At 33.0% G+C, this 141429-nt stretch overlaps 18 protein-coding genes, 1 long non-coding RNA gene and 2 other non-coding genes across 27 annotated transcripts; 9 read left to right on the top strand and 12 right to left on the bottom strand.

Annotated features, from left to right (window-relative positions):
• The first annotated feature begins 23042 nt into the window (after positions 1–23042).
• LOC101264357 (uncharacterized) lies at positions 23043–26009 on the top strand. The gene is made up of 4 exons (XM_004228634.5): positions 23043–23571; positions 24322–24390; positions 25396–25568; positions 25686–26009. The coding sequence occupies exons 1-4, from the start codon at positions 23259–23261 to the stop codon at positions 25878–25880; spliced, it is 750 nt and encodes a 249-aa protein (XP_004228682.1). The 5' UTR covers positions 23043–23258; the 3' UTR covers positions 25881–26009.
• A 575-nt stretch (positions 26010–26584) lies between these two features.
• On the bottom strand, positions 26585–34374 carry LOC101266547 (uncharacterized). Of its 3 annotated transcripts, none has more exons than XM_004228554.5 (9): positions 34246–34374; positions 31857–32181; positions 30902–31027; positions 30780–30819; positions 30607–30689; positions 29510–29578; positions 29345–29398; positions 28793–28921; positions 26585–28668 (listed from the first exon to the last, which is right to left on the bottom strand). In XM_004228554.5, the coding sequence occupies exons 2-9, from the start codon at positions 32139–32141 to the stop codon at positions 27043–27045; spliced, it is 2412 nt and encodes an 803-aa protein (XP_004228602.1). In that variant the 5' UTR covers positions 32142–32181; positions 34246–34374; the 3' UTR covers positions 26585–27042. The 3 variants fall into 3 exon arrangements, with proteins under 3 accessions (XP_004228602.1, XP_010316186.1, XP_069151751.1); XM_010317884.4 differs by having other exon boundaries at positions 34223–34359; XM_069295650.1 differs by having other exon boundaries at positions 33872–34268.
• A 1164-nt stretch (positions 34375–35538) lies between these two features.
• On the bottom strand, positions 35539–42157 carry LOC101254228 (uncharacterized). The gene is made up of 8 exons (XM_004228597.5): positions 41680–42157; positions 40839–40944; positions 39569–39661; positions 39293–39488; positions 38185–38363; positions 37186–37436; positions 36530–36699; positions 35539–36090 (listed from the first exon to the last, which is right to left on the bottom strand). The coding sequence occupies exons 1-8, from the start codon at positions 42059–42061 to the stop codon at positions 35923–35925; spliced, it is 1545 nt and encodes a 514-aa protein (XP_004228645.1). The 5' UTR covers positions 42062–42157; the 3' UTR covers positions 35539–35922.
• A 7691-nt stretch (positions 42158–49848) lies between these two features.
• Positions 49849–52035, top strand: LOC101250539 (non-specific lipid transfer protein GPI-anchored 14). Its single transcript, XM_004228674.5, has 3 exons — positions 49849–50482; positions 50690–50785; positions 51465–52035. The coding sequence occupies exons 1-3, from the start codon at positions 50137–50139 to the stop codon at positions 51602–51604; spliced, it is 582 nt and encodes a 193-aa protein (XP_004228722.1). The 5' UTR covers positions 49849–50136; the 3' UTR covers positions 51605–52035.
• Positions 52036–52853: 818 nt separating this feature from the next.
• On the top strand, positions 52854–54989 carry LOC101247847 (uncharacterized). The gene is made up of 2 exons (XR_011212267.1): positions 52854–53655; positions 54745–54989. It is a non-coding gene; the product is annotated as an uncharacterized lncRNA (long non-coding RNA).
• A 2574-nt stretch (positions 54990–57563) lies between these two features.
• LOC101255619 (F-box/kelch-repeat protein At1g55270) lies at positions 57564–63303 on the bottom strand. Its single transcript, XM_004228602.5, has 2 exons — positions 62779–63303; positions 57564–59767 (listed from the first exon to the last, which is right to left on the bottom strand). Exons 1-2 carry the CDS (start codon positions 62839–62841, stop codon positions 58517–58519), a joined length of 1314 nt encoding a protein of 437 aa, XP_004228650.1. The 5' UTR covers positions 62842–63303; the 3' UTR covers positions 57564–58516.
• Positions 63304–71677: 8374 nt separating this feature from the next.
• Positions 71678–79149, bottom strand: LOC101244218 (DEAD-box ATP-dependent RNA helicase 37). Of its 2 annotated transcripts, none has more exon segments than NM_001317933.1 (7): positions 71678–72587; positions 74396–74509; positions 75122–75289; positions 75614–75856; positions 77111–77194; positions 77340–78268; positions 78807–79080. In NM_001317933.1, coding segments are annotated over 6 exon segments (1815 nt in total). In that variant the 5' UTR covers positions 78048–78268; positions 78807–79080; the 3' UTR covers positions 71678–72089.
• Positions 79150–79888: 739 nt separating this feature from the next.
• LOC101252803 (serine/threonine-protein phosphatase PP2A catalytic subunit) lies at positions 79889–87203 on the top strand. The gene is made up of 11 exons (NM_001347853.1): positions 79889–80242; positions 81365–81421; positions 82065–82148; positions 82844–82915; positions 83408–83479; positions 83640–83680; positions 84873–84939; positions 85333–85524; positions 85617–85706; positions 85789–85896; positions 86704–87203. Exons 1-11 carry the CDS (start codon positions 80150–80152, stop codon positions 86767–86769), a joined length of 942 nt encoding a protein of 313 aa, NP_001334782.1. The 5' UTR covers positions 79889–80149; the 3' UTR covers positions 86770–87203.
• Positions 87204–87404: 201 nt separating this feature from the next.
• On the bottom strand, positions 87405–90712 carry LOC101267734 (phytoene synthase 3). Its single transcript, XM_069295644.1, has 6 exons — positions 90345–90712; positions 89703–89753; positions 88666–88838; positions 88343–88578; positions 87966–88158; positions 87405–87647 (listed from the first exon to the last, which is right to left on the bottom strand). The coding sequence occupies exons 1-6, from the start codon at positions 90679–90681 to the stop codon at positions 87483–87485; spliced, it is 1155 nt and encodes a 384-aa protein (XP_069151745.1). The 5' UTR covers positions 90682–90712; the 3' UTR covers positions 87405–87482.
• A 3230-nt stretch (positions 90713–93942) lies between these two features.
• TRNAG-UCC (transfer RNA glycine (anticodon UCC)) lies at positions 93943–94014 on the top strand. Its single transcript has one exon. It is a non-coding gene; the product is annotated as a tRNA-Gly (tRNA).
• A 106-nt stretch (positions 94015–94120) lies between these two features.
• LOC101264048 (uncharacterized) lies at positions 94121–98179 on the bottom strand. 2 transcript variants are annotated; one of them, XM_004228633.5, is made up of 3 exons: positions 97920–98179; positions 95390–95764; positions 94121–94881 (listed from the first exon to the last, which is right to left on the bottom strand). In XM_004228633.5, exons 1-3 carry the CDS (start codon positions 98056–98058, stop codon positions 94178–94180), a joined length of 1218 nt encoding a protein of 405 aa, XP_004228681.1. In that variant the 5' UTR covers positions 98059–98179; the 3' UTR covers positions 94121–94177. The 2 variants fall into 2 exon arrangements, with proteins under 2 accessions (XP_004228681.1, XP_010316208.1); XM_010317906.4 differs by having other exon boundaries at positions 94121–94884; positions 97920–98134.
• Positions 98180–101445: 3266 nt separating this feature from the next.
• Positions 101446–103937, top strand: LOC101243629 (probable polyamine transporter At3g13620). Its single transcript, XM_004228649.5, has one exon. The coding sequence runs from the start codon at positions 102345–102347 to the stop codon at positions 103770–103772; it is 1428 nt and encodes a 475-aa protein (XP_004228697.1). The 5' UTR covers positions 101446–102344; the 3' UTR covers positions 103773–103937.
• A 1680-nt stretch (positions 103938–105617) lies between these two features.
• Positions 105618–105775, bottom strand: LOC112940757 (U1 spliceosomal RNA). The gene has a single exon (XR_003245028.1). It is a non-coding gene; the product is annotated as a U1 spliceosomal RNA (small nuclear RNA).
• Positions 105776–105907: 132 nt separating this feature from the next.
• Positions 105908–109662, bottom strand: LOC101262945 (uncharacterized). Of its 2 annotated transcripts, XM_010317915.4 has the most exons (6): positions 109245–109502; positions 108057–108449; positions 107778–107912; positions 107390–107427; positions 107173–107239; positions 105908–106400 (listed from the first exon to the last, which is right to left on the bottom strand). In XM_010317915.4, the coding sequence occupies exons 2-6, from the start codon at positions 108072–108074 to the stop codon at positions 106056–106058; spliced, it is 603 nt and encodes a 200-aa protein (XP_010316217.1). In that variant the 5' UTR covers positions 108075–108449; positions 109245–109502; the 3' UTR covers positions 105908–106055. The 2 variants fall into 2 exon arrangements, with proteins under 2 accessions (XP_010316217.1, XP_004228677.1); XM_004228629.5 differs by lacking the exon at positions 108057–108449 and having other exon boundaries at positions 109245–109662.
• Positions 109663–110136: 474 nt separating this feature from the next.
• Positions 110137–111996, top strand: LOC101258889 (probable polyamine transporter At3g13620). Its single transcript, XM_004228613.5, has one exon. The coding sequence runs from the start codon at positions 110379–110381 to the stop codon at positions 111801–111803; it is 1425 nt and encodes a 474-aa protein (XP_004228661.1). The 5' UTR covers positions 110137–110378; the 3' UTR covers positions 111804–111996.
• A 310-nt stretch (positions 111997–112306) lies between these two features.
• On the top strand, positions 112307–114295 carry LOC101268023 (tetrahydroanabasine acetyltransferase-like). The gene is made up of 3 exons (XM_004228881.5): positions 112307–113264; positions 113438–113709; positions 113963–114295. The coding sequence occupies exons 1-3, from the start codon at positions 112450–112452 to the stop codon at positions 114223–114225; spliced, it is 1350 nt and encodes a 449-aa protein (XP_004228929.1). The 5' UTR covers positions 112307–112449; the 3' UTR covers positions 114226–114295.
• A 926-nt stretch (positions 114296–115221) lies between these two features.
• LOC101268309 (extensin-1-like) lies at positions 115222–118993 on the bottom strand. Its single transcript, XM_019213609.3, has 2 exons — positions 118215–118993; positions 115222–116094 (listed from the first exon to the last, which is right to left on the bottom strand). Exons 1-2 carry the CDS (start codon positions 118868–118870, stop codon positions 115341–115343), a joined length of 1410 nt encoding a protein of 469 aa, XP_019069154.1. The 5' UTR covers positions 118871–118993; the 3' UTR covers positions 115222–115340.
• A 66-nt stretch (positions 118994–119059) lies between these two features.
• Positions 119060–123147, top strand: LOC101247953 (receptor-like protein Cf-9). The gene is made up of 2 exons (XM_004228576.5): positions 119060–122795; positions 122937–123147. Exon 1 carries the CDS (start codon positions 120214–120216, stop codon positions 122776–122778), a length of 2565 nt encoding a protein of 854 aa, XP_004228624.1. The 5' UTR covers positions 119060–120213; the 3' UTR covers positions 122779–122795; positions 122937–123147.
• An 883-nt stretch (positions 123148–124030) lies between these two features.
• On the bottom strand, positions 124031–126742 carry LOC101268605 (extensin-1-like). Its single transcript, XM_019213605.3, has one exon. It carries the CDS (start codon positions 125162–125164, stop codon positions 124253–124255), a length of 912 nt encoding a protein of 303 aa, XP_019069150.1. The 5' UTR covers positions 125165–126742; the 3' UTR covers positions 124031–124252.
• Positions 126743–126848: 106 nt separating this feature from the next.
• Positions 126849–128775, bottom strand: LOC138339445 (extensin-1-like). Its single transcript, XM_069291044.1, has one exon. It carries the CDS (start codon positions 128773–128775, stop codon positions 127111–127113), a length of 1665 nt encoding a protein of 554 aa, XP_069147145.1. The 3' UTR covers positions 126849–127110.
• On the bottom strand, positions 126849–138776 carry LOC101245577 (ubiquitin-conjugating enzyme E2 -like protein). 2 transcript variants are annotated; one of them, XM_069294700.1, is made up of 11 exons: positions 138479–138776; positions 137261–137401; positions 134532–135779; positions 133660–133687; positions 133252–133407; positions 133162–133168; positions 133008–133064; positions 132091–132328; positions 131215–131288; positions 130168–130315; positions 126849–129695 (listed from the first exon to the last, which is right to left on the bottom strand). In XM_069294700.1, the coding sequence occupies exons 2-11, from the start codon at positions 137331–137333 to the stop codon at positions 129598–129600; spliced, it is 2127 nt and encodes a 708-aa protein (XP_069150801.1). In that variant the 5' UTR covers positions 137334–137401; positions 138479–138776; the 3' UTR covers positions 126849–129597. The 2 variants fall into 2 exon arrangements, with proteins under 2 accessions (XP_069150801.1, NP_001333496.1); NM_001346567.1 differs by lacking the exons at positions 133008–133064; positions 133162–133168; positions 133252–133407; ... (2 more) ...; positions 137261–137401; positions 138479–138776 and having other exon boundaries at positions 129314–129695; positions 132091–132342.
• Between the last annotated feature and the right edge of the window lie 2653 nt (positions 138777–141429).

Genomic DNA, 141429 nt, shown 5'->3' with positions numbered 1-141429 from the left:
CTTTTTGGCTATTTGTTTTAGAATTTTCGGATTAAAAAAATTCATAGGTTATAGCACACGAAAAATGGTAAATTTTGTCTTTGCCTGCTTTGGGCTAGTTTGAACTTGAAAAATGCACCATTTTTCTCCGCGAAACGAACTAATTCAATTTCTAAGGTCTTAATGGACGTCTATGAAAAATTTTATGCCATTTTATTTCGGTATTTCCGAATTAAAAAAAATCCATGGGTATAACACACAAAAATCTCTCTTTGCTTGCTTTGTGGCTTATTTGAACTTGAAAATGCATATTTTTCTCCGCGGGTTAAACTGGTTCCAATTCTAAGGTATTAACACACGTTCATGAAATTTCAATCATTTTATTTTGAGATTTTTGGATAAAAAAAATCTATGTGCTATAGCACACGAAAATCGATTAAATCGTCTTTTGCCTGCTATGAGGCTCGTTTAAACTTAAAAATACACCATTTTCTCTGCGGGACGAATTAGTTCCATTTCTAAGGTCTTAAGGACGTCCATAAAAAAATTCCGTCATTTTATTTAGGAATTTTCTGGATCAAAAAAATTCATTAGTTATGACACACGAAAATCGATAAAATCTGCCTTTACTTGCTTTGGAGCTCGTTTGAACTTGAAAATACATAAAAAAAATTCGCGGGATGAACTTGTTCCATTTTTAATGTCTAACGAACGTCCATGACAAATGTCGGTCATTTTATTTTGAAATTTACAGATAAAAAAATTTAATAAGCTATAGCACACAAAAATCGATAAAGTATCTTTGTCTACTTTGGGAACAGTCGAACTTGAATATGCACCATTTTTCCATACGGGACAAACTTGTTTCATTTCAAAGGTCAAAATGGAGGTCCATGAAATTTTTTAGTTATTTTGTTTCAGGATTTCAAGATAAAAAAAAATCATTGGCTATTGCACACAAAAGTTCGTAAAATCTGCCTTTGACTGTTTTGGGGCTCGTTTGAACTTTAAAATGCACAAGTTTTCTCCCGCAGGATGACATGGTTCCATTTCTAAGGTCATAATGGACGTCCCTGAAAATTTTTATTCTTTTTCTTTTGTGATTTTTGGATATAAAAAGATTCATAGCTATAACACACAAAAAAATAGATTCTATCTTTGTCTGCTTTGGGGATTATCTAAACTTGAATATGCACCTTTTTATTTTGTGATTTTTGAATTAAAAAAATTTATTGGCTATAGCACACGGAAATCGATAAAATCTGTCTTTTTCCGCTGGACGAAATTGTTCCATTTCTAAGGTCTTAGCAGACGTCCATGAAAATTTTTGGCTATTTATTTTAAAATTTTTGGATTAAAAAATTCATAGGTTATAGCACACGAAAAATGGTAAAATTTATCTTTGCTTGCTTTGGAATAGTTTGAACTTGAAAATGCACCATTTTTTCCCGCGGAACAAACTAGTTCAATTTCTAAGGTCTTAAAGGACGTCAATGAAAAATTTCATGCCATTTTATTTCGGTATTTTCGGATTAAAAAAATCCATGGGCTATAACACACGAATATCTGTAAAATTTGTCTTTGCCTTCTTTGTGACTTATTTGAACTTTAAAATGCATTTTTTCCCCGCGGGTTGAACTGGTTCCTATTCTTAGTTATTAACAGACGTCAATGAAAATTTTGGTCAGTTTGTTTTGAGATTTTCGGATAAAAAAATCCATGGGCTGTAGCACACGAAAATCGATAAAATCCTCTTTTACCTGCTTTGAGACTCGTTTGAACTTGAAAATACAACATTTTCCCCGCGGGACGAACTTGTTCCATTTCTAAAGTCTAATGGACGTCCATGACAATTTTTGGCCATTTTATTTCGAAATTTACAAAAAAAATAATTAATGAGCTATAACAAACGAATATCGGTAAATTTTGCCTTTGTCTACTTTGGAAACAGTCGAACTTGAATATGCACCATTTTTCCATGCGGGACGAACTAGTTTCATTCAAAGGTCACAATGGAGGTCCATGAAATTTTTTAGTTATTTTGTTTAAGGATTTAAAGATAAAAATCATTGGCTATTGCACACGAAAGTTCGTAAAATCTGTTTTTGATTGCTTTGAGGCTCGTTTGAACTTCAAAATGCACAATTTCCCCCCCACAGGATGACATTAATACATTTCTAAGGTTATAATGGACGTCCCTGAAAATTTTTGTCATTTTCTTTTGAGATTTTTGGATATAAAAAGATTTATGGGTTATATAACACACAAAAAATAGTAATTTTGTCTTTGTCTGCTTTGGGGCTCGTCTAAATTTAAAAATGCACCATTTTCCCCTGCGAGACAAACTTGCTCCATTTGTAAGGTCTTAATGGATGTCCATAAAAGATTTCGCTCATTTTATTTTGTGATTTTTGAATTAAAAAATTTCATTGGTTATAGCAAACGAAAATCGATAAAATCTGCCCTTGCCTACTTTGGACTCGTTTGAACTTGAAAATGAACTATTTTTCCCCGCGGAACGAAATAGTTCCACTTCTAAGGTCTTAACAGGCGTCAATGAAAAATTTCGGCCATTTATTTTAGAATTTTTGGGATTAAAAAAATTGGTAGGTTATAGCACATGAAAAATGATAAAATCTGTCTTTGCCTGCTTTGGGCTAGTTTGAACTTGAAAATGCACCACTTTTCCTAGCGAAATAAACTGGTTGCATTTCTAAAGTTTTAACAGATGTCCATGAAAAATTTTGGCCATATTGTTCCAGAATTCTAGATAAAAAAAATTAATGGGGTATAACACACGAAAATTAATAAAATCTGCTTTTGCCTAATTGGTGCCACTTCTAAGGTCATAACAGATTTAATGAACAATTTCGACAATCTTATTTCCGGATTTATGGATTAAAAAAAATTCATGCGCTATAGCACAAGAAAATTGATAAAATTCGTCATTACCTGCTTTAGGGCTCGTTTGAATTTGAAAATGTACCATTTTCCCTGCGAAACGAAGTGGTCCCAGGTCTAAGTTCCTAACGCATGTCCATAAAAAATTTCAGTAATTTTGTTTAGGGATTTACAGATCAAAAAAATTCATGGGCTACAACACACGAAAATCGGTGAAATCTGTCTTTTCCTGCTTTTTAGCTCTTTTGAAATTGAAAATGCACCATTTTTTCCAGCGAGACGAAATAATTCCACTAATAAGATCCTAGCGGACGTCCATAAAGAATTTCAAACATTTTTTTCTAAAGGTCTTAACGGACGACCATAAAAAATTTTAGCTGTTTTTTTTGTGATTTTTGGATTATAAAAATTCATGGGCTATAGCACACGAAATTGGTTAAATCTTCCTTTGCATGCTTTGGGCTCGTTTGAACTTGAAAATGCACCACTTTTCCTAGGTAAACAAAGTATTTACATTTCTAAAGTCTTAATAGACGTCCATAAAATTTTTTGGCCATATTGTTCCAGAATTTCCAGATCAAAAAAAATTCATGGGGTATATAACACACAAAAATTGGTAAAATCTTCTTTTGCCTAATTTGTGTCTCGTTTGAACTTTAAAATGCACAATTTTTCCACACGAGACGAAATGTTTTCACTTTTAAGATCTTAACGGACGTCCATGAACAATTCGACAATCTATTTGGGATTTCTAGATTTAAAAAATCAATGGCTATAACACACGAAAATTGGTAAAATTTGTCTTTGCATGCTTTGGGGCACGTTTGAACTTGAAAATACACCACTTTTCCCTCTAGGATGAACTGGTTCGACTTCTAAGGTCTTAACAGATGTCCATAAAAAGTTTCAGCCATTTTATTTTGAATTTTCCAGATCAAAAAAATCCATGGTTATAGCACACAAAAATCGATAAAATCTGCCTTTGCCTAATTTATGGCTCGTTTGAACTTTAAAATGCACAATTTTTTTCCGCGAGATAAACTGGTTTCACTTCTAAGGTCTTAACGAATGTCCATGAACAATTTCCACTATCTTGTTTCTGGATTTCTGAATTAAAAAAATTCATTGGCTATAATAAATGAAAATCGATAAAATTTGTCTTTGTCTACATTGGGGATCGTTTGAACATAAAAATGCACTGTTTTCCCTACAGAACAAACTGGTTCTATTTCTATGTTCCTAACAGACGTCTATGAAAAATTTCAGTAATTTTGTTTAGGAATTTATGGATAAAAAAATTAATGGGCTATAGCACACGAAAATCATTAAAATCTGTCTTTACCTACTTTTGAGATCTTTTGAAATTTAAAATTGACCAATTTTCCCTGCGGGATGAACGAGTATCATTTATAAGATCCTAGCAAACGTATATAAAAAATTTTAGACATTTTTTTCAAAATTTTCTGATAAAAAAAAAAGACTTCATAGGCTATAGCACAGTAAAATCGATAAAACCTACCTTTGTTTGCTTTGAACTCATTTGAGCTTGAAAATGTACCATTTTTCCCCGCGAGACGAACTGATTCCATTTCTAAAGTCCTAACGGACGTCCATAAAACATTTCAGTCATTTTATTTTCTTATTTTTAGATTAAAAAAATTCATGGGCTATAACACAAGAAAATCGGTAAAATCTGCCTTTGCATGCTTTGGGCTCGTTTGAACTTGAAAATGAAACCACTTTTCCCTCTAGGATGAACTGGTTCAACTTCTAAGGTTTTAACAGACGTCCACAAAAAGTTTCAGCCATTTTATTTTGAAATTTCCAGATCGAAAAAATTCATGGGTTATAGCACACAAAAATCGATAAAACCTGCATTTAAACTTGAAAATGCACATTTTATTTCGAGATTTTGGAATAAAAAAATTCAAGGGCTATAGCACACGAAAATCAATAAAACCCACCTTTACATGCTTTGTGGCTCGTTTAAAGTGGAAAATGTACTATTTTCTCCCGCAGGATGAACTTATTTCATTTCTAAGATCTTAACGTTCGTCCATGAAAATTTTTGGTCATTTTATTGCGGGATTTCAGGATAAAAAATAATCCATGAGTTATAGCACACGAAAATCGGTCAGAATCTGTCTTTGCCTGCTTCAGGGCTCGTTTAAACTGGAAAATGCACCATTTTTTACGACGGAATGTACTGGTTCCATTTCTAATTTCTTAACGGACGTCCATGTAAAAATTTTAGCATTTTTGTTTCAAATTTTTAAATAAAAAAAATCCATAGGCTATAGCACACGAAAATCAGAAAAATTTGTCTTTGTTTGCTTTGTGGCTTGTTTGAATTTAAAAATGCACTATTTTTTCATGCGGGACGAACTTATTTCATTTCTAAAGTCTTAACGGACGTCAATGAAAATATTCAGCAATTTTGTGTTGGAATTTCTGGATCAAAATAAATTTATAGGCTATTGTACATGAAAATCGGTAAATCTGTCTTTGCCTTCTCTTGGACTCGTTATGAACCATTTTTCCCGACGGGATGAACTTGTTCCATCTCTAAGGTCTTAACGAACGTCCATGAAAATTTTCGTCCATTTTATTTCGAGATTTTGGAATAAAAAAAATTCATGAGCTATAGGCTATAGCACACGAAAATCAGAAAAATTTATCTTTATTTGCTTTGTGGCTTGTTTGAATTTAAAAATGCACTATTTTTTCAATGCGGGACGAACTTATTTTATTTCTAAAGTCTTAAATGACGTCAATGAAAAATTTTAACGATTTTTTGTTGTAATTTCTGGATCAAAAAAAATTCATAGGCTATAGAACACGAAAATCGGTAATGTGTCTTTGCCTACTCTTGGACTCGTTATGAACTATTTTTTCCGGCGGGATGAACTTGTTCCATCTCTCTAAGGTCTTAACGAACGTACAAGAAAATTTTCGTCCATTTTATTTCGAGATTTTGGAATAAAAAAAAATTCATAGGCTATAGGACACGAAAATTGATAAATCTGTCTTTGCCTACTCTTGGACTCGTTATGAACCATTTTTCCCAGCGGGATGAACTTGTTCCATCTTTCTAAGGTCTTAACGAACGTCCATGAAAATTTTCGTCCATTTTATTTCGAGTTTTGGAAATAAAAAAAATTCATGGGCTATAGGCTATAGCACATGAAAATCAGAAAAATTTATCTTTATTTGCTTTGTGGCTTGTTTGAATTTAAAAATGCACTATTTTTTCCATGCGGGACGAACTTATTTTATTTCTAAAGTTTTAACGGACGTCAATGAAAAATTTTAACGATTTTGTGTTGTAATTTCTGGATCAAAAAAAATTCATAGGCTATAGAACACGAAAACCGATAAATGTGTCTTTGCCTACTCTTGGACTCGTTATGAACCATTTTTTCCGGCGGGATGAACTTGTTCCATCTCTCTAAGGTCTTAACGAACGTCCATGAAAATTTTCGTCCATTTTATTTCGAGATTTTGGAATAAAAAAATTAATAGGCTATAACACATGAAAATCAATAAAATCTACCTTTATATGCTTTGTGGCTCGTTTAATGTTGAAAATGTACTATTTTCTATCGCGGGATGAACTTATTCAATTTTTAAGGTCTTAACGTTCGTCCATGAAAAATTTTGGTCATTTTGTTGCGGGATTTCAGGATCAAAAATAATCCATGAGTTAAAGCACACAAAAATCGGCCAAAATCTGTCTTTGCCTGCTTCGGGGCTCGTTTGAACTTGAAAATGCACCATTTTTTACCACGGAATGAACTGGTTCAGTTTCTAATTTCTTAACGGACGACCATGTAAAATTTCAGTAATTTTGTTTTAAAATTTTTGAATTAAAAAAAATTCATAGGCTATAGCACACGAAAATCAGAAAAAATTGTCTTTTTTTGCTTTATGGCTTGTTTGAATTTAAAAATGCACTATTTTTCCATGCGGGACGAACTTATTTCATTTCTAAAGTCTTAACGGACGTCAATGAAAAAATTTCAGCGATTTTGTGTTGGAATTTCTGGATCAAAATAAATTCATAGGTTATAGGACACGAAAATTGGTAAATGTGTCTTTGCCTACTCTTGGACTCGTTATGAACCATTTTTTTTCGTCGGGATGAACTTGTTCCATCTCTCTAAGGTCTTAACGAACGTCCATGAAAATTTTTGTCCATTTATTTCAAAATTTTGGAATAAAAAAAATTCATGGGCTATAGCACACGAAAATCGATAAAATCTACCTTTACATGCTTTGTGGCTCGTTTAAAGTTGAAAATGTACTATTTTCTCTCGCGGGATGAACTTATTCCATTTCTAAGGTCTTAACGTTCGTCCATGAAAAATTTCGGTCATTTTGTTGCCAGATTTCAGGATAAAAAATAATCCATGAGTTATAGCACACGAAAATCGGCCAAAATCTGTCTTTGCCTGCTTCGGGTCTCGTTTGAACTTGAAAATGCACCATTTATTCCGATGAAATGAACTAATTTCGTTTCTAATTTCTTAACGAACGTCCATGTAAAATTTCAGCAATTTTGTTTTCAAATTTTTTGAATAAAAATATCCATAGGCTATAGCACACGAAAATCAGAATAATTTGTCTATGTATGCTTTGTGGCTTGTTTGAATTTTAAAATGCACTATTTTTCCATGCGGGACGAACTTATTTCATTTCTAAAGTCTTAACAGACGTCAATGAAAAAATTTAGCGATTTTGTGTTGGAATTTCTGGATCAAAAAAATTCATAGGCTACAGGACACGAAAATCGGTAAATCAGTCTTTGCCTACTCTTGGACTCGTTATGAACCATTTTTCCCGGTGGAATGAACTTGTTCCATCTCTAAGGTCTTAACGAACGTCCATGAAAATTTTCGTCCATTTTATTTCGAGATTTTGGAATAAAAAAAAATTCATGGGCTATAGGCTATAGCACACGAAAATCAGAAAAATTTATCTTTATTTGCTTTGTGGCTTGTTTGAATTTAAAAATGCACTATTTTTCCATGCGGGACAAACTTATTTTATTTCTAAAGTCTTAAATGACGTCAATGAAAATTTTTAACGATTTTGTATTGTAATTTCTGGATCAAAAAAATTCTTAGGCTATAGAACACGAAAATCGATAAATGTGTCTTTGCCTACTCTTGAACTCGTTATGAACCCATTTTTCCGGCGGGATGAACTTGTTCCATCTCTCTAAGGTCTTAATGAACGTCCATGAAAATTTTCGTCCATTTTATTTCGAGATTTTGGAATAAAAAAAATTAATGGGCTATAACACACGAAAATCAATAAAATCTACCTTTATATGCTTTGTGGCTCGTTTAAAGTTGAAAATGTACTATTTTCTATCGCGGGATGAACTTATTCCATTTTTAAGGTCTTAACGTTCGTCCATGAAATATTTTGGTCATTTTGTTGCGGGGTTTCAGGATCAAAAATAATTCATGAGTTATAGCACACGAAAATCAGTCAAAATCTGTCTTTAACTGCTTCGGAGCTCGTTTGAACATGAAAATGCATCATTTTTTACCACGGAATGAACTGGTTCAGTTTCTAATTTTATTTACGGACGTCCATGTAAAATTTCAGCAATTTTGTTTCAAAATTTTTGAATTAAAAAAAATCATAGGCTATAGCACACGAAAATCAGAAAAAATTATCTTTTTTTGCTTTGTGGCTTGTTTGAATTTAAAAATGCACTATTTTTCTATGCGGGACGAACTTATTTCATTTCTAAATTCTTAACGGACGTCAATGAAAAAATTTCAGCGATTTTGTGTTGGAATTTCGGGATCAAAATAAATTCATAGGTTATAGGACACGAAAATTGGTAAATGTGTCTTTGCCTACTCTTGGACTCGTTATGAACCATTTTTTTCCGGCGGGATGAACTTGTTCCATCTTTCTAAGGTCTTAATGAACGTCCATGAAAATTTTCGTCCATTTTATTTCGAGGTTTTGGAATAAAAAAAATTCATGGGCTATAGCACACGTAAATCGATAAAATCTACCTTTACATGCTTTGTGGCTAGTTTAAAGTTGAAAATGTACTATTTTCTCCTGCGAGATGAACTTATTCCATTTCTAAGGTCTTAACGTTCGTCCATGAAAAATTTTGGTCATTTTGTTGCGAGACTTCTGGATAAAAAATAATTCATGAGTTATAGCACACGAAAATCGGTCAAAATCTGTCTTTTCCTGCTACGGGGCTCGTTTAAACTTGAAAATGCACCATTTTTTACGACGAAATGAACTGGTTCCGTTTCTATTTTCTTAACGGACGTTCATGTAAAATTTCAACAATTTTGTTTCAAAATTTTTTAAATAAAAAAAATCCATAGACTATTATAGCACACAAAAATCAGATAAATTTGTCTTTGTTTTCTTTGTGGCTTGTTTAAATTTAAAAATGCACTATTTTTCCATGAGGGACGAACTTATTTCATTTCTAAAGTCTTAACAGACGTCAATGAAAAATTTTAGCGATATTTTGTTGGAATTTCTGGATAAAAAAAAATTCATAGGCTATAGGACACGAAAATTGGTAAATCTGTCTTTGCCTACTCTTGGACTCGTTATGAATCATTTTTCCCGGCGGGATGAACTTTTTCCATGTCTATGGTCTTAACGAACGTCCATGAAAATTTTCGTCCATTTTATTTCGAGATTTTGGAATAAAAAAAATTCATGGGCTATAGGCTATAGCTCACGAAAATCAGAAAAATTTGTCTTTGTTTGCTTTGTGGCTTGTTTGAATTTAAAAATGCACTATTTTTTCATGCGGGACGAACTTATTTCATTTCTAAAGTCTTAATGGACGTCAATGAAAATTTTTAGCGATTTTGTGTTGTAATTTCCGAATCAAAAAAAATTCATAAGCTATAGGACACGAAAATTGTAAATGTGTCTTTGCCTACTCTTGGGCTCGTTATGAACCATTTTATTCGGCGGGATGAACTTGTTCCATCTCTCTAAGGTCTTAACGAACGTCTATGAAAGTTTTCGTCCATTTTATTTCGAGATTTTGGAATTAAAAAAAATCATGGGCTATAGCACACGAAAATCAATAAAATCTACCTTTACATGTTTTGTGGCTCGTTTAAAGTTGAAAATGTACTATTTTCTCCTGCGGGATGAACTTATTCCATTTCTAAGGTCATAATGTTCGTCCATAAAAAATTTTGGTCATTTTGTTGCGGGATTTCTAGATCAAAAATAATCCATGAGTTATAGCACACGAAAATCGGCCAAAATTTGTCGTGTGCTATAACTCATGGATTATTTTTTATCTAGAAATCTCGCAACAAAATGACCAAAATCATGGACGAAAGGTATGACCTTAGAAATGGAATAAGTTCATCTCACAGGAGAAAATAATACATTTTCAAGTTTAAACGAGCCACAAAGCATGTAAAGGTAGATTTTATCGATTTCCGTGTGATATAACCCATGAATTTTTTTTATTCCAAAATCTCGAAATAAAATGGACGAAAATTTTCATGGACGTTCGTAAAGACCTTAGAGAGATGGAACAAGTTCATCCCGCCGGAAAAAATGGTTCATAACGTGTCCAAGAGTAAGCAAAGACACATTTACCAATTTTCGTGTCCTATAGCCTATGAATTTATTTTGATCCAGAAATTCCAACACAAAATTGCTGAATATTTTCATTGACGTTTGTTAAGACTTTAGAAATGAAATAAGTTCGTCCCGCATGAAAAAATAGTGCATTTTTAAATTCAAACAAGCCACAAAGCAAACAAAGACAAATTTTTCTGATTTTCGTGTGCTATAGCCTATGGATTTTTGTTATTCAAAAATTTTGAAACAAAATTGCTGAAATTTTACGTGGACGTCCGTTAAAAAATTAGAAATGGAACCAGTTCATTCCGTCGTAAAAAATGCTGCATTTTTTCCAGTTTAAACGAGCTCCGAAGCAGGCAAAGACAGATTTTGGCCGATTTTCGTGTGCTATAACTCATGGATTATTTTTGATTCTAAAATCCCGCAACAAAATGACAAAAATTTTTCATGGACGAACGTTAAGACCATAGAAATGGAATAAGTTCATCCCGCGGGAGAAAATAGTAAATTTTCAACTTTTTATCGATTTTCGTGTGGTATAGCCCATGAATTTTTTTTTATTCCAAAATCTCGAAATAAAATGGACGAATTAGGTAAAAAATCTGCCTTTGCATTCTTAGGGGCTCGTTTGAACTTGAAATTGTACCACTTTTCCCTCTAGGATTAACTGGTTCGACTTCGAAGGTCCTAACGGACGTCCATAAAAAGTTTAAGCCATTTTATTTTGAAATTTTCAAATCGAAAAAATCTATGGGTTATAGCAAACAAAAATCGTTTAAATCTTCATTTGCCTAATTTGTGGCTCGTTTGAACTTGAAAATGCACATTTTTTCCCGCGAGATAAACTGGTCCACTTCTAAAGTCGTAACGAATGTCCATAAACAATTTTCACTATCTTGTTTTTGGATTTCTGAATTAAAAAAATTAATGGGCTATAACAAACGAAAATTGATATAATCTGTCTTTGCCTACATTGGGGATCGTTTGAACTTGAAAATGCACTATTTTTCCTGCGGAACGAACTGGTTCCATTCCTATGTTCCTAACGGACGTCCATGAAAAATTTCAGTAATTTTGTTTAGGGATATATAGATAAAAAAGTTAATGGCCTATAGCACACGAAAATCGATAAAATCTGTCTTTACCTGCTTTTGAGATCTTTTGAAATTGAAAATGCATCATTTTTCTCTGCGGGATGAACGAGTTTCATTTATAAGATCCTAGCAGACGTCTATAAAAAAATTTAGACAATCTTTTCAAAATTTTCTGATAAAAAAAAACTTCATGGGCTATAGTTTAGGAAAATCGGTAAAACCTACCTTTGTTTGCTTTGAGCTCATTTGAGCTTGAAAATATACCATTTTTCCCCGTGAGACGAACTGATTCCATTTCTAATGTCCTAATGGACGTCCATAAAAAATTTCAGTCATTTTATTTCTTATTTTTAGATTAAAAAAATCCATTGGCTATAACACAAGAAAATCGGTAAAATCTGCCTTTGCATGCTTTGGGGCTCGTTTGAACTTGAAAATGCACCACTTTTCCCTCTAGGATAAATTGGTTAGACTTCTGAGGTCTTAGTGGACGTTCGTAAAAAGTTTCAGCCATTTTATTTTGAAATTTCCACATCGAAAAACCATAGGTTATAGCACACAAAAATCGTTAAAATTTGTCTTTGCCTAATTAGTGGCTCGTTTGAACTTCAAAATGCACATTTATTTCCCGCGAGATAAACTGATTCCACTTCAAAGGTCTTAACGAATGTCCATGAACAATTTCCACTAACTTATTTCTGGATTTCTGAATTAAAAAAATTCATGGGCTATAATACATGAAAATCGATAAAATCTGTCTTTGCCAACATTTGGGATCGTTTGAACTTGAAAATGCACTATTTTACCTGCGGAACGAACTGGTTCCATTTCTAAGTTCCTAAAGGACGTCCATGAAAAATTTCAGTAATTTTGTTAAGGGATTTATGGATAAAAAAATTCATGGGCTATAGCACACGAAAATCGGTAAAATCTATCTTTACCTGCTTTTGAGATCTTTTGAAATTGAAAATGCACCATTTTTCCCTGTGTGATGAACGAATTTCATTTATAAGATTCTAGCAGACGTCTAAAAAAAATTAGACATTTTTTTCAAAATTTTTTGATAAAAAAAGACTTCATGGGCTATAGCACAGGAAAATCGGTAAAACCTACCTTTGTTTGCTTTGAGCTCATTTGAGCTTGAAAATGTACCAATTTTCCCCGTGAGACGAACTGATTCCATTTATAAAGTCCTAACGGACATTCGTAAAAAATTTAAGTCATTTTGTTTTGGGATTTATGAATCAAAAAAATTCATGGGTAACACAAGAAAATCAATAAAAAAATTTGCCTTTGTATGCTTTGGGGCTCGTTTGAACTTGAAAATGCACCACTTTTCCCTCTAGGATGAATTGGTTCGACTTCTAAGGTCTTAACCGACGTCCATAAAAAGTTTCAGCCATTTTATTTTGAAATTTCCAGATCGAAAAAATTCATGTGATATAGCACACAAAAATCGATAAAATCTGCCTTTGCCTAATTTGTGGCTCGTTTGAACTTGAAAATGCACAATTTTTACCGCGAGATAAACTGGTTCCACTTCTAACGTGTTAAAGAATGTCCATGAACAATTTCCACTATCTTGTTTCTGGATTTCTGAATTAAAAAAATTCATGGGCTATAACATATAAAAATTGATAAAATCTGTGTTTGTCTACATTGTGAATCGTTTGAACTTGAAAATGCACTATTTTCCCTACGGAACGAACTGATTACATTTCTATGTTCCTAACGGACGTCCATGAAAAATTTAAGTAATTTTGTTTAGGGATTTATAGATCATAAAAATCCATGGGCTATAGCACACGAAAATCGATAAAATCTATCTTTTCTTGCTTTTCAGCTCTTTTGAAATTGAAAATGGACCATTTTTTCTGCGGGATGAACGAGTTCCATTTATAAGATCCTAGATGACGTTCATAAAAAATTTTTTAGACATTTTTTATGAAAGTTTCTGATAAAAAAAGAACTTCATGGGCTATAGCACACAGGAAAAATCAGTAAAATCTACCTTTGTTTGCTTTGAGCTCATTTGAACTTGAAAATTTACCATTTTTTCCGGTGAGACTAACAGATTCCATTTTGAAGGTCTTAACGGACGACCACAAAAAAATTTTGCCGTTTGTGATTTTTGGATTATATAACCCATAGGCTATAACACACGAAAATCGGCAAATTCTGCCTTTGAATGGTTTGGGGCTCGTGTGAACTTGAAAAATGCACCACTTTTCCGAACGGAACAAACTGGTTTCATTTCTAAAGTCTTAACAGACGTCCATGAAAAATTTTGGACATATTGTTTCAGAATTTCCAGATTAAAAAAAATTCATGGGGTATAACACACGAAAACTGATAAAATTTGCTTTTGCCTAATTTGTGGCTCATTTGAACTTGAGAATGTACAATTTTCCCCACGAGACGAATTGTTTCCACTTCTAAGGTCTTAATGGACGTCCATGAATAATTCGACAATCTTCTTTTGAGATTTCTAGATTAAAAAAATTCATGGGCTATAACACACGAAAATTGGTAAAACCTGTCTTTGCCTACATTGGGGTCGTTTGAATTTGAAAATTCACTATTTTTTCCTGTAGGACGAACTGGATCCAATTCTAAGGTCATAACGAACGTCCATTAAAACTTTTCGCCATTATGTTTCGAGATAAAAGAATCAAAAAAATCCATGAGCTATAGCACATGAAAATTGATAAAATCCGTCATTACCTGCTTTGGGGAATCGTTTGAACTTGAAAATTTACCATTTTCCCCGCGGCATGAACTGGTTCCATTTCTAAAGTCCAAACGGACGTCCATGAAAAATTTCAGTAAGTTTGTTTAGGGATTTACGGATCATAAAAGTTCATGGGCTATAGCACACGAAAATCGATAAGAAATCTGTCTTTACCTGCTTTTGAGATCTTTTGAAATTGAAAATGCACAATTTTTCCCTGCGGGATGAACGAATTCCATTTATGAGATCCTAGCAGACGTCCATAAAAAAATTTAGATATTTTTTTTAAATTTTCTGATTAAAAAAGAACTTCATGGGCTATAGCACAGGAAAATCGGTAAAATCTACCTTTGTTTGCTTTGAGCTCATTTGAACTTGAAAATGTACCATTTTTCCCCGTGAGACGAACTGATTCCATTTCAAAGGTCTTAACGGACGACCATAAAAAAATTTAGCAATTTTGTTTTGTGATTTTTGGATTAAAAAAATCCATGGGTTATAGCACACGAAAATCGATAAAATCTGTCTTTGGATGCTTTGGGGCTCGTGTGAACTTAAAAAATGCACCATTTTTCCTAGCGGAACAAACTGGTTCCATTTCTAAAATCTTAATAGACGTCCACAAAAAATTTTGGCCATATTGTTCCAAAATTTCCAAATCAAAAAAAATTCATAGGGTATATAACAAATGAAAATCGATAAAATCTGCCTTTGTCTAATTTGTGGCTCGTTTGAACTTGAAAATGTATAATTTTGTCCACGAGATAAACTAGTTCCACTTATAAGGTCTTAACGTATGTCCATGAACAATTTCGACAATCTTATTTCTGGATTTCTCGATTAAAAAAAATTCATGGTCTATAACACACGAAAATCTATAAAACCTGTCTTTGCATACATTGGGGGTCGTTTGAACTTTAAAATGCACTAGTTTTTCCGTGGGACGAATTGGTTTCAATTTTTAGGTTATAGCGGACGTCCATGAAAAATTTTGTCCATTAAGTTTCGAGAAAACCATATAAAAAAAATTCCATGTGCTATAGCACATGAAAATAGATAAAATCTGTTATTGCGTGCTTTGGGCTCGTTTGAACTTGAAAATGTATTATTTTTCCCACTAGACGAACTGGTTTCATTTCTAAGATCCTAACAAACGTCCATGAAAAATTTGAGTCATTTTGTTTTAGAATTTATGGATCGAAAAAAATTCATGGGCTGTAGCACACGAAAATCGGTAAAATCTGTCTTTACCTGCTTTTGAGATCTTTTGAAATTTAAAATGCACCATTTTTCCCTGCGGGATGAACGATTTTCATTTATAAGATCCTATCAGGCGTCTATAAAAAAATTTAGACATTTTTTTTCAAAATTTTTTGATAAAAAAAAGACTTCATGGGCTATAGCACAGGAAAATCGATAAAACCTACCTTTGTTTGCTTTGAGCTTATTTGAGCATGAAAATGTATCAATTTTCCACGTGAGACGAACTGATTCCATTTCTAAATTCCTAACGGACGTCCATAAAAAATTTCAATCATTTTGTTTAGGAATTTACGAATCAAAAAAATTCATGGGCTATAATACAAGAAAATCGGTAAAAATCTGCCTTTGCATGCTTTGAGCTCGTTTGAACTTGAAAATGCACCGCTTTTCCCTCTAGGATGAACTGGTTCGACTTCTAAGGTCTTAACGGACGTCCATAAAAAGTTTCAACCATTTTATTTTGAAATTTCCAGATCGAAAAAATTCATGGGTTATAGCACACAAAAATCGATAAAATCTGTCTTTGCCTAATTTGTGGCTCGTTTCAACTTCAAAATGCACTAGTTTTTCCCGCGAGATAAACTGGTTCCACTTCTAAGGTCTTAACGAATGTACATGAACAATTTCCATTATCTTGTTTCTGGATTTCTGAATTAAAAAAATTCATGGGCTATAACACACAAAAATCGATAAAATCTGTCTTTGCCTACATTAGGGATCGTTTGAACTTGAAAATGCACTATTTTCCCTGCGGAACGAACTGGTTCCATTTCTAAGTTCCTAACGGACGTCCATGAAAAATTTCAGTAATTTTGTTTAGGGATTTATGGATCAAAAAAAATTCATGGGCTATAGCACACGAAAATAGGTAAATCTGTCTTTACCTGCTTTTGAGATCTTTTGAAATTGGAAATGCACCGTTTTTCCCTGCGGGGTGAACGAGTTTCATTTATAAGATCCTAGCAAATGTCTATTAAAAAAATTTAGACATTTTTTTCAAATTTTTCTGATAAAAAAAAAGACTTCATTGGCTATAGCACAGGAAAATTGGTAAAACCTACCTTTGTTTGCTTTGAGCTCATTTGAGCTAGAAAATGTACCATTTTTCCCCGTGAGACGAACTGATTCCATTTCAAAGGTCTTAACGGACGACCATAAAAAAATTTAACCATTTGATTTTCTGATTTTTAGATTAAAAAAATTCATGGGCTATTACACAAGAAAATCGGTAAAATCTTCCTTTGCATGCTTTGGGGCTCGTTTGAACTTGAAAATGCATCACTTTTCCCTCTAGGATGAACTGGTTCGACTTATAAGGTCTTAACGGACGTCCATAAAATGTTTCAGCCATTTTATTTTGAAATTTTCAGATCGAAAAAATCCATGGATTATAGCACACAAAAATCGATAAAATATGTCTTTACCTAATTTGTAGCTCGTTTGAACTTGAAAATGCACATTTTTTTCCCGCGAGATAAACTGGTTCCACTTCTAAGGTCTTAACGAATGTCCATGAACAATTTCCACTGTCTTGTTTCTGGATTAAAAAAATCATGGGCTATAGCACACGAAAATCGATATAATCTCTCTTTGCATACATTAGGGATCGTTTGAACTTGAAAATGCACTATTTTCCCTGCGGAACGAACTGGTTCCATTTCTAAGTTTCTAATAGACGTCCATGAAAAATTTCAGTAATTTTGTTTAGGGATTTATGGATAAAAAAATTCATGGGCTATAGCACATGAAAATTGGTAAAATCTGTCTTTGCCTGCTTTTGAGCTCTTTTGAAATTGAAAATGCATCATTTTGCTCCGCAGGATGAACGAGTTTCACTTATAAGATCCTAGCAGGCGTCCATAAAAAATATCAAACATTTTTTTTAAAATTTTCTGATGAAAAAAGAACCTCATGCGTTATAGCACAGGAAAATCGGTAAAATCTACCTTTGTTTGCTTTGAGCTCATTTGAACTTTAAAATGTACTATTTTCTCCGTGAGACGAACTGATTCCATTTTGAAGGTCTTAACGGACGAAAATATTAAATTTTAGCCATTTTATTTCAAGATTCCCGAATTAAAAAAATCATGGAATATAGCACAAGAAAATCGATAAAATCTTTCTTTGTCTGCTATGATGCTCGTTTGAATTTGAAAATGCACTATTTTTTCTCACGAGACGAAATGATTTTAATTCTAAGGTCCTAAAGTACATCCATGAAGAATTTTGGCCATTTTGTTTCAAGAATTTTGGATCAAAACTATCCATAGGGTATAGCACATGAAAATCGAAATAAAATTCACCTTTGCCTATTTTAAGCTCGTTTGAACTTGAAAATGCATCATTTTCCCTCCAGGATGAACTAGTTCGACTTCTAAGGTCTTAACGGACATCCATAAAAAATTTCACCCATTTTATTTCGAGATTTCTGGATCAAAACATCCATGGGTTATAGCACAAAAAAAATTGATAAAATTTGTCTTTGCTTGCTTTGGAGCTCGTTTGAACTTTACAATGCACAATTTTTCTCGCGAGATGAACTTGTTCCATTTCTAAAGCCTTACAGACGTCCATGAAAAAATTTATCCATTTCGTTTTGAATTTACAGATAAAAAACTTCATGGGATATAGCACACGAAAATCGGTAAAAATATGCCTTTGTCTACTTTGGAAATATTTGAACTTGAATATGCACCATTTTCCCACGTGGAACGAACTGGTTTCGTTTCAAAGGTCTATATGGAGGTCCATGAAAAATTGTAGCCATTTTATTTTGGAATTTTTCGTATAAAAAATTCATTGCTATTGCACAAGAAAATCCATAAAATCTACCTTTGACTGCTTTGTAGCTCGTTGAACTTTAAAATGCACCATTTTTCCTGCGGGATGACATGGTTACATTTCTAAGGTTCGAGATTTCTGGATGAAAAAAAATCATGGGCTATAACACATGAAAAATGGTAAATTCTGTTTTTGCCTGTGCTGGGCCTCTTTGAACTTGAACATGCACCATTTTCCCCTGCGAGACAAACTAGTTCCATTCATAAGGTCTTAACAGATGTCCATAAAAAATTTTGCTCTTTTTATTTTATGATTTTCGAATAAAAAAAAGTCATGGCTATAGCACACGAAAATAGTTAAAAAATTTCTTTGCTTTTTTTGGGGCTCGTTTGAACTTGAAAATCCATCATTTTTTTCCGCGGAACGAATTGGTTCTATTTCTAAGGTCTTAACGGACGTCCATGAAAAATTTCAGTCATTTTATTTTGGGATTTTTGAATAAAATAAATCTTTGGCTTTAGCACACGAGAATCGGTAAAATCTGTCTTTGCCTGCTTTTGAGCTATTTTAAAATTGAAAATGCATCATTTTTCCCCGTGGGACTAACATGTTTCATTTTTAAGGTCTTACCCGACGTCCATAAAAATTTTGGGACATCATTTTGGAATTTCTTGATAAAAAAAAGAAGTTCATGAGCTATAGCACAGGAAAATTGGTACAATTTGTCTTTGTCTTCTTAGGGCTCATTTGAACTTGAAAATGCAACATTTTTTTCCGTGAGACGAATTGTTTCAATTTCAAGGTCTTAATGGACGTCCTTGAAATTTTTTGGCTATTTTATTTAGGAATTTCTGGATTAAAAAAAATCATTAAAATTTTCTTTTGCGTTCTTTGGGGCTCGTTTGTAGTTGAAAATGCATCACTTTTCCCCGGGGAAATACTTGATTCCATTTCTAAGTTCTTAAAAGACGTCTTTATAAAAAATTTGCCATTTTATTTTAAGACTTCCGAATAAAATAAAATCATGGGCTATATATAGCACATGAAAATCAATATAATCTTTCTTTCCCTGTTATGGTGCTTGTTTAAATTTGAAAATGCATCATTTTTCCCCGCAGAAAGAACTGGTTTTAATTCTAAGGTCTTAACGAATGTCTATTAAAAATTTTGGTCATTTCGAGATTTCTGGATCAAAAATATCCATGGGCTATAGCACACGTAAATCAGTAAAAATTTTGCTTTTTCCTGCTTTGGGCTCGTTTGAACATGAAAATGCACCATTTTTTTCCACGGGACAAAATGGCTCCATTTGGAAGGTCTTAATTGGGGTCCATGAAAAATTTCGATCATTTTATTTTGGAACTTTCAAATACTAAAAAATCATGGGCTATAGCACATGAAAATTGGTAAAATATTTTTTTATGTCTTTGGGGCTCGTTGAACTTGAAATGCGCCCGCTTTTTCCTGTCCACGATAAAAACGGGTGCATTTTCAAGTTCAAACGAGCCCCAATGCAGGTAATCGCAGATTTTTCTGATTTATATGTGTTGTAGTCCATGGAATTTTTATGATCTGAAATTTCTGAAATAAAATGGCAGAAATTTTTCGTAGAAGTATTTTGAGACATTGTCAATGTATCCAGTCATGCCGCGGGAAAAACGAGTGGATCTTAAAGTTCAAACGAGCTTCAAAGTAGGTAAACAAAAATTTTATTGATTTTCACGTGCTATAGTCCATGAAATTTTTGTAATTCGAAATTTCGAAATAAAATCTCCAAAAATTTTCGTGAACGTCTACTAAGACGTTGGCAATGTATCTTATTCATTTTGCGTGAAAAACAGATGCATTTTCAAGTTCAAACGAGCCTCAAAGCAGATAAATGCAGATTTTGTTGATTTTTGTGAGCTATAGTGTATGAAATTTTTGTGATCCAGGAGTTCCCGAAACAAAAAAATCAATTTTTTTTATAGATCTGTAAAGATGTTGACAATTTATGTGGTTCGTCCCGCGGGGAAAAGGAGCGCATTTTCAAGTTCTCTTAAAGCAGGTAAACAAAGATTTTGCCGATTTTTGTATGCTATAGTCCATGAAATTTTGTGATCTAGAATTCTCAAAACAAAATGAATGAAAGTTTTGGTGGACGTCCATTAATACGTTGGCAATGTATCTAGTTCGTCCAGCGGGGAAAACGGACGCATTTTCAAGTTCAAACGAGCCTCATAGTAGGTTAATGCAGATTTTACCAATTTTCATGTGCTATAGTCCATGTAATTTTTGTGATTTGAAATTTATGAATTAGAATGACTGAAATTTTTTGGAGATGTATGTTAAGATGTTGGTAATGTATCCACTTTACCCCACGTGGAAAACGGTCGCATTTTTAAGTTCAAAGGAGTCCCAAAATAGGTAAACGAAGATTTTATCAATTTTCGTGTGTTATAGTCCATGAAATTTTTGGAATTTGGAATTCACGAAATAACATGGCTAAAATTTTTTGTGGATGTCCGTAAAGACGTTGGCAATTTATCCAGTTCTTCCCGCTGGGAAAACGGATGCATTTTCAAGTTCAAACAAGCCCCAAAGCAGGTAAATACATATTTTTTGCAATTTTTGTGTGTTATAGTCAATGAAATTTTTGTGATCCAGAATACCCAAAACAAAATGGCCAAATTTTTTTGTGGAAGTCCTTTAAGACATTGTCAATGTATCCAATAGTCCCGCGGGAAAATGGACGCATTTTCAATTTCAAATGAGCCACAAAGTAGGTAGACACAAATTTTACCAATTTTTGTGTGCTATATAGTTCATGGAAAATTTGTGATACGGAAATTCCAAAACAAAATGGCCGAAATTTTTTGTGAACGTCCTTTAAGATGTTGGCAATGTATCTCGTTCATCCCACGGGAAAAACAGAAGCATTTTCAAGTTCAAACGAGCCCAAAGCAAGTAAAGAAGAATTTTTAGCCGATTTCCGTATGCTATAGTCCATGAAATTTTTGTGATCCAAAATTTACAAAAAAGTAGTCAAAATTTTTCGTGAACGTCCGTTAAGACGTTGACAATGTATCTAGTTCGTCCAGTGGAGAAAACAGACGCAATTTCAAGTTCAAACGAGTCCTAAATCAGGAAACACAGATTTTATCAATTTTTGTGTGTTATTGTCCATAGAATTTTTGTGATTCAGAATTTTTGAAACAAAATGACCGAAATTATTCGTGGACGTCCGTTAAGATGTTTGCAATGTATTCACTTCATCCTGCAGGGAAAATGGGCGCATTTTCAAATTCAAACGAGCCCCAAAGCAAATTAACACATATTTTACTAATTTTTGTGTGCTAGTCTATGAAATTTTGTGATTCAGAATCCCCGAAATAGAATGACCAAAATTTTTCATAAACGTCCATTAAGACATTGAAAATGTCCATTTCATCACTCAGGAAAAATGAGCGCATTTTCAAGTTTAAACAAGCCCGAAAACATGTAAACGCAAATTTTGTCAATTTTTATGTGCTATACTCCATTATATCTTTGTGATCCAAAATTTACGAAACAACATAGCCGAAAAATCATATACTAACACTCATAGAAAAAAAGACATGGATCATAGTCATATATATAGTTATAGTTCACCAGGCTATTTCAGATGGCCCTAAAACATATTGGGTTACCATATCATATTATATTATAAGTGGGAAGCTCCAAGATGTAAAATTGAATTACCATTTTATCCCTATACTAAATAAAAATATTAGATTCATATTTGATTATTTTATTTTTGAAAAATATTGAGCAGTAAACTTTTTTTACTATTAATGAATTGAGAATATTTGAAGAGTTATGAAAAATAAATAATCTAAATGTTAAAGAAAATGAAGAGACAAATGTTAGTTAATGAGAGCAAATATGTAGAGATTTAACCTTTACATTGCTAGAATCTTAAAAGTTGTAGATTTCAATACAATGAATCTCATAATTAATATATTAATACATGTTATTTTCAATGATAAATACATGAAAAGAAGCTAAAGGGGCTAATTAATCATTTAAAATGAAAGTATTATATAAAGCCAAGAATAATTTTTATTTTCCTCAAGTCCCCTCTCCATTTTTATGGGCTCTAAAGAAGAGTATATCATTTTTTTGAGCAGTTTTTTCTCAATCAATGTCAAAGTTAAAGGCTATTAAAATACGCTATGAACGTTGTTGGATCTGTGCAAGACTTTCAGTTATGGATGTTGTTGGATTTGTCAAAGAAATTTCTTAGTGAAGAATAGATTCATGACACTTATTATTTCATTTCCTTGCTAGGGCTTAATATGTGCAACACACGGCATTAATTTTACGGTAAAAAATTTCTATATGTTACTGATTTTACACATATTTCATTAACGTAGCACATAACATTTCACTTATTCATTTAAATATTGTAGTTGTATAGTTTTTTGGATTTTGAATATTAGAAACAAAAACACCATACAGGATGCTTATCAATTTTAAGAACATGTAATTTGTATTTTTATTTTATAACACATAATATAACTTTAAAATACTGCTAATATACAATCTTTCACAAAAATATTTTTATTTATATGGCTACACGCGCGTGGCGCGTATCCAGAAGCTAGTTTAAAAAATTCATGAACTAATATACACGAAAAATTATCATTTTCTTATTATTTTTTTTTTCTTTTTCTAAATCATTTTTGTATTTATTCATAAAAATGATTGACCTTATGTTTATCCATACCTTTGATAAAATATCTACTCAGCTCAAAACGTTGTCGTTTTAGCTTCATTTTCTACTTCTAAAGTATCTCTATAAAGAAAAATCAGAATCACAAAGAACTAAAAATCTTCACTTCCTCACTTCAATTCACTTTTCAAATCCAATCAAAGCAATGATTCTACAAACTACAATCAATTCTTTCACATTTTCATCTCAACCCATTTCAAGAAACAGTTTGTTCTTTAAAAATCTGACCTTTTTCACCTCTCCTTTGTTACCCAAATCTTTTTTACCCAGTCTTGATTACAGGTTCTATTTGGGTAACAAAAGGAGCTCATTGAGTGTTTCTAGTGCCAAAACTGGGTCAAAAACCATTCATGCTACTTTGCTTGAAGCTCCTGTCTTGTGGGCTGGTAGAGTTTGTGTATTTTATGCTCTTTTGAAAGCTGGTTTAGCTGGATCTCCTTCTAATCCTCTTGTTTCAGGTATTCTTGTTTTTTTTTACATCAAAATGGGATATGGTTGTCTTCTTTTTTCTTTTATGTGGGGAAGTGTGGTATTTGAGTCTTTAGTTTTGATTTGTAATGTGTAAATGAGAAATGGGGTTGTTTTAGTTATTTGGGAAATGTGGTGTTTGAGTCTTTTAGCTTGAGTAGTAATGTGTATATGAGATTGGGGTTGTGTTTTTATGTGGAAAGTTTGAGTCTTTAGCTTGATTTGTGATGTGTTAATGATAAGGGATTGTTTTGTTTGTATGGAAACTGTGGTTTTTGAGTCTTTTAGCTTGATTTGTTTGTGTTTTGGTTGTAGATTTATCAAGGATGAGGAGATGGGGTTTGTTTTCTTATAGTGGGGAAGTATGCATTTGAGTATTTAGCTTGATTTGTAATGTCTTAATGAGAATGAGGTTGTTTTTGTTATTTGGAAACTGTGGTTTTTGAGTCTTTTAGCTTGATTTGTTGTGTGTGTGTGTAGGTTGTAGATTTATCAAGAATGGGAAATAGGGTTGTTTTCATATGTAGGGAAGTATGGTATTCGAGTCTTTAGCTCGACTTGTGATGTGTTAATGAGAATGATGCTGTTTTGTTTATTTAGGAACTGTGGTTTTTGAGTCTTTGAGCTTGATTAGTTATATGTGTTGGTTGAAGATTTATCTAGAATGGGAAAGGGGGTTGTTTTGTTTATTTAGGAACTGTGGTGTTTTGAAGCTTTGATTTGTTGTGTTTTGGTTGTAGATTTGGAGAACGATGGCAATGCTGAATTGGGTTTTGCCAAATGGTTTGAAGAGTTGCAAAGCAAACCAGGTTTGTGGAGTGTTCTTCGGTACATCTGCATTTGTTTGTGCTTTAGGAATGAAGGATTATATTGAATGAGATAATGTATTGATATGCTGATGAACAACTTTTAACTAGAAAATAATAATGGCTTTATAGAAAGTTCGAGAAGTTCTTCTTTTCTTGTTTTTGATTTTTGCTGCAAGTTATTGGAGTATTACTTACATAACGAACTGTTTAATCAATGTTCCAAAGTTGTAGCCTAGTTTAGGAAAACAAAGGTATTAGTTGGACATGAACCATATATCTATCAACTGTGGGGGTTTTAGGTCTCAACCCTCAACTTCAAATTCTTTAAGAGCAGCGGAAGATTTAGAAGTTTCATTAAATTCAAAATATTATGAAGTAAACACATAAAGAAGCCAAGGAGATTCAACATCTAATATATATACATAACTGAAAATTCAACCTTCTATATACAATGTAGATTATAGGTTTACGCCCCTCCAGCTCTGCCCCTGCCTAAGAGCTTGGTTGCTATTGAATATATCTCCCTCCTTGGCTCCTCTCTCCGCTCAATCCTGTAGAGTAGGTTGGATCAGAGTTACACTAGTTGAGTTACGCTAAGCCCTTGTTTACTTAGTCATTGTTGTTTTTTTCTTTGGATTAGAATAAGTAGGTTCCTTTCGGAAAATACCGAGAAGATGTGTGAGATCACCTTGTAGAAACATTTATTGCCATAGGACACTAATTTCCCTCTCCTTTTTCACTCTTTGGATGAAAGCAGTTAGTCTTGGACTACACATACATATTTGTATTTTTCTCCATTTGCTTAATTCAATAAATCCCATAGCTTTATTTTTGCTTAAAGCCCCAGTGGATCTTAGAGCGCTTTGTGCTTTTCGCCATCTCATTTACATGTAAATGTGGTTGCTGCTTATCTTCAGTCCATTTATTCTTTCCGAACACTGCTTCCAAATACAGCTGCTTCGTAAGTAGACAAATTTAATGATATTCTTGTTCTTGTATTTACAGAGAAGGAAGCTACTAACAGAAGGAAATTAGTGAGCAAATGGCATCCTACCACCAAGGGGACCTTACGTCGAAATTACAGGGTACCGTCCAAACCTGAAGGAAAGCGCCTTCTCAAGTCCATTGCTTCCTTGCTATCAGATGATGACCACTTCAGAGATGCCACTTCTCACAAGGTAATGAGAGCTTTAAAATTTTCTCGTTTGGCGCTTTGCATAACGAGTATTTCAAAATATGAACATGTATCTTTGTTCAACATCTCCTAAGAAGTATTTACTGTTTGTTTTCTCCAGGGTTGTCAGATTAGGAGGGAAAGTGCTCATGGAGAAAGTGTCTGTTGCAACAACGTTCGAGCATTGTTTGATGAGCTCCCTACGCCACACCTTATTGTCGAGATCACTCCTTTCCCAGCTGGTCCTTTAACAGATACTGACTATGCTAAGGCTGAAAAACTAGAGAGGGTACTTAGATCAGGTCCTTCTGTCTGATTAAAGAGTGTCATGTTAAACTCCTTTTTGTATGTATTTCTTCTCTTTGTACATAAGCAAGAGATATTTGTGCAATGGTCCTACTCTTCAGAATCAAACTAAATCAAGAAAACATTTACTTATGCTTTATTTCCCAGGCTTGTCCTTTCTCCCATTTCTCAACTTCATAGTGACAAAAGATCAAAGAACTTGTGTGAACATGTTTTCTTCCTCATGAAACTTTAGATGGTGCTGAGCCAATGTAATCAATGGTCTAGATTGAAAAAATTGTGGTAGTTGGAAGTCTAAAGATATGCCTGGCCACCTGAGCTTCAGTCTGCGTGGTAAGAGATCGATGCACGATATGTGGTTTAGACACATGTCACGAGTTTGAATTCCATCGCATGTCACGCTATTCGTGCACCAACTAGCCAATGGAAATTTCTTCATTATTTAAAAAAAAGTACAAAAAGAGGTTCTCATGAGAAGACCAGTATAGTGAAGATCTTTGAGTAGTGCAATGGATGAGTTGTTCCTTAACCAAATGTTTTGAATTTGAGCTTTGATATGAAAAAATTCTCAATAGAGAGCACTTCCCCCATTGGGGCGGCTATGTGGCATTAATACATATTAGCTGGACTCCAATGCAGATGTTGGACACCAGAGTATAGAAAAAACAGAACAAAACAAAAAAAAAAGGATTATTGGCAAGCTTCTTCTCTGCATTTACTTGAAAAAGCCTTACTAAACTCATTATCAAACGTTGTAGTATTAATTCTAGTACAACTTATACAAGAGATGAACTTGTATTAGCAATATGAGAATAAAAGTGTATCTAAACACTAAAATGCCCATAAATTGAGAACTATCTATATCAATCAGTGTACTAGTACTTACTGTGCTAGTGCATCATTCCCTACCCACCCCAAACTCCTTCAACAAGTTGGCACCAAGCAAGTATATGCATATCCTAAATACATTGCTTTTCCAGTAAAATATATCTATCAGAAAGCATTTTCTGCAGTACAAGGAGAATTGAAGGGGTTGGATACCGTCTCTATGACCCCCAATAAGAAAAATTGCATATTAAACATCATCACTGATGCATTGACAGCATAGAATTCTACTTTAAGGCTTTAGAGGGGGTAGGGGATGGAATCAACACGAAGGTCTATAGTTCGAATCATTTCACTCCAACAGAGGCCATCAAGTCTTCATATTCAGGATCATTCTCTTGCTTTTCTGCCATTGCTGGATTACCACCAGGATGAGGATGTCGAGGGACTGATGTGGGTGAGAAGGGGTCATATATTTGATGTGCTCCAGAGGAGCTAGAGGCAGGCCTACCATGACGGAGGAAAACATTGTTGGGAGCCTCAAAGTTCTGTGGTCGAAGCATGGAACTTGGATTATTTTGCTCAAGAGGCATGGAGTTCACTCTAGGAGGGAAAGAACCTACATGATTTGGAGCTGGCCTAAAGTTCATAGGTTGCATTTGAGGGACAGTAGGTGAAGCTATACCATGATTTGAAAATGTCGGATGCCTAAATTGAGGGAGAGGGCCAGCAGGTCCTCGAACAAAGTCAAGGGACATAGGTGGTCCTGACTGACTAATCTGATTGCTTAATTGGGGTCTTTGAAATCCTTGAATGACAGGTGGGGAATTTGGATTGTCTATTGCTGGTCGTAGATGAGGGCGCATCATTTGGTTTGAAGGTGTACGGTCCTGAGATCCAAATTGACTAATTAGCCTGGAAGCAGCTGGATTCTGTGAATGGTGAGGCTGGAATGTAAAATCGTTACTGGGCTGCAGTGGCTTTGGAGTTACAAAGGAAGTAGGCCTCATAGAATTCATATTAAGAGAACTTACAGGAATTGGATTAGGTGAGAGACTTGGATTGATTGGTAGTCCACTAGACACAGAGTGGTTCAATAAATGTGCAGGGGTAGATCCTGAAAATGGACGCAATGGAGGCGGCATATGTGCTGATGGAACTGGTCCAGATGATTGGGGTGCTAAATTATGGCCCTGGAAAACATCAACATGCGGAGCTGCAGAGACACCCATTGGGCGTGAAGCAAGATGATGACTTCCTTGAGGGGAAACTGTGGGGGGAGCCATGGCAATCATGTTGCTTGGACCTTGACCTGGCTGGTTGTTCCATGGTGACTGTGACCATCCAGGGGGGTTCCCAGCTGGGTTCAATGGTCGATCTGGATATGCTGTAGGAGGGACAGACTGAGGCAATGAAGACATTGCTGGTCTGACAACTTGCGGAAACCCTGTTGGATTTGGTTGGCCCTGAGAAAATTGAGGTGGAGTCATATTGGATTGAGGTGGTGTAGACCCTAAAGATGGTATAGGATGTCTAAGTCCACCAATTTGTCCAACATGAGAGGAAGGCATATATGGCTGCTGCATTAGTGGTGCCTGTGGGCTAGAGTGAACAAAAGGGTTTCGAGGAACTGAACCAAAACCATCTTGCATACCATGTGGTGGACCAAAGGGTGAGGATGTATTTGACAGGTTGGTAGGTGAAGGTGATACTTGGTGAGTGTTGCTGACCAAGGATGCTGAAGACATCCCGGAGTTAGCGGGTCCTGGAAATCGAGGTACTGGATTCTGAGATGTCGGTCCAGGAAACCATTGCCCTTGGTATGGCTGGAAATGACTTTGAAGTTGAGCAGGTTGTGCTCCAAAACCTGGTTGAGCCATCCCTTCCACAGGAGGAGTCAGGCCAGGTGTTGCTTCAACGGAAATAGTTTCTCCATCACCTGAGGCTTTTGTGGTTGTGGCCGCAGGAGTCATCTGAGAACCAAATGGAACACTTAACTTTATGACACACACACACAAAAAAAAAAAAGAGATACTGAATTGCCGCATTGGTATTCACAGTAAAACCAAGTAGAACATCATAGTACTGTGTACTTACTGAAGCTGGGGTAACCAGAAGTTCAATTAAAGCAACTGCAGCATCAACCTTTTCATATGTCTCCGCTGATACTTGGACATGCATTTCCTCAAAAGCACTAGAGTCATTTTCACCAGAGGTAACTTCTACCTGGGGACGGATTAAAACACACGTCAATTTTCAAGAAATCAAGGTGAACAATAGGTATATGTCGTTTCAGCTCACACAGGAGGCTTGACAATCCAGACATGATGATCTAATACTAGGAGCAAGTAGAACATAGATTGCATATAAACTACATTTTATAGGGGTCTCTAGCCTAGTCTACAACAACATATCCAGCGTGATCCCATAAATGGGGCCTGGGGAGGGTGGGGTGTACGCAGACCTTACCCCTACCTTGGTAAGGTAGAGAGACTTTCAGACAAGACCTTCGGCTCGAGCAAAGCATTCAAAACAGGTTTGAAAAATACCAAGAGTGCAAAGCTATAACCAGAGTATTGATCATCAGCAATTGTACAATTATATGACTCACTGAATATAAATATACACGATTGATTGAAAGGACTTTACCTTCTCTCCAGTATCTGCTTTAATACCATAAACCTTCACTTGAGCTCCAGTTTCCTGGTTTTCAGTACAATCAGAAACACTCGGTGTTGACCAGGAACACTATTTTACTATGCAATCAACTAAAATATGTAGAACTTTAAGGTCTTGGATGCTAGAAACAATTACCTTTTCCAGTTGCTTATGAGCAGGACCAAAAATCAAACCAATGAAATTGTACCCCGGATGTTCTTTGATCTGCATTGAGAACAAATAGAGATGCCTCATGAGGATATATCACTTCCCCTTTTAGTGATAAGACGGATATTCTTACTCCGTGTCAGTAGTAACAGATGGAATATGTCATGTCTCTTGATTAATATTTAATATGCTTTCAGATTTTTGTGCTTGTATCATACAGCTTGACCTTCTAAAAGGACAAGAAAGTCAGTAATAAAATAATGGCATGGCTCTTAATTACTATATGCCACAGTTTTAAGTTTGTGTCATATAGCTTGACCTTAAAAAGCACAAAGAATTGTGCCAATTAAGAGGTCAGACAGTTTCCATCTGCATGATTTACACTGAAGAACTCGCGGGAGTCTCTTAAAGAAGAATCAAAAAAAAGAAATCATTTATAGGTTGTATTTTAGGAATATATCACAATTGTTCTACTTTATCTGGATACCGGTTACAGGTTACAGTTTGAAATACACACGCACGTGAGATACTTAGCCAGGTGAATACCCTGTACTAACTTGAGCTAAATTTCCCTGTTAAACAGTAAAACATGGCTTATAACTAAATCAAATCATTAAAACCCTTAAAACATAAAGTAAGAAACACCTAGCTCGTGGCAGTCAGAATCAGTATATAATAAAAGACATGACAATGAATAAGTGCACATCTGCCATTTCATATGTAACCCTGCTCTTTTTTGTTGTGGAAACATAGATTGGTGGGAGGAGAACGACAGCTAATAACATTTTTCTCCATAAGTCTCCGTTAATCCATAGTTTGTCTAACTTGTTTTGCTAGGCCAGGCCATCATTCTCATTGATATCAACACATATTCAAGTCTTGTAAGAATATAAATGTAGTTAACAGAGTCATAATTTTAAGCCGAGGAGAAGTGTAATCAAATACAATACAGATGATCCTTAATCTTGTTCCAGTTGATAAGAACTCTAAAATTTAAGGAATCAACTCACAGAACGCAACGGGAGAACTATTGGAACAAGAAAAAAAGAGAAAGAGCACAAAGTGCCTAAAACTGGTTAACTTACAGGTACTGGAATTTTTGCCTCCTTTGGTAAAGGCTTATAACCAGCAGGTGGCTTATAACTGGGATTCAGTTTTAAAATCTCCCCTGGACATGAATAAAAACAGATAAGATGTATGGTGTATTTGATAATAGAAGAGTAAAAGTCAGTGACTCGAGGGATCAATCATAACATACCAATGATTTCCCGTTTTTCATGTTCCAGTGATCTCACATTCTACATCCACAGAAAACATCGTCAGCTTTAGAAGCTGACCCAAGCAAAATTCGCAACTAAAGATCTTAATGATTTAATTTACCTCATCATTAGGTTGATGATCTGAAGACTCGTGATGTTTAGCAGGAGAGGCTAATAATGAGTCTTTGCTGCCTTCTCCCTCCAAACCCCTAGAACTCAGTAGTTGTGTTATTTGATCCACACGACTCTGCCCAAAATTTGTAAGGCAGCAATATCACTTAGTGGCACCTGGAGTAGGAAATTAATAAAAGCCATTCACACAGAATTACACCGTCTTTTAGGACCGACAAAGGGAAAGCCACCAAGCCATACTCCATCAGGGGAGGGGGGAGGGGGGAGTTGATAGAGTTATGAAGTTCTTCAAGAAACGATCAAACTGAAAAGAACAAGAAAACCATGGATTCCAGACTAGGATGATTCTCATGTCGCACAAATATATATGAATGTAATTAAGGTTTATTTCTGTGTTGCTCGAACTACCCTAAAATGTTTGCCACACCCATGTCAAGTCCTCCAAATATGCACTACATTTGACGGATCTGCCATGCACCCGTCAACATTTTTGAAGAGAACAAGCAGCATGTAAATGTGCAGTTACACATAACCTAACATGGTAAAACAAAACTTTAATGACTGTTTTGGAGTGCTTTTGTCCATTTTGCGGATTTCTAAAAGAAAGGCATGCCCTGTTAGGATTCTCTGTATCTATATGAGAAACACATGCATAGATTTAATATTAAGGATCACAAAACATAAAGCGCACAAAAGGTTGTGTAAGCTCGACATGTCCCTACGATGTTGAGTTTGGAACTAATGTCAGATTGTTTTCTTCTAATGAAGAATATAAAGGTCATTTCTTTCTGATGCAAGAAATTATAAAGGAACTCAAAAAAAAAAAAACAGAAAGAAATGTTCTTTTAATAAAGTATTACTTTCAATATTTTCTCAATTTCAAGACAGCTTAAAAAAGAAGAGAAAATGTAAATAGGTATATATTGCAAAACATTCTAAAGCACCTGATATGCCAATGCTCTTGCTTTTCTGACAGTAGTATCTTGAGTGAGATCAGGGCCCCATTTAGTTTTCCTTTGCACCTGTTTAGTGCTATCTTCATTTACAGAATCACTAGCTTCTTTTTTTCCTACTCGAAATACCGGAACCAATGAACCTGCTAACTTGTTCTTTGGTATCACAAATCCAGTTTTATTGGCAAACATAGATATCTTTGGGCCACTCAATGGTGTTGCAGAGGAAGAAGCCGTCTGAATGCGGCTAGATGCCTGCTCAAGTTTTGTGCTCATGTTTACTTTTAAGAACACCCAGTACTCGGTATATCAACACCTGCATCAAGAAATCAATCCAATGTAATTCATAAGCAAATTGAAAACAAACAAATGATTCAAGAAAAAAACATTAAAATCTAAGTAACTTATCAAACATTGTATCCAATTCTGAGAGTAAGTAATTAAACCATTAGATAGCAAAATCAACAGAGATTAGTTCAACAGCTCACAGACACAAAGCATAGGCAGCTATTTGAAACTCCACCCAATACCACCAAATTAAGCTAGTAAAAGCTACATTATAACTACTGCTTGTGTTATTACTACACGTACAAGGAAAAGCACTTTTTCCCCTTCTAGCAGATAGATATTACAACATATAAGAGCTCTTCATCCTTTTACAACATAAGGAGCTCTTTACGATTCCGTAGCTAGTAAATCTTTGAGAAAAAACAACTAAAATGAATATGAGGCAGGTCATCAGTACACTTTAGGCCTTAACGAATCTTTGATTAAGTTTTACCTTGAGCACATAACTGCCACAATATAGGCAAAGTCAGGAGAATAAGAAACATAAAACAAACCAATAATTAATGGACCAAGTGAAGTGCATCCAGAACGGAAATGGAGAACTATTACATATTGTTTCATTTATTTTGTTTATCTTACTATTTGCGGTAGATTACATTCATTTTGAGCCGAGTGTCTACTGTAAATAGTCTCTCTACCCCACAAAGTTGTGGACTAGGGTAAGGTTTGCTTGCATTCTACCCTCCCCAGGCCGACTTGTGGGATTAACATTGGGAATATTGTTGCTTTCAGATCTAAGCCTTGACACCTCTTTGTGTGTGTGCGTATATATAAAATTTCTTTTTTTTATAACTCAAAGACCTAAGTTCAAGCTAATATAAGAATAATGTGCACACCAATTCTCTGCAAATCTTCACAATCTTGTTTCTTCAGATACATTTTTTAAAAACAGTAAATGCACATAGACATGAGCTTACAATGATGATGATGTTTGAATAAATAGTATGCACATAACTAATTACAGAATTGAGAACAGAATGACCCCTGATTTTCTACTATAACTGCTATAAAACCCTAACTTCAGAAGATACTCCTAAATAGACATAAACCTCAAAACAAACATTTAAAAATGTGAACACCCTAATGTCAGTGTTGTAGCATGTATGGCCAAGTACTTTGGAAGATTAACTGTTTGTGCTTGGGAAATTAATTTGAAAAGCACTTTTGTCAATATAAGAGCAGACCAAGGTACCAAAGTGCTTCTTCCAGGGAAAGACCGTTTTTTCAGCTTCTACTACTAGTCACAAACACTTAAGTATTCCCTAAAAGCTTGGTCAAATAACTTCTACCCTCTAAAATAAGCACTTCAAAAAAAGAAACTTTTGGCTTCCCAGAAGCTTGGCCAAACATGCTATAAATCTAGTGTGCATGCATAATTCTTTTTTTGTTTTGTTTTGTTTTCCCCAAAGTTACATAGCAAACAACTCTTCATGAACAGATGGGGATATTAGGATAGACTGTATCATCCATCAACTAATCCCCATCAAACAGATTGTTATATCACAAACTGAACTTCCCACTTTCCTCATCCACAACATTAAAACTTTCATTTTCCATACCAAACCCCCAAATCATTTCACATAGAAAGGAAACAACATACTTTGGAAATAGCACAAGAACAACAACAACATCTGGAGTCCAGTGTAAGCAAACCTTACCCCTACTACTTCGTGGGATGTAAAGAGGTTGTTTCCGAAACACCCTTGGCTCAGAAAATATGTCAATTAATAATGAAAGCACTACAGAGCATTCAGAAAAAAAGAAACAAAACTGCAGCACTTAAACTGAACTTCTCCAGCAAAATCTACAACATCCAAACCTTCATTTTTTACAAAATCAAACTACCAACCCATTTCACACAGAAAGAAAACAGCAATATTCAACAACAAAAAACTGAATCTTGAAATGTATAACAACAAAACCACCCATAACCCCTCAAAAAAAACCTTAAAATGAAAACCCCATGTCATTTTTTGCACCAAAACGCAGGAAAAAACACATCTTTTTACCAAGAGAATCGCTAGAAATGTACTCTGAGGATTTCGGATGAATCTTGTATGAGAATTGAAGCTTGAATGATATGATGAGTAACGAGCAAAAGACGCTGGGTTTTTTGGGGGGTTAATGGAAGAGGGTTTATGATTCTATTGGTCCATTTTTTTTATTTTATTTTTTATAACTAGTAAAATTATGAATTTAATATTACACAATTTATAAAATAATATTTAAAATCGATCCGTCGTTAACAAACATTTATAATGTAAAAGAAAAATAAAAATTATAATATCTTATCATTTATCCTTAATAACATAAGCATAAATTGATGACGATAAAAACATATATCAAGATCTGTAATATAAGCAATGGTGTCAGTGAGTCATTCGACATGAAACTGTGAAAAAGAAGAGGAGGTTCAAATTTTTCGTTGTTCTAAAATGAAAGGAAACCCTTCTACTTATAGACAGTAAAAGGTAGTGTGAACAAAAAATTATTATTTCTTATCAAAAACGTTATAACTATTTAGGAAAATTACAACCCTTCGAAAAGGTCACAACCTTTCATTAGTCACACTTTTCATAAAAGTTGAAACTCTTCATTAAAGTCGTAACTTTTCATAAAAGTCGCAACTCTTTGTTCGCAACTCTTCGTTCGCAACTCTTCATGAAAGAGGAAGTCTAGTTTTGAAAATGAACAAATTAAAAATGAATTCTTGTTTGTGGTGGTGCCACATAGACAGGTCTAAGTTTCTATTTTATATAAATATATGATATGATATGGTGTTCAGTTAGTTTAAGCACACCCCGATTAATTTCATATGGTCATCTTTCACGAGCAACACGGACTACTAGGTTGCCTAAATATGGACAAAGATTTTGTTGGAGTGATAACTATAGTTTAATTACGTGATGTTTTCGATTTGAATTTAACTTTGTCACTCCATAAAGCGAATATTGAACATGAGATGAAAATTTAAAAATCTTAGTCTCATGACTCTCATCCAATTTTCCAAATATAATAAACAATGACCTTCATCGAATAGATACATCAAATATCATATCGTGGTAGGTTAAAAAAATCGATTGATTTATTAATATCAAATTTACATCTATTTGTATCTACTTAATTATCAATCCACTAGTTTTTCTAATCCTATTCGATTTTTCCTTTTAATTTTCTTACGCTCATAACTTAAAAGTTATACGGAGATAATTTTACCATTAATCCGTCCAAAGTCCTCTTCATTTCTCAAAAAGTAATAGGAAAAAAAAATGTTATCTCATCAAACAATTCAGTGTAGAAGTATCAAACGTTCAACAAAGGGCCGGATCCAAAGGAATGTGATATAGATAGTCTGTCCTGATACAAGCATCAGTAACTAATTTCACGGCTAAAATATGTGACGTATAAGTCATACGGAAATAACTTTATAGTTACAAATTGTTACATAAGCAAAGCAAAATTGGTTTTGCTACATTCATGTTAGAGTCTATTGAACATTATGTCCAAACAGAGATTTTCAAGGTTTGAATGTGAAGAAAGCAACTCTGCAACCAGTATCCACACCTCTACAATCTACTCTACTTTTATCGTCAAAACTGGAATGGCTGATGCTGCTGCGAGGTAGCCATCGGATATGATACTTCAAAAAAACGAGGAGATTATGGTAAATCAGACGAAAAGAAAGTTCAGCTTCAAGATACCACGCGTCTCAGGTGAAGGGGTAGAAATTAGAGAAGAGCAAACTTCCGAGCAAGATGTAAGCTGCACAATATGTCCAAATAATGTATCCCCATCTCTTGCTAAGACGAGGTGATGCCATGACATATGAGCCAAACCAGTAGAGAGGAGGGCTGGCAGATAAGAATCGTGTTGAAACCTGTCAAAGTGGTCGGAAGAGAGTCAAATATAGGTTTTGCTCAGGGTGTTTATCTAGGTTGACAGACTTATTAACTTGAGATGAAACTAAAACTTTCAATCAACTAGATTCCGATTCTCATACTCAGAAGGCAGTGTTGATGCACAAAAGTAACAAGCGCGAAGGGAGATGACCATTTCGTGCCAGAGGACAAGGTGAGCACGAAAGTATAAACCATGTCCGTTACCAGAACATGAAAAGAAGCTCATCAGCTGAAGAACTCAAGACTCCCCAGAAGAAGTTCAACATACGCTTAGTAAATGAAAAAGGACTGGGCAAATTGGAAATACTAAAGGGAAAATTCAGTTCAATAATAGTTACCCACCATTAAACCAAAAGCTAGGAAAATATACTCCTAATAATCACGTCACTTTAAAAAAAGGGAAAGAGGTCAGCCAACCTGTACATGCATGACAAAGAAAGCCGTTGCAACCATGACCACAAGGTGTAGAATGAAGGGAACAAGAATAATTGGTTTGAATCCTGGATTCTCTGATGATTCATCTTCTGACGGCTGTACCGCATAGTTTTCTTCTCTCAGAGCTGGTTTTCGCCATCTAAGAGAGTCACCTATCAATAGTGAACTAAACAATGAGCAATGTCTTCACATTACAAAATTTTGAAATTGAGTCTCTAGAAGAATGTGATGAAACATACAACCACTCATTTTTATATGAGTTGGAAAGAAATAAAATCATACTAATTCACAGATAAAAATATCACAAAGTGCAGCAACATGAACAAGGAGATCACCAGAGCAAGGATTAGAAGTTCAAATCGAATGCAAACATTGAAAGGAAATGTGAGACAAGGAAAACTATAAGTGTGGGCAATTGTATCCGATATCAATGCATAACCACACGACATTCAAAATGCTCAATCATAAGCAGAGTACCATCTTTGTTATACCAGCTAATAAAATTTAGCATTGGCCATATACTAGACCAGAAAAAATTGATGGCCAATCGTTAGTTGTAATCAGAAAATACATAAACTTCCTCTCGTAATTCATAACAGCATACATCTTACGAAAATGATTTACATATCAAGCTATACCTTGCCCGGCATTAGATCTGTTTTCTGATTGAAAGCCAACACTCTTGGATCCTGCATTTCTCCCCAGAGGCATGGGTGAAGCAACACTTCCTTTATTTGGAGAGGATTCCCGAAAACCAAGTGACACAAAAACCTCAGGCCATAGCTTCACATAATGTATGATTGTGCAGAGAGCAAGAGATAATATTGGAGATGCAAGAACAAAATTTGGAATTTGTTTTACTTGAAAATACTTTAAGAAACCCACTCCCCTGAGAAAGAAGAAACAGCAAAGTCAGCCTCTGCGCTTGGCGGCAATCAACATAGAGTTTAGCTGAGGATACTGGCGTTTTACTTTTACTTTTACTTTTTCTACTCACTCTTTTCTTTTATCCTTTATTTTTTTGGTGTATAAGCTAAAATAATGCATGAGAATGATATCTATCAATAAGGACTATCTTAGGTATCAAATGAGCATTTACATGAACCTATTTTCTGTGACTACTGTCTGGCATCACCTTTCCTCACCAAAGAAATTAAGCACAGCTACACAGGGTGAGTAACTGGTGGTCACTTGGCCGGACCAATCACCAATGAGAAATTTCCTTTCTAGATAAATATTCATTGAGGTCGTAAGGGCCCACCAGAGCCCCACCCAAGTGGCATCTCATTTCAAATAGATTACAAAAAAATAAAATTCAACTATACCTTAAAGAATGGCTAAAAGTGAGAGATCGGAATGTGAGGGAAAGATCAAAGTAGCTTTTAAGCCATTTTCTTTATAGATTATTAACAGAGAATATAGAGGCAACAATGGGTCTAAACCTTGAGTAGGTATTCTAGGGTATTATGACTCTGTAGAAGTACAAGAAATAAAAAATTGTACTTGTACTGATCTTATAAAGAAAACAACCATACACCCAAAGTTTCAGCACAATAAGATCAAATGTAGTTTAATATCTACCAGATCAAATTTAATGTGGAAGAGGCAAGTGAGAGTTTGAAAAGGTACCAACATACCAATAACGACTTTGAATATAGCTGTAGAGTAAAGGAAGTCTTGCCTTGCACCAAGGCCTCATTTCATCTGAACTGCCTCCCACACACATATTGTAGTACCCATAGGCTTGAAAAGCAATAAATGGGGAAATGATAAATAAGCTACGTAAAGCCCCAGAAAGAAGAACTACCAAGGTCCCCTGGTAACATGTGGAAGATTTTGTCTGAGTAATCTTAACCAAAACATCATTTTCTCTAAAGCTACATGCTATATTTTTCGAATTCCAGGAACAATTGATGCTCAAACAAATGATAGTTCATAATCATGATAACTACGAGGTATACATAACGCAAGCCACATAATTCAACAATTATGTTCTTTTAACATCAAATATAAAATGCTAAAACAGTCAAACTAGCAACTTAAACACCCATCACCAGCCAAATAGTGCAATATAATACGGTAAGGAGCGTGAAACTCCAAAACAACTTTGCTCAACCACCATTAAGTTAACAAAGATGAGATTTAACAAGAGTATTGGTGATGAGCCATTTCAGATCAAAGGAAGAAAACTGATTCATGGAAAGGAGAGGGATAGGAGTAGTAAGGTGTTTTGAGTTTGAAAAATATTTGAGGGAGATAATGAGAGGAATAAAGTGGGTGGAAATGAAGAAATTGGTGCAAAAGCATGTACAAAATAAGAATCAGAAATGCCTTAGTCTCTCTCCTCTGCCTCTTCTCACATTTGAAGCCCCTCTTGGTCTCAAAGTTCAGATTCTTAAGGTTAGAGCAATAGCCGTAACCCTACTTAAAAATCATGGTTGAAAAGCCTGACAGGTCATCTGGTTTTGTTTCATAGATGATCAAACCCAGCCCCACTTGAGCCATCATACATGAGTACATTTTGTTACCACTCATGGCATGCCAAGTTAAATAGAAGTCCCTGAAGCTCCTCGGGAAGTAATATGCCAACTACAGCTTTCGCAAACTCACAGTAAACAGTGCGGCCCAATTGAGTAAGCCTCTGCCACTTCTTCATATAGTGAGAACAATCATACTGTACTAAGCACTGATACAGAAACAAAGTTGCATTGGTCAAAGGAAGAACAGCAACAGAACAAAACTTACACCAACACTTTTTCTAACAAAAGCTGTTTTGTAGGATGTATGCATTGTCTGGAAACAAATATAGCCAGCATTAAGCACTCCGTTCGACCTTGCATATCCAGTGAGAGCCAGCCAAAGTGTTGCAATGTTATTTGAACCCCTCATGAGATAATACAATCCTCCAATGGAACACAAAGCATACATACTCTCAGTATATCTGTGAACAGACAACAGAATATACTCATATGCAAGTCATCATAATATGAGGCGAATGCAAGGCAAGACAAAAGAAAATACATTGTTGAGTAGAATATGGAGGCGGGATTAAGGCAAAACAATATTGTAGGTCTCAATGCCACCTCGGAATCCTTCAAGATAATAGCTGAGAGCCTGTGAACCAATAACATAAAGAATGATAAGCAGATTAATAAAAGCAAATAAATTCATAAATGTGCAAAGACAGTGTGAATCTAATGTATTATATAAGAATGAATATAACATATCATTATGAATATGTAAGTACCAATTGTGTAGTTTGTGCAAACAAGTGGAGAATGACTATCCAGAAACCATCAAAGGACTGTGAGATAACTCAATTGACACACTTGGCCTTCAAATCATCTCAAAAACTTGCAGTAAATTACTTGCGCAACTTCCAAAAATTCATATTTGAGTTTAGTTTAAATCACACTAATGCCATGATGTTCTCCACAAAGAAAATTTCATACAAACTACCCTATCAATTTCAAACTAACTTGAATGAACATTTAAGTTAGAGACATCAATCACTCCAGTCAAATCTTCTACATAATTTTTATTTGAAAGCGTTACACCAAATAACCCAAATAGAAATCATGAACAATGAAACAGCTGAGCAGGGTGAAGCCATGTACAAATAAAAAGTGTTCGTTCCACATTGTGCAAAGGACATCTGAAGTCCAAAATTCAAATACAACATTCATGAGGTTATAGCTTTGAAGTTAGAGAAATTTCTATATGATTGCAACTTCAATTGCAAGACACTTTATGGGTTTGCCCACTGCAATACATTTTCACTTTTCCTTAGAGTGCCCCACAAAAAATCCTTTAATAAGGTGATGTTCACACACCAAAATAGAAGGTCAATTAAACAGAGAGTTAACCAGGAAAACATGAAAATTTATAGCATTTGAGCTATCGCAGATGTTAAATAATCCAGATTATTGAAAACAAATTGATATTAAACTTTTGAACTAACTGTGATATCAAAAAGGGTCTTAAATACAAGTGTCAGGAGATCTCTCATTTTCATGTATCAATGATCAACAAAATCTATTCAAAGTCATAAACTAATTCCACGGTCAAAATTCTACATACTGCAAAATAGTTACATGTTTAGTCATTAGTGCCAATCCAACTTATCAACTTTCATGCACTAACGTGGGAATTTTAAGAGTCCTTGCTATCCAATTCTTGAGATGTTGTGGCATTGAAAACTTAATTTAAACCTAGAAGTTTCTCCACATGACAGAAGAAGGAACAACTTTCATAAAGAAGTTACACTTGCTAAAGCAAAACTGGACATTACCTGTAAAGATAAAAAGAAGCCAAAACAAATGCTAAGTTATTGAGCACATAACCAGATAATCCGAGAACAGCTCTCTGTCCAATAAAAGGTATCAATGGGGCAAACACTACAAAAACAAACATTCAAGAACTTTTTTCAATATAATAAGTAACAATTGCCAAAACAAATAATTTAAAAATACTGACTTCGCCACGAAAACGGGAAAAGGAAAATTACCTGCACAATGAGCATCATTCTTAATGAGCAAGATACAACTTTTGAAGCATGACATGTAACAGACCATTGATCTATACTGCAAAATGTCAATCTTGTTGTTTACATAGTCTCTATTAGAATCTTTATGCGTAGCGGAATAGTGACACCATGCTTATCTATATCTCTGTCATGAAATGTCTCTCTCCACATTCTAAGATAAGGGTAAAGTCTGTAAACGCCTACCCTCTTCAGACCCCACTAGTGGGATTACACTAGGTATGTCAATCATGTCGCTAAGTAGCTTATATAGTCTCTCTTAGCTCCTTTTGGGCGCACGGTTTCTTTCAAGTAGTGTTTTTTCAAGTGATGTTTCTAAAAAAGTATTAGTACTTTTTAAGAGTCTTCTTAAGCACTTCTTCAATAAGCATTTGATGCAATTAGCTTATAAAGCATTTAAAACTTTTGTATTCACAAAAATAACCATAAAGTACACATTTTTATGCTACAACTCTGACAAGATAGAGAGGTTATTTTCCGAAAGAAACTCAGCTCGAGTAACGCAAATCAACAGCAGCTAAGAGGAAAATTATGCTTATCCTGTTGCTAGTATTATTAATCCACAAAATGATTAAAAAAAGAGAATTACCGGTTCGTGAAAGCAAAGAGATGCAAATCGGAATCAGAGGTAAAAAAGCGTAGTTCTGTTCATACTCATATCCACACTGCGCAATTCGTACAAAGTACACACTATCCCAAACAATGCTATCCTCGATCATCGATGCCAACCGCGGGAGGAGAACCGGCGGCGAGTCGGATTTCGAGTAAGAATTTGAACCGGAAAACAATCCGATAATGGACGTGGTGTTGGAGAGGCAGCTAGGGTTTATCGAAGCGGAGGTATCGTAAGGGCTGAGCAGTGATCTCCATAGAACTATCAGGGAGATTAGAACGAGCCTTGAAATGAAAGCGTATTTGAGAACGAGACGAGTGTGGTGATGATGGATATCGGCGGTGGATTTTCCGGCCATTTTACCGGCGGCGGAGAAAGGAGGTTAACGGCGGACGGCAGCTTTATTTAGGACGCGATTGTGTATATAATTATGCTAAACGGAAAAATTGAAATGTAAGTTAAGCAAATATAGTTTTCCTTTTTTTAAAAAAAAAAATTGCTTTATTTGATTAAAAAAAATTAATCATTAAAATAAAAATATATTTTCTAATCATGGCAAAGATTAATCCAAAATGTTTATTTTATTATTGTTTGGTTTGGTTTAATAATATTGCTTATCTTAGTAAGATTACGAATATATTAAGAAAATAACCTTTCGTGAAAAAAATAAAATTTGTCTATTTAAAATCTTAAAATACAATAACATTTACGGTAAGATATAACAAATTAATTTCACGATTTTGAATAATATTTTAACTATTATCAATTTTCATAAAATTTACTAATATATAGTTATGACAAATTGTCAATAAATAATTTAGGTAATCATAGATGTGTGTAATTAATAATGATATCAATTAATTGTGTTACTAATTTGTACTTATTATAGGCTATAAGCTCTAATTATCTTTCATCTAACTTGATAATATGGAGAATTATTTATAAAATCTAACGTATAAATATTAAATTGGATAAAAAATTACTAAATTACTGATTTATTAGTACGTTATTTTTAAAATGTCAATCTCTCACCTTTGCAATGTGTCTTGATAAAAACTTAATTAGACTTAATATATAAAGAAAAGCAACATGAACGTAAGATATGTGTAGTTAACACATATTTATATCATTTAATTATAACTTTATTGTATTCTTTACGATTTTGAAATTCAAAAATTCAATTTTGGTTTTATAAAAAGTTTTAACTGCTAAGAATAAATTACTTGAAATGAGTTCTTTTTTTTTAATATATCAATACTTATAAAAGGCTAGAAACAAGAACTTTTTTTTATCGATATACATACTTTTATGGTGAGATATTTTTAGAATTCCAATATCTTAACTTTAAAATATTCTACGTATGTTTTTCTGTTCATAATTTGGTCCATGATAATAAAAGATTTTTGGTCAAATAAGTAGAATTCAATATGAATAAAATGTTGACAACGTTATTAAACATTTATCAAATAAAAAGATGTATCATTTTTTGAAACTAACTAAAAAAATATATATATAAGATCACTTCTAATATAACTTGTTGGGCTCATATAACATGTACTTTGCGTATATAGAATAAGCGTGAATAAATACTTATCACAAGCTAGTTACTTGGCTGACTACAACTTGGATCACTCAAAAACTTTGAAGTGTTACAAGAAAATAATATCATAATAATAGTAATTAATAAAATTATTATCTTGTGATCAGGAGATTATATATAGCTTTTGCTTTAAATATATGCTTAAACTGTATATAATAGACTCTTGTAGTTAGGTCTTTCTTTAGGTTTTTATGATAATAGAAGCTTAGTGTATCACATTATCTTTCTTTTTTAAGTAAAAAAAGTTGTTCCCACTCGATGTGTTTGTATCTATGTTTTTGTTATTGTTTTTTGTCGTAAATTTACAATGTCATTGTCTTCTTCTTTTACTTGAATTTTATACACTTGAGTCGGGAATCTTTCAGAAACAACCTTTCTATGTCCACAAGATATTGATAGATCTACATACACTCTATCATTTACAAGCTCTATTTAGTAAATTTTCACTGAATATGTTATTATTATTATTTTTGATCAGGTAAATTGGTGTGTAGTAATTCTGTCACTACGTTAGAAAAGTTTATTGGTATATGATAGTGCTAGTACATTGAAAAGATTCACCTCAAAAGTAAACTACCCTTTATCAAATATGATTTTAGTTCGAATTTTTTTATCTAAAATCTTTAATTAAAAGTGAAAAGATATTTATTACTATATCACGATCATTAATGTGGTACTAATGTTTTAATGAATGAAACTTTAAAAGAACAGCTTTGAGTTTGTTGGATTGGACAGTATGGGCTTTTATTACACTTTTTTTTGACAGTTGGAAGTGGTTGTTACTTTCAATCATGTGGTGGTAGTCCTAGCTGTTTCTTTAAAGATATATCTATATACACATTGATTATACACTTATTATATATTGTGTTCGTATCGTAATTTGTGTAAATGTTATTATTTTTAAAATTAGAATGATATTGAATATGTAGTTATTATATATATACGTACACTAATTCAAAATGACATTGAATATGTAATTGTTATACATAGACACCCACTAATAACGATTATAAAGTGTTACGATTAGACCGATAAAAATAATCTTTATATCCTATTCGCTAAAATTGTGAAGATCAAGAAGTTTCTTTGTCTCTAAAAGGATCGCTTAGTTTAAAACAAGGATATAGTAAAATCTCACTAAATTAATATAGTTGTAATAATGTAATATTTTTATTTTGTCGAGAAATTATTTAATTAATAAATTAATATTTATTAATTTAAAGAGTGTTTTGAGATTCAACCTTGTTATAGTGGATAATAAGAGCTTTTGAGATGTATTATCTCAGCGGATTTTATTATAGAATATTAGAGGGTTATGAAGTGCGACAAGTTGATCCAGAAAAGATTGATGTTTTGGATGTTATCAATTTTAATTTGCAATGCCGACTCGGATGAAGTGTTTTGACACTGAAAATTTGTTCGGATGATGCAATCTCAGAGAATTTGAATGAACTCACTTGTGAAAACGTCATTCATGAACTTGACGTCATGATTAATGATATCGTTTATCGCAGTAAAATGAATGTCAATAACCTATTGAATTATTCAGGTGAAAACAATACATGTTCGGAGCTCCAAAGCTTAGAAGATATTGTTGATCCCATAAGAAAAGCAACGTTGATGATGAAACAGTACATTCGGAACCAGATACGCATAAGAAAACATTTATATATCTAGAATTCTTCACAATTTTATAATGTAGTACGAAAAGACAACAATGAAACTTTTGAATACAAAAGGAAAAGTTATGGATGAACTTCCACTAGATTTAAAGTTTAACAAATATACAAACACAATAGAATCATATTTCACTAAATTGTACGTCTTAAATGTATTTATACTTTTAAAGAGTTATTAATTTATCATATTTATGGGATGATATATTTAAGGGATCTACTGAAAATATATTATCTTATTCAAATATGTGATTTTTTTCTATTGACGCAAGTCTGAAGTAAAATATTTTCTTAGAGAACTTATTAATTTAATGAGGTTTATATGTATTTAAATATAATTAAACTCTGAATAAAGAATTCTTTTTTTAAAATAAATGAAAGATATGCGGTTAAAAAAAAATAAATTATTAATTATAATGAAAATTTAATGCATTTTGAGCAGTTGGAAGTTAAAATTCCATTAATCATGATGCAGACTTTTGCCCTAGATATTAGGTATATGTATATTACCCTTACCCTAGGTACATTTTCTATTTATTAATTTACATGGCCTATTTAAAATATTGAACATTAAATTTTCTTAATTTTGATTTATAATTTAGATTTAGATATTTAAAAAATACATAAAGTATATTACAAACCACAATAATTAATTAAATAAAGTGTGAACATTAATAATTATTGTGCAAGTCATGATCAAGTTTCATTAATTATTATGAAAATCACGATCAAATTTCTTAATCAAGAATGATCTATGTGATATATACATTAATAAGAATTTCTAAATTTTTATTATAGAATATGATGTGTTTATTTCGCAATGAACCTCTTGATAGGGAGTGTTTTCTCTTTAACGTGATATGAGCAATTCGAATTTGATTATTTGTAAATTTGAGTATAAAAAAAAGACGTAAAAGATAATCTCATATTTTATGGTACATATATTTTTATCGATCAGTCAAATTTTAATGTGAATATGTTTAGATATTAGTCAGATTTTAATGTGAATATGTTTTGGAGATTTAAAATTTTGGAGAAAGTTTAATAGAAAGGTATATTGTTATGCTAAATCACTTCAAAATTTATTAACTATGGAAAATAATGGGAAATAATAAGATTTTTAGGTTGAGCTAATCATTAAATTTAGCATTTAATGATAAATAAATAAGGTGACCTATGATCACAATTCACAACCAATATAATTAAATGTAACATTATGGATATAAAATTTATTATTTTCTCACAACACGTGTTGGTTTTTAGTTACAATAAATAGGTACTTTTTCCATAAATACATTAATTAATAAAGGGATAATGTCCAAGTAACCCCTCAACCTAGGTCCGAAATCTCAGAGACACACTTATACTATACTAAGGTCCTATTACCCCATGAACTTATTTTATTAATAATTTTTTACCCCTTTTTAGCTTACGTGGTACTATCTTGTGGACCCAACGATGGTTGACTTTTTTTTCGAACTAGTGCCACGTAGGCTAAAAAGGGGTAGAAAATTACATATAAAATAAGCTCAGGGGGTAATAGGACCTTAGTATAGTATAAGTGTATCTCTGAACATTCGGGAATAGGTTGAAGGGGTACTTGGGTATTTTCCCATTAATAAACAAATAATTTCTATCTCCAAAATATAAATATTCATTTCTAATTTTATTTCATAAAATATTAGAGATAAATTAGCTATGAATTATTTAGCCCAATATATTAACGACAAATTTTGTAATTAATTTCTCTCCTTTATAAACTATTCAATATATTTAACAAGTTGTATTAGGGTTCTTTCATTTGCTAATTTCATATTTTATTAATTATTATATGTTATTAGTTAATAAAGTATTTTTTCCTTTTATATAATCGGCGCACGAAGAGTAAAAATATTCATCACTAAGATCTAGAGGTGTGTGGATGACTCGGGTTCAAGCTTTGTAAAGAGAAAAAAATCAACCTGAAAATCGTTCACTTTTCTCAAGAAATTTTATAAAATACTAATTTGATTCTATCGAAACAAAATAATATTTTTTTTAAAAAAAAAGATTATTAATTCATGAATAGATCCAAAAATATTTAGGATCACATGTTCATTCAATTATAAAGTAAAATATCAAATTATTAATTAATATAAAAAAAGATAATTCTTGTATCACATGAGAAGAATATTATGATCCAATCTAATCATTTATACACAAATTAGGACTTTTGTGATCATGTCAAACTGGAAAAATATTTATTGTGCCTTAAGAGAAATAAATGGCAAATATGAATTTGAAATTAAATTATATTAGTATAAAATTCTAGCATAATGCGAAATTTTATGGTTTCTTAGAAAGATAATAATTGGGTTTGATATCTAATATTTGTACATATTTAATAAATATCAATACAAATATATTGATTGAACAAAAATAACTGAATTTCGTTGAATTCATTTATCAAGCATGTCGTCTCGCCCATGAATCATCGTAAAAATGCCCTTCGTAAAAAAAATAAATATATATATATATATATATATATGATGTTACTGTATGTTTTTATATATACTGAACGTCGAAAAATTATATTGTATATAGGTCAAATATTACTTATACTTATATACTAAATTTTGAAAGTACCCTTGCATATTCTAAACGAAATTTTTTATTAAGTCAATAATCGAATCTATAGTCCGAGTGTTTAGCTTCTTGCCCCACCCCTGAATTGGTCGGATATTGAACTCCACTCATCAAAAAATTATATTGTGCGCATAATATTAAATTTTATTAATAATTATATATTAAATCTTGAAATTACTCTTATATATCGTTAATAATACACTTAATCTTTCTACCGATCGAACTCGTAACTTATATTGTGGATCTACTCAAACAAAAAGGATCACAAAAAATTCATCTAATAATAATTGTAACACTAAATGACAAATATTATTATTGTTTGATCTAAATATGTAACATTTTTATAACATAAAAGAGAGTTAATTAACTAACTATTATCACGGATTAAACATACTATCACGGGTTAAATCTGGATTTATCACGGGATAACATTTGAATATATTAATTTTTGTTTTATATATTTGGATTTTAGTCCCCCAAAAAAATAATCCAAAAAGAAAATTTCACAAATGAATTATTTTTTCCAAATAAACTAATAAATATACGCGGCGTAAATTTAAAATTAGTTGAATGTTGAAGTACTTGTTGTCATCATATATATAGATATCCTCACTTTTAATAAGAAGTTTTGAGTGTGAAAAAGTTCTCGATGGAGAGCACTTCTCGTGACATGAACCTAAATTAGTCGGAATTCAAAACGAACACTCAATCGTTGTTATATAACTAATGGAATGCTTAGAATATCTCCATTACCTGCTAAAATTTTTTTATGCCATTAAGGATTATGATGTAATGAATATTTCTTCAGTACTCTTAATTAAATATTTTGAGTTTGAGTCTATGAATAAAAGAAATTTCCAGTAGGAAATATTTTTCCTTTTAACGAGTCTTATGGCGATACATATTTAATTTAATCAAAGCCTCAAAATGAGATCGAATATCGGTGAAAAAAATACTATGAAAAATGGAAATTATTGGAAGATGAAAGAAACAATTCATTTCTAATTATGGGTGTATTTTAAAATTTTTTTTCAAGAATTGGGACCATTTAATTTAAATGCAGTAGGTGAAATTGTTATTAAATAATGAAAATGTCAGAATAACTACTAGACAATAACACACCAAGCAAATTATATATTTTTAGATTTATTTTTACATTCATTAATAGACAATAGTACAAATTAAAAAAAATAATTAAAGCTATTTCAATCATTAAGGAACTAAGTAGAAAAAAAAAACATTTACAAATTGCAAATGGTCACAAAAGAAATGGATAAATTCTCTATAAGGAGGAAAAATTGTAAATAAATTCTATTGGTTCATAATTATTTATATTTTAAAATAGGATTTCACTTATATAAACTAATTATATATAAAAGATTTCCACTATTTTTAACATATATATAATTGGGCTAGGTAATATGCTATAGTTTTCAAGTAATTACTAAATTCACTTTATATAAAAAAAAAATTAGTTTTCACTCTTCAATAATTCGGTAACGCTATAAAAGAGAAGATATACTTTATATTCATCCCCCACCAATGCGGCCTCGATCCTCTTTTTCAAGAGAAACTGCTTCTTCAGAATATCCAAAAAGAGTGGGAGGTGCATGGGCTCGTTCCTCCCGATAATTAGAAGAACAACTGGTGTTGAAGCTCCGCTTTTCTTTAGATATTAAGAAGGAGAGGGTGTTCTAATTTCGGAACCAAAACAGCGCACTGAAAGGGCACAACATCGGGCTCGAGAATGTGCAGCCATGCTTCTCTCCCAGGAGGGTAAAATGGACCTGACGAGAAACCCCTTCTCGCGTCGCACGCGGCAAGGAAACCTTCAAGAGCCTCGCCCGAATAATAATTCAGAAATAATAACTACGTATCAACTAGGAAGTATGTCGAATATTCAAGAGCGAAATTTTTTGAATTATAATCCAAGTAGAGATAAAATTACAATAAAACTCATCCTACAAAAATTGAACTTTGAGACAAGGTGAATAAATGAGATTTGATTAGAAACTTTTCTCCAGTAAAACAATATTAAATAATTATATGTTGAATCATTAATGCGATCATACCAACATTAATATATCAAACATCGAAGTTAAACATTTTTGGATGAAATTTGTAGTATTACGAGGATAAATGATCCTCTGAAATGTATGAGATAAGAGTAAGGTTTGTATACATATACTCTATCCGTTTCGGATCATCGTTTATAAATTTTACTCAATATTTTATTATTAAAATATTATAAAATATTGGGAATATAGTAACATTAGCACATGTGAATCCTCTTAAAGTCTATAACTAGACAAACTTTTTACACTTCAAAAACCATACACAACCTATTTATTTCTATCTCCTACCACACCTATTTTTCTCATTTATTTAGAACACATCACAATAAATACAATTATTGTCACAAAAACAAAGCATAAAAAAGCAAACTTTCCATCACTTGTTCATTATTTTGTCTATATATCTTTCTTCCATACTCCCAAATTATTCCTTCAAAAAAAAAAAAAGTTGTTTCAAATGAGTTCAAAAAAACTTGTGACTTTTGAACTTTCTTTCTTCTTCTTGATTTTATTATTAGGGTTTTCGAGTGCAAATCTCGATAAAGATAGAGAAGAATGTGCTAACCAACTCGTCGGTTTGGCCACGTGTCTTCCTTATGTCAGCGGAGAGGCCAAATCTCCCACACCGGATTGTTGCACCGGTCTGAAAGAAGTTTTAGATAAAAGCAAGATATGTCTATGCATCCTGGTAAAAGACAGAAATGACCCTAGCCTTGGGCTTAAGATCAATGCTACACTTGCACTAAGCCTCCCTACTCTATGTCATGCTCCACCTAATATGTCTAATGTATCTATGTGCCCCGGTAAGTACATGACACGTGTTTTTTTTAACTGTTTAACTTCTATTTATTGATACTGAAATTAAAAATTACAATATCGAGCCAAATAAAAGATAATTATGAGTAATTATGCATAGAATTGAATTAGTAACCTGAAAAATAAGACATAAAATATATATTGTACTTTTTTAGATTTATTTTGACATTTGGAGTTGTGATTTATTTTTGCAGAATTGTTGCATTTGGCACCAAATTCACCAGATGCTAAGGTTTTTCAAGATTTTGCAAAGAGTGCAAAAGGAAGTTCTGCTGCTCCATCTGCACCAGGTACAAAAAAAAAAAAGAAAAATCAATCAAAATATTTTAATAAATTTAAATTAATTCTTTTTTTTTCTTTATAATTTATCTTCTAGTTGATTCATTTTATACTACCCTCTATTTTTATAATCTGTTTAAAAAATAATATAAAACATTTACATATATATAACAATTTTTTTAAAAAAAATTTAACTTCTTATTTTACCTTCAATGACATGTACTGCGACAAAAATATTTTTTAAGGGCATTAAAAGGGCATTAAATATTAACATTAATAAAGAATGCTAAAATCTTTACTGACATTACTTAACTACTATCAAAATCAATGTCGATAAATACTTTAGGGATATACACAAAAAATGTTAATCGCTGCTAAAAATATATATTTAAAGACAATTAAAATTAATTACCATTAATTATCATTTTTAATGTAGTGATGTTGTAAAGGGGTTCATCAACACCTTTTTTTTTTAAAAAAAAATTACACTGTACATATAAGAGATATTTTTATGTATCTACAAATATTGGATTCGTTTGGTTTTCAATTAGTAGTGTGTCTATAACTAATACCACAAGTGTTTTTCGTTTAAGATAATTTTGTGTTCAGTCAAACTGTATCGTGTTAAACTAAAGTAGAGAGAGTAATTTTTTCTTATTTCCATTTTTGACCTTTGATTAATTTATACAGTTAGTGGGAACTCTAGTGGAAAACCAGCAAATTCTTCAACAAATGATAAGAATGATGGAGGACATAAAAGGAGATGGATGGGATTTGTGGAAATGACTATGGGCTTTTTGGTCATTTTGATGCTTTCATATCTCACCTAACTTTTTAACATATAATTATTGTTTTTTTTTTCTAAAAAAAAGAATCACATTTGTACTTTTTTTTTTTACCTTTTTGTGTTTCCTTTTGTGTTGTTGGCTTTTATTAGTGTGTCTTTTGTTTTCTTATTTTGCAACTCTAGATTTGTAATCTTCAATTCTTTGGAATCTTTTTTTTCTTTTAGCTATCAAAAATAGAAAAATATATTTGCTATGTGTGAAAAAAAAAACTTTGAATCACTATTAATTTTGGGATCTTTTTATCCGCACATCAATATCTAGTATTTGTATAAAAGCTCGATTAATATGTGTGTATGTTTCAGATCGAATAGTAAAATTTTAAAGGAAAAAAATTTTGAACTTGAGAAGATAGTTAAAAAAAAAGAGGATAGTTTATGTCATATAAAAGATTCAAGGCTCTCGTTTTTCACCGATTTGATTTTCCGTTTCATTCTATTCAGATCTGAATATTCTTTTTCCAAGGTTCTATACTATTCGCAGCATGCACATTCATGATTGGCGGTATTTCACCTTTTTTATCGGGGATACATCGGATTGAGCTAGCTCTGATTATCATGACATATTAGGTTTTGAGCCTAAGTCATAAAGAGAATCGTCCAAACTATATAAGCAAAATCGTGATGGTTCTTATATATATATGATTGTTTATATGGTTATCAAGAAAAAGATGTTTTTAATTAAAAAAATAATATATGTTATGTTAAATTTCTCATTATTCATAATGACCTAGTATATTGTCATATAATATTTATGACTAGTTTTATATCACAAATTCTATTTATTTATTTATTTTAAAAAAAGTCTTTCATACTTAATGAAAAACATATACAAATTGGAATCAAGAGAGTTATTTGATACATAACATAAGATATCAAATATGATTATTTTATCCCATCTTCAAACCTTTTATATGAGATATTATTTTCATTTTTTAGTACAAATAATTGAACTACATAAAGCTGAAATTAACTAAATTCTGTAGATTTATTTGACACTATATAGTATATTTGAAATACAGGGAAAAAATACTATCCATATAAAATTTTCAAAGGAGTTACAAATAGATCTATCGATTTATTCAATTATTGATGATTTTAAAAACGCAAAGCGTATATTATAATAGTTTCTGAAATTACTATCGAAAAAATATATTAAAAAATCATTGAATCATGCAAAATAAGATTAATATCAAATTATTATAATTAAAATACCATCCTTCCAAGAAATTGCTTTTTTTTGGCTTATTTCTCTCATATTATCACAAAAGTCCAAACCAAACCCATCCTTGTTGTTCTCAAATAGCTTCTCCCTCCAAATTAATGTACACCTCTCTAAGCACAAAGTACAACCATCTAAAGCACACCTACCTCTTCCAAAGCTCAATATTTCTTCAACTAAAAATTCCAATCAAGACTCAAGACTCTATATCTTCTTCAAGACTTAAACCAATAAAGCTGACCCCCCCCCTCAAACCCCACAAGATAAGGTACACCTCTTTAACCAGAAGGTACAACCATCTAAAGCACAATTTCCTTGTTCAACCACCATTCATGGCTTTCAATTCAAGATTCCATTTGGGGTTGCTTATTTTCTTCATATTAACCCCTTTTACTATCTCTTTCATCCTCAGCCCATCACCACAGCCAGAACCAAAACCCACAATCTATGATATCCTCACAGTATATGGGCTGCCAGGTGGCATCTTTCCAGACACTGTGGAATCCTATAATCTTGATAAAGATGGAAACTTTGAAGTATTTCTGAAAGCCCCTTGTTATGTAGAGTTTGAATATTTGGTTTATTATGCTGAAAAGATTAGTGGGAAACTAGGTATTGGGTCCATTACTGAGTTAGAAGGGATTGAAGTGAAAAGATTCTTGTTTTGGTTTAATGTTAAAGAAATTAGAGTTGATTTGCCACTTTCTGATAGTGTTTACTTTCAGATTGGTTTTGTTAACAAGAAGCTTGATATTCATCAGTTTGAGACTATTCATTCTTGTATGAAGAGTGGATCTTTGAGACAAGTTCTACAGGTAATTAGTTTGCTTTCAAAGTTTTAGTCTTTTTGTTTTGTTTCATTGTATAGTCGATCCCAACTTGTTTGTGATTGAGTCGTCGTCGTAGTAGTAGTAGTTGTTGTTGTTCTATTAGGAGTATATGTTGTTGGGCGTCAAAAATTACATTGTATATATAAGCTATGTTGCTCGGATGCTCCAAAATGGGGATATTCCAAGACCCACACCTGTCTTTTCGTTTTGTTTAATTGTATAGCCGATCCCGACTTGTATGTGATTGAGTCATAGTAGTTGTTGTTGTTGTTCTATTAAGAGTATATGTTGTTGGGCGTGAAAAAATACATTGTATATATAAGCGATGTTGCTCGGATGCTCCAAAGTGGGGATCTTCCAAGATGCGCTACTTTTGGAGGATCCGACGCACACATGTCGTATACTTTTTCTTTCGAAGTTTTTGTCTTTGTGTTCTGTTTGAGACTTTAGTTGATCCCTATTTGTTTGTGATTGAGTCGTAGTAGTTGTCGTTATTCTATTAAGAGTATTTGCATGTTTGGTGTGGAGCTAGAGGGACGGAAAATTACATCGTGTATATAAGCTATGTTGCTTGAATTCTCCAAATAAGGGATATTCTAAGATGCACTACTTTTGAAGGATACGGCACACACCTATACTTTTACTTTCAAATAAGAGTTTAAGATGTTGTTTCTTAGCTTTAAAGCATGGATTTTTCAAGGAAAAAAAATCCAAGGAAGAAGAACTAGGGGTTGTTTGGTAGCTGGTTTGAAAATGAGTCGTGCAAAGTATTAAATCTAGCATAAGTAACACCACGTTTGATAGCTAGTTACAAGTGAAGTTCATAATCATAACATTAATACGGTGTTTGATTTGCAATCTTGAAACCGACACATCTTATATATGTATAAGTTATGAGAGAATCAATGTGAAGTTGGAATAAGTTATATGAACAACTAATCTCTGCATAAAATAACAGACGTAGATTCCGTTATAACTCATACTGTATCACTAATACATGTATAACTCTAACTAGCTACCGCACGAGCCTTTGATGTTTGTAAGTTGTTAACAACAAATTATCTATATTTGCAGCTTCCAGCTCCTGTCAATGATATGCAAATGCTTATTACTGAGTAAATGGGAAACAATATGCAACTCAAGGAGAAAGTAGCAATGGGAAAAATGTACTATTTGTGAATTGAAGGAAAATCAAGACTGGTTATGATGAAGATTAAAGATTCCACATGTGTATCGTTTATAAAGACGATCTTTGTAGGATCATTTTCTTCTATTCAAATTGTGAAGGACTGATTATATATATTTAGTCATTTTCTCGATGTTTGATTACTTGTTAGTTAATGTATATTCCTCTCTTACACCACCACCCCTTTCTATCCGAGTCTGTTTCGATATTTTTGATACGAAATATAATCAATATGTGAAAAGATAGTATTAAATATGTAAAATTGAACGTGGATTCAACACACAAAAGTGTTAGAAGCATTTCAATTTTCCAATTTTTTTTTTTCAATCCAACTTTGTTTCAATTTTACATAATAAATTAAGGTGATAATACATTAATTAATCGTACATAATTTGATGTAAACATCGAGCGATAATATAATACATCATGGACAAAGTTAGGTATTTTTATTTTATTTTTTATTTTGTTGTTTCCTCATAACTTCCTTTTGTAGTTTATAAATACCCCTATCATCTTTTTAAAGTCATAAAGTTGAAAATTACTTATTAAAACCCTAATCTTTTTCAATCATCCATTAATCTATTTCTAAATTTTTGTCAGTTTTTTGCACTAGTAATAAACAATTCTGCAACTTCCTTTGAGATGTTTCTTTTTTTTTTTTTCATTCACGTAACTTAACTGCATTGGAGCTTGATAATTTTGAAATCGCGCCACGTAGAGCCCTATTCGGAGGAAAGCACTCCTTATCAAGATTATTTTCATATCCAGAACTCGAACTCAAAACCTCTGGCTGAAGAAGGAGGAGTATCATCCACTACGCTATGATATAGAAACAGAAAAGACCTAACAATAAAAAAAGGGATCGTAACACTGTTAGTCCCTCAATTATTGATAAATTCTAATTTAAATCCTCTTAAAATTTGATAAATTACATTTTGACTTTCAATTATATGAAATGTATGCATTTAGTCCCTTTGAGTAGGAAACATTTTACATTTGGATTATATTTAAAACAATATTACCATAAGATATGATGCAACAATACAAGCGTAACATAAAACACATACAACTAAATGGTGGAACAACTAATAATAATCATGAAGAAATGGATAAAACATACTAAAAAACGTACATTTTAATTAATTAAACGTTAAATATGCTTAGTCAGATATCACAAGTATTAAAATTGAAATTCAACAATATAACTAAAATAAGTGCTTTGCCTTTTCCTTTTTGGCTTCAAAGTATTCATAAGAATGCCTTTCACTCATGAATAAATTAACTAATCTTTATAACTTTCCTTTGCTTTTTTCCCATGAAAAACTCATGCTTTAAATTAAAGCTAAATAAAAACAATTTAAACTCACAATCTTGCAACTATTTAAACATCAATTTTTTCACTAGCTAAGAAATCCATCAGCATTTAACTTAACTCTTCAACCTCCATAGAAGCGCGAAAAACGCCAAAAATAAGCTTCAAATGGATCATCATCATCACCAAGAAAATTCATCAAAAAACATGAAGGGGTTGCAAAAAAATGGTGGAAATAGAGAGAAAATCGCGTCGACGAGGCACAAGTTCTTGGTGGAGGATGTGAACAAGTTGGCTGATGATTTCATCAAGAATTTCAGAAAACAACTTAAGTTTGAAAGAGAAAAATCATTCAAGCAATTTCAAGAAATGCTTAGTAGGGGTACTTAAAGAATACATATATGATGCTTTGTTTAGTTGTTTCTTGTTTCCATAAATGTTGTGTGTGTTTTTTGCTTTTTCTTGAGCTGAGTGTATATCGGAAACAGTTTCTCTACCTATCAAGGTAGGAATAAGGTTTATATACACTCGGCGCTCTCTACACCCCATTTGTGGAACTATACTGAATATGTTATTTGTTGTTGTTTAGTTCTTTCTTGGAATTGTAATGTTCTCAAGTTAAAATATATAGTATATTTGTTTTGTCATTCTTGTGAAGTGATATTGCCAAATGTGTTTATGTGAGTTAGATGCTCGTCACCAATTTAAACGTACAACAGACAAGTCGAGGATTTCTTGGTTATCAAAAGTAATATAATTAACAATAATAATGAGAAACTCTTATTGGTCCAAGAAGTTCACAAGCAGAATAAACACAATTATTTTCAGGATCGTTTGATAGAGTATATAAGAATAATGTCGAATATAATGTTTTAATAATATTGGTATTAATTGATATTAGTTATGCCGTATTTGTTTCCTATGCATTGTTTGATTTGGTGTATTAAAAATCACATCATTACATAATTTTTATAATTAAAAAAGAAGTATTTGTTGACAAAAACATCCTCCGCGAATATGGTGGAAGTGATGTGGAAAATGATTAAAAGGGAAACATGATAATGCAAATATTAAAAACCAAACAACATATTAGTAATACACAAAGCTAATGCATGCATTATTTTTTCCGCATGCATCCTACCAAACGATCTGTTGACATCTATGTTGTTCGGTCTCTCCACAATGTTATCGCATTCATGTTGGATCCTCCAAAAATGCACTATTTTTGAAGGATCCGAACATGCACCGTTCAACATTTTTCAAGAGTTCGAGCAACTTAGTTTAGTAGCATCAACAACAATATGACAGCTACGCCTCAAATCCCAAACAAGTTAGGGTCGGCCATATCAATCCTCAATAACCATATTTCCAGCTCATGTCATCATCAATTCATCATAATACCAAAACATTTAGTATCACATCTTCAATAAAAACAACTTTGGAATTACATTTAACCAAATGTCATCTAAAACATTACAACAAACGGGAAATTCGACGAATTTCTAATGCGAAAAACGCAACATGTAACTCTTTCAAGATTTTACATTAACCTTTGCAAGAATGAACACAAACTCAGGCATGTCATGCAAAATCTTGAAAATGTCACATCACTGAACCTATCAATACCTGTTTCTACAATACCTTTCGTCGAAAAGCACAAGCTTTAGGACATGACACGGCCACTACGTTCTAACCAACCGATCATAAGCGACATATTCAACAGCAGGGGCAGCAAGATCATAATGCTGGATAGCAATGCAACTCCTATTCCAATTATAGTGTACAAATCTTGAAAAGAGGGCAGAGAGAAGAAGCTAAGAAGCAGAGATTCCGGCTATATATCGTTCAAGTTCAATGACCAACCTATGTTCAAAATATGGTATCTAAGATGGGAAACTATCGGTGCAAGACTACAGGCCAAAAAGATACACAAAATATAGAGCTATCTGATCTTTTCATGCAAAGAAACAACCTCATTTTTTACTTCCAAACTCTGCGTTTGAACAGACGTTTGCGATGAGTTAATGGCAAAAGTATGAAAATACCAGAGAAATCCATGCACAAGCTGTTGGCGGTGAAATCCGACCTCTTCAACGCCATTATGGACAATCAAAACACTTCCACACGACAGGCACAAATATTACCAGGCTGAGAGTTATCTGCAGAGGCTGCAGAAAGTCATTTGGAAGTGAAAATGAATGATGCAACAATTTGGTTCACAAACGGAATGAGACATGTTGAGGATGTCAAAACTGCTTTAATGGAAAAGATTTTGTTCTTGAGATTGAAGAGGCTGAACCTATTCCTAGTTCTCGTCAAGAAGGACGACTAGACATTACTTACAATCCTCAGGCTTGTAGAACCTGACAATGCACAATATGGCTTTTCAACCCTCCTCGTCCTGCGATGCTTGACCATAAATTAGTAAATAGAGTTCTGAAGTGACCTTTACCAGCAATGTTCTCCCAAAGATGTGGGTTAGTTTCCACTTGTTTATCAGGGCTTGATACATCAACCATACTAATGCTCATGTTGTTACGAATTATACAGAGTTTACCATTAAGAGGAACCAGAGCTGCAGCCTCTAAAGCACGAGAACTTCCAAGATGGAGCTTGCTGTCAATGAATCTATTCCACGAATCTGAGGCTCCATCATATACTCTAAGTTTACAGCCATCACGACAGTCCAAAGCATAAAGGCGACCGTTCATGGAAATGCTTGGGTTGCGCCAACCAGCAACCATCCCATCAGTGACCGGGCTCCATCCATTGGTTTCCGGGTTATAGGCTTCACTCAGAACTTCTCTGTGGGATCCCAACCCTTTCAAAAACCATTTCCCGTCATAGATAACCCCAATAAAGGGCACCATAGCTGTGCTCATATCAGCAACAAAGGTCCAGCGGTTCCTATTGGGGTCATAAACCTCAGCTGAACGGAGAGTCCTTTGAATTCCTTCACATTCTCCACCAGCAACATAAAGACAATTGTTGATTACACAAGAACCAAAGAAATGACGTTTACGAAGCATGTCTGGTGCCCTGTGCCATTTATTTGTACGAGCACTATAAAAGATTACCCGTCGCATAGACCCCTTGATTGGATCTTTTCCTCCAAACAAGTAGAGATGGCAACCACTAAGAACAGCACAACCAAATCCAAGGGCTTCACTATATTCCCCAGGAAGAGGTGGAAGTGGCTGCCATAGTTGGTATGTTGGATCAAATGCATGCCATGAAATCCTTCCGTCACGATCTCTCTTTATCACGTATACCCACTCCTCTGCCATTCCAAGACTCTTCCTGAGAGAGTAAAAGAAATTTCCAGCAAGAAGCCGATACCACCTTTTGCAGACTAAACGGAGCTTGTTGTGTTCAACACGAGGAACACGTATTAGACAAGCAATTGCAAGATCATCTGGTAGACCAGGCAGAAGAGGTGACTGCACTCTTGACCTCTCTCTCCGGGAGTTTTTAGTCTTGTGTGCGTGAGGATTAATGTCCGGCTGGATGCAAATTTTTGATCCTGAGACAAACTTTCTTGCCCCTACTACTGTCTTAAACCCTGAGTCAACCTTGCAATAGCATGACACGGAATCAACCTGCAAATGTTTACCAATTAGAAAATGCACGAGTATTCTAGCAGCTGACAAGTATAGCAGCGGGGAATGCCTTTAAGTTAACAAATTCACTAGCAGAAAAACTGATATAAAAACAAATCATCATTCACCATTTAAGCTGAAATTGAGAAGAAGAGAGCTGGTGATATGCATGACTGTGAGTTTGAGAAAGGATAATGCCTGGAAAAGGTTACAGTAGTCTAAATTATGCAGTCCGAACCAAAGCAGCTTTTATAAGCTAAGAGCTTACATATTATCCCTACCAGAAAATATATCACCCACTTTAGTGATCATTTTACTATAAGGGTTCGGTTCGGTATAGTTTATAATGCATGCATTAGTTTTTTGTATTATTAGTACCTTGTTTGATACACTTTTTAAACCCATGTATGACTAATGTTTGCATAAGTGATATACTCTATTTGGTATTAAGGTATGTACAAGTAATGCATAAAAATCCATGATATTTGTAATGCAAAGGGTTTAATGCATGCATTAGCATGATTAGAGACTCAATTGCCCCACAAAACATTTTACACATCTTCGCCACCATATTTGTGGAGGGTATTTTTGTAAGCAATTTCATTTTTTAAAAGTTAAATGCATATTATTTTTAATACAAAAATCCAAACACAACATAAGGCATAACTAATACAAACATTACTAAACACCATAATCAACACTAATCTTATACGCCCTATCAAATGAGCCTCCTAATTTAAGTGTCAGTGAGTAGTGCTCACAAATCTACCGGTGGCGTATCTTGATGTGTTCCTAAGAAAAGGAATGTCCATTTATCAGAGTCTCAAGGGGGTAAGAAACACATAAGAACTCATGGGAAGCACCAATAGAAAACTATTGAAAAGGAAAAATTCTTTGAAGATACACAAGACAGGCACTCGCAAAAGCAAGTACTCAATATTTCACAAAAAATGAAGAGGATCACTTTATAACGGAAAATAAAAGATAACGGCAAATCAGCTCCATGTTATAGTCTTATAGACAATCATAAATGTCCTTATTTTTCCTCTATGCTGCTCGGACCCTCCAAAAATAGTTTCACTTATGTTAGATCCTCCAAAAATGCATGGATTTCGGAAGATCCAAAACACACCTGGCAGCATTTTTGAAGAGTCCGAGCAACATAGTTATTCCTACCGAATGAATGGAATCAAGAATCAAGATAACGACATGCAGCTATAAAGTTCAAGCCTTCATTGGCAATCACAGGCCGTCTCCGATAAGAGAAAGAAAAAGCTCACCCCATAGTAGAAACTTCTTCTCATACAATGTATAGATTCAGTTGAATAAAAAGCAATGTAATTGGAACTTTATTCACTTATCACAAATAATTGACCTCATTCAATCTTTAACCATGAGCCTGTGATGGGATACACTATTCCTGAAAGGCAACTATAGTCTAAAAACAGTTCAAAGACTCAAGTCAACTCAACATTCAATTATCTTTTTTCTAGTGCTAATTTGAAATAACACAGTTGTTAAAGAGTGAACTAATATAACTGCTAAGGAACTAATATCAAAGAGATCATCAGAAACGTGCCGACAACATAATAGTTGTTCATAACATATTTAATAGCCGTGGTGACCGGGCTAGCTTGTGCATATAGTTGTTCATAACTTTATAATGCTGCAGAGGACAAAAAGATGAATCTTCAAATTCTTGAACATGTTAACCCCATAAACATGTTGATACCAATAGAGGGGACAAGTTAAAAGAACCCCTTAAGAAGTTGCATAGTCAGCAAGAACTTCACCTCGACGCCTCCCAATTTTCATGCTAATAGAAGACCCAAAAGGACAAATTTAGACGGACCCAAAATCTATACAAGCTAAGTACCAAAAATAATCGAAAATTGAAACTTAACAACAAAAAGATCATCAGGGTACCTCAAGAAACAAGCTACATACAGGGGGAATCTTAGTAACTCGGTTACCAACTACTTAAACTTTCATCTTATTGGTGAGGGTTTGATTCCCCACGTTGTAATCCCCTCCCCCATTTCTCATTCCCCTACCCCCAGTTTTCAAAAAAAGAAAGAAGCTAAATACCAAAAATTCTTATCAAAGTAACTCCCTTAACAAGAAAAAAATCACCAGGGTACCTCAAGAAACAAGCTAAATACCAAAAATCTTATCAAAGTAACTCCTTTCACAAAAAAGTTCATCTGGATACCTCAAGAAACTAGCCAAACACAAACGATTGTTGCTTAGGTATCTACTTTACCAGAAGTTTCAACAGGGTACCTCAACAGTCAGCTAAATACCAAAAATTCTTGAAAAGCTAGCACCTTTACCATTACTTTCCATCAAGGTACCTCAAGAAACAAACTAAATACCAAAATTTCTCGTAAAGCTAGCTCCTTTACCATTAATTTCCATCAGGGTACCTCAAGAAACAAGCTAATTACCAAATGTTTTTGTAAAACTAGTTCCTTTACCATGAATTTCCACCAGGGCACCTCAAGAAACAAGCTAATTACCAAATGTTTTTGTAAAACTAGCTCCTTTACCATGAATTTCCATCAGGGTACCTCAAAAAACAAGCTAATTACCAAATGTTTTGGTAAAACTAGCTCCTTTACCATGAATTTTCATCAGGGTACCTCAAGAAACAAGCTAATTACCAAATGTTTTTGTAAAACTAGCTCCTTTATAATGATTGCTCCTTTACCATGAATTTCCACCAAGGTACCTCAACAAACAAGCAAAATACCAAAAAATCTTATAAAGATTGCTCCTTTACCATGAATTTCCATCAGGGAACACCTCAACAAACAAGCAAAATACCAAAATCTTATAAAGATAGCTCCTTTACCATGAATTTTCATCAGGGTACTTCAAGAAACAAGCTAAATACCAAAAAATCTTGTCAAGGTAGCTCATTTACAAGAAATTTCATCAGAGTACTTCAACAAAAAGACATTAATCAAACAAATTAACAAAAGAAAAGTCAAAAGTTTATGAAGACTCACCAGTGGAGCTTGAACTCTAAAACCCCTTTGTGCATTTGGAGACCTCTCAATTGTTTGGTCCATTTTTGAAATGAAAATTTCATACACAAAGATTCTGGTCAAATCCCAACAATTTCACCCCTCACAAGAATCAGATCAAGAAAACTAAAACCCAAAGAAAAACTTTGATATACCCTTTTTGCACTTTATACCCCTTTCAAAATGCCAACAAAAAAAAAACAAAAACACACAAAAAAAAGTAAAAATATTAGTGCTTGGAAGTTAGAACTACAGCAACTTCAAAACAGTGATAGGCATTTTTCTCTTTATAGACCAAAATTATAAACTGAAGATTACAGCTGGAATATAATCTTTTCACCTACTTGAAAAAAAAAATTAACAAAATCATTAATAGTACTACTACTATATTATTATTGGAATATTTATTAATTTTTCTGTAATCTGAGAAATTTAATTTTTTTTTCCTGTTTTTAGTCACAGGACAAGAAACATTAATTAATTGGGTCAAACTTAAAACTGTTGCCTATGTCCCTTGTGGTTATATAAAATATATATATTGAAAATGTCAGCACTAAATTTTAATATATGAAATTAAAAAAAAAGTTACTATCTTTTTCATGTTTGGTAACTTTAGGAAGATACAATTTGACCGTTCGATTAAAAATATTTATTATCTTGATTAATATATATTAATTATTAATATACAATTAAAATTTTAAATTTATCATAGAATATATATATAATTATTTATACTTTAAAAAGATAAAAAATAATTTTTAATAGAATCTCAATTTCAAAGAATGGCAAGAAAAGGCAAAAACAAGAAGATTATAAGAGACTGAATTAGTGTTAATATATGGAGGATGAAAAAATTTTATTTTAAAAATAATTTAACTTTAAATTTCTCATTATATATTTATAATCACACAATTGGACAAAAAAATGTACCAATTAGATTGTTGCAATTTCATAAACACATTAAAGATCATTTAACATATCCTATTATAGTTTTATAATTCATTTCTTTATACATAGAATAAAGATTTGCTAACAACATGAGCTTATAAAAAATAAAAAAAATTCCCTAATAAATAGCTGAGTGGTTATAGTAAAAAATATTAAACAATTAAACTCTCTAGACTCTAATTTTTTTTTAAAAAAAATTAATTAGTAAAAATACACATAAAATTATTTCGAAGAAAAATAAAATTAATGACTTTAATTAAGCTATATTAATACGAATTATGTTTATTGAATTATAGTAAATTATTCGTTAAATTAATCAAAATATACGCAAATTAATTCTGAGGGGAGGGGTGTTTCCACTAAGCAAGATGCTTGTGTAATATAAATTTGATGTAAACTATAATTAACATAAAATAACTCTTTGAGTTTACTAGGAAATGATGACTAACAATATTTTTAAATTTTAATAATAATAGATGTCTCATTACACTATAATTAAGAAATCTTAGAATGGAGAAACTTTTTCTTTTCATGTCTATTATTCTATTTAATTCAAATTAAATATAAATTAAATATGATATGACTCAGAAATTTAATATTCAAAACACCCTATTTGTTTTTGCACTGTCCAATCAAAGAAAATCAAAAATAAATAATTATGAAATAAATACAAGAAATTATAGAAAAAGTCAAAAGATTTATTATTTATTTTGTGGTAATGTGAATTGTACTCCAATTTTAAACCAAGTAACAACCTCATTTATTTGAAATTTCATTTATATATAGGTATCTGGTAAATGTTTTGTCAAGTTTTTAACGATATGATATTTTTTAAAAAGATAAAATATTTATTTTTTTGATATTATAAAAGTAATAATAATAATAAAAAAAATATATATATATTTTTAAAATAGTAGAAAAATAAAATTAAACGGAAGGGGTAATATAGTAAATTTCAACAATAAATAAGAAGACACAAAATTTTACTCATAAAACGCGTACGTTGAGCACGTTTTATGCTTTATATTCTCTGCTCTTCTATTTAGGTATATGATAAGCGTTTTTTAAATTTTCAACGACATGACATCTTTTTGAAAGATAATGTATTTATCTTTTCTTAATATTATAAAAGTAAAAATTGATATTAATAAATATATTTTAAAAATAATGGACAAATAAAATTAGAGTGGAGGGGTAATATAGTAATTTTGACAATAAATAAGACAACACAGTTTAACTCATAAATTGCATTCGTTGAATGCGTTTTTTGTCTTATATTCTCAGTTTTTCTATTTAGGTATTTGAGAACGTTTTTTCAAATTTTCGACGATATGAATTTTTTTTAAAAGATAAAAATTTATCTTTTCTTGATATTATAAAAGTAAAAATTGATATAAATAAATGTATTTCAAAAATAATGGACAAATAAAATTAGAGTGGAGGGGTAATATATTAATTTCGACAATAAATAAGAAGACACAAAATTTTGCTCATAGAACAAATGCGTTTTATGTTTTATATTCTCTGTTCTTTTATTTAGGTAACTAAGAAGCGTTATTTCAACTTTTAAACAACATGACTTTTTTAAAAGATAAAATACTTATATTTTCTTGATATATAAAAGATATAAATAAAACAAATAAATATATATATTTAAAATAGTGCACAAATAAAATTAGAGTGAAGGGTAATGTAGTAATTTTAATAATAAATAAGAAGATACAAAAGTTTACTCATAAATGGCATTCGTTGAAACGCGTTTTATGACTTATATAATTCTCTGAGCTTCTATTTAGGTATATGAAAAACGACTTTTCAAGTTTTCAACAACATGATATTTTTTGAATGACAAAATATGTATCTTTTCTTGATATCATAATAGTAAAAATTAAAACAAAAAAAAATGTATTTCAAAAAATAATGGACAATAAAACTAGAGTGAAGAGATAATATAGTAATTTCAACAAAAAATAACAAGACACAATTTTAGTGATAAATCACATTTGTTGAATACGTTTTATACCTTATATTCTCTGCTCTTCTATTTAAGTATCTGAGAAGCATTTTTTCAAGTTTTCAACAACATGACGTTTTTTAAAAGATAAAATATTTATATTTTCTTCATATCTAAAACATATAAATGATATAAATAAATATACATTTATAATATTGTACAAATAAAATTAGAGTGAAGGGTAATATAGTCATTTTGACAATAAATAAGATGATACAGAATTTTACTCATAAAGCAAGTTTGATGATAGCGTTTTGTGCCTTTTATTCTCCACTCTTCTAATTAGGTATCTTAGAAGCGTTTTTTCAAGTTTTCAATGATATAACATTTTTTTAAAATATAAAACATTTATCTTTTCTTGGTATTATAAAAGTAAAAATTGAAATAAATAAATATATTCTTAAAATACTGAATAAATAAAATTAAACAAAATGGGTAATATAGTAATTTTGACGATAAATAAGAAGACACAAAATTTTACTCATAAATCGCGTTTGACGATTGCGTTTTGTGCCTTATATCCTCTAATCTTCTATTTAGGTATCTGAGAAGCGTTTTTTCAAATTTTCAACGATATGACATTTTTTAAAAAGATAAAACTTGTTATTATAAAAGTAAAAATTGAAATAAATAAATATATTCTTAAAATACTGAATAAATAAAATTAAACAAAAGGGGTAATATAGTAATTTTGACGATAAATAAGAAGACACAGAATTTTACTCATAAAGAAAGTTTGATGATTGCGTTTTATAATTTATATTCTCTGAGAAGTGTTTTTTCAAGTTTTTAACCAAATGACATTTTTTAAAAGGATAAAATATTTATCTTTTCTTGGTATTATAAAAGTAAAAATTGAAATATAAATATATTCTTAAAATAGTGTATAAATAAAATTAAGCACAAGGGGTAATATAGTAATTTTAACAATAAAATAGAAGACACAGAATTTTACTCATAAAGCGCATTTGCTTATAGCGTTTTATGTTTTATATTCTTTACTTTTCTTTTTAGGTATCTGAGAAGTGTTTTTTCAAGTGTTTAACCATATGACAATTTTTTGAAAGATAAAATATTTTGTATTTTCTTGATATATAAAAGATAAAAATGAAATGAAATTATTTTCAAAATAATGGAAAAATAAAATTAGAGTGAAGAGTAATAAACTAATTTCAACAATAAATAACAAGACGCAATTTTACTCATAAATCATATTCGTTGAATGCGTTTTATGTCTTATATCTCAATTCTTCTATTTAATTATCTGAGAAAGTATTTTTTTTAAATTTTTAACGACACGACTTTTTCTAAAAGATAAAATATTTATCTTTTCTTAATATTTTAAAAGTAATAAATAACATATATATTTTAAAGTTGTTTTTTCCTTGTTATTTTAATTTTTTTTTAATGATATCAAACTTTTAGTTGTTGCTAACCATACAAAGATTTCAAGTAAATGCAAAAATACAATAATTTGAAAAAGACTAGCCTTCACTCATAATTAATGCCTCCACCTAAATAACCAACAAAAATATCTCTTCACAACTAAGAAAAATAAACACCAAAGCTCCTTTATGTTGTAAATATTAACCATTATAATAAGGATTTATTTATTCTCTATATAATAATAACAATAATAATAATTAAAAAAAAACAATTGAAGGTATCTTTTATGGTAAATTAAATTTAGAGAATTTTGAAGTCATATTTGTTTCAATGTTTAACAATCTTATTTTAGTATTTAATATCATTTACTTTTACGATTTTAATTTTTAATTTTTGTGTGCATATGTTATTTGTATAATTGATTTATCTTTTTTTTTTTATCCTTATGTTGGTAAGTTGTAAGAAGTTTATTTTTCGCTCACTTTAATTAAATATAGTGAATTTTAATTCAAAGAATATAGAATTTATCAATAGAAAGTGAGAATCATAGTTTTATATGGGGAAAATTGTATATAATAGCAAATTAATAACCTAAAATAAATAGAATAGCTAGGGTTTTATTTAATTGTGCTCCATAACAAACGTTAGCTAAAATTTGTCAGCGTCTCTCTCCCAGAAATCTCGCTCGCCACTCTCCATTCTCGCTCAGCTCTCTCGCTTTATACACAGAAGTGTATAATTCTGTTTTTGTTTTGTATAAAGCGAGAGAAAATTGTATGTACACATGCAAAAATATATATCTTCGTGTTATACACTTAATTATACAATTTACAAACATTTTACTTCAAATATTGCAGAGAAAAAGGTCAACGAATTATACAATTGCAGTGAAATACAATTTTCTCTAGCTTTATACAACATAAGTGTATATATCGTGTTTCTGTTTTTGTATAAAGTGAGAGAAAAACATATCTTCTTGTTATACACTTAATATTGCAGTGAAATAGACAGTGATGTTTGCTATGGAGCGCAATTATGCAAAGTTTGTTATAGCATACAAATATGAATTTTTTGTTTGCTATATGTGAAAGTTGCCCTATATATATATATATATATATATATATATATATATATTGATTATCATATATAATGACCGTGTTTCGATTCAATAAACACGATTTTTGTGCTCGAGCTCATTCATAAATAATGGGACGTTAGACAATCAATTCTATAGTGCGTTATATAACTAACAACAATCATATATTTGACATAATTTTATATATACTGAAACTTTAGTAATAAATAAGATGTATGTAGATTTCATCTTTATCGGATATAGATATTATTTCTGATAAGACTATAATTGTAAAAAAAATAAGAAAATAATAAAATACAAAACAAATATAGCAAAAAATAGTAACATATTATATAATTATATATTTATTTAAGCATATCATAACAATAAAGATGTGAGAGCACAACAATCAATAACCAATTCCTCATAAACATTAATTGATTGGTCAAATAAAGATGTAAAGTTAGTTCAATTTCCATATATAACAAATTATTGTGGGTCCTTTTTTTTTTTATATATATATTAATCAATTATGCCGGCCATTTATAGTTTTGTATAATTATATTTATTATATATAGGTGAAAATTAATAATGAAGTTTGATTTTACTATGTTTATATTTATCAATGTGCAATTATGATTCATTTTTAAAAAAAAATTGAGATCCCTTTTTCTTATACCCTTTATTTATAATACATGCTAGTTATATTAAACAAAATTTTTTTTTTATCATAATTATATAAAAGTTGGTAATCATAACATATCACTATTACTAATAATTACTTTTTCCATGTAAATTAAGTTACTTTTTGTGTAATTATTGTAGTAATAAATTAACGTAAAAAACCATGGTGAATTTTAAGGGTAACTTACGTAAATATACTATAAATAAAAAATATTTACCATTTATAGTAATAATATTATTTTTTCAGTCTATCACCTTTAGTACATTTATAATACACTTTTAATTCACATTACAAAAAATAATTTATTATTTTATATATAATACAAGTTATATTGATAGATAAGACATTTATCTCACGTTTTAATATACTTATAATTTAACGTGTCAACTTTCTTACCAAACATGCATAATATATTTTATAAAATAGTTATAATACATATTATTGCATACTTAATTCACTTTTAATACATATCGCAGATTTAACATATATTGCTATAAATGGTAGTATCCCTAAAATCAGTAATTATTTATTAAAAGACATCTATCCAAGTAATTTTTTCGATTTTTTTTAGTTACTAAGCCCATTTTCTATTACACACAAATTTCTGCCAAAGAAATATGTAAATCAAATTTAGAAATATCAGTGTGTAGATGCAAAAAATGATTCATGAATTCAAATTTTATGATTTGAAAATGTCAAAATAAAAATAAAAATGTGTATTAAAAGTACATTATCAAGTATAATTTTTTTTGCTCCTAATTAATACAAATTTGATATTAAAATATGTTTTGATAAAATTGTCATGCATAATTTTAAAAATATTTGGTAGATTCTTACGTAACTGTTTTTTTTTTTTAAATCAGAAAAACGTAATTTTACAATTAATAAATTTAGCATGTGAAAAATAGTGGGGTAGCTAAGATTCTGAAGAGGAAAAAGTTAAAAGAGAAAAATATAAAAATTTATCGTAATATTCTTGGCATGACATAAAAAAAATATTGCTCAGTTTATTTTTTCCGTGTATCTGGTGTTCGATAGCTATTTTTAAAATAACGATTAATAAGGACTCATAGCATGTAAGTCTCATTAAATGGAGAAGCGCTCCTTACGAAAATTATTTCATTTTCAAAATTCAAATTTGAAATCGTTAACTAAGAGTGGAGAAATTTTATCCGATCCATCGAGCTGAGTCTAAACACGAGTATAGGCAAAATACAATTGTCCACACCAAACAATTACTTGCCATTTTGTCTGATTTCTAAAGGTCAAACAATTCCATCTAAAAACTTATAAATATAAATATTATTATGTCACATATAATTTCATTTTCTAAGAGTCGTTTTCACAAGTTTTGGTACAAAAATATAAATTTTATAGCATAATTATAATACGAATTGAAAAATTAATTACAATAAAAAAATTATAAATAAAGTATGATAGGCTTGACAAGGAAAACAATCAGACTCGACAATCAGAAAAAGTAAAATAAATAATTTGAATTTGACTTAAAAGAAGCAACTTTACGAGAATCATAACATGATCATCATTGATAAATAAAAACATTTTTAAATTACTTCATGTTTGAATGATCTTTCAATATGGGACGTACGTTGAAATTGAAATAATACCACCTTTTTAATAGAAAATAATGACTCATTCAATATAAATAATTATAATAATAACTATTATTACTATTATTATTATTATTATTATTTTCTACTTTCTTCTAGGAATAGTTTTGTCACTTTGTCAAATAGGGAGATGCAAATTGGATATAAATCAATTTAAAAAAATAAAAATAAGATTGAAACTAATTTAAAGAATTTACAAAAAAACAAACTATAAAACAAAAGAACTTTACAAAAAAGATGTTAAGTTTATCAAATATTTCAATAGAGCTAGTGGAATTTATCTATAACCTTGTTTTAATAAAATGTTGTCATAATGTGTAATTTATTTAAAATTAAATATCAATTCGTAAAAAATATGTATTTAAATCGAAAGGAGATCTTAAATCAATAGGGCAATAAAAGTAAGTATTTATTGACCTAACCCCTTATTACATTATTTAAATAAGTAATTATGTCATTTTTCATATCCAATAAAGTGACTTTAACTAATATTTACAATAATCGTATTGTTGACGAGGTATAATCTAATAGAAAAATTAATTTTTCATCCTACATACATCACTTATTAATAAATATGTATTTTTTTTTAAAAAAAAATACAAAATTATGTTAGATTTCTTGGCAACTAAACCACTACTAACTATAAAGGAACAACAACAACTTCCAAAAAGAAGTAATGTCAAGTGATCCAGATAAACATACTCTAAACCCCCCCCCCTACCCCACCCCACCCCCACGCAACCAATCATCGAAGAAAAATGAAAATTTAAATAGCTAACCAACCATGGTAGAATAGTAAGTATCTCTTCAGAAGTTTCAAATATGAAATCATCTTTGTTAAGAGGACTCTCGATGATCTAATCAAGCCCTAATCCTAGTGCTAACACCAACAAAACATAACTAATCATTGAAGAGAGTTGAAACACGTAATGATGGTAAGAGTGGTAAATACTGTTTTATCCTAAACTAAACCTGAATGTGCAATCGTTTTTATTAGGGAGTGATTTACTCAATGTAAAACTTTCCTATGAGAATTATGATTAAAAAATTGAACTTTCCTATGCAAATCATGATTTAATCAGACCCCAATGTGGGTATCGAACACGAAGGACTAATGACTAAAAAGCAAAGACTTTCTCTAATATGTATAAAATAGAAAATTTGATTAATAAGAAAGACTTCAGAATATTACAACAGTACTGACTAAAGTAGAAACATAACTTCAAACATTTGGTTCAAAGGGCTCTGCAGAAGAGATCTACAACCAACAAAATTGAGTTAAGAGAAGTATAAACCACATTTCTAATGAGGCAAAAAATTCCTAATGTGTTAGTCATTATTTGCCGCGGACCTGCCAAGATTTACGCATCCCCTAGAGCCCTGAACTATATGTCACGAACGACAACACCACCATGGAAAGTAAAAACTCGAGTACAACGGAAGAGAAACTAACAAGAGTGAGGAATAGCAAGAGTAACCTCTAAAGTGAGTAGTTTTGCTAGAGTAGAACTTGAAAGTACAACTGAATTAGCTAGTGGGGCGAAATGAGGCTGGTTAGTCCCATGCACTGGTCACGCCTGCTGTTCCATACGATGCATTATACCCCCCAGATGCATAGCCACTGTTCATATTGGCACCACCACCATAATAGTCGGTAGAACCACCACTAGCACCTCGGTTATAAGAGGAATCTCTTCGAAAGTCACGAGCACCAAAACGAGCTCCACCACGACGATTCTTGCCTCCATAAGTGGATCGAGCAGCAAAGCGAGAGAGCCAAGCAGGTACTTCTTGGTTTGCTTCTTGCATCAGGTCGGATAGTGATCTTGCAAGTGAAGAATTGTTCTCGTTGAAGAAGGCAGTAGCTAAACCTGTTTTTCCTGCTCGTCCAGTTCTTCCAATACGGTGCACATAGTCATCAATGTCATTTGGCAGATCAAAGTTAACAACATGTGCAACATGGGGGATATCGAGACCACGTGCTGCCACATCTGTTGCAACCAAGATTGGTGTGTAACCAGTTTTGAAGGATCTGAGGGCATGCTCTCTCTCCTGCCAAAGATGCACAACAATAGAACATGGGTTAAAAATAAAAAAAAAAGTCTTCAGCATAAACGACATGAAGGAATAAGGTAAAAGAAAGCTGATTTAACTAGTCAAATTTGGCATTCTGAAAATCACTTACCTAATCAGGAATCTGCTATAGCAGAAAAGTTATGGACAATTCGATGCTCAATGTCACAATGCCAGTACATAATACCTTTCATAAGGAACCTAAAGGATACCGTCTCATACACAGTATTGCCATAGAAGCTTAATCTTAATGAACAAGCTTTCATGATAGCACAAAAGAAATACAGCAGTACTTATCTAACCAAAGTCCTTCTACAACTCATTTGTTAAATACGATATCCGTAGTCAAACCTGAGCAGATGAAGCAATGCAAAGCAACATCTTACTCTACTTTACAAAAAGCCAATGAGTATTACATTAAAGAAGCATGCGATTGGGGACTGCAAGCATACAACGCATATTCCATTTTTATGAGGTAGCTCCAGCCCAAAAACAATGAAACTTCCATAGAAATTTGCTTACAGCAATTTCGACAACATGCAACACTGTTACAGACAACTAAAAAAAATTGAGGCTCCCCAGACGTACCAATGTAAGAAAACTACAACCAAAGCTCTTTCCAACAAAGAGCTGAAATGTAGCACATTTAAGATGGAAAATGGAGATTTACGAAATCAAGCACAACAGGTTAAAACATATATATTATCAAATGGAAGCACAATGCAGTGCCACCATATGAATGTAATTTTAAGGAAAGAGCAGAAGGGTTTTACCCAAGGAGGAATGGAGTAGGACATAAATTTTCTTTCACTTTCATTTAAAGAGAAATAAAGAGACAAAAGGAGATTGATTATGTGCTCTCTCAATTTTAAAACTGAGAATCAATATTTCATATTTTTATTTTTACTTCTACGAGGGAAGAAACTTCTTCCATTTGTGGACAAATAAGGTTACTGAAGAACCAAGGAAAGAGAGGAGAAAGGGAACCTCAATCCCGGCCCCCTCCGGTTTCTAGACTATGGTCTTTTAATATTTGGTTTGAAGATTGAAGTAAAGCTATGCACTATCCATCTAATCATCACAAACAATGTAAAAGAAGTTATTTTGAATCTAGAGAAGCAACCTAACATAGTGAAGTTCATGAAAATTGAGATTCCACAGTAAAAAGCTATATTGAAGCATGGGCATAATACATATATTTGACCCTAAACTTGATTTCAAATTTTAACTTTGACCTCAACTTTCATAATGCACAAACAGACACTTTAACTATCCAACTTTTAAATAAATAAATATATGAGTCCTACATGGAACAATACACGTAGGACACCACGTAGGACAAAAAATGACATGTAGGATGACATGTAGGACATGTGTGTCTATTTGTTCAACTTTATACAAATTTAAGTGTTTATTTGTGCATATCCAAAGTTGAAGGGCATAAATGTAATTTGAAGGCAAATTAAAGGGCACATTTATGTATTATGCCTTGAAGCAGTGTCCTGCTTGTTGACCTCCAAAAGTTTAAATACATCCTCCATTCAAATGCTAATTCATGGATCAACTTGGTAAGACTTCTAATTGAACAATGGGCAGATAATAGTTATTGAAGATAACCAAATTATGAATCGCAAAATTCAATTCAATATACATAAATGAATATAATATGAGCAAAAAGAGAGGAAAAAAAAAGCTAAACAACTCTAGAAAGATAAAATAGTCATTGTTATAAGCTTCTGTATGATTAGATAAGTCAACCAGAACCCACTAGGAGTAAGCAACCATACCTGCTGAGTTCTATCACCATGAATAGCAGCAGCAGGGAAACCATTCATACAAAGCCAATGCTCCAGTGCATCAGCTCCCTTCTTAGTCTCCACAAAAACAAGGGTAAGAGCTTGCTGAAAAACAGAGAGAAGCAATGAGTATAATAGGTTGAGAAGTTTGAAACTGTACATTTGTAAAGAAAAACATACAGTGAAACTTATGGGTATGACAACCATTGTTATAAAAGGGTAAAGTAAAATTTCTTGTGGGGTGTTCCACAGATATGAATTTATATGTTTCAACCACCAAAAGTCAGGAGAGGAGCCAGGAATTATAATTTAGGGGTTTTTGACACCAATTCTTTTTGCTTTTTGGGTTCTGAGTAGTTTATTTTTACATATTAAATAAAATTTTTTAACGCAAATACAGAACTTGAGCTAAAGTCACTCGGTTCTGGCAAATTCATAACCACTACTGTGGCTCTGTTCCTACCAAAAGTAAAATATTATTAGCAGGATATCACATGGTACACCAGACACACAGCAGTGAAGTAGATAGACAATTTATACAATTATAAGCCTTGGTGCCTCTTCCTTTAATACCTAAATTGTTCTACCTCCAGGGGTCAATCTTTAGTACCTGTACTTGTCTATTCTTCATCACAACCATACTTAATATAGTTATGTGCTACGCTACCTCAAGAACATGAATAACTGAGTTAAATTGAAACAATAGACAGGAGCTACCTTGCCATGAACACCATTTTCCTTCTGCGCATGAAGAAGATCCATCAAGTGACTTCTCTTGTCAGTCTCTTGAACATATTCAACTCGTTGGACAATCAAATCTGTGCTAGAGCCGACCCTTCCGACGGCCAAAAAGATATAACTGGATAGAAAATCTGAGGCCAGTCTCTGCGTTCAGATTAAAACTTTAAGTGTATTAATTTTGCAACAAACACTACCAAGGCGCTCTTTCCTATGCTTTAATCAAGTAATATACATCCAAAAATTAGAGGAAAATAAGAGATCCTTTCTTATTCTAGAAGAGCAAGCAGCACGAGAATTTGTAGTGATATTGAAAGGTCGCCACAATGTTGCTCATCCATGAGGAGGAACCCAAACCAGTTTGTAGTCAGAAGCAACAAATTCCACAGGATAATGGAGTTATTAAATAAATTGATATCAAGGGAAATAATTGATGGATCAAAAAAGAGCCTGTCAATGAAGAAAAATAACCTGAATCTCTTTTGGAAAAGTGGCACTGAAAAGCATGGTCTGTCGCACACCTGGCGGAGGCATGTCCATCTGTTGCACTATTTTCCTTATTTGAGGTTCAAAACCCATGTCAAGCATCCGGTCAGCCTCGTCTAGAGCCAAATACCTTATCATCTGCAACGAGACTCTTGCTCTCTCAAGTAAATCTACCAACCGTCCAGGGGTTGCTACAAGAATATGCACACCTCTCTCTAACTCACGAAGCTGTTCACAGTGTCACAACATAAAATTGACTGTGAGAAACAAATTACAGCTTTCATGATGAAATTTTTTTTTTGTCAGTAAGGGCAAAGTGTCAGACATGATAGCAATGTCGCAACGATGTAAGGAAGATAAAACTTGTACACATTAAAAAATGCAGAGAAGCAATCTCTCTCAAGCCTCACCCACAGATTCTCATATTACGAGCCCAAATTAGTGCCTGCAAAGGGGTTGAAAAGTAAAGCTACTACTCTATATTTTTTTGGTACCAGAAGGCAGTAACATTAAAGAAAGCTACTATACACATATATATATTGAGAAGGTGGAAATATACTTCATAGTTCCATTAGGAAACAAGGATATAGAATCAGAATCCATTTCACAAATTACTCAAAAAGAACAAAACTGAGAGATAATTCTCTCTATTTGTCTCGCATTCTCTCTCACTAACACTAAATACGTTTCTTAAATGCACCCACAAACATAGCAAAAACCAAATAACACATATTCACTATCTCCAAAAAGTTTCAATCACAGCCACCATTATATTAACAATATCAATCCGACTGGTATGAAACCTCTTCACGTACGTCAAATTTCAGTAGAATGAAGGCCAATTTCACACTTGTATAAGTTTCTTTTTAGACTCGTTATGTCTCTGATTCAAGGTCAGCATTGTTCAAAAGAATTTACTCACTCAAGAAAGCGTCCTTATCCAAAAAAAAAAAAAAGATCCCTATCCAAAAAAAAACAACAAGAAATAAGGTTATAGAAAACACAGGCAAGTTCCAGTTTGAACTTGGCCAACAACTTACTCAGAACATGAGTCCCTCTGGTGGCATTAGAAATACAAATATCAGAATTTCAGAATCAATCTAACTGACCTAAAGTTAGTGCTGTTGCCGAAACGTAATGGAAGTGGACAGAATGTACTTCGAAGTAATTGCCCCCGGGACAATTAACTTTTTTTAGAGAATGTAACATAATATACACTCCAGAAAGTGCAGCACCAACAGTAAACTGGAATGCTCTAATATACTAAGAAATACATGTAGCAACCTAAAACAGATGACATATCATAGTATACTTGATCACTCTAATTTATCATACAGAATATTACGATAGAAGCTAACATTGCATATGAAAGAAAACCCAGTAACTAATAATCCAAATTAAAAAAAAAAAAAAAGGATAGATGCCAGCAAATTATAACAAATTAAGACTGAAGTACCAAGCAAATAAGAGAAAATATGGAACCTGTTGGTTTATAGGAGCACCACCATAGGCAACAACCACCCTGACGCCAGTTTGATATGAAAACTTTTTAGCCTCGTCATGAATCTGCAGATCACAACACAACCTTCAATCCTTCAGATAAAAACTCGTTTGTGAAGCAACCCATATATCAATGTACAGAGAAACAAAATCCTTCTTCATATCTTCTTCTCTTATTCAACTATATAGACCAATAACCAGGAAAACTTACTTGGCATGAGAGCTCCCTAGTCGGGGAGAGAATAAGAGCTAGAGGAAATGCCATACGTGGACGAGGAGGTCTAGGAAATTGGCCCCTCATGATCCCACTTATGATTGGGAAGCAGAAAGCAGCAGTTTTTCCAGAACCAGTCTGAGCACAAGCCATCAAATCCCTCCCTGCGAGTGAAATAGGTATAGCATGCCGTTGCACAGGGGTCGGCTTAACATACTTGCACCTCCTTATATTTTCATTGACAGCTTCACCTAAATCAATCTCTGCAAAAGTATTCACAGGAGGGGGCACATTATCCCCGCTTGTTTCCACTGGAATATCCTCATATGCATCAAAATTGATCGCAGAACTTTCTTGTTCAGTAACAGGTTCACTATCATCATTTGTAAAGGGGTTAACTTCCCGAACCCTCCCACGATCCCAACCACCACTTCTTCCATTCCAACCACCACCACGTCCTCCTCCACCAGCATAACCAGATTGGTATTCATTCCTTTGACCACTCCAACGACTCCCAACCATATTTGGGACACCATAACCACTATGGTCATTACCTAATGATGCAGCAGCCCCAGCATACGAAGCCTGTGCAGGAGGATCAGTTGAAGGTCTGTTTCGCAAATGTGGTGGAACATATGCTGACTTAGACGGAGCTCCAGCCGGATTCTCGGCTGCAGAAACAGAATCAGCCCACGACATTGACATAGTCAAAATACCCAAAGATCACACACTCTTTACCTTCCCTCAAGTTACCAAAAAAAAAACAAAAAAAAAAAAAAACAAAGAAGATACCCCTAAAACCAAAATTTCAGCTAATTTTACAAATCCAAGCTACTTAACCTCCCCAAAACAAAAATTTCAGATCAAAACCCAGCAACTTTCGTCATCATCAAATCAAATTCAAATTCCCCAAGTCTCAAATCAGCCTGCAAATTCCACAACCCGGAAAATCAGTCAGCCACTTATCACCAACATAAATAAACACATATTCTATATAAACAACCTCATATCAAGCATATGCAATCCAACCCAAATGCAAAACAAAGAAATGCAACATAAAAATCAAAACTTTGAAATAACAAATCATAACCAAAATGATCACACCCCCACATAAAAACTGAAAACAAAAACACCCATCACATATATGCATGTTAAGAACAATCCCCATTTCAGGCAACATACAACAATTCCTATCTCAACAACCAGCAAAAAAAAAAACACCAAAACAGGAAAAAAAAAGGGAAACCCCATTTCACAAATTGATAACTACACCTAGAAAACACAACCATAATCAACAACACCCACTTCACAAAATTGAGATAAAAACATGAAAAACAAATAAATACACATTTTAAAAATCAGTTAAAAACAACAAAAAAAATTCCCAAATTAACACTACCCCATATCAATACTTAAAGCAAATACATATAATGTGAGATAAAAACAATAAATGGACTTGCAAACCTCTATGTTTGAGAAGCAAAAAAGGTAAGTGTTTCCGATCGGAAGCAGATGAAGAAATGCAAAAAAAAAAATATCTTCTTTGATGTTTGATTATTTTTTTTCTTTTTTTTTTATATATATACAAAAAAAAACTAATCTTTATTGCTTCTCCGTAAAGGGTTTGAAATGAAAAAGAAAAAAAAAGGGGAAATAGAAGAACCAGTGGAGAGAATTGAGACTTCTCCGTACGTTATGTATACACAGTTCTTGATTGCGGCTAGCCTAAATTTTTGCCTATTTTTCTTCTTTTTCTTTCAACTATACTATATACTATCCTGCCATTAATAATTCTCTCTTCTTTTTTTTTTTATAATAATTGTGACGTTCGAATTAACTTTTGCGTATTAAAAATAATGATATATTAAAAATATCTTTAATTTTAATGCGAATAATTAGCTTTATTTTTAACTAATGACGCTTTTAAAAATACTTGTATATCGTGGATATTGCAATACGAGTGAAATGCACCTTTAAATTCTTATCAAATTTAAAAGTGTTCTCAACGCTTCTTTTATGATTTTTTATTAGAGTCGTGTACTTGAGTTTGAGAGTTAAAGATAACTTGTTATGTCATATGACAGGTCAAGGTATATCTAAATTTGTGTTGGTTATATACAGGGTGTTTTTAAGGCAATCAATAAGTCCATGCGAAATTAATGATATGTGTCGAGTTTAGGGTGTTTTTAATGCTTCTTTCAATCAAATAGACACCTAAATTCTCATGAGTGAAACATATCATTACACTAGTAAAGCTAAGAACAAAAATGAACTTAAATACAACGTCAGTGTTGTAATTTCTAAATTTTCGTCGAGTTTAAGAATGTTTTCAACACTTTTCTCTCGATTTTTTATAAAGAGTCACATGCTCTTATAAGAGTTTTATGCAACTTGTTATGTCATATGATAAATCAAAAATATATTAAATTTAGTTAGCCAAATATAATAATATTATTAAGCTTATTCGATAGTTCAAAGATAAAATCGGTAATTCGCTTTAAATAAATGAAGTTATCTAATATGTTATATCATAAATCATCATGTAAAAAAAGAAAGTTCTTTTTTCCATTTCTTTGTTTCCATCACCACCACTCACTCTCTCTCCCCTCTCTCTCAGTGGAGCTGAGAAAACGATGTCGTAGAATAGGAAAACCAAATCAAACCAACCCCATGTTTCATTTTCCTCTTTGTGTAGATGTGTAAACAAAGAATCTAAGATTCTAATGCTGTAATTGTGGTAAAAATCCAATCTTTTTTGCATTTCTGTGATTTTTGTGAAGAAAAGATTCAACCCCAGAAGAGAAAAAATGAGCTTGGATCCAGTTGTGTCTTCTTCTCAAGGGAATCTTGATGAGCAGATTGCTCAGCTTATGCAGTGCAAGCCCTTATCTGAACAAGAGGTGAATTTTTTTTTTTGCTGTTTTTTATTTTGTTGGTTTTGTGTTTCCTGATGTATATTGGAAGATTTTTTGATCTGGGGTTGATATTCTTGATTCATTTTGTGATATGGTGAGCTGATCTGAGAATTTGTGTTGTCTTTTTTCATTTTTTTTGAGTCTTGGGTGTTTGCCTTTTGTGTTCCTCAGCCTATGTGAGGTTGATGTCCATTTTTTTTTTTGAATCAGATTGTTTTGTTCTTCAGAATAGATATGAGTTGTTTTCAAGTTTTGTCCTATTTCTTGTTTTATGCGTCTTTGTTGTAATTTCCATTTCCAAAATGATCAATTTGCTAAATTTTAAGTACTATTTTGATATTTTCTTAGCTTGTAAAGTAAAACTTGAAATTCTGTTAAATATGTTCCATACAGATGGTAGATTATAAACAGTTAATTGTATCAAGGCAGCATTTTTCTCCCTGGCTAGCAAAATGAAAACGTTGTACTTGAGCTTAAAAAATTGAACTTTGTGAATGATTAATTAATTTTAGTCTTCTGATAATGGTTTCCGGCACAAGCTATAGTGTTAAACAGTGAATTTTATTTGAGACAGTGTATTTTTGTTAATAAGTAATAAGAGCGTACATATACGTGTTTTTCTTTGTGTTCACAACATCAAACGGAAAACTTGGTCTGATCTCCCTGTTCTTTTACCTTAAAATTTACGACTTGTTTTTGACATACAATGGTTCATTTGATTAGGTTATGTTTTCTCTTCTGAGTTGTCTTAAATCTCTTTTCTTGGGACAATCCGAGACCCTAATGATTCATGTATTCAGCGGTTAATCATGCCAAAAGAAAGTAATCTGAATAGATTTTAGCAGCAATATTTGGCTCTTCTGCTAAACTTATATTTCAAACTTACGTTTGGGATAGCCCAAGTGACATTCTTTGAAATCCAACTTGTTAAGCTTTTGAGCCTAAAGCATTTGACAATACGTCTTTAGCCACTTTCCGCAATGGCTTTTTGCATCTGCTCCTTTCTCAGTATTTCTTTCTTTTAAGGTTTCTTGCTGTATTTTCATGAAGGTGTTACATTTATTAGCTTGCAGGTTTTTTATTCTTATATTATTTTGATGTTACCAGGTAAAAGGATTATGTCAGAAAGCAAAGGAGATATTAATGGATGAAAGCAACGTGCAGGTAAGATAATTTAATGTCTGTCTTTTCTCTTTTTATTTATGCTGTTTATCCCCCTTCTTGGCAAGGGAGGAAAGAGGTAAGCCTTGGTCTGGACTTAAAATTCTTCTTTTTGTTCCTGACTTTAGGCTTCCTTCACTGGACTATGTTTGTTAATCTCTCTATGTTCAAGTTTCAAACTGTAAGAAATGTGGTCTTGATCTGTCTCTGCACGATGCCGCTGGAGCATTCATATGCTTATTTTCTTGGATATTTGTGTTTTCTTTATTTTGTAAATGTGCTTTTTTTGTTTGACATTATTGAACTGAAAGTTATTAACTGGTGGTTTGATGTTAGATAGTTTCTTTATAAATATAGGCGGTCTAGTATTCTATAAACTTTTGTTATCTCTCCTCTAGATTGCTGAAGCTTTAGTCCACAAGCATGTAGCCAAGGCTTCTGCATACCTTAATATACATAACACAATAGCTGATGTTGTTAACATGAAACTATCTGATACAGGATGGTATTGATTCATTGACGGAACATAAAAAAAATAAATTGTTTTCTTATCAGCTTAATAGATGATATAGATCTCTTAGAAAGATTTAAATGTGCATGAATATATGATTGTAGGACTGAATTGTTTCAACTTTCCCTGTTGCAGCCTGTGAAAAGCCCTGTGACTATATGTGGTGATATTCACGGCCAATTCCATGATCTTGCTGAGCTTTTTCGTATTGGTGGGAAGGTACATTTGCCTCTTTCTAGATCTTGTTTCTCTTTATGGGATTAGCCAGTTCATGCTTGGGTTAGAAGAATTGTCTTCTTATTTTTTTTTTCCTTGCTTGGTAGCAATGAACATTTGGAAATATGTTAAGTCATTTGGTAACGATGGACATATGTAAACACGTTAGTCATTTGGTTGGGAAAAACTTCTCTCTCCTGTGGGAGGAAGGTGAAGTTGTTCTCGATAGATTTGTAGAGTGACCAACACGGGTGCATATGTCGTTATCTAACTATTCAATTATAGGCTTGTTGCGGTAGTCAAATCATTTCCTTTCTTGGTAGCAGTGAACATTTGAAATCATGTCGGTCATTTGGTTTGAAAGAACTCTCTATCAACATCTTTCTCCATCTGAGGATAGGTCTTTGATGTAGCTCCTTCACATAAGTCGGGCTAAATGAAACCATATGCAAGGGAAAAGTTTTATGAGATGGTTTATCATGTGCTTAACAAGCCCTATACCTATCCTCCTATGGCAAATGAGCTATATAGTGCTAGCCTCAAAGAGCAAAAAACAATCTGCTTTTTACATGCTGTTGTGTTGAATTTTTGGTAATTTCTCTCCTTATTTTAGATAAAATTGTAATCTTGTACTTTAATGATGGGGACGGTAGTCAAATTTCTTTTCCTAACTTGCCCTTTTTTTGTTTTACTTGCAGTGTCCTGACACTAACTATCTATTTATGGGAGATTATGTTGATCGTGGATACTATTCTGTGGAAACAGTAACGGTGAGGTTCTTTTTTGTATTATACCTCCAAAAGGATTTATGTTATGTTATTTTTTTGGATAAGGTAGGAGGATTTCATTGTGCACCGGTGATAACTCAGTTGTTTATTTGCAAGATGTGTCATGCTTACTTATCACCTTCTGCAAACTCCTGAGACTACTCTCCCCTATTTATCGTATTTACCTTTTTTGGGAGGGAGTTATTTCTATGGGGTGGCCCTTAAGACTTGGAAACACATTCTGTGCTTCCACTATAATCTGAAAAGTGCGAAGCTTTTGTTTTTGTACTATAATGAAACTGGTATATGTAATGCGGTTTTGATTGTCAATTCTCTTGGATGAGTAGTTTATATGGGGTCTTGGAATATGGCATTATAAAATGCACACAATTGCATATATTAAGAAAAGCTCTTTAATGCTTTAGTAGTTGCTAACTTCAATTGGCTCAATGTCATCTGAACGATGGTGTCATTTGATTGTTAATTTGTTTGCAGCTTTTGGTAGCTCTCAAAGTGCGGTATCCTCAACGGATTACAATTTTGAGGGGAAACCATGAGAGTCGTCAGGTATATATGATTATGTTAAGATTTTATTATTTACATCTTGCATCAAATGGATCCTTTTCTCAGTGAGTTGCATAGTATTTGTTCATTATGCTTTTATTAGGGATTCTGTTTCGGTTCAGGTTTATATTTTGAGATCTGATTGTCTGTTTGTATCTTGCAGATTACTCAGGTTTATGGGTTTTATGATGAATGTTTACGAAAGTGAGTCCTCCCATATTATACATTTTGTGGGTTGTTGTCTCATAGTTTTTTTTTGTGGGGTGGTGTTACTGCGTTACGATATATCTGTTCAATTATCTTATTTTCTTTATCACCAGCATTTTACCATTTGACTTGATGTCTGTCTAAATTCTTTACCTTTACCTTCTTATAGAAGTTTATGGACACAGTATTTACGGATAGAGTCATTTCCACATTTACAGATAGAAGACAGATTGCCTGCGTGTTATAGTATAGTAACTTTTTAGATGTATTTGGAATGCGGTTTATCTATGTAGGTTGTCATTCAGGAGCTGTTTTCACGATTTGCTTGAGATATTAGTAAAATTTCAAGGAAATGGGACAGATGGGTCAAGTATCTTGTGAGAATAAAATCATTTGAAAGTAGGAGCAGCTTTACTAGTTTGAATTCTTGGAGAGAGGAGATTTCCTGTTCAAAAGGTACGTAATTTGGGACAGCAGGAACTGATGAAAGCGAAGTGTGTTCAGAAAATTTGGGAAGGATTGCTTGTAGCTAGCGTGCTAGATCAACATCCATTGCTTGAATAAAATTACAATTATGCTACGCACCCAAGAGTTAAGTTGCTCAGACTCTTCAAAACTGTTACCATACCTGTGTCGGATCCTTCAAAAATACACTGTTTTTGGAGGATCCAACACGTACCCATCAATATTTTTGAAGAGTTCGAGCAACATTGCCCAAGAGTGTGGCCTAGTGGTCAATGATGTGGGTTCAGAATCATGACGTCAGGTTCAAATCCCAGCAGAGGCAAAACACTTGCAATTTCTTCCCATCTATCCAAGCTTTGGTGCACAGAATTACTATGGAATTAGTCGAGGTGTGCAGGCTGGCTTGGGCACCACGATATTAAAAAAAAAATTAAAAAAATTACACTGTCAATTTTGACAGTATCTTCATGCACTCCTTTATAGTATGTTGAAAAAGCATGCATTTACTCTGGTGTCTCTCTAAATTCCTTAAATCTACCTTAAATTTTTTTTTAATGCTTAAAGTATGAGTTAGAATCTTTTAACAGTCTTATCTCTTTTCATTAACTTAGGTCAGACAGTCCTGTAATATTCCTCATTTCTTCTGACGTGATTGTAAGTTTCATCTGAATTTGAGTATTATACCTGCAAATGTGTGCTGATTGACTGGATTTACACTTCACAGATATGGTAATGCCAATGTGTGGAAGACTTTCACAGATCTGTTTGACTACTTTCCTCTCACAGCTTTGGTTAGTATGCTTTTCTCAGTTTAGCTATGTTCTGGATGCCATGCACGAGTATTATTTATTTGTTTTACATTACATGCTTGTCTCTTCATGGTTCTTTCATTTTAGAAAAAGAATTTTGCTGCTGACGCTGCTTAAATCTTGCGATACAGAAATTCAAAGACCTTTTAATATTGTTTAGGTTGTAAAACTGATTAGCGCTGCTGCTGACATGCCAAACATCATCATCACTGTTACTGCAATATTTGCTTGTTATTTCAAAATGAAGTTCGGTTTTCTTTCTGTATAATTTCAGGAGTGAAAATATGCCTCCTGTGCATTTCTTGTTTATGCTTTCAAACTTTTAATTCTTTTTTCACTTGAATTTGTGTGATGGTTTTCTTGGGATCTTTTTAGGTTGAATCCGAAATTTTTTGCCTCCATGGTGGTTTGTCTCCATCTATTGAAACTCTTGATAATATCCGTAATTTTGACCGCGTCCAAGAAGTTCCACATGAGGGGGCTATGTGTGATCTTTTGTGGTCTGATCCTGATGATCGTTGCGGGTGGGGTATTTCACCCAGAGGTGCTGGATATACATTTGGCCAAGTAACGTGCCTACTCATTATCACCTTATCTTTAACCCTGTATTATGTAGTGGTTCGTCTGAGCTTGATATCATGTTATTTGCATTGCAACAGGATATATCTGAACAGTTTAATCACACCAACGGCTTAAAACTAATTGCGAGAGCACACCAGCTGGTTATGGAGGGATTCAATTGGGCCCATGTAATCGGTTCTATCTATCTGTATATACTTTATGTGCAAGTTTGATCCAAGAGAGATTGATTTAAACAATTTCTTGTTGCAGGATCAAAAAGTGGTTACCATATTTAGTGCCCCTAATTATTGCTACCGCTGTGGGAATATGGCGTCCATCTTGGAAGTTGACGATTGCAATGGCCATACATTCATTCAGGTTTATCTCCCTCTAGCCCGTCCCTTACACCCCACACATAACAATCACCTATGTTACTCGGAGCCTCAGACTCCTCAAAAATGCTACTAGGTATGCGTTGGATCCTTCGAAAGTAGTGTATTTTTGGTGGATCCGACAACATCTTGGAGAGTCCGAGCAACATATACAACAACTATGGGCTATGCCTGTCTCGGGGTTGGCTATATGAATCCCGCATTGTCATTTAAGCTCATTTCATATCATCATCATATTAACTAAAATAAGAATGGAAATTTAAGTTAAATATATATAATTATAATATTAGCACTTCTCTAACAAGTCAAATTTATCCTCAACTAGTACCTATATGGATCTTTTTTCTACCATTAGGTCCTATCTTTTGCTAAGTCTACCTCCGATAACCCAAACCTCCTATTACAAACTGCTGTCTTTCAAAATCACAGGCAACCACTATAAGTCAATTCCAAGCAAGTAGGGGAATCGACCATATGAATCATCATTGTCCATATTGCTCTAAGTTTATTTTGATCCAATATTATATAAAATTAAAACAAGAATAAAAAGTAGTATACGTTTTTCATATTTGCTGTTGGTGTATAAATCTGTCAACACTAATTTGCCTAATTTTTTTAGTCCAAAAGCCCACTGAATGTACTAACATGACAAACTTAATTCTAATAATTAGTATTGCCTATATAGATCTTCTTCAGTTGCGCCCTATATTTCGTATGATCTGCAAGTTCTTGCTAATAACAATTCACGATGTTTGAAATAACCCTTTTTTCCCTTATTCTTTCTGTTTTGCAGTTTGAACCAGCTCCTAGGCGAGGAGAGCCAGATGTAACGCGAAGAACACCAGATTACTTCTTATGATCAAAGCTGCACAAACTTGGTGATTTTATCGCATCAGTTCTTGATAAACTGGTCTATATGCTATGACCATCTGTGAAATCCTATAGTTATTACAGATTGCGACATTGCAAGTTGCACAAAGCATGCAAATCGTGCAGGTGATTCATTCTTCCTTACATACAGTTCTCCTGAAACTTAACGAAAATGCAGCAAAGAGACTGCGAAAACTGGTGAAGGAGTCACTATGCATGTATCATTTCCTACAAACAATGATTTAACCTTTTTCTCTTATCCTCCTTATAGTAATTTTTTTGTTACCATCATTTCGTTCCCCGATTAATTTGTCACCCTATAGAAGGACGATAACTCTTGTGTGAAACTCTGTAGAGACAAGACATTATTTTTTACCTTGTAATGGGGTTCTTTCTTGAGTAATTCATCTTTCACCTTGCTCAGTTTGCACTCTTTTTTGATTCTGCTTGAGTGGGTTACATTCAAGTTGGTTGATATTTTGAACTCATACTTGCTAGTTTTCTTAATCATCACATTTGGGTTTGTAGCCCACAATTACGCCTCAGTTCTGAACAAATCAGGGTCGACTTTATAATTGCAATTTGCACATGGTATGCTTTGAAGTTCACAAGCTTAGCCTAGAGTTGATCGAACGATTCTCGAGGTCTATATTAATAGAATGATATTTTTTTTTTACATTATACAATTTTCTTGTATTTTGTCTATTGAATGGCTAAACTAGGCAAAGATAAAGCTCTAGCATATGAAACAGGTAAAGTGACCAACTTTTTTGCTCTTCCAACATAAGCTCTCTTTGTCAAGTTATCATAATCATTCTCCTCTATTGCATCCAATATCTTCATGTACAAAATTAAGGATGACCATACCTACAAAATCACAACATATACCAAAAAAAAAAAAAACTTATCATGATCTCGTAACAAGTAGTCAATCCAAGATTTGAAGTTTACGAGTTACCTACAGTACTAATAACTATGTTTTGTTTTTCCCCTCTTTAGTGAGTCTCATGTGTGAGTTTGTGGATCTTGGTCTCATACACTTAACACCTACATGCTAAAGTTGTTCAAACCCTAAAAATGTTGCATGTCGTACTTTTGGAGGATCCGACATGCAATTATTGACATTTTTTTTAGAGTCTGAACAACAGAGACGCGGACTTTTGTTTAATCTTGAGTTGTACTTACTGGCCAACGACTAGCTTTGTTAAGATGTGAAGCACCCTCCTCAGCAAGATTGAAGTAAAATCTTGCCCTTCTTATCTGCTCCTTCATGAACTCTCTCCATTGATCTGTCACTTTCCTCGCGAACACGTCCTCGTCGCGTATTCCAAACTGTGCTAGTTCATCTTGTGGCAGATAAACTCTTCCTCTCAATGCACTAGAAACACATCAATAGCAAAATAGTTAGATAGTTGTGACACTCGTGACAGAGGACTGACAGACTTCTAAACTGACAAGCTTCTATAGAAGGAACACACAGGAGCAAATCCTTGAGGTTTGTTGGACCAAAACGAACAATACATGTCATAGGCTCGGATTGTGATAATAATACAATAACTTACTCTTCTCCAACATCTCTTAGAATGTTAGTAAGTTGATTCCCTATGCCCAAATGAAGTGCTGCATTATATACAGTTTGAGCTGAAACACAACTTTCTGGTGCAATTCCCATTATTGGCACACTCATTAGGCCAACTGTTCCAGCCACACAGTAACAGTACATATACAGCTCTTGGAAATTCGCGTATCGGCTTTTCCTTGTGTCCATTCTCATCCCGTCTATCATGTCCTTGAACGGCTGCTCATCATAAACGCGAAAAATTCATCTCAACATACTATAGAAGGTTAGTTTTTTTCGACAAAGAGATATCGAAGATTTTGTTACCTTGATGTCTAAAGGAAACTTGCAAATGGTATCAGTTAAAGCAGCATCAAGCATGTCATAAGGTTTGTTGTTGAAAATGTCTTCTAATCTTTGTTCCCATCTATCAAGAACTGAGTTGTTCATGTAATCTGCATTAGGACCATCAACAAGTTCATCTGTCCTTCTGCACCATACTGAAAGACAACAAAAAAAAGACAATTTTCAATTGCTTCTGTTGGACGATACTCTTAACATGGTCTGATATTGCCTGTTATGAGTCAAACTGGGACGGTTTTCCCCAAAAGGTGTCATATCATTAAGAATATCACTATGCCTTAGATGTAGCTTTTTTTCTTATCTTGTGTGATATCTTAGTTTTAACATGGTGTGATATTGTTTGCTATGAGCCAAACTCGCAAAGTTTTTCCGAGAAGACGTTATACAATTGAGAATATCACTACACCTTATATATAACTTTTTCTTTTATATTGGGTGATACTCTAAACATGATGTGATATTGTCTGTTATGAATCAAATTGGCACGGTTTTCCCCAATAGGCATTATACCATTAAGAATATTACTACACCTTATATGTAGCTTTTTCTCTTATATTATGCGATACTTTTAGCATGATGTGATATTGTTTGTTATGAGCCAAACTCGTAAAGTTTTCTCGAAATGTCTTAAACTATTAAGAATATCACTACACCACACATGTAGTTTTTTCTCTCGGGCGATACTCTTAACATGGTGTGACATAGTCTGTTTATGAGCCAAACTGGCGTAGTTTTTCCCAAAAGGCGTCGTATCATTAAGAATATCACTACACCTTATATGTAGTTTTTTCTTATGTGGTGTGATAATCTTAGTCTTAACATGGTGTGATATTGCGTACTATGAGCCAAACTTGCAAAGTTTTTTCGAAAAGGCGTCATACCATTAAAAATATCACTCTATCATCTCCATACTCATCTCGCGGAACTATTGACTCTGATACTAGTTAAGGCCTAGTATAATAATTTGAAAAAATTGAGATCATTAAATCACTATAGCTTACCATAGATAGCCCATATTGCCTTTTGTCTCTCTTCAGTCATTAGCTTAGTCCCTACAACATGATCAAATTGAACATCAAGTTATATTTACTTAGACTCTCCAAAAATGTTATCACACCCGTATCGATTCCTCCAAAAATACACTGCTTTTGGAGGATCGTCCACAAACACCCCATCAACATTTTTGAATAGCCCGATCAACACAACTTTTGATTGAAAAGCTTTAGAAAGATGGTTTATATATCCATCAAAATAAAAACATCACACTAGCATATTAGCAAAAACTCAAGTCATAAATTGTCCAATAACAACATATACATTGAAATCCCACGAGTAGGGTATGAAGAGGGTAGAGTGTACGTAGACGTTACCCCTACCTCGTGGAGGTAGAGAGGTTGAAAGGAACCTCGGATCAAATGCAACAAATCAAAGTAGTTATAAAAAGGAAAAACGAAAATGAAGAAAGCACAACAATAACAAGGAAAGCAACACAAAGCATTTACAACAACAACAAAACAGTATGATAATCGAGACACAATAAACAACAGAAAGCCAGTAAAAATGTACATGACATAGATTTCTAAACTATATTTAACATGTCAATCTTGAAAAAAGAAAAAGAAGTGATCATCAAGAAAATGTACCTAAGTAGAAAGTCTTAGCATATTCTTCACAAATTTTCCTGCATAATTCATAAGCTTCATCAAGAAACATAGGATCAAATCTTGGATTCTTACAACACAAATATTCATTTGTAACATTAGTTTGTTTCCAAACAACTTCGCGAACGCGACGATGAGTATGAGAAATTCCTTGTACTGATAATAATTCATGAATTGATTGTTCACTCTTCTTAGGAGAAACTGTAAGAACTTGATCAACTCTTATTAGTAATTTTGTTTTGCATTTTTTAGATGAAAATATTTCATTTCTTGCATTAAGCCAAGAATTTGATGAATAAGAAAGTGTTGCTGGACACATTTTTACAAATTATAACAACAAAAACAGATGTGAAAAATTAGAGTGTTTTGGAGACTATATATATACACTAGGAACTAACAAAAAATTCTCTCCATTATTAAGATATATTATAATATACTATACTATACTCCATCTGTTTCGAAATAAGTGTAGTTTTTTGCTCTATATTCCATCTGTTTCAAATAAAGATAAATGCCGTTTTAGAAATTTCAAGATGATAATTAGTACTCGCTTTATTTAAGTTTGTTTGTTTTATTTTTTCGCTTTTAATCTATTTGGAAAAAAAATATATGTTTTCTTTTTGACAATTATTTAATTCTGGCTTTTTACACCGACATATTTAAGATAAAAAAGGTATTATGATATATTCTATGTATTTTTAATTTAAGACTACAAGATTCTAGAGTCTTTTTTTACTTTCTTAAATTTTGATCTGTGACAAGTCATCAAAATCAGATAAATAAATTGAAAAGGAAGCAGTAATTCTTTTCTACTGTGCTCTTATTATTCTATATAATTTATATATACCGATCATCAGTAGAGTATGAAAAATATAATGTGTCATCAGAAGTATTATTTTTAAGTTAATAGTTTAAATTTAAATAAAGAGTTTTGTAGTTATCTTTTAACTGACTTAAGATAACATAAAAATTAATTTGCATTGACAATATACCTTACTTAGTCTCTTTACTACTTTATTTTAAGTATATGCTTGAGATTTGCTATATGAGAATTCTTGAAGCAATTATAATATCCCTTTTTGTGTAATCTATAAGTTTTAAGATCCCATTGTTGAATAAGTCACTAATGTTTGTATCAAAATAAGTGATTTATATCACTTTTTTTATAAACACAAAATATTTTGTATATCGAAATATCCATAAATTGGACTTAAAAAAAGAAAATGCTCTTTTAGGCCATGGTTATTGTTCTTTTTGTCTCTTAGTCTAATTATTAATCATGTCATTTTCTTATGTGAAGTATCCTATATAGGGACATGCCACTAATTAACTGACAAATTACACGGAGGCAGAGTCAGAATGTAAAGTTTATGAATTAAGATTTTACTTCGTTTAAATTATTTGAGTCTGAAGTAATAATTTATAAATAAGTGATGACTTTTTTGAGACGAATATAATGAATTTAGAGTAAAATTAACAGATTCGTTCAAACCTTTTAAACCTGTAACCTCTGTATTCAAAAATTTAAATTCAAAACGTCTAATTAAAAATGAAGAAATTATATTCATCCCGAATCGAACACACACTTTAAAAGCCTGCAGTTAAAATTATATTATTTCTCATAGTTCTAAGTTAGATATACATAGAATTGTTGGTATTAGAGTTACAATGCTTATTCCCAAAGATGCTATTTTGTCCTTTTATTTATATAACAAAATATTAAAAAATAATTATTGGAAGAATCGTCCCTCATGCAAAATTAGAATTAATAATTTAAGAATCTTGTCAACATTTGATACCTCTAAAATGAAATTTTTAGATTTTGTTTTCTTTTAATATTAAATTAATGAGCAACTTAAAAAAATAGAGTTTAGTTTTTTATGAATAACAATAATAATACATCAAGATCGTGTATTTAAATTTCGTGCAATATATAAAATGTTTTGTTTGTTTTCTATGTTTGGTACTTACGTATTAGAGCTCGATTTATTTAGATTCGTGTCGCATAGGACTTTATTCGGAGAAAGAGTTCCGTCCCAAAGATTTTTCATATTTAGAGCTCGAACTTGGAACCTACTGAACTATAACCGTTGATGGTTCAACCTTGATATGATAACATGAAAATTGGGTTTAAAAAATAATTATTTTTCTATTAATTTAATGAATATTATAATTATTAATATTCACAAAATGTTAAAATCAATTTTGTTGGAATAATCGTCTACCTCATGCAAAAAGTAGAATTAAGGATCTTGTCTACATTTGATACCTCTAAAATGAAGCTTTTAAATTTTGTTTTTTTCTGCAAATTTATGGGGGAAAAAACAATTTAGTATTATTTTTTTTGTATTAATCAGAAGAGTATATAGTATATACATTGGAATAATGCTAGTCGTCAACATCAATATATTGTAATTCGGAGGCGGATTCATGATTTTGAAGTTTATGAATTTTATTGTGAATTCAGGTAAATGTTATATAATAATAACTTAATTGTTATTTACTAATATTTATAGATATTTAATTAGTGAACTTTTTAATATATATGAATAAAAATTATTAATTCACATGAATTCGTAATTAAAATTGTAGATCCACCTTGAGATGATCAATCAATTAAATTTCGGATGAGATAAATATATATATTTTTTAAAAAAATTACAAATATATATCATCAGATAGAATTGACGTGTAATAAATATTTTAATAAGATAACGTATATAACTCAAGGAGATTGGAAAATGATGCCATATTAATTGACCAATAAATGATGATTATATTACTATGATTTATGATTCTTTCTTTGGAAATACTCTATATTTGAAAAAAAATATTAAAATTCGATGTTGTTCATATTAGGGTATAGTTAAGCTCGTGATTAATAATCTTTACTATACAGAGCAAATTGCTTTTCTATCACAAATAAAATATTATTTTTCATAAAAACATGCTATGATTTCAAATGTCGTAATGTAATAGTGACTAGTTTTACGCGCTCTAAGTTTGATTTTACGTATGATTAGAAAATCAGATACTATGTAAGTTTTAACCACCCAACTTAACCTACCCTACCACCTATAGACGACTGTCTTACGAACCCCCCCCCCCCCCCTCCCCCCACACTATGATTTCAAATGTCCTCATGCAATACTGATGAGTTTCACGTGCTCTAAGCCTGATCTTATGCACGAATAAAAGATCCAATACGATGTAAGGTTTGACACTACAACAAAAATGATCATTAGCGGCACTTAATTCTTAATTGCCGCTAAATATGTATTTTTAGCGGCAATTGTCACTCTTTGTATATTTTCCTAAAGCCTTTAGCGACATTGGTTCTAATGACACTTAACTAATACCGATAAAGACTTTAGTACTCTTTATTAGTGTCAATATTTAATGCCGCTAAAAGTTATTTTTGTTATAGTGTGACCATCCAACTTACCCTATCCCACCACCTATAGACGACCGAACCCCCCACCCCCACCCCCACCCCCACAACATATACTTGTGACATTGCTTTAGAAACCAATTGTATTTTAAAAAAATAATAATTATGAAAACTATGAAGCACATCAAAGCGTCTGTAGTCCAACGGTTAGGATAATTGCCTTCCAAGCAATAGACCCGGGTTCGACTCCCGGCAGATGCATTTTTGTTTTATACACGTAAATTTGGCACGGAATTCTACAATCAGATATAATCTAGTTTCCGATAGACTCTCTGCTCAAGTATAGAAACATCGAAAAACAAGTGTGTAAAACAAATACGTCGATTCTATACATCTATCTGTTTTGTTATGAATGAGTATAGTATCATTTGTTCTCTCTTAAACCTCCTGTTATCGGTACGAAAGCAGCTAAAATAACAGATACCTTAGACAGTAGAAATCCGATCGTTCCAAGCATGAGATCTTGAGGTGTCAGCACTCTAGCAACGTCTCCGAGAGCATATTTTGCTGCAACGGTTGTAACTGCAAGAGCTAATACTATGTTCAACACTGAGCCTTTGAATCCTTTATCGGTTTGATCGAGAGTTTCTGTTCTGTTACTTTGAGTCAGTTCTGAAGATGGTATACCGTCAACAGATCTCTGCACGAGTAGTAGATAGAGGAATCCTACGATACCACCTGTTAAGAAGGCGATTGCAGACTTATCTCCGGCTAAGAATGCAATAGACGAGCCAGCAATAGTAAGGATTGCATCGTAGACCAATAAAGATAACTTCAAATCTGTGTATTCCTTCATTGTGTCTTCGTTTGATATGTTCTGTGTACTAACGGAAGATGATGGCGAGGTTTTCTCACTTAATGATATAATGTTGTCCTCGGAAAACTCAGTAACCGAACATGGTCTAAACTCTATCATGGAACTATCGCTTTTCTCACCGAGCAAGACATCCTCGATATCAAAGTCATACTGGATGGCAGTACAGTCTGATAAATTCTTCTCATTTCCTATTAATACGGAATTTAGAAGGGAAATGACAGTTACGTTCATGCCTCCGAGTCTCCACTGACCTGCTTATTCATATTAGCACGAAAATTTAGAAACCGGCTACATACATGTTCGTTAATTTCCTTTTTGATGCTTGAGCCTTAAAATATGCATAATAGTAATCAAACAAATGCTTCAAAGCTACGTGCTCGGACTCTTCAAAAATGTCCGAGCAGTTTTTCTGGTGCTTGATGAACTTCTACGGTTGAGTATTCGGTATGCTTACTAATTTGAGACAGATACAGACAGTGTGATTTGTAAACTGAGGTGATTACTTTGACACATCAAACACAGTTTAGAAGATATCGATATGCCAAATATACTTTTCTAGACAAAAAGATCACATCTCGATCCTCAGAAGAATTGATCTTACATTCTATGTCAGTCGGACTCTTCAGTAATGTTAAAGGTTGCATGTTGGATCCTCCAAAAGTACTGCATTTTGGAAGATCCGACACGGATGCAACAACAATTTTTTTACAAGTCCGAGCAGCATAGCTTACGTTACGTCAGTTAGTTGGAAATACTGACCTGATTCTGGACTGATCCAAACAGCTGCAAGTTTTCCAAGTTTAGGTCCTTCAAATATGAACTCATCTACGGAACCTCTTCGGAATTGGAGAAGATCAGAATCCTGTGACTGCATAAAACGAGCGTTCTCTAGACCAGCCGATATCCTCTGTAAGATTGAGTCACCATTTTCATCTATCAAACAAAGCAGGACTTCAGAGTTTATATCGGTAAGATCTGATCCATATGCATTACTCGTTTGCAGCTTGACTTGGTAAAGCGAATTGGATCTATCAAATTTCGAATGATTGAGCAATGTTTCCAGCGACCAATCTCCACAGAATTTTACGTTAGTGGCTGGTAAAAGGCGGGAAGGTTTTACATAGTCCCGAAAATCTGAAAAAACAGTTAAGCATGATTAAAGTGAGAAAATGAAACAATAACGGAAGCTAAAACGAGTGAATGAAACACAATGTCTGCACCTAGTAAGTTGCATATGGGGAGGAAAATATAATGTGTTCGTAAAACAAAAATGTGAAAAACTTGAGTAAAGTCCCGACTAAGAAGTCATCCAACACTTCTCTCCGTTCCTTCAATCATGCAGAGCATATGACTTAAGTCGAAAGCAAATTCATTTACCAATCAATAGGTGCTTAACGGAAAATAAAGAACTTCTCCCTCTTTATGGGATAAGAAATGGAAACCGCATTACTTCCTTGAACGATTCCTCTTAAACTCCGGTAATAAGCATACTTTAAGCTAAAATTACAGCAAAATTCAACCATTTTCATCTGTATCCCATGTCAGAGGTACGATTTTCACTAAGAGGATTCAAAATATAAAGAAGTAAACACACGAAGAAACGAAGGAGATTCAACACATATTGTATGCATATGCATTGTATGAATGTATATAAAACTTAACCTTGTACATGCGATATAATTTCCTAGTGAAGAGGATTTGGAGAATGCTCCTCGCGCCCCATATAATAGGTTAGGCACTACATAAAACTCTTCTATACATGTCAAAACTTCAATAAAAGTTCACATACACGTTAAAGTGTCCTAATATCAAGAAACAAAATAATGCAACAGTGTTATCAAAGGTGAAAAACGCTTATAAACAACAAATTACGTGTGGCCTGTAATGAACAAAAGTAAAATGTATGTATTTTCCAAGATTCATAATGTTGAGCTTGAATGAAGAATATACGGACAAAGAAACTTCTTAAAAAACTTACGATAAAGTGGAATATCATTTATATAGTGTGACCTATTCAAAGATTACACTCAGTCGCAAGGAAAAGTATGTCTTAGAGCCTTAAAAACACACTGAATCAAATAGACAAAAGCTTACCAGTAAATCAATCAACTCAAACTAGGTTAGCTCATAATCTCACACTGAAAGACATAAAAATTGCTCCTAACCTGTCTACGTTGCTCGGAGTCTTCAAAAATCACTCCAGGTGTGTCGAATCCTCCAAAAATTCATTTTTGAAGTATACAACATGAGTACAACAATATTTTTTGGAGGGTCCGAACAACATATCTAACAGACTAACAGTAATAACAACAAAGTTGAAAAAAAAAAAGTAACCAAAAAAAGTTAAAAACTACTACTCCCCTATGTCCCAATTTGTCACTCGCTTTGACTTTGACACAAAATTTAATAAAAAAGATAAACTTTTGAAATTTGTGTAGTGTCCGACAGTCCGGGCCAGATTTTGTGCACCTCGAATAATTCTAGTGTTCGTGAGTTCGGATGAACCCACTAGCTTTTCCGTATGCTCTATATTTATATTAGAAAAATCGATAGCTTAGTGGTAAGAATAGACGGTGAAAATACTTTTCACACTAGTTTTGTCGGTTCGAACTCCACTATTAACATGTTTTCTTTGTTGTCCCAAAATTTAGAACTCCAAATTCTTAATCTTGGCTCCGTCTCTACCTGCCACCCTTAGAACCCCACTATTAACATGTTTTCTCTTTTGTCTTAAAATTTAGAACTCCAAACTCTTAATCTTAGCTCCGTCTCTACCTGCCACCTCTCGAACCCCACTATTAACATGTTTTCTCTTTTGTCTTAAAATTTAAAACTCCAAACTCTTAATCTTGGCTCCGTCTCTACCTGCCACCTCTCGAACCCCACTATTAACATGTTTTCTCTTTTGCCTTTAAAATTTAAAACTCCAAACTCTTAATCTTGGCTCCGTCTCTGCCTGCCACCTCTCAAACCCCACTATTAACATGTTTTCTCTTTTGCCTTTAAAATTTAAAACTCCAAACTCTTAATCTTGGCTCCGTCACTGCCAGCCACCTCCCGAACCTCACTATTAACATGTTTTCTCTTTTGCCTAAAAATTTAAAACTCCCAACTCTTAATCTTAGCTCCGTCTCTGCCTGCCACCTCTCACTAGCGTAATAATATCACATAATTTTGTCCATCAAAGGCTATCTAGTGATCTAAAATACTCCTTTTTAACCATTTCGTGAAGCTATAAATCATTTAATTAATAGTAAAAGAGTAATTTTAAACAAACTAAAAAGAATACCTTGAAAGTCTGATTTTTTGAAGTGAATTTTCCAAGAAGAGCTACAAATCCTTCTTATAGGAATTGGGTTTATTGAATTACTCTTTGGAACAGAAATTTGAGTTGTAAATATCAAATTTTTGATGAATAATGACTCCATTTTTAGCTAAATTTCTCTTCAAAAAAATTCATTTTTTCTTGAATTTGAGTGATAGAAGAAAAGAAGAAACAAGAAAGAAACGTATAGAAATGGAATAACTAAAAATATCTTTTTGAGGCCCAAATGGTAAACATAAAAAAGCCCAATAAGAAGAGATTTGGGCTATTTTGATTATTTTTTGTGGTCTTTAATTTTTAGGGAAAATTATATAGGGCAATTTTCACATATAGCAAACAAAAAATTCATATTTGTATGCTATAGCAAAGTTTGCATAATTGCGCTCCATAGCAAACATAAAACTGTACAATTCGCTATACATATACAATTGTATAATTCGCTGGCTTAAATTGTATGATTCGCTGGCCTATTTCGCTGCAATTGTATAATTTGCTCTGCATACAGTTGAATCGAATTAAAATGTGTGTATATTGCATAATTATAAGTGTATATCAAGAAGATATATGTTTTTCTCTCGCATTATACAAAAACAGAAACACAATATATACACTTCTGTTGTATAAAGCTAGAGAAAATTGTATTTCACTGCAATTGTATAATTCGCAATTGTATAACTCGTTGGCCTTTTTCTCTGCAATATTTGAAGTAAAATGTTTGTAAATTATATAATTAAGTGTATAACACGAAGATATATATTTTTGCATGTGTATATACAATTTTCTCTCGCTTTATACAAAACAGAAACAGAATTATACACTTCTGTGTATAAAGCGAGAGAGGCGAGCGAGAATGGAGAGTGGCGAGTGAGATTTTTGGGAGAGAGACGCTGGCAAATTTTAGCTAACGTTTGTTATGGAGCACAATTAAATCAAACCCTAGCTATTTAATTTATTTTAGGTTATTAGTTTGGTATTATATACAATTTTCCCAATTATATATAATAGCAAACTAATAATCTAAAAATAAATGGAGTAGCTAGGGTTTAATTTAAATTGTGCTCGTTTTATACAATTTGCTTCAACTGTATATGTATAGTGAATTATACAGTTTCTATGTTTGTTATGGAGCGCAACTATGCAAAACTTTGCTATAGCATACAAATATGAATTTTTTATTTGCGATAAGTGAAAGTTGCCCTAATTTTTATTCTCGTAAAAATAAGTGGTTGAAAATGTTCATGACACTGTGATAACAAATAATTTTCGTTCAACATAAATTTATAGTTTTGTATCATACTATAACACGAGTTATGCCGCTTAAGTCCTATAAAAAACTTATGTCGATAGTTATAGTTCAATGTCTACGAGTGATCTGGTTTAAAATAAAACAACTAGCAAATATATAGGTTTTGTATATTAAATATAATATACATAATTAATAAATTTCCCATAATATTATCTAAATTATTATTTATCTCTGCCTAAATATCTCACTTAATTAATATTCTCACTAATTAAAACACTAAAAGTTGGACACTTAAAGATGGTGGGCATTTGAACCTAATTCCACCAAATTTGTTAATAAAAAAAATTTAAATTAGTACTTAAACTTCAAAATATAAATAATACTTCCTTTTGTTCCTTTTTATTTTATCACTTTTAGGTAAAAAAAATTAGTCCAAAATAATTGTTATTTAAGAAAATTAATAAGGTATTACTCATTTAAGAAATTGCAAAAAGGTATTTTCGTCAAATATCCGTTTAAATAATGTAGTAAATAAATAATTTGTATGACAGACTACTGAATGAATATAATGGGATGATTGTGAATTATTCATTTCTAATTAAATACATCGAGTTTGAATTTTGAAAACATGAGAATAATTTACCCCTTAATAGATGGTCTATATTAATCGAGGCAATAACAAATTTAATGTGTAATATTTATAAATATGTAATTATGATTCTGTTTACTACTTTATATTTCTTTTGTGATTATTATAAAAATTTATAAACTTTAAATCCTGTCGAGCGAATAATTTATCTTAACCATTAAATCAACTTTATAAAGCTCGAAGACTCCAAAATTATAAAATAAATAAAAACTGACTGATAAATTGATTCTAAGAATAGTATCATATGCTTTTGATATTTATTGACATAAATTTGGTATTTTACAGATCATATTCCTCAATTATTTATTCTCTTTTTACTTTATTATTCCAAACAAGATTTTTGTTCTACTCCATCTACCATAAAAGAAAATTAAAAAAAAATATATTAGGAAATATCACAATTAATATGGCTAATGTCATTTATTTTATTTATTTTTTTCTACTTATATTAAGAAAATTATTTTCTTTATTTTTAAGCAACTTATATTATTATATTAGAAAAATATTCTTCAAAGATGGTAGTAACAACCTGCTATAAAACTATATTATACGTAGATACATAATTTTAAATTTGATCAGATCACACAATGGCATTCAGAAATAAGAATGATTAAAACGAAATACAAAACTCTATGATATATATTTTTTTTTTCTGTAAAAATTCAGTTGCATATGCTAATCATATAGCTAAGTGTTTCTTTATAAATCTTTAAATTTCACGCTTAATAAAATTTCTTTTATACGAAAAGACTCATCCCGACATGCTGCAAAATCAAATTTTACTTGTTAAACGAACATATCGAAATAGTCTAAACAAGTATATATTGGTCGTATTAATCACTTTACCTTCCAACGACACAAATAACTATAACTTAATTTTTATTATAAATTCGTACTTAATTAAACTTCGTATTCAACCAAACGTCATCACATGCATATTACTAAAAATAATATTTTAAAGAAATTACCCACTTTATGGTTATTAAGTAACAAAATTTGCCTTCACATTTTAATTGTTGAATTGTTTTTTCCGCTGTTAATTTATTCACACAATTTGTCATGTGAAACTTAAGAGTTGGTTACAATTATTATTCCCTCCATTTCACTTTATTTGATATTATTTTTTAACTAATTTTATTTTAAAGCGAATAACAGATTCTTAAATTTTTCTTACGAAAAATTCTTATATTCAAATAAATATCATGACATATTTACGTAAAATCCAAATTTTTTGTGATGACTCAGATTGTTTGTAGATGGTCATTCATACGTATAACTCAAATCCTCATTTCAATATCTTCTGAATCGAGCTTGACGACGAGTTATTCTTAAGTCTAAAAAAACATTCAACCTACCAAGGGATTATTTTAGTCATTTGAATACGTGTAAAGCTTTTTGACCAATTAATAAATGAAATAAAAAATACATGTTTTTTTAATGTCTTGTTGATATTATTGAAGATATTTGTACATATAGATAATAATAATTTAATGAATAACGTGCACAAGTTATTACTCATCTTAGGTCATAAGTCCACTTGATAATAATTTTTTAAAAAAAAATAAATGGAGCAGAAAATATTATACAAGATGGCTCCAATTGAGCACCATGTGCAAATATTAAAAAAAATAAAATATAAAACCATTAAAGCTTTTTTTTGGAAACATAAAATAATATAAATGATTATTTCACATTTGAGAATCATGAAGTTTTAAGAATACAAAAAGTGATTTCATTCTATATAATCCAAAAAAGATAGACAGTTATTTGATAGAGAAATAATAGATACTTCGTAAAATTAGTTGAAATATACACGGGATAATATATCAAGAGATAATATATCGATAGATAGTAATAAATACCTCATAAAAAACTAATTAAAATGCATCGTATACATAATTGTGTCCTTTAACAATCGACCTCAACTGAAAACAATGCTCACCAACTTTGAGGGTAAACAAAAAAGACATTTAAACTCATATAAAGTTAAACAAATAAACACATGTAGAGTGTTCTACATGATAAAATTCACGTCCTACGTGGCACGGTGTCCTATGTGTATGATTCCACATAGAACGCATATATGATATATCTGCGTATACAAATTTAAGTACTTGCTTGTGCACATCTAAAATCGAGGAGCATAAATAACAGCTAAATTCAAGTTTAAAGAGAAATTTATATATTATACGTTAAACACACATAAACTAACTCGAACACCAAAGTCAAAAGAGATAATTATATACTATACATTAAACACACACAAATTGACTCGAACACCAAAGTTAAAAGAGAGATTTATATATTATATGTTAAACACACAAAAACTGACTCGAACACCAAAGTTAAAAGAGAGATTTATATATTATACGTTCAACGCACACAAACTGACTCAACCACCATCTACTATTTATAATGCTAATCCATCTTACAAGAAACTTGTGTAGTCAACTATTTCACCACTCCAAAACCAAATCAAAGCCAAAATAGAAAAATGACACAAATGATTGAGACACAAAATCTTGAATCACCTCTTTCCACCATAGAACCACCACAACACCTCCCAACAACCACCAACCCCACCACCCCCCAAAAAAACCACAAACTAACTCTCATCCCATTGATCTTCCTCATATACTTTGAAGTAGCTGGTGGTCCATATGGTGAAGAACCAGCTGTTAAAGCAGCTGGCCCTTTACTAGCAATTCTTGGATTTCTGGTTTTCCCCTTTATTTGGAGTGTACCAGAAGCCCTTATTACAGCTGAACTTTCAACAACTTTCCCAGGTAATGGGGGTTTTGTCATTTGGGCTGATAAAGCTTTTGGACCCTTTTGGGGTTCTTTAATGGGTTCTTGGAAATTCCTTACTGGTGTCATAAATATTGCATCTTTCCCTGTTTTGTGTATTAGTTATTTAGAAGAAATTTTCCCAGTTCTTGATTCTGGGGTTCCAAGAAAATTAGCAATTCTTGGTTCAACTTTGTTTCTATCACTTGTTAACTATACTGGATTAACAATTGTTGGGTATGTAGCTGTTGCACTTGGGGTTATTTCACTTGCCCCTTTTATCATAATGTCATTAATTGCTATACCAAAGATTCATCCACATAGATGGTTGAGTTTAGGTCAAAAGGGGGTTAAAAAAGATTGGAACTTGTTCTTTAATACACTTTTTTGGAACTTGAATTTTTGGGATAATGTTAGTACTATGGCTGGTGAAGTTGAAAATCCAAGAAAGACATTTCCTTTAGCACTTTTTTCTAGTGTAGTGTTCACTTGTTTAGGGTATATTATACCACTTATGGCTGTTACGGGGGCGGTAGACGTGGATCAACGCGATTGGGATACAGGGTTTATGGCTAACGCCGCGGAGATGATATCAGGGAAGTGGTTGAAGTTTTGGATTGAGATTGGTGCTGTGTTGTCTACCATTGGATTGTTTGAAGCTCAATTGAGTAGTTCAGCATTTCAAATTTTGGGTATGGCTGAGATTGCTTTTTTACCTAAGTTTTTTGGACTAAGGTCTAAATGGTTTAATACACCTTGGGTTGGGATTGTGTTGTCAACAACTATATCACTTGGGATGAGTTATATGGATTTTCAAGATATTATTTCTAGTGCAAATTTCTTGTATAGTTTAGGTATGCTTTTGGAGTTTGCATCATTTCTTTGGTTGAGGAGGAAGTTTCCATTGATTAAAAGGCCTTATAGAGTACCAATGAGATTGCCACTATTGGTGATTATGTGTTTGATTCCATGTGGTTTTTTGGTATTCATCATGGCTATAGCAACAAAGCTTGTGTATTTGATTAGTGGATTGATGACTATTGGAGGAATTGGATGGTACTTTTTGATGAATTTTTGTAAGTCAAAGAAGTTGTTGAAGTTCAATGATAAGGTAGATGATACATATATTGAGTAAATGTAATCAATAGGGAGGTAGTTGGTGTATGACTTTTATCTTCTTTTTTTTTTTTTTTTTTTAAATTTGTATTTTCATAGATATGATATGACTTCATATATTGGTAAGATGTTGCTTCTTTTGAGAAAGAATTGAATGCAAAAATGTCCTATTCATTCTCTAAAATTTTCTTTTGTCTTTTTGTACTTCCTTGGTTCTCCATCGATGTTCGATATCTGTATTCAGTCCTTAATTAATCTGGACTCGCATTTGTGTAAGGCTTATTTAAGGGGGATAGTGCTTCCGAATAGAGAGCTAAAAAGAGATCTTATCCATCCAATCACAATATGATCGAGGACAATTACAAGCTTGGATGTCCTCCTAACAACCACCACAAGCTTTGACTTGTTCATTTTCTCAATTTTCTTTTTGTTCTTTTATACTTCCTTTTGGTATTTCAAACTTGAACTATCACTTTTTCACGAATCTCGCATCAAACTTAGTTGATGACTTAAGGGGTAAGATGGTATTTTTAATGAAATTTTGTGCAAGTCAAAAGAAGTTGGCTAAAGTTGAACACTATAGGTTGATGGTGATATTTATGTTAGAATAATTTATATATAGACAAGTGGGAATGGATTTTTTTTTTGTCTTTTCTAGTTAGTTTTTTTTTTCCTTTTTCCCATTGCTTTTGGAATGGAAATTCAGTTGTGATTTGTGAAGACTTTTAATTGATGTAGACTTCATATATGGAAAAAGAATATACACTTTTAGCTCTCAAAGAATTTGAAGGTAAAAAATATGTTTTTGTTTTGTCATATTCATTATCAATTTTCTTCTTTTGTATGTTATACTTTAGGATTTAACAACTATACACTGCAACAACAATAATGTATCGAAGTATAATCTCACAAAGTGGAGTTTGGGGAGGGTAAAATATACACAAATTTTATCTCTAACTTTGAGGTAAAGAGACTGTTTTCGATAATTTACTCAAGGAAAAACAATCCAAAGAATTAATTGTGGAATCACACTGTTAATGTAATTACTTGAGCTTTTTTCAAACCTATTTGAATTATTTTACGTGAGCCGATAGTATTTTGAAAACAACCTCTTTACCTCACACATGGTAATTGGTAAGGGTAAAGATCTACTTACAAACTATCAGATTGTCACGACCTAACTTCTTAGGTCACGATGACACCTACTACATCCTACAAGTAGGTAAGCCTAACTCATAGATCGAAACCATAAGCAACAGACTATCAAGCAAAAGTCAACAATAAGAAGCAAAAAACTTATAACAAAGCAAAGAATATGGTGATAATTAGAAATGCAACATCACCAAGACCTGACATCAGTCAGTAATCGATCATCAAATCAAAATAAGAGTACAAGACTTTTACATATACAGAAATTCTCATAAAACCAAACAAACAGATAAGTGACCGAACTATAAGTCTCAACATTTCACAAAATACTTGAGGTTGCTATTGGAATGCTCTAAACGACGAAAGGAAGACACACGAATACTCAAATGACCTAGAGGGTCATTACACCTTCCCATACTCCCTTTATGGAATTACAATGGATATGTTATTGTAGTTGTTGTATTAGTAGCCTAATCATTTTTCAAGTTACTAAATCCACTTAATATTTAATCCCAGTTACTAATAGTTAGTAGCACATATGGTGATAGATCAGACAAAAAAAAAAAGAGAAGAGAATAACCGATAGTTGGAGTGTGAAACTCACGAAAAATGATAGGTCATATATGTTTTTGACAATTAACTCTGGAACATGACCCAAAAAGAACGAAAATATGTGCATGGATCACATTTTCTTCTTTTCTAGATTCAGTATCGAATAGGGGCTGCGAGAATGCAGACTCCCACTACCACAAATTATGATGTATTGATGTAGGCTCGACAACTTGAGCAGGCACCCCTCCCAAGTGTAATGGAGTTCACCAGCCTAGGCCATAGGCCTTGTTGATCACCCATTGACGCCGTCCAGGTAAGTCAATAGGTGGATCGTGCTTTCTGCACTGAAGTCAATTCATACCGTCCATCTAGTGCTACTATCAAGATCAACATCAGGTTACAAAAGCACGATTCACCCAAGAATTGCATACAAAGGTCACATGAAGGCAAAGCTAGTAAATTTTTTCTTGATATTTTAATTTATAGAGGGATTTTAGTTGCATTTTGCATCGTAAATATGTTGTATACAGTTTTTCTGTGGTATCTCATAGACCAAAAAATAAGGCGAAGTAAACAATGAGGACTACTGAGTACTGAGGGGTCATGCTAAACTTACCGCTAAGCTTACAAAGAATCCGAGAAATGCACCAGCTATGACTTCAACCTCTGTATGACCAACCTGTTCTTTCAACGGAGCAAAACTAGACGATGGGGCTCTTCTCTCATCGGGTTTAAGCAATAAAGTAGCATTCTTTGACCTTGGTTGAAATGAACTTGATTCTTCTGATAATTGAGGATCAGAGTTCTCTGCCTCTGAGGATAATTTCTCTTGTATAGAATCAGTCAAAACATCAAGTTCGCTAGTAGACGGAACTGAGTTTATTTGATTTCTGAACAAAGCTTTATTGAACGCTTTTGCGTGAATGCCTACTTCCCTTCGGACTCCCTACAGAAGCAACATGTTGATGGTGAGACAAACCTGGTGTATAAAGCAAGAACAAAAAATTTTTACCAATGCAATTTTTCAGTTGAAATTGAACCTTATGTTGCTCGGACTATTAAAAATGTCGCAAGGTGCATGTCATATCCTACAAAATAGTGTATTTTCGAAGGATTCACACAGATGCAACATCTTTTTTGGAGAGTCTGAGTAATAGAATAAACATGGCCTAGAATATTAATTAGCAGGGACATCGATCTGGTGAAGCGTGAAGGATTTGGTTCAAGTTTTGAATGTAAGATAGTGTCTAAACATGAGTAGGAGCTGAAAACGAAAAAAAAAATGTTCGAGCAGTTGGATTTGTATCATCCCCATTATGATCCAGGCCAAGACTGATGTGATACGATAAACTTAAGAATAACACGAACCATATATACCTTACAAGAATCAGATAATACATATGGTCGAATCTATACTCTGGTAGATATGATGGTATGGTGCCTATTATTTTAGGCTTTGCATTTTCTGGAAAATTTGCACTTTTACGCTATGTTGCTTGGACTTTTGGATAATATTGTCGGGTGCATATGAATCTCCAAAGGTAGTGCATTTTAAGGATCAGACATGGGTATGACAACATTTTAGAGTCCGAATTCAACAACATAATAGCACAAAGAGAAACTTAGCTCAACTCGTATAGCCTTTGTTTGAAAACATAATAGGTTCACATCTGTTTAACTAGGTAAATGACTGAAAACACTCAAATTTTGTTGCATACCTGTGCATCATACATCACAAGGCCTGCGTAAACCACTGCTAAACCAAAAATCGAATCAGAAAACCCCCTGCAGTTACGGCACTAATAGCATGTCACTCATAGCTAGAAAACAGCAACTAGCCAAGAAAAGAGAATTGATTGCAACACTAAATGTTTTCTCAAAAGCTCTAATTCACACGTAACTTCCTTTTGAGGAAAATAGAAAAGGAGTAAATACCTTTCCAAGCCAAGGGCTGTGGCTGTGGCGACTACTGCCTGTCATTTGAAAGTAGATGAAATTAAATGAGATACTAGACAGAAATGGCATGCTGCTCGGACTCTTCAAAAATGTTGCTAGGTCTGTGTTGGATCCTCCAAAAGTAGTGCATATTTGAAGGATCCGACATGAGTGCGGCAACATTGTTGGAGAGTCTGAGCAACATAGCAGAAACGAAAAGGCAATAAAGCTGCTACTTTGTGAATAACTAAATATTCTTTTATAGTAGACTAATCTGGGATTGAAACGTTGATCAATTTATCGTAAAACATTGGCTTAGAAAGCAGATGGGTAAATAATAGGTGAAGTTATACAAGGTTGCACAAAGATAGAAAGATAAAAATCTTACAGATGAGTGTGTCGAAGGGAAACCCCCAGCCTGAAAGGCAGTCTTGAAATCGAACTCATTGCCATAAAATAGAGATGAAGTAAAAGGCTTCATTAGCTGACCAACTGCTGCAGATACAGCTGCTGCAACCAAAACCTGTGGGATGGCTCAAACAAATCAATAACATTTAGAGGCATACATACCATCATACAACAATGTGATTTCTGAGACATATGTCTTATATTAATGAAATCGATGTTTCAATTTGAGAGACGTCGAGCCATTTTCTGGAATAGGTACCAAATAAGTAGAGCTCATACAGAGTTCCTAACACAGTAATTAAAGAGAAACATCAGAGAGTTCTTGCTTGACATCTGAGCTGATCGCATAGCACTGTTGTGAAAAATAATCATCTGGTCCCCAATGGCGTGAGGCAAGGCGAACCTTCATCGACTATTAGCTTTATGGTGAGGGGACAATGGCGACAAAGATGATGTTAGTTTGGACCCTTATCGCCTTTTGTCACCTTTCCCCGTCCAAAACATTGTCGCATAGCCATTATGGTAACATAATTTAACTATCCAAAAACAAAGACTAAATGGGCAGCTTGCACTTTTTTGTTTTGTGTTACTTCTGATGATCATTTTGCAAACTTGACCTTTACATAAACATTAAGTCCAATTAGACAAAAGCCTGGAACAAGAACCAACAAGAACCAGATGAGACATCGTTCAACTTTCACCAAACGTAATGGATATCAAACCAATTCAAAAATTGGAACCTAAGAAGATATGAAGTGGAATGACTTACCTTGTTACGAATAAAGTTAGTAAAGTCTTCTATTTCAAACCCATGAAGATTGAAGACACAACAACTTAAGCAAAGGTTTATAGGTCAAAGAAGAGTAAGAAAAACATCTACCATGTTTTCCAAGACAGGGAAATACTAGGATTTTGCTTGTTGAGTTCTTGTAAATTGAAGTATTATGTCTCACCATTTGCAATAACAATCCAACTAAACTTTAGCTCAATTGATACATAAAGAAACCAACTTTTACAACATAGTGTAAATCCAACCAATTTCGGATTCTTTTTTTGCTTGTTTTATTAACACTTGTGTTTGAACCAGCTCGCACATACCTCAACTGATTCCACTTGTACATACTAGCTCCCACCAACACATGTAACGTAACGAGAAAAGTCTATCCACCAAGGCTTTTGGACAAATGGAAAGAACACAACCAATTGGGATCTAATTGACAAGTTTACACACATTATAAGTAACAACCATTCAAACAAATTGTAAGTTAATTTAATCATCTATCTGAAACTGACCCTCCAACTATCACCATAAACAATGACAACCCAACTGAACTTTACCCCAATTGATACATAAAAACACAATCTTTACACAAAAGAACCTTAGAAACATCAAGAAATGAAAAAAGATTGCAACTTTTTAGCAAACCTATGAAGTAGAGTGAGTAACCTTGTTATGGACAACATCAGTAATGTCTTCTACACCAAACCCATGAAGACACAACAACTTAGGCAAAGGTTTACTGGTCAAAGAAGAGTAAGAAAAACATCTACCATTTTTTCCAAGACAGGGAAATACTAGGATTTTGGTTGTTGTGTTTTTGTAAATTGAAGGGTTTTGTAAAGAAACAGTAGATGGATAGCCCCAATTCTGCAAAGACAACATGTTCTTGAGAGGAGAAATTTCCCCTTTTTGGCTGTGTGTTGTGCTAAACTTTGCTCCAACCAAATGGAACTACACAATAGTGATGAAGCTTGTGTGAATTTACTTGTTCAACCTTTTCTCTTTCTTCTTTTATTTTGAGATTTTTTTGGTTTAGAGTCAGTGCTTGATATTCATATTTGAACCTTTTGTGTCAAAAAGTCTCGTTTTGAAAGGTAAATGCTTCTTAATAAAAGCGATTTCATATTCAAGTTGAAGCAATTATTGATTTGATTGACAAAGTTGCCCGTTATCCATATTAGTGAGAGGTAGGCGATATATTACCAAAATTAGTGAAGTTGTTAAGTCGGAAACTAAAGTTAGAAAAATATAACTTAAGAGAGATTGAAAAAATAATTCTTTTGTAGTATTAAATTTATTTTTTTAATATTTTCTTTACGAATCATTAATCTAAATTCATATGAAATGTCTCATTTAAGAAGACACTATTGAATCTATGACTTTGAGAAGTCGAAAGAAAAAAAGCCTAAATCTATTAACCTTATTAAGAGTTGTATGTCGATAGGTGAAGAGACTAATTCAAAAAAAAAATTGATATTATCTTTAATTCGATAAAAGATTTTGAGTATTATATTAGATATCACAAGAGATATATTATATATCATTTTGGCCATGAATAAAATGCTTATAATAATTAAAGATGACATATTTTATAAGAAAGACAATCTATTATTAAAATTGAATAGAAGAAAAACAAAAACAAAAATAAAAAAGAGAAAGTTTTGGATCACAATAATAAATGTAACCAAACTTTGCATCTAAGATCTTCAAAACAAAAACAAAAAAAGTCCAACACTTTCCCTTCTTTGAAAAGAGGCAAAAAAAAGAAAGCTTTTTTCCTCATTTCTTTGCAATTACACCATGACAGCTACTGAAATTCCTTGTTCATCTCAACATCTTCTTGAAAATGAAGAAAAACCCACTACCCCCAACCCCACCCCCACCAAAAACTCCAAGAAATTAGCTCTTGTTCCACTTATTTTCATAATCTTTTTTGAGGTATCTGGTGGACCTTATGGTGCAGAAGCAGCAATTGGGGCAGCTGGACCTCTTCTAGCAATTCTTGGGTTTCTGATTTTCCCATTTATATGGAGTGTTCCTGAAGCTCTTGTAACAGCTGAACTTGCCACTACTTTTCCAGGTAATGGAGGGTTTGTCATTTGGGCTGATAAAGCTTTTGGACCCTTTTGGGGTTCTTTAATGGGTTCTTGGAAATTACTTAGTGCTGTTTGTAACTTAGCTTCCTACCCTGTTCTTTGTTTAGATTACATTAAATTGATTTACCCAATTCTTGATTCTGGTTTACCTAGATATATTGCTATTTTCTTCATATCTATGTTCTTGTCATTCTTGAATTACTTAGGTTTGTCTATAGTTGGTTACACTGCTGTTGTTCTTGGTGTACTTTCCCTTTGCCCCTTTTGGTTAATTACATTGTTTTCAATACCAAAGATTGATCCTAGTAGATGGTTGAGTTTAGGCCAAAAGGGTGTTAAAAAAGATTGGAACTTGTTCTTTAATACCCTTTTTTGGAACTTGAATTTTTGGGATAATGCTAGTACTTTAGCTGGTGAAGTTGAACAACCTCAAAAGACATTTCCTAAAGCACTTTTTTCAGCTGGGATTGTTACATGTATTAGTTACGTGTTGCCGCTTTTGGGTACTAGTGGTGCTGTCCCTTTGGAACAAGGTGAGTGGACTGATGGTTATTTTGCTAATTTGGCTTCTATGATTGCTGGGAATTGGTTGAAGTATTGGATGGAACTTGGGATTGTTCTGTCTGTGATTGGTTTGTATGAGGCTCAGTTGAGTAGTTGTGCTTACCAAATTCTTGGAATGGCTGAGATGGGGTTGTTGCCTCGGGTTTTCGGTGTAAGATCAGAATGGTTCAACACACCTTGGGTTGGGATTCTTGTACCAACATTAGTAGCATTGGTTGTGTCCTACATGACATTCACAGATATTGTGTCATCTGTGAATTTCTTGTATAGTCTCGGGATGCTGCTAGAGTTTGCATCGTTTTTGTGGTTGAGGAGGAAAATGCCTAAAGCTAAGAGGCCTTATCGAGTGCCATTGTCAATGCCAGGACTGGTGGTGATGTGCTTCATTCCGTCTTGTTTTCTGGTTTATGTTATGTTTGTTGCCCATAGGACCGTGTATATAGTTAGTGCCATGCTCACTGTTTTCGCCATTGCTTGGTATTTCTTCATGGAGTTTTGTAAAACCAAGATGTGGTTTGATTTTCAAACTGTTGATCAAGACAAAGTAGATGATGAGATAATTTAATCCATCGAGTTTCAAACTATGCACCAGCTGACCCTCGAGGATTTCTTGATACAAAATAAAGAATTGTAAGTTTGATTTATTTATCATTTCTGATTGTCTTTTTCGCGTTGTAAAGTATTGAGAACACGAGTAATGTGATTCTTTGAACAACCTTGGATTGGAATTCTTATATATACTAGTACCATTTGTTGTATCCTTCTTGACCTTTGCAAACATCGCGTTGTTTGTGAATTTCTTGTATAGTTCGGTTAATGATGCTAGGGTTCGCGTTGTTTTTGGTGTTGAGGAGGAAATGCCTAACGTTAAGAGGTTGTACCAAGTGCCATTGTCAATGCTAGTTTTGGATTTGAACAAGTCGGATTCAAAATTTTAAATTTTATGTATTTTTACTGAGATTATAGTTTACTATTTTAAAAGTTCAAAGTTAATGATCAATCAAAATATAATAATTCAAAAAATAAAGAGCCATTAACCATCCCTTTCCCACAAAAAATAAAATAAAATTAAAAAAACATCAACAACATGTTTCATTCAACTTTTTTTGCTACCTACCAATATTTCAAACTATATAAACAAGAAAGTGTACTATAAGTCCATCATTATTCACCCACCACCACCATTATCTCCTTCGTCAACCGCCGCGAAAATGGACGTAAAAATTGAGGAAACAACCGTAGTTTACCCGTCAACGCCTCCTTTCACCGATGACCACGTCCTCTCTCTATCCCACCTAGACACAGATATAAACCTCCATGTCACATTTCGGTACCTTCGGGTCTATGTCAACGACCCGAAAAATCGACCCGTAGAACGACACGATCCATTTCAAGTTGTCATGTCCTCTCTCTCATCTGCCCTTGTCCACTACTACCACTACACGGGAAGCCTCGTTCGTCGTGAAGACGAACGCTTGGAGCTCCACTGCCATGCTGGTAGTGGGGTCCCCGTGACACATGCCGTGGTGGACCGCTCCTTGAGTGGAATTAACTACCTTGATGATTACCGTGATGTGAATTTCCTTGAAAAATTGGTACCCGACCCGAAAGGGGAAGATGCTTTGACCCGACCCTTGGTTCTCCAAGTGACCCGGTTCGAGTGTGGTGGGTGGATTCTCGGAGCCGCGATCCATCATTCGTTATGTGATGGACTCGGGGCAACCCTTTTTTTCAATACAATGGCGGAGCTAGCTCGTGGGGCGGGTCAGGTCAAATTTGAACCGGTCTGGGACCGATCGAGTTTACTCGAACCTAGAAACCCGCCTCGAGTCGAGTTCCCATTTCATGAGTTCCTTAGTTTGGATAAAAACTCTTTGCCTTATATCGAACCGGATAAACCCGCGGTTCGAGAGTGTTTTAAGGTGAAGGATGAGTGGTTGGACCGGCTTAAGGGTTTTTTACATGAACAATCCGGTTCAAATTATACTACTTTTGAAGCATTAGGAGCTTTTATATGGAGAGCAAGGTATATATATGATCTTGACTTTTAAAAATCAATATAATATATAAATAATTATTCTAGAAAGGCACGCAAAAATATATCGGATCGAAAGAAAACTTACATGTCATAGTAAATTATTGTCATATAAAGTGATTTATTATAGAGAGACTGATTATATAAGATCGATGTGAATACAGGGTGAAGGCTAGTAAAATTCCGAGCGAAGAAAAAGTGAAATTTGCATATGCAACAAACATAAGAAGAATAATAATACCAAAATTGCCCTTTGGCTATTGGGGAAATGGATGTGTCCCAATGTATGTTCAATTTCTTGCACAAGAACTTGTGAATCAACCATTGTCAAAAACTGCAGATTCAATCAAGAAGAGTAAATTCAACACGACCGATGAATACGTAAGATCGTTCATCGATTTTCAGGAGTTGCATTACCATGAAGGGATCACGGCAGGTAATTTTCTAAGCACTGAACTCATCGTACTTTTTAGATATTTATCGAAAGGAGAATTTACACTCCTAGTCCCTCTAATATTCATAAAATTGTATTTCAGTCCTTGTAGTATCTGACTAAGTAATTTAACCTTCGATCAATGTACATTCACTAACGAAATTTTGAATCTGTCACAGGTATTTACATCGATTGATGAAAATACTGAATTCAGTTAAATTCATAAACTAAATTCTGAATCCGTATCTCCGTGTAGGTAATAGGGTGAGTGGTTTCACTGATTGGAGACATTTGGGACATGCAAGTGTTGATTTTGGATGGGGTGGTCCAATGAATGTTTTGCCACTTTCAAGGCACTTAGTTGGGAGTATTGAGCCTTGTTTTTTCTTGCCTAATTCTTCTACAAATGAAGGGGAAAAAAATGGATTCAAAGTTTTGGTGTATTTGCAAGAAGAAGCAATGGTTGATTTCAAAAAAGAAATGAATAAATTGGAACATATTGGTCTTTCTTTATTGTAAGGTAGTAAGAGAAATGAAGAATGATTATCAAATAAAAGAAATAAAATTATGATGATATTTTTGTTTTTAATTTTTTAATCTGTCCACTTTTAATTATTATGTTGCGTTTTTTCGAAAGTCAATTGGATTAGATTTCAAAAATAAATTAGATTAAATTAATTCGATATTTTAAATTAAAAATTTAGATATTCAAAAAGTATATGAAAAGCACTATAAATTTTAATTTTTTTACATATCAATAAGATGAAAAAATATATCGTAAAATACTAGTCAAAATTATTATCGTTTGACTCTAAAAAAAAAGTAAATTATGACGGTTAAAAATTGAGGAAGATAATATGATAGCAAACATTTATTTCTTTTTTTTTTAAAATAAAAAAACAAAGAGATATAACATTTTCTTCCTCAAGCTAAGATTCTACCAATTTTTATTTTATTTTATTTTTAAAAAAAAATTTAATCTTTCTACAGACATTTACGATCTTAGTTAAGAGTCTATCAATTTTAATTTTGAAAAAATACTTTTTTTAGGCAACTATTATAGGAACTGTTAACATTATCCAATAAGCTAGGTATTTAACAATGAATCATGTTTTTTATTTGATCGAGTATATCAATTAAACAAACTGCATTCTCTCATGTCTTTCTCGAATATTTGTCATCTTTTCGATATAATGTGTACTAGAAAAATATCTTACGATCGTTTGAAAAATTAAAATTAAAATTAAAATTAAAATTAAAATCAAATTCAATAATTCGTTTTAATTGAATCCTTTTATTAGTCCATTGACTAGAATAATATATGTTTTTTAGAATGCAATTATCATCATTTATTTGTAAGGAAAGAATTTAGTTGATTAGATCAAAAGGAGGTTGATACAATGAGCCAAAATTTTGAACATCTCAACATCTTACATAAATATTACAACAAAAAAAAATGCATATTATAAATTATTAGTACAAAAGATCAAACAACAAGAAAAATCGACCCTTTTAGGAAACACACATAAAAATTTAGAAGTTGAAATGGAATTGCTCCAATTAGGAGGAAGAAAATGACTTAAGAGTAAAAGAAATGGTGAAATGGTTGAGATGAATGGTTTGATCAATATTTTCTAGTAGACTATTGGTGGTGGTGGTGGTGAGTAGTATGATGGTGATTGTTCATAGGACTTTGGTGGAGGAGGAGGCGATTTGTATGATGGTGTAGATTCTTCGTAGTATGGTGGAGGGGGAGGGGATTTATAGGAAGGGGTAGACTCTTCATAGTACGGTGGAGGCAGAGGAGATTTAAAGGAAGGTGTAGATTTTTCATAGTATGATGGAGGGGGAGGGGATTTATAGGAAGGGGTAGATTCTTTGTAGTATGGTGGAGGGGGAGGAGAGTTGTAGTAAGAAGGCGATTTCTCATAATAAGTTGGTGGTGGTTGTGGAGGAGACTTGTAGTAAACTGGCGACTTGTAATATTTTGCTGGTGATGGTGATTTATAATATTTTGATGGAGTAGGCGACTTGTAGTACTTTGTTGGTGATGGAGATTTGTAGTACTTTGCAGGTGACGGTGACTTGTAGTAGTACTTTGAGAGAGTTGGCGCCTTATAGTACTTCTTTGAAGGGGCAGGTGACTTGTAATACTTCACTACCACCGACGCTTTGTAGTATTGCTTCGAAGGAGCAGGTGATTTGTAATACTTCACTACAACAGGTGCCTTGTAGTAGTGCTTTGAAGGAGCATGTGACTTGTAATACTTCGTAACAACAGGTGCCTTGTAATAGTTCCTTGAAGGAGCATGTGACTTGTAATACTTTGCAACAACAGGTGCCTTATAGTAGTGTTTTGAAGGAGCATGCGACTTGTAATAATAATGCGAGGAGAATGTTCAACGTGTTTTTCCGGTTTCTTGTAGTATGGAGAGGGTGAATGAGAAGTATAGTCATAAGAGTAATCAGCAACAACAGTGCTAGCTACAAAGCAAATTACCAAAGCAAATGCAAGTAGAGACCATTGCCCCAAATTTCCAAAGCTTCTCATTTTGATTTTTAGAAGGAAAAGATGAGTGGATTGTACTAAGACTTGTGTTGCATAGTTTTGTTGGGATCTTCAGTTTTTATAGTAGCAAAAGTAACATCCTTCTTGAGATTAATGTAATGACTTTATGGTTAGCCACTAAGATCATGATATTAAAAGTCCAAATAAAGATTAGTTTACTCTAATTAGTAGCTAACATTTCTTTTTGGTGATTAAATTTTTTTGCTAGTGGGCTAATATAGAAAGAATATATAAGTTGACTTGTATATTGAACAAACATGAAAAGACAAAAAGAACAATATACATACACTAGATTTTATACCATAAATAACATATTAAGACAAATTATTTTTGTGGAAAACATTTTCCTTCCTACCAAACACACCTTAAGACTCGTTAGGAACTCATCTCGCACGAGGCATTGTTAGTATTATAAGATAGATATAAGATTTAAATTTCTATCATCGCTGGGAGATATATATCCAATTATCGTAGTATTATTGCAATTTCAATATATTGATAATTATTTTATACTATATGTAAATTTATTTTTAAATGTAGTAGATTTTATCAAAAAAAAAAATTAAGGAAAAGGATCTAATATATCCTTCAAGTTTGTCTTTTAGAGCTAATATATATTTTCTTATGAAAGTATCTCATATATATATCTTTACATTTTATACAAATGACTCAGATATACCTCTATTGTTACAAAAGAAGCTCACATATACCCTTCGAAAGTGATAAAAAATTAGTTTAAAGTTAATTTTCATTTTTCTTAAAAAAAGTTCATGTAGAGCTATATATGATCCTTATAGCAAAGTTCAAGGTATATTTAATATTATTCAAATATAAATTATTTTTTGACTTATTTAATCATATCATTATTTGAGTTTCTTATTTATTTTTTTTCCTTTCATTCTTTAGTGGAAAGAAAAAAAATTAAAACTATTCTTTTGCGGCTATATTATAATTTAAAATTAATTTTTGAGGCCATATTGTAATTTAGTTTTAAAAAAAAATTAGAGCATCTATAATAAATCTTACAAGAAAACTAGTGATTAGTCGTTGAAATAAAAAAAATTGTATCGTTGAAATAAAAAAAATTGTATGTGAAGGATTAAAACCCCACGTGGATTATATTTTTTTAAAAGAATAAATTAAAAATAACTTTTTTCACTTCCGTTAGTAGAAAAAGATATATGTAAGTCATTCATATAACAGTATTGGTATATATGAGTCGTGAGTCAAGAATCACTTTCACAACGAGTATATATATATCATACCGTTTTACCATATTTTTTTTAAAAGTAGATAGAGCAGGAAGAAATTCTCTAGAGATGATACCACTTCATTTCAATTAACAATTCAGATACAATTTATAAAATATCATTAATCTTGATACAATGAGGAAAACTTACTTAATACATGATATAAATCATTAGAACAAAACAATATCAAATACACAATAAGCAAAGCCCATCATTTTGACAAGCATACATTAAATTTTGGAAGAAAAATGGAATTAAAATAGGATGTAAAAGTCATGGAAGTGATAGAGTTATTGAGCGTTTAGTAGTATGTTGGTGGGGGAGATGCTGGTGGTGGTGGAGGTGAAGCATAGATGACGGATTGCTCGTACTCCTGAGGTGGTGGTGGTGAGGAATAGGTTGGTGGAGGTGGAGAGTCATGGGTTGTAGGTAATTTTTCGTAGTACTTTGGTGGAGGTGGAGGAGATTTATAGGAAGGGGCAGATTCTTCGTAGTATGGTGGAGGGGGAGGGGATTTATAGGAAGGGGTAGATTCTTTGTAGTACAAGGGTGGGGGTGGGGATTTATAGGAAGGGGTAGATTCTTTGTAGTATAGGGGAGGGGGAGGGGATTTGTAGTAAGAAGGTGATTTCTCGTAATAAGTTGGTGATGGTGGAGGAGACTTGTAGTAAACTGGGGACTTGTAATATTTTTGTGGTGCTGGTGATTTATAGTATTTAGAAGGAGCGGGTGATTTGTAATATTCTGAAGGGGATGGGGACTTGTAGTAATAGTGCTTTGATGGAGCAGGCGACTTGTAGTACTTTGCAGGTGATGGTGACTTGTAGTAGTACTTTGAGGGAGTTGGCGCCTTATAGTACTTCTTTGAAGAGGCAGGTGACTTATAATACTTCACTACCACCGGTGCCTTGTAGTATTGTTTCGAAGGAGCAGGTGATTTGTAATACTTCACTACAACAGGTGCCCTGTAGTAGTGCTTTGAAGGAGCATGTGACTTGTAATACTTCGTAACAACAGGTGTCTTGTAGTAGTTCTTTGACGGAGCATGCGACTTGTAATACTTCGCAACAATAGGTGTCTTGTAGTAGTGTTTTGAAGGAGCATGTGATTTGTAATACTTCGTAACAACAGGTGTCTTGTAGTAGTGTTTTGAAGGAGCATGTGACTTGTAATAATAATGCGATGGAGAATGTTCAACGTGTTTTTCCGGTTTCTTGTAGTATGGAGAGGGTGAATGAGAAGTATAGTCATAAGAGTAATCAGCAACAACAGTGCTAGCTACAAAGCAAATTACCAAAGCAAATGCAATTAGAGACCATTGCCCCAAATTTCCAAAGCTTCTCATTTTGATTTTTGGAGAAAAAAGATGAAAACTAAGACTTGTGTTGCATAGGTTTGTTGGGATGTTTAGTTTTTATAGTAGCAAAGTAACATACTTCTTGAGATTAATTAATGTAATGCTTTCATGGTTAGCCACTAAGATGATATAGCAAAGTCTAAATAAATATTAGTTTAGTGTAATTAGTGGCAAGCATAAATATTTATGATTGAAAAAATAATTTGCAAGTGGGCTAATTTAGAAATAATATATATGTTTCCTTGAATATTATAACAACAACAACAAAAAAAAAACGATATACAGAAATTAGATTACCACAACATACCCTGTGTAATCCCACGGATTCTTACTTAATGTATCTATATTGATTTAGTGGGAATTTACCCGCCATGAAGATAAATGATAATTGATGAGAGCACGAGTATTTTATGATTCTTGAATTTGTTCTGAGTTTTGACTACAACTAAAATATAATCATCAATGTTTCAAGGAACAGATTTGAAGTCATGTTCCAAACAATATTATTGGAGATCTCGTTGCACTCGATACGTTGAACTTATCTCATAATTAATCTCTTGGAAGGTTGTATACCAGCATGACTGCACAGGCCAGTTATTTGTACTTGAATCATTGGATTTCTCATTTTAGCAAAATTGGTAGAGGGATGCAGAAACAACTTGCATATTTCACGTCACTTTGAAGTCTTAAATCTCTCTCATAATCATCTCGTTGGACTCAAGAATCTGTGAAGAACATGTCGTGTCTGGAGTGTCTTCCATCAGTAGGTCAATTCTCATGGAAAATGGGCTCGAGCTGGCGCACTATGTAAGGCGCTGTATTCATAGTAGATATTTAGTCTACACTTAATGCATTGGCAAAAAGACTGTCCTATATTTAAGATATAAAGTTGTTATGTTTCTTTCAAAGTGTGTAAACCAACTAATTGAGTTGTGTGGTGGTCCTATAGTTTTCGGCATTCACTTGTGTGACACATTGAATGGGAATATGTGATTCACAAGTTTAAATTGACTGAAAATGACTACGTAACCAGTAGTCTGTACACCAAGTAAAATAAAACTCTTGAGTTGTGTGGTGGTCCTATTCCTGCAATCCAATTAAGTTGGCAAAACAAATAAGGTAGCACACAAAATGCATGTATAATGTGTTATATATGTAAGTGGTGGGGACTTAAGAGTGTGAACTATTTGATAGTTTCTGGCATTCACTTGTGTGACACAATGAATGGGCTATATATATGTCATCAAAATTGTTGAATAGACACACAAAGCAAACATTTCTTGATTTCGTCTTTACCAACTTGATTAGTTTCGATCATTTTTAGTGCAGAAATGGATTGTGTAAAACTTGTATTTTTTATGCTCTATACCTTTCTCTGTCAACTTGCTTTCTCGTCAACCTTACATCATTTGTGCCCTGAAGATGAATCTCTTTCTCTTCTACAATTCAAGAACATGTTTACCATTAATCCTGATGCTTCTTATGATTGTGTGTTTTCTCATCCAAAGACTCGTTCATGGAACAACAGCATAGATTGTTGCTCATGGAATGGAGTTCATTGTGACGAGACGACAGGGCAAGTGATTGAGCTTGATCTCCGTTGCAGCCAACTTCAAGGCAAGTTTCATTCCAATAGTAGCCTCTTTCAACTCTCCAATCTTAAAAGGCTTGATCTGTCTTATAATAATTTCACCGGATCACTCATTTCACCTAAACTTGGTGAGTTTTTAAGTTTAACGCATCTTGATTTGTTTGGTTCAGATTTTACAGGTATAATCCCTTCCGAAATTTGTCACCTTTCTAAACTACACATTCTTCGTATCGGTTATCAATATGGGCTTAGTCTTGTACCTCACAATTTTGAACTGCTCCTTAAGAACTTGACCCAATTAAGAGAGCTCAACCTTGACTCTGTGAAAATCTCTTCCACAGTTCCTTCAAATTTCTCTTCTCATTTAACGAATCTACAGCTTCCACACACAAAGTTACGTGGGATATTGCCCGAAAGAGTTTTCCACCTTTCCGACTTAGAATTTCTCAATTTATCAGACAATCCCCAGCTCACAGTTAGGTTTCCCACAACCAAATGGAATAGCAGTGCATCACTCATCAAGTTATATCTCAATGGTGTGGATTTTACTGGTAGGATAAATGAATCATTTAGCTATCTAACTGCACTTCATGAGCTGGACATGCGTTATACTAATCTGTCAGGGCCCATTCCTAACCCTCTATGGAATCTCACCCACATAGAGAGTTTGTTCCTTGATTATAACCATCTTGAAGGACCAATTTCCCAGTTCTCGATATTTGAAAAGCTCAAGGTGCTTATACTTAGAAATAACAACTTGGATGGCGGACTTGCGTTCTTATCCTCTAACAAAAGTTGGACCCAACTTGAATTGCTAGACTTCTCATCCAATTCCCTAACTGGTCCAATTCCATCCAACGTAAGTGGACTACGAAATCTACAATTTCTCTTGTTGTCATCAAACCACTTGAATGGGACTATACCTTCCTGGATATTCTCCCTTCCTTCACTGACAGAGTTAAAGTTGAGTGATAACACTTTGAGTGGAAAAATTCAGGAGTTCAAGTCCAAAACATTAGATATCATTAGTCTAGAACAAAATAAGCTGGAAGGTCCAATTCCAAGGTCACTCCTAAACCAGCAGTTCCTACAAGCTCTTCTCCTTTCACACAATAGCATCAGTGGACATATTTCTTCAGATATATGCAATCTGAAAACATTACTACTACTAAATTTGAGAAGCAATAATTTGGAGGGAACAATCCCACAATGTTTGGGTGAGATGAGTGAACTTCAAGTTTTGGATTTAAGCAACAATAGTCTTAGTGGGACAATGAATACAACTTTTAGTATTGGAAACCCACTCTACATCATTAAATTGGACTGGAATAAGCTACAGGGGAAAGTTCCACCATCTTTGATCAACTGTGAAAAATTGGAACTTCTAGATTTAAGTAACAATGAGTTGAATGACACGTTTCCAAAATGGTTAGGTGACCTACCTAATTTGCAGGTTTTAAACTTTAGATCAAATAAGTTCTATGGACCTATAAGGACTAACAATTTGTTTGCTAAAATTCGAGTCATAAATCTCTCATCCAATAGATTTAGTGGAAATTTACCAATGAGCTTCTTTGAGAATTTTGAAGCCATGAAAATAAATGATGAGAACAATGGAACCCGAAAGTATGTAGCAGATACATATTTTGATTATTACAAAAGTTCTTTCATAGTGACAACAAAGGGACTGGATAATGAACTTCCTCGAGTTTCGACTACACAAATAATTATCGATCTCTCAATGAATAGATTCAAAGGTCATATTCCAAGCATTATTGGAGATCTCATTGGACTACGTGTGTTGAACTTATCACATAATGTCTTGGAAGGTCATATACCAGCATCACTGCACAAATTATCTGTACTTGAATCATTGGATCTCTCATGTAACAAAATTGGCGGTGAAATCCCACAACAACTTGTATCCCTCACATTTCTTGAAGTCTTGAATCTCTCTAACAATCATCTTGTTGGATGCATCCCCAAAGGAAAACAATTTGCTACGTTTGAGAACAATTCATACCTAGGAAATGATGGATTACGTGGATTGCCACTCTCAAGAGATTGTGGCCGTGATGATCAAGCGACAACTCCAGCTGAGCTAGATCAAGAAGAAGAAGAAGAAGATTCACCAATGATCAGTTGGCAGGGGGTGCTCGTGGGTTATGGTTTTGGACTAGTTATTGGATTGTCCATAATATACATAATGTGGTCAACTCAATATCCAACATGGTTTTCGAGGATGGGTTTAAATTTGGAACACAAAATTAGTACGAGAATGAAAAGGCACAAGAAAAGATATTAGTGTGTAGCTACCTCCAGGTATTCAAATTCATATTTATCCTTAAGAAGATAAATCTCTCTCTCTCTCTCTATATATATATATATATATATATCGATGTATTTTCGACCTCTTCCATCTTTAAAGCTCTTAACTTTAATTCTTTATTTTTGAAATTTCAGGATTCAAGTCTAGTGAGTTGCTGGAATGCAAAAGCATGAGTTTTAAATTTATCTATAGTTTGTGTATGTAGTAAGATATTCAGCCTAATTATTAGTTAGCTAATTTAATTAGGCTGCAAAGTTCAGTTAATTATAAAATTATGTAAGTTATCTCATTTTGATTATTGGAGAAAAGAAAAGATATAAATAATTAAGACTTTTGTTGCATAAATGAGTTAAGATCATTGTTTTTTATAGTAACATCTTTCTTGAAATTAATGTAATGGCTTCATGGTTAGCCACTAATTAAAACCATAGCAAAGTCCAAATAAATATTAGTTTAGTGTAATTAATTAGTGGTGACATCTTTTTTTGGTGGTTGAAAAAATAATTTGCAAGTAGGCTAATTAGACAGAATGTACAAGTCCATATTATCTTCTTCCAAGTCTTTTTTTTAAAAATTTGCAGATAGAGTGTTTATATCAAATTAGTAAATGTATAATATAATGTGTATGGTCAGTTAATTAATTAATAAATTCACTCTATTAAATTATCTAACTATGATAAATTATATGTAAATACCCAATGCAAATAACTATTTACCAAACAAAGTTGGAGTTGTATTATGCAATTGTAACTTTCCTATGAAGTCTAAATAACATCTTTTTTATATCTAAAACTTGGTTGATACACATAAATTGGTCGAAACACAACTCGTTTAATTGTAGAGAGAGATTCAAAGTATAGTGTTAAGAAAATGTGTCTTAATATAATTATTTCTTAAGAGGAACATATGATATATTGTTTTCTACTAATCTTTGGATTGTTAGGCCTTGTAGTTGAGTTGTATATCATGATATTATATAAAGTTTGATTGTATATTTCATAGTCATATATTAGCATTTCTGAAAATTATGCTAACTTTTTCACAGTATTGCTTTATTTTAAAATTTATTTATAATTTTAGTAGATTTTACCATTTTTCAAAAAATTAGATAGGTTACAAACTATTGCAGGGAAGAAATTATCTAGGGACAATACCACCTCATTCATTTAATAATTTGAATACAAAATTATTACACAAAGAAGAGAAGATAAATAACAAACTATTAATCTTGATACAATGAGGAATACTTAATTAATTCTCAAGTAATACATCATATAAATTATTTGAACAAAATAATATGGAACACACGATAAATAAAGTCAATCATTTCGACTAACATACATTAAAATTTTGGAAGGGAAATGGAATCAAAATAGACCGTAAAAATCATGGGAACAGTAGAGTTATTGAATGTTTAGTGGTACGTTGGCGAGGAATAGGTGGGAGTTTGCTAATAATAGATTGGTGATGGTGGAGGTGGTGAGTTGTATTTTGTAGGCGATTGCTCATAGTACTTTGGTGGAGGGGGAGGTGATTTATAGGAAGGTGTAGATTCTTTGTAGTATGGGGGAGGTGGAGGGGATTTGTAGTAAGGGGTGGATTCTTTGTAGTATGGTGGAGGGGGAGGGGATTTGTAGTAAGAAGGTGATTTCTCGTAATAAGTTGTTGGTGGTGGAGGAGACTTGTAGTAAACAGGCGACTTGTAATATTTTTGTGGTGCTGGTGATTTATAGTATTTATAAGGAGCGGGTGATTTGTAATATTTTGAAGGGGACGGGGACTTGTAGTAATAGTGCTTTGATGGAGCAGGCGACTTGTAGTACTTTGCAGGTGATGGCGACTTGTAGTAGTACTTTGAAGGAGCTGGCGATTTGTAGTAGTACTTTGAAGGAGTTGGTGCCTTGTAGTAATTCTTTGAAGGAGCTGGTGACTTGTAATACTTCACTACCACCGGTGCCTTGTAGTATTGTTTCGAAGGAGCAGGTGACTTGTAATACTTTGCCACAACGGGTGCCTTGTAGTAGTGCTTTGAAGGAGCATGCGACCTGTAATACTTCGTAACAATAGGTGCCTTGTAGTAGTGCTTTGAAGGAGCATGTGACTTGTAATACTTTGCAACAATAGGTGCCTTATAGTAGTGTTTTGAAGGAGCATGTGACTTGTAATAGTAATGTGATGGAACATGTTTTTCCGGTTTCTTGTAGTATGGTGAAGGTGATTCGTGGTCTTTCTTAGAGTTGTAAGAAGGTGAATGAGAAGTATAGTCATAAGAGTAGTCAGCAACAACAGTGCTGGCTACAAAGCAAATTGCCAAAGCAAATGCAAGTAGAGGCCATTGCCCCAAATTTCCAAAGCTTCTCATTTGCTTTTGCAACCAACTTAACTTGGAGAAGAGGAGGATAGAACTAAAGACTTGTGTTGCATAGTTGAGTAGGAAACTCTAGATTTATACTACAAATTGATAGTCTTCTTAACAGTCATGTAATGGCTTCATGGTTAGCCACTAATATGATACCCAAGTCAAAATAAAGACCAAGTCAGTACTTAGTGAGAAGCATTTATCCATGACTTCTTTCTTTTAAAAAAAATCATGATGAAGAAATAATTTAGGAACAAAAATGAAAAATGAGATGCCACAACTGTCATCCCATTGGCAAAGTAAAAGAATGGCAATTTAAAAAGGGGAATGGGAAGTTCTCTCATCTTTTTCCAGAACAATAATCTACAAGTTGACTTTACTATTGAACAGTGGATAATCATACCAGATTACATCTTAGATAACATTTTGGTCTGAGGATAATGTATGGAAGGTAAACTTGAGACTCGTCAGGGACTAATATACAGATGAGATACTTCGGGACAGATGTAGAGATAGTTGTCTCGCGATACTTACACCTCAAGTGTCCAGAAGTACACCTGACATGATCCCAATGTTCAACGCACAAGCTTATCCCAATAGTTCATGTGCATAGTATGTAACTAGTCTTATGAACCCCAAAAAGTCCTTATATAAACCTTCGCTCTTTAATCCCCCTTTACAGATGACAGATCACAGAACAAAAGTTGAAAAATTGCAACGAAGAAAATTAGAGTCAAATGTCACATATTCTCCATTAACAACGCCAACTACAGTGAGGTATCCAGAACTTCTATAGGAAAAATCTTGATGTCTTAATTTTTCCCAGCTCTTCATTATTCAGACTTTACATTTTCCTCGTCAAATACGTTTTTCTACTTAAGTCGGATTGATATCAGTATGTTTCTTTTCGTGTTCTTGGGGTATGAAACTTATTTATCTAATAGTTAGATGCAAGGGGATAACAACTTATAAATAACTACATAAGAAGATTACTCTTTTTTACTGATCAAGAAGCTACACAGGACATCCTATATTGCTGAATAGAGCATCCAATCTGCATAGATTAGGCATGCAGGCATTCCAGCCAGTTTTAGTGGAGGGACGCTATTTGTTTACATCCATTAGTTTGCAAGGGATTCAATACCGATTCTGATGGAGATCAAATGGTTGTTGTTCATGTACCTTTATCCTTGGAGGTTCAAGTAGAGGCCTGTTAAATTACGTTCTCATATGAATCTTTTGTCTCTGGCTATTGGTGATCCCATTTCTGTATGAATTGTTTTCTAACTTATTAGTAACTTAATGGAAGCCATAATGTTGGATGCACATATTATTTTAGTTTAACCTATAATACTAAGAATAATTTTCTAACAAATCTGAAACTTGGTTGCATCTTTGAAGAGAAAATGTAGATAACCCTTGACTATATCGCCTTTTCGCCTTCTCTATGTTAGAAAAGAAATTGTTGAAATGATGCATTTGCTTAAGTTCAAATGCCTCTTATTTCTTTCTTATTCTGTTTATTTTATATAATTTTACTTTCTAAAAAGTTAATGAGTGCAGTTACCAGAGACAATACTCGAAAGTGGTTTCTCTTCATATAAGAGTTCAGCATAGATGTCCAGAAGGTGAATACTTATGGAACAACGAAAGAAGTCAAGAACTCAACCAATAAGAGCAAACAATATTTGATAAAGAAGAAGATAGTATTACACAAAGTGGAACTCTCAAGAGATTACATCAAAAAGAATCTTGATACAATGAACCAACTGAAGGAGATCTTGAAGATCTCAAACAATGCATATTATAAATTATTGCAAGAAAGGAACACACAAAACAAGCAAAACCTTCTTGAAGAATACATAAAATTTTGGCTGAGGAAATAGAGATACTCAAAGTAGGATTTAGAATTCACGGAAATGGTGGAAATGATAGAATTAGTAACTATTTTAATAATATGTTGGTGGGGGTGGAGGAGATTTATAGGAAGGTGTAGATTCTTTGTAGTATGGTGGAGGGGGAGGGGATTTATAGGAAGGGGTAGATTCTTTGTAGTATGGGGGAGGGGGAGGGGATTTATATGAAGGGGTAGACTCTTTGTAGTATGGGGGAGGTGGAGGTGATTTATAGGAAGGGGTAGATTCTTTGTAGTATGGTGGAGGAGGAGGGGACTTGTAAGAAGGTGTAGATTCTTTGTAGTATGGGGGAGGTGGAGGGGACTTGTAGTAAGGGGTAGATTCTTTGTAGTATGGGGGAGGTGGAGGGGACTTGTAGGAAGGCGTAGATTCTTTGTAGTATGGGGGAGGTGGAGGGGACTTGTAGGAAGGCGTAGATTCTTTGTAGTATGTGGGAGGTGGAGGGGACTTGTAAGAAGGTGTAGATTCTTTGTAGTACGGGGGAGGTGGAGGGGACTTGTAGTAAGGAGTAGATTCTTTGTAGTATGGGGGAGGTGGAGGGGATTTATAGGAAGGTGTAGATTCTTTGTAGTACGGGGACAGAGGAGGGGACTTGTAAGAAGGCGTAGATTCTTTGTAGTATGGGGGAGGAGGAGGGGACTTGTAGTAAGGGGTAGATTCTTTGTAGTATGGGGGAGGTGGAGGGGACTTGTAGTAAGGGGTAGATTTTTTGTAGTATGGGTGAGGTGGAGGGGACTTGTAGTAAGGGGTAGATTTTTTGTAGTATGGGGGAGGTGGAGGGGACTTGTAGTAAGGGGTAGATTTATAGTATTTAGAAGGAGCGGGTGATTTGTAATATTTTGTTGGAGATGGTGACTTGTAGTAATAGTGATTTGATGGTGAAGGCCACTTGTAGTATTTTACAGGCGATGGAGATTTGTAGTAATAGTTCTTTGACGGAGCAGGTGACTTGTAGTATTTTGCAGGCGATGGAGATTTGTAGTAATAGTGCTTTGGAGCAGGCGACTTGTAGTATTTTGCAGGCGATGGAGACTTGTAGTACTTTGTAGGGGATGGTGACTTGTAGTAATAGTGCTTTGATGGAGCAGGTGACTTGTAGTATTTTGCAGGTGAAGGAGATTTGTAGTACTTCACAGGGGATGGTGACTTGTAATAGTTCTTTGAAGGGGCAGGTGACTTGTAGTACTTCTTTGAAGGAGCAGGGGCCTTGTAGTACTTGTTTGAATGGGAAGGTGCCTTGTAGTAGTACTTCTTTGGATGAGAAGGCGCTTTGTAGTACTTCTTTGAAGGAACTGGTGATTTGTAATACTTCACTACAACTGGTGATTTGTAATAATGCTTTGAAGGAGTAGGGGACTTGTAATAGTCGTGCTTGGAAGGCACCGGTGACTTGTAATAGTGTGACGGAGAATATTCAGCATGTTTCTCCGGTTTCTTGTAGTATGGAGATGGAGATGGTGATTTGTAGTACTTCTTAGAGGCGTAAGTAGGTGAAGGAGAACTATAGCCATAAGAGTAATCAGCAACAACAGTGCTAGCTACAAAGCAAATTGCCAAAGCAAATGCTAATAGAGGCAATTGCCCCAAATTCCTAAAGCTTCTCATTGTGATTCTTGGAGAGAAAAGAAAGGATAGAACTAAGACTTGTTTTGCATAGTTGAGTAAAGATCTCTGGTTTTTATAGTGCAATTTTGACATCCCATCCTCCTCAATATTTATGTATTTTCTACATGGTTAACCACTAAGATGATAACAAAGTTCAAACAAAGGCTAGGTCAGTACTAAGAGCCTTCATGGTTACCCACTAATAATGCAGGATATCCCCAAGTAATGGCATCCTACTAAGTATTATAAGGTTGACTTTTTCTTAAAATAATATAACCAGAAAAAGAGTGTGGGAAATTCTCTTTCTTCCTCTATCTACACCATAACATTAGATGTTAAACATGGAGTTCAAGAAAAAAACAGTCAATACACACCATACAATGTATAGACTTGACTGCAGGTTCAACCTGGGAGCAATGGGCCTACTGAAGTTCACCATTTCTACCGATATGACAATGTTGTGGTGGAATCCCTTAGCAAGCTTTGGGAGGAAATGTGATGCAACTACAACTAACGGGTATAGTGTCATGTTCTAAAAGATCCAAAAAAAAGATCCCATAGCAGGTTCTACTTGCTTTCAATAAAAGATCAAAAAAAAAAAAAACTTCACATGATGCAAGATTAATCGAAATTTTAGGGTAAAACCTGTCCGCCAGTTTCATTCTGCTTTATTGGTTCAGCCTCAAGGGCTTGTGATATGAAGGAAAGAACTATTCAACAAACATACAAAGCAACAGGTCTAAATGTGAAATTCAGAAAGTTAGTTTAACAGAAGTTGAATTTATTTATATGAATTATATACAGGTTTGTAAGTTTTGAATATCGTGTACAACAGCTCTTCTATGCTTGTTAAACTTCAAACTAAGCAATGGCTGACCTGAACTTGTTAAAAAAGTTCCACATCATGTTCTTCTTTCACCTTGCAAATCTCAGTGTCCATTGTGCAGCTACTTCATCATGTTTGGCTTTATCTCCCAAGTATAAGTGTGCAATACCAGGAACAACCGGCTTATCTGCAAGAAGCGGAACTGTAAGATACAGAAAAAAGGTAGTTTTTGTACACTCTGTTCTACAGTTATTATTTCAACTATTCATTTTACTCTTAATCCATGCAAACCGGAGACGGCATAAATCGATCAACACCTTCAACAACCAATATATGAAGACTCTTTTTATGTTTATATGTTTTCCTCTCATTTTTCTACTGTCCTTTACTCCATTATTTTCAGAATTTTCTTTTTCGCTATTGTATTTCCTTTTCATATTCTTGTTTTACTTGGGCTGAGGGCCCTTTGAGAACAGCCTCGAAACCTTCACAAGATAGGGATAGGGCTGCATACACACTACCCTCCTCAGATCCCACTTGTGGACTACACCGGGTATTGTTGTTGTCGTTGTTTTCTGCTCTTTATAAAATAAATATTTTTCATCTGTTTCACTTCTTTTGAGAGAGGACACAGGACAGAAGATACAAGATGTGCTTACAAGTTTCAGGATTGGTGAACATTGATCTCAGAGCAAGTAGCACCTTTGAGATTGTTAACGCTGGACTCCAGTTCTCTGTTAGGATGTCCAAGCTAACATTGCCGGAAGGATCTACATTACAATGATATATGCGAGTTTTGAATACAACCTGCAAAAGCCTGAGATCAGAACAAAAAGAAAAGGGAAGAAAAAATTGATTTCCACCAAAGTCAGCTGACAAACAAAAACTATAACCAAATCTGAGAAAATGATTCGTGTTTATCAGCTGAATTTGGTGGTGAAAACATTTCAACCAAAAGGAAGCCATGCTTTTATTTTCTTAATTTAATAGAACGACAGTTATTAGGAAGCATGTCACTACATAAAGATGAAAGTAACAACACAGATACCAGATCTTACGAAGTTGTTTACTTATTTACTGTACACCAAAACAAAGTTCAGGAAGGAGCAAAGTACTCTTCTTCTATTTTTTAATCAACAAAAGGTGTAAGAAATAAGAGCTTCGGGAATGACATGCTTGATTTTTCCCATTAATAATGGAAAACGAACTTAAGAGTAGGATGTAAGAGTTCTGCAGAACCCAGTCACTTTGATCCAAAACTGTTGTTGCCTTCGAAAACACATTTAATGTGCACAAATTATAAATTTAGAATCCAGTAACTCAAAAGGCTATAATCTAGAACTCATAAACCTCAAGAGTAACAAGTTCCCACAATGACCATGCATTTATGCATGACCTAAAAAATCAAAATAGCACAAAAGTGATGGTTTTCATAAGTAAGGGAAGCAATTAGTCCATAGCAATCACCATTTCTTATCTAAGTTCTATTCAGCGGAAAAGAGCTCCGCAAATATTTTATCAGAAGACGGTGAACAAGGATCTTTGCGCTTCATCCTAGTTTTAAAGTTTATATCAGAACAAATGGTATAGCTAACGGAGAATATTGGAAGTTTGTTGTTCAGATAAAAATACAAAAGTAGACACCTGGATCAGGAAAAATACAACGCTAGATGTATAGGAGATTCACTGTGTAACCTTCATCATACCTTTGGAGGTTTAAATGGATAATCAGAAGGAAAGGTTATATCAAGAAAAAATATTCCACCCTCATAAGGTGTTCCTGCGAGAAACATGAAGATTTCAGTTAGAGAAGTAACAGGAACTCTATAGTAAATTGAAAGCAATAAATTTCTCCATCTAAATATCGGAAAATCAAGCAGAAATACAACTAAATTTGAAGTACGACAATTCATTTTAATCAAGCACTTAAAAAGCTCAAGTTTTGTACATTGAGAAAACTTTTACACCCTCAAATTCGTTTAAACATATTGCAGGACGCAACTCTTCTAGGAAGATCAATATGGTAACATGAAAAATAAAGAAATAAATTGTTATACTCAGTTAAATTGCATTGCAAGTGTAAAATTTCTTTTGTGTATATAACTTAGATCCACAAGAAATGGGGTAAGGTTTGTGCACACTCTATCCTTTCCAGAACCCACAGACCTTATCTACAGAGTCGATTGGAAACCACGGCCAAAACAACTCATTTTCAAGATCAAACCATCTTTTTTGATGATTCGAAATTCCGAGATCATGTTGGATTACACTGTATATGTTGTTTTAAAACTGAAAAATCTTATCCTAACTATTACTTCATACATAACACCTCAACAACCATTTGTTCCCTACTTCTACCTGAACTAAACACACCTCAACTATCAAACATTTTCTTTTTATCTACATGAACATTAATGATAGTACCGATACGAAAAGGGAACAACCGATAGTTAAAAGATGCTTTAACACATAGACACAGTACTAGCTTCAAATGCGAAAAAAGAACAAGTGATAGTTGAAATATGAAACTCGCGAAAAAAATAGAAAGATCAAATTTTTATCACTATTCAAACAGAAATTACCAGGTGGTCCAAAGAGAGTAGCAACCCAATGGTAAAGATTATCTCCTTTAGGTCCAGCTGCACAATCTGGTGGTGCTTCCATGCTTAATTCTGTCATTTCCTTCTGTATTCTCTTCCCTGATGTTGATACCGACGTCGTCGACGACCATGTTCTTCCTCCTCCTCTTCCTACGCCGCCGCCGCCGCCGCCGATTGCTATTCCGCCGGAGGGAGCTCCGCTGTACATTTTTATTCTTTCCTGCTAGAAGATAATCTGTCAGCTTTATCCAAGTGGAAGCCTTTTGCTGATACTACTTTGTTCTAATACGATGTCGTTTTGGAGTTTGATTCCAAATCTTAAAAAAATAAAAATTAAAATTAAATTATTTAACCTTAGGAGTCATTTAGTCGAAGCGAGGCAAATTCAAAATTTAAATGATACAAATGTAAAGATTATTGGATTCATATGAATTCAACGTCAAAAAGTGAGGAATAAAGCACAAGTATCTCTTATATTATACTATGATCAAAATCTTAGAGACGTATTTTAACTAAACTAAAAATCTATTATCTTTAAACTTTTTTTTTAATATAATTTTGTATACCTTTATTTTACGTGGCACACTCTGTGACTCCATGCAATCGAGGCGTATGAGAAATATTTGAATACCACGTAAGTCAAAAAATTGCACAAAATTACAAAAAAATAGATTCAGGAGTAATAAAACTTTAATTTAATTAAAGTGCGTCTCTGAAATTTCGATTATAATTAAAGAATACTAGTACCTTTTCCCTTAGTTCTTGTATGTCTCAAGCATTTTATATAAAAAGTGATTTTACTAAATTTCTCTCGAATGTCTTTTAGTTTTAATAGAAAAAGGTGATTTCTTCGCATTTGTACAAACTAATTACTCCGAGTAAGAGTGTATCAAGCTGACCAGAACACCATCGTTATTTACGGTTAAAGCTAGGGTAGGAGTGGGGTCATGTAAGGACTAAAGAGACATTTCATCAAGGAAAAAATATGCAAAAAAATGGATTTAAATCATCATCTAGTTGAGTGTTAAAAAGACAAATATCAATCATCTAAACTAACAAACTAATAGAGTTGGTTCAATTTTTCCTGCAAAAATACACAAAGGGAATCCAAAAATGCAAAGATCTCAATCTTCCTAAAGATGCTAAAAAACAAAATGTGCATTCACATCAAGAATCAACAAAGCCAAAAATACAACAATTGTGTAAGCAATAACCGGCGATCGAATCGTTGAACTCTGAGAAGTCGGTGCAACGATAGGTCCAAATGCTGCCGGAGGAAACACTCCACCTGAATTCGAACTGTAGGGGTGAAAAAGAAGCAAATTCAGTGCATATAGAGGCAATGTTTGTGCAAATGCAACATGTTAGTATGGTCAAGCTTCTCTATGACAGCGTCAACGACGTAATGTTGTAATAGAGAACATATATATTAACATGAAGAATCAATCATAATGAAAAACGGGGTTTGTCACGAAGGATGATTGTTATAGAGAGGCTTTGACTGTACTCGTAAAGATAATTTATGTATTGTACTTGGTTTAGATATCTCACCTTCCGGTAAATTTACATGTTCTGGAACCTGCACCAAGAAAATCATCAAATGAATCAGGTTTCGGGAAAGAAAACGAAAAAATGGTTCTGATAAAATACACAAAGGATGAAAAAGGTAGCAATTTTAATGAATACTTCCTAGATTGTTATTGACGATTTTGAAAAGCAAAAGAGGACGGAAGAGCAAAAGAGCTTTGTATAGAAAAAAATGCAAGGTTCAGCATGTTGAAATGTTACTAAGAAATATACTGCTAGAAGCATTTCGCCATAATGTAGAAACGCATACTTTGCATGTGAATTAAAGCGTCACAACTCCGTGAACGGAGAACCATTGCTTAAACTGTATGAAATTAAGTGGACATAACAAGGCTTTCTTGCAAATAAGCAATGTTTCAGTCCCATATATCATACACAAACATTTGAAGAAATTAATGTCGTTCATCTAATATAGCGTAGAGTAAAGACACCATCGTATTGAAAAACTAAAACAACATTTCTATCAACTCAACCCTAAACGTCGGTAAGGAGCAATAAAACTCGACTTATGCAATAGAAACACACTCGTACTCTAGCTTCATCAAGTAATATGAATTAGAATATGTGATATTACATCATGTCAAACACGACGGGAGTTGATATTTATTTTATTCAGCAAGGGAAAATAAGATCTCTAAGAGCACATTTGCCTTCAGCCAGATAGGCAAAATAGATTCTACTGATATGGGAGTGAGAATAAAAGAGGGATATAAGCAAGTCGTTAACTGTTAATTTACCGAATCACTATTATCAGCCAAAATGATCCAGACACCAATCAAGTCATCTCCCGGAATTCCATATAAAGATGAAAAAGAAAATTGCATAGTAAAACTTACTTGGATCTTGTGTCGTCATTGTTGCTGTACCATCAAAATCACATGTTCCACCAAGACTATGCATTCTTTGATAATAGTCGTTGTAAGCATACGAAGCATGATTTTGTATAGTATCTGGGAAATAACAAGGCTGCCCAGATTGAATTGCACTGCAATTAGCACGTCCCTGGCCACAAGCCCAGTTAATTCCATCTTGCAGTTTGTTCTCATCTGCACCCGGTTTCGCTACACAAAAAGCTGAACTAGAATTGTTGGAAATACTGTCTGATGAACCCAGACCGAGGGAATAAACATCGCTCCCGTTTGTAGAAAAGATCCCCCAACTTCTTTCTGAGATCGGCCCAGGTCTTTTGTCTTCATTGAACATCTCGTAAATAAAGGTGTTAATGGGAATTTTGGGTTGACTAGGTGGACCTGTATCATTTGAAACACGCCGAATCAGGTTATTATTAAAAGTTTCCGCATTTTCCTTGGTAGCATCTGGCTCGTTGGAACCGCCAGCCCATGGCCAACCAGTCTCCGTCACAACAACAGGGATGTCTGAAAAGTTGAGTGCTTCTATAGCGTTGTATGTAGCATCAACTAAAGCATCAAACATGCTTACATAATGAAACAAGGTGTTCGGATCAACAATTTGCTTCACCGCAGAGAGTGGTTGGAAAAGAGCATATTCAATTGGAAAGATTCCATCAGACTGAACATACTCATAATATGGATAAGCATTCAGCATGTAATACGAGTTCGTATTTCTTAGAAACTGAAGGATCTGGAAGATCGTTGAGTTCCATGAAGAATTGAAAGTGGCAGTGGAAGGAGGAAATGCCTTAGCAATCACGTCCATTGATTGCGGGGTTGAAACTTTAACTTGGTTATTTAGTCGTGAAGCTACTAATGCTTTATGTAAGTAATTCAAAGCGGGAACCAAAACTGGTGCAGCATTTGGGATTGCGGTGAGAACTTCACTTCCCACAGCAATAGCCGTAATATTTGTTCCGGGCATGTAAGCTGCTACATTTCTATTTACCCAAGCAGCTGCAGTTGATGGTGATTCTCCAATCCCTAAGACTTCTTCATTTGTAACGCCAATAATAACTTCGATACTAGTGTTGGCTAAAGCATTCAACATATGAGCATCAGCATTAAATAGGCGCACATGAGTTATCTGACGAGCTTTAAGGAGTGCAACCACATCTGAAGCTGGGGGTAAATTTGTTACATCAGTGCCGATGTTTACTCCAACAAATGCACCTACAATTTTGAAAAAATGCACGTTAACACTACAAATGAATTAGAGCACCTTTTACTTACTATCATGCAAGGCCACTATGTAAGCCGCTTGGAACAACTCTCAAGATTTCAACAACAACTACACAACATACCAAATGCAATCCCACAAGTGGGGTATATGGAGGGTGGTGTGTACACAGCCTTACCCCTAACTTGTGAAGGTACATAGGTTGTTACTGATGGACCCTCAGTGGAAAAACTATCAAAATACCAATGCTAACACCGATTCTCCAGAAAACATATTGAACAACTTTCTAGGTACAAAATAAAAAGAAAACAGTATATTTCTTCCGACTTGCCATAATTGATTAGTCTTTTTTTCCAAATTGCGTTCTCATAACGATAATATGATGCTACTAGTTTCTTCATCAAGTCGGTACGAAACACCAAGATTTTATAAGGCAGCTTCAATGCTTCTTCCTGTAGCCTTTCCTTACTCATTGTTCTATCAGTGACTTGTGAAGGATGATCCTTTAGTTAAACCTTAGTCATGTTTTTTTGGTAACTAACTTTTTCTGGTAATCACCAAATGTGTAATTACAAAAAAAAAATCTCTAAAGTGGGAGAGGGAGCTTGAGCGTCAAAGGCATATGGACCAGAAGAAGCCTCAGGGATAGGTGATGCTGGAGCAAGAAGCAGTTTTTGGGTCAAAACTCAGTACCTAATCCTTCAAAAAGTGCAAAGAAGAATTTTAGACCATCAACGGGAATTGATCGCTTAACCTTAATGATTGGCAGAACTATTAAATGCCACAACGCTACCTGGCGTTTCACTTTCAAATCACCATGCAGTCTCCCATAATGGTTTTTTCTACTCCATCTTACAACCACTATCTGGTGAACTTCTTACCTCTTCTAATCATGTAGCACAGTCAAGCTGACTCCAAGCAATTTTACTATATTCAGTTAACTTTTTCATCTATAAAATTTCTTATGATAGCTTCATCTTTGAAAAGTTAACATACTTTACTCAAAGCTCATAGATCTGTCTTATAAATTAAGAAGGTTTATTTGTTTAACAAGCATTTAGCGTTGCATTATAGTACGTGTTACAAATTATCTTGCATGATAAGCATATACATTATCCCCCAAAAGAAATGTTTGATAAACTAAACTTAGAAAGCCAATAAAGTAGGAAATAAATGATTTTATACTTAAGTAGCATGACGATAGAAAATAAACAAATAAACAAGAAGAATTCCATTGAGCATCCAATAAATGATACAGACAACACGATATAAAGTTTTTAACAGTTCAAATTCGATGGTTTGTTTTTTATTTTCCAAGCATAACCTATTTATCAATTGATATGAACTGATATTTATTATTATAAAGCAGATCATAATAACCAAATAAGGACCCTTGCATGATATTAACTAATGTGCTGAATCAATACAAAGCAATAACATTATCGAGCTGACAGGGAGAAACTTACTGCATTACCTATTAAATTTGAGATAAAGAAAGAAAATAGTATAGATATGGCAAGCCACGGTTTAAGCGTCATCAGAACCATCCAAAACTTCAACTCTAATATCAATCAGCCAGCAACTGTTGCTTCTAACGGTATTTGTCAAGAGGGTGCTACAGGAAAAAGATTACAATAAATTAAAGATATTTTGATTTTGTAAAAAAAAAAAATCAAATGAGCTCAGTTGTATGACTATATAACATTGAATGATAAGCAGAACTGCAAAACTTAACAGGCGAAAAGTTCATTCTTCCAGTAATGCTGACCCCAGAAATCTAAAAACTGAGTAAAGTAACCAAATAGAAAAAATGAGACTGTTCGGTAAAGATGCTCAAACTTAAATTAACAGCATCCTTCTATGCCATTGGGTTTTGCCTAACAATATTAACTAGGGATAAATGAAACAAAGTCTACACGTGCCATGAGCTCAAGGCAAATGGCTACAGATGATCATGTTTATAGCAAAGTAATTCAAAAGAAAAGAAATATCAGAAAGAGGAAAAGGCTATTTGCTCTCTAACTCGTTGACTGTGCTCAAGTAAAGGATCTTGTACTACCATCATGAACTATATTAGAAGAATTTATACCATATCCTCATCCCACCCCCAGCGATTAAAAATGAACTGAAACTACACATCCATAAACACAAGTCTTAGCATAGTATTCCCCTAAACGATATCTAGCTGAACAATTTCAGCAGTGAACAGCCCCCAATACAGTCTCTGGTTCCATTTAACCAGAACCTAACAAAAGATTCAAACTTTTTGCAGTTTAGCAAGCTTGTCTACCAAAACAATAGGTCACAGATTCACAAGAATTTAACATTTCTGTCTCATAGTAGTACACAAATTAAGACATAGTTATTAGTCCACTTCATGGCAGCTTAAAAACAAAAAACATTGACACTACAGAGGTAACATTGATTATGACATGTGTTTTATCAGTTCATAAGCAAGAAATGCTTTAAAACCTCCAAAGAACCAAACTTTATCCAAAACTAACACTATCTTACACCTTAAAAAGCACAGACAACACCAACAACCCAAGAAATATCTAAAGATTAAGAAACCCTTTACAAGTTTAGCCTCAACACTCAAAACCCCACATCTCAAAACTGATTTACAAGTACAGAACATTTCAACCAGAAGCAGAAAATGAAGGAACAACAAAAAGGAAAAGAAACTAAGTACCTGAATTCAACTTCTGCTCCACTATAGCAAAACCAAGAAAATCTATTAACCAAGATCCTACAACAGTTACTAAAACTCAAATGCAAACACCAAATAGTTAAGTGGACAAAGCTGACAACACAAAAACAAAAAAATTGAAGAAAACCCTCTTACCCCACTTCACACTACACTTTGTTGAGTACAAAATAACAGAGAAATGAGTGGTCACAAAGAGGAAAACTGAAACAGCACAAGACACAAGTCTACAGTAGCAGTAACTTCAAGAGACTCCCAAAAAATGAGCTGTTCATTTATTACTACATAATTATTGATAAAGATTAAAACTTTAATCTTAAACTACACTTATAATTAAAAAACATAAACACCATATACAGTATAAGTCCAAATAATTATTTTATTCAAGTTTTTGTACATATACACTATTAAAAAGATTACTTTTTTTGGGTACACATAGGAAAGAAGAAGACAAGAAAGTAATAAAGAAGCCTTAAATGTAGCACTTGTGCTAATATCAAACCTCAATTTTAGAACTTTACACATAATATACACACTATATAATTCTTGTTTTTCTACTTGCAATATGAAAAAAAAAAACACTTTTTTCACTCTTTTTTTTCTTCTCTAGATCTGAAGATTCTTGAAAAATGTGACAGATTTTGATGACACATCAAGATTTTAGCCGTGTATCTAGCTTAAATTCCCTTAAATTCCTCTCTAATTTTATTTTTAATAAGTAAAGTGAAAAATAAAAAGTGCTATTCCATTCATTTCAAAATACTTATTATAATATATTTTTGAGATTTTAGACAATATGAACTAAAAATTCATTATTTATAAATAATATTTTTCTCATAATTTTTTGATATTTGAATTTTTAATTTGAGAAAATGTATAAGTATCCCTTCAATCTACGTTTGAAATTTCAGAGACACACTTATATTATACTAAAGTCATATTACCTCCTGAACTTATTTTATAAATAATTTCCTATCCCTTTTCGGCCTACGTGACACTATCTTATGAAATCAGCGCGTATTGATATTTTTTCAAGCTAGTGTCACGTAAGCTGAAAAGGATAAAAAATTATTTATAAAATAAATTAACGAATAATAGGACCTTAATATAGTATAAATATATTTTTGAGATTTTTTCGAACATAAATTAGGAATAGTTATGTACATTTTTTAAAAAATTAAAAAATTTTAAGTTAATATTTTAAAAAGTAAAACACGATAACTATTTTGAAACGACCAAATATAATGACTTTTGGGGTTATTTACCTCTCAAAAGAAAAGAGATAAATAAAAAGAATGTGAAAAGTCCATGTGGAAGAATGATTGAATATTTTATGAATAAAATTTTTATTTATTTATTTTCTTTAGTTGAAGACAACTAAGCATGTGTGGGGGACCTATGCAGCCATGGTCTAGAATTCAAATAAAACTTTAAATATAATATTCGTGGAAAAGATATAATAATTTTGTTTAGTTTGATGTACAAATTATTTTTATATTAATTTTTATTTAGATAAATATCATAATACGAGGTGCGAATATAAATATTAATGATTATTTTCATGACTTATACTTATATTTTATCTTTATAAAATCTCAATTTAAAATTAAAGAAAAACAAATAGAGTTCATTCATTAGCCTAGTCTATATTACTACTACATTTTATTTTCATTTCTCACTTTTAAAGAATAATTAATTAAGGGCCAAATAATTTCATGACTTCTTTTATATAATATTACATAAATAAAATTGGATTAATAATGAGAGAGAAAATTATTAACTTGGTAATATTTGCAAAAAGTAAACAAATAATACAACTTGGAAAGTGACAATTTTCTCAATAATGGCCAACATCATTTACATATAGTTGATATATGTTTTTCTTTTCAAACTCTAGACATATTTCCTTTCATTTTTCTGTCAGTAATCATGTGCTTCCGCGAAAAAATTAAAATAATCTTAAAGTTCTTATTTTGTGATTCGAAGAATTAAAAAAAAGAATAATATTAGTACTTAGAGACAATGAATATCATTCACTAGATCGTTTTGATTAAACTCACAAAAAAATTAAAATGCAGTCAATTAGCCATATTTTGTAAATTCGTCAATTTAATACACATAAAAATCTTAAATTACATGTACTAATACAAACAAAGAAAACATATAATCATGAAATCATTTTTGTAGACCTCTAATCACCAAAAAAAATAATAATGAAATTCCTCAATGTTAGAGTATCAATGACCAGGCCATTTCCAATTAACCAACCAAATATTAGATTAATTGGAGTTACAATCATGAAAATCAACATCATTTCACAAAAAATAATCATATAAATATATACAATTTCTAACTTCTTAAAAAAGAACACAAATTTCAAAAAGCTTCTACGTCGTATGTTTCATGAGTAATTTTATTTGAGAACAAGTTATATCACGATAATAATAAGAGTTTAGATAGCAACTCCAAACCTTCAAAATTCTACGTTAGATACAACAAATGTTAAATGCACTTCTTTGAAAACAACGCATGTCCAAACAACACTTGAATGCATAAACTCAACAGTAGTATGAGCGCACACAACATATTTGAAAGACCATTCAATGGCAGAAGCGATTCAAAATGATGAGGTTGTTTTGACCGTGGTGACCAACCGACTCCATAGCTAAATTCTTAACGGACGTACAGGTAAATTTTTGACAAAAAAGACGTCGAAATTCTGGATCACCAAAAAAGATGTTGGACTATAGCACACGAAGATTGACTAAATGGGGGTTTACCTGCTCTAGGGCTCATTTGACCTCTAAAATGGATCATTTTGGCTGTGGTGACCAACTAGCGCCATAGATAAGGTTTTAACGGACGTTCATGTAAATTTTTGGCAGAAATCATCTTGGAATTAAAAGATGTTGGACTATAACACATGAAGATCGGCA

The sequence above is a fragment of the Solanum lycopersicum genome, chromosome 1 (assembly GCF_036512215.1).
Source record: "Solanum lycopersicum chromosome 1, SLM_r2.1".
NCBI classification, from domain to species: domain Eukaryota; kingdom Viridiplantae; phylum Streptophyta; class Magnoliopsida; order Solanales; family Solanaceae; genus Solanum; species Solanum lycopersicum.
Note: the sequence above shows the minus strand (reverse complement) of the source record. Positions and strands in the feature narration are given on the sequence as shown.

Bases quoted from the DNA above. Each gene is read 5' to 3' on its own strand.
- LOC101264357 (XM_004228634.5), top strand. From the start codon at position 23,259: ATGATTCTACAAACTACAATCAATTCTTTCACATTTTCATCTCAACCC. The intron at 23,572-24,321 runs GTATTCTTGTTT...TTTTGGTTGTAG, and splicing joins TTCTAATCCTCTTGTTTCAG to ATTTGGAGAACGATGGCAAT. The intron at 24,391-25,395 runs GTTTGTGGAGTG...TTGTATTTACAG, and splicing joins AGAGTTGCAAAGCAAACCAG to AGAAGGAAGCTACTAACAGA.
- LOC101258889 (XM_004228613.5), top strand. From the start codon at position 110,379: ATGACAGCTACTGAAATTCCTTGTTCATCTCAACATCTTCTTGAAAAT.
- LOC101255619 (XM_004228602.5), bottom strand. From the start codon at position 62,841: ATGGACCAAACAATTGAGAGGTCTCCAAATGCACAAAGGGGTTTTAGA. The intron at 59,768-62,778 runs GTGAGTCTTCAT...AAACATTTGCAG, and splicing joins TTAGAGTTCAAGCTCCACTG to GTTGATTCCGTGTCATGCTA.
- LOC101254228 (XM_004228597.5), bottom strand. From the start codon at position 42,061: ATGGCCGGAAAATCCACCGCCGATATCCATCATCACCACACTCGTCTC. The intron at 39,662-40,838 runs GTAATGTCCAGT...ATTGGTTCACAG, and splicing joins GCTTCTTTTTATCTTTACAG to GCTCTCAGCTATTATCTTGA. The intron at 38,364-39,292 runs GTAAGTTTTGTT...ACATGTTACCAG, and splicing joins TTGTTAGAAAAAGTGTTGGT to GGGACCTTGGTAGTTCTTCT.
- LOC101244218 (XM_010317901.4), bottom strand. From the start codon at position 78,047: ATGTCAATGTCGTGGGCTGATTCTGTTTCTGCAGCCGAGAATCCGGCT. The intron at 77,195-77,339 runs GTAAGTTTTCCT...TGTGATCTGCAG, and splicing joins CTAGGGAGCTCTCATGCCAA to ATTCATGACGAGGCTAAAAA. The intron at 74,510-75,121 runs GTAGCTCCTGTC...TCTGTTTTTCAG, and splicing joins AAAATGGTGTTCATGGCAAG to CAAGCTCTTACCCTTGTTTT.
- LOC101268023 (XM_004228881.5), top strand. From the start codon at position 112,450: ATGGACGTAAAAATTGAGGAAACAACCGTAGTTTACCCGTCAACGCCT. The intron at 113,265-113,437 runs GTATATATATGA...ATGTGAATACAG, and splicing joins GCTTTTATATGGAGAGCAAG to GGTGAAGGCTAGTAAAATTC. The intron at 113,710-113,962 runs GTAATTTTCTAA...ATCTCCGTGTAG, and splicing joins CCATGAAGGGATCACGGCAG to GTAATAGGGTGAGTGGTTTC.
- LOC138339445 (XM_069291044.1), bottom strand. From the start codon at position 128,775: ATGTCAAAATTGCACTATAAAAACCAGAGATCTTTACTCAACTATGCA.
- LOC101247953 (XM_004228576.5), top strand. From the start codon at position 120,214: ATGGATTGTGTAAAACTTGTATTTTTTATGCTCTATACCTTTCTCTGT.
- LOC101245577 (XM_069294700.1), bottom strand. From the start codon at position 137,333: ATGGTTCTGATGACGCTTAAACCGTGGCTTGCCATATCTATACTATTT. The intron at 135,780-137,260 runs GTAATGCAGTAA...TCAAAATTGTAG, and splicing joins CTTTATCTCAAATTTAATAG to GTGCATTTGTTGGAGTAAAC. The intron at 130,316-131,214 runs GTATGATGAAGG...AGGCTTTTGCAG, and splicing joins ATCCATTTAAACCTCCAAAG to GTTGTATTCAAAACTCGCAT.
- LOC101268605 (XM_019213605.3), bottom strand. From the start codon at position 125,164: ATGAGAAGCTTTGGAAATTTGGGGCAATGGCCTCTACTTGCATTTGCT.
- LOC101252803 (NM_001347853.1), top strand. From the start codon at position 80,150: ATGAGCTTGGATCCAGTTGTGTCTTCTTCTCAAGGGAATCTTGATGAG. The intron at 83,480-83,639 runs GTATATATGATT...TGTATCTTGCAG, and splicing joins GAAACCATGAGAGTCGTCAG to ATTACTCAGGTTTATGGGTT. The intron at 84,940-85,332 runs GTTAGTATGCTT...GGATCTTTTTAG, and splicing joins ACTTTCCTCTCACAGCTTTG to GTTGAATCCGAAATTTTTTG.
- LOC101250539 (XM_004228674.5), top strand. From the start codon at position 50,137: ATGAGTTCAAAAAAACTTGTGACTTTTGAACTTTCTTTCTTCTTCTTG. The intron at 50,483-50,689 runs GTAAGTACATGA...TTATTTTTGCAG, and splicing joins TAATGTATCTATGTGCCCCG to AATTGTTGCATTTGGCACCA. The intron at 50,786-51,464 runs GTACAAAAAAAA...TAATTTATACAG, and splicing joins TGCTGCTCCATCTGCACCAG to TTAGTGGGAACTCTAGTGGA.
- LOC101266547 (XM_004228554.5), bottom strand. From the start codon at position 32,141: ATGAGCACAAAACTTGAGCAGGCATCTAGCCGCATTCAGACGGCTTCT. The intron at 28,922-29,344 runs GTAAAGTCCTTT...ATCCGTCCCCAG, and splicing joins AAGCAGATACTGGAGAGAAG to GTAGAAGTTACCTCTGGTGA. The intron at 28,669-28,792 runs GTAAGTACACAG...TTTGGTTCTCAG, and splicing joins TTCTGGTTACCCCAGCTTCA to ATGACTCCTGCGGCCACAAC.
- LOC101264048 (XM_010317906.4), bottom strand. From the start codon at position 98,058: ATGGAGTCATTATTCATCAAAAATTTGATATTTACAACTCAAATTTCT. The intron at 95,765-97,919 runs GTATTCTTTTTA...CTGTTTTTTCAG, and splicing joins CAAAAAATCAGACTTTCAAG to ATTTTCGGGACTATGTAAAA. The intron at 94,885-95,389 runs GTCAGTATTTCC...AATATGAATAAG, and splicing joins TTGGATCAGTCCAGAATCAG to CAGGTCAGTGGAGACTCGGA.
- LOC101243629 (XM_004228649.5), top strand. From the start codon at position 102,345: ATGACACAAATGATTGAGACACAAAATCTTGAATCACCTCTTTCCACC.
- LOC101268309 (XM_019213609.3), bottom strand. From the start codon at position 118,870: ATGAGAAGCTTTGGAAATTTGGGGCAATGGTCTCTAATTGCATTTGCT. The intron at 116,095-118,214 runs ATATTACAAGTC...AACATTCTCCTC, and splicing joins AAATCACCAGCACCACAAAA to GCATTATTATTACAAGTCGC.
- LOC101267734 (XM_069295644.1), bottom strand. From the start codon at position 90,681: ATGTGTCCAGCAACACTTTCTTATTCATCAAATTCTTGGCTTAATGCA. The intron at 88,839-89,702 runs GTAAGCTATAGT...GTTGTCTTTCAG, and splicing joins GGCAATATGGGCTATCTATG to TATGGTGCAGAAGGACAGAT. The intron at 87,648-87,965 runs GTAAGTACAACT...GTGATTTTGTAG, and splicing joins ACAAAGCTAGTCGTTGGCCA to GTATGGTCATCCTTAATTTT.
- LOC101262945 (XM_004228629.5), bottom strand. From the start codon at position 109,460: ATGTTGTCTTTGCAGAATTGGGGCTATCCATCTACTGTTTCTTTACAA. The intron at 107,913-109,244 runs GTTACTCACTCT...GCCATCCCACAG, and splicing joins CTGATGTTGTCCATAACAAG to GTTTTGGTTGCAGCAGCTGT. The intron at 107,428-107,777 runs GTAAGATTTTTA...TTCAAATGACAG, and splicing joins TCCCTTCGACACACTCATCT to GCAGTAGTCGCCACAGCCAC.